Here is a 103,641-nt window from a genome sequence, read left to right as displayed (position 1 = left end):
TAATATCGTATAACTTATAGATTGACTTTTTAAACTGAACTATAGACTATAATACTAACTAGGTATTACTAATATCATATTAGTATTTGCTGCTCATTTCCATTTTTATTTTATTTTATTGTAATCACTGACAGGTGCCTCCCCTATTGGGAGACTGATTAAGTATAAGTATTGACTTTTTTATTGACTTGACTTGTGACCTATTAATATTTTATATTAATATTTTATATTTTTATTTTATATTATATTGTTATATTATTATTTTATATTATATTTATATCTGTGATATTTATTTTAATTGTAATTATTGACAGGTATCTCCCCTATTGGGAGACCTAATAGTGTTAAGTTGACCATTTTTAACTAGTGACCTATTAATATTTTATATTTTATATTAATATTTTATATCTTATATTTATATCTGTGATATTAATTTTTAATTGTAATTATTGACAGGTATCTCCCCTATTGGGAGACCTAATAGTGTTAAGAATAAGTATTATTATTGACAGGGGTTTTTTTTTTTTTTTTTTTTTTTTTTTTTTTTTTTTTTTTTTTTTTTTTTTTTTCTCCCCTAAGTCATCATGATCCACACTCCCCAGAGGCGTGCCAGTGACACGTTCACTATCTCCGAACCAGTGAAGAAGCCTGCAACACCTAAAAGTCGGACTGCAGAAGGGAAAGCCCTTCTGCTGAAAGGGAAAGCCCACCTGCGGGAGTCCCGAAATTTAAAGACTGATATAAAAGACGGGGTAATTACGGCGCTAGAAAGGATGTATGAAATAATAAAAGAGATTGAGTTTGAACTCACCAATGCCAGGGCTGGTAGTGGAGGGCGTAGTGGGGACCCTATACATCCCCAACCGCCATCCGATGCTGGTCCCAGCGTAGTTGACGACGCATTGGTGAGAAATCTGGACCTAAGTGAAGGAATGAAAGAAAGTATGAAAGAGATGATGACAAGAATGGAAGATATGAGAGTAAGCATGCGGGAGAATGAAAATAAAATGGACAAATTGAGCTCGCTTTTGGAGGGCAACATGACTGTCGCCAAAACGGCGAGTTATGCGGGCGTTGTCTCGAAGGGAGTCATAGAGAAACTCCCCGAAGCAAGAGCCCTGCATTCGGTCATGGTGTCATCCAAAGACGAACAAGAGACGGGTGATGAGGTGTTAGAAATGATCAGAAAGACTGTGGATGCAAAGGACGGATGGGTGAAAGTAGAGAGGGTAAGAAAGGTGAAGAACAGGAAGGTGGTCGTCGGCTGTGCGAATGAGGAAGAAAGAATCAAGGTGAAGGAAAGGCTGAGAAAGAATGAGGGATTAGTAGTGGAAGATGTAAAAAATAAGAGCCCTCTACTAGTCTTCAGGGATGTAATGAAATGCGAAGTTGACGATTTCGTCACAGCATTCAGTAACCAAAATGCAAGCATCCTTGAGGGCCTGAAGGGGGAAGAGAGAAAGGTAGAAGTAGCGTACGTGATGAAAGCAAGGAACCACCTCCAGAACCACGTAGTGGCCAGGGTGAGTCCACAGGTATGGAAGAGATGCACGAGTGAAGGATACGCCCATATAGGGCTAAGTAGAGTGAAAGTGATGGATCAAAGTCCGTTAGTGCAGTGCTCGCGCTGTCTTGGGTACGGGCATACGAGACGAATGTGTAGGGAAGAGAAGGAACGATGCAGCCACTGCGCTGGTCCTCACATGAAGACCGAGTGCGACAAGTGGCTGCGGGGAGAAGTGCCTCAATGCATCAACTGCATAAAGGCTAAGAAAGGCAGCGCAGAGCACAGCGCCTTTGACAGAGAGTGTACGGAAAGAAAGAGGTGGGATGCTCTGGCCAGATCGGCGGTAGCGTATTGCTAAGGTTGCCCAAGGTGAGTCCTTCCAGTACCGAATGCTGCAGGCCAATCTCCAGCGGAGCCAAATCGCCACACGGGAGCTACTGCTCGAAGCCACCAAGCGTAAGGCATGCGTAGCATTGCTGCAAGAGCCCTACGTTGGTGGGGCGAAAAGTATGAGGACATACAATGGAGTGAGGATCTTCCAGAGCGAAGGGGAAGGGGGTGGAGCAGTAAAGGCGTGTATTGTAGTACTCGACGACACACTGGATGTCGAACTACATACACGCCTTAGCAGTAACAACATCGTTGTGGCCACTCTCAGAACCAAAGCCTGGGAGATGATTGTAGTGTCCTTCTACTTCGAGCCCGATAAACCAGTGGGGCTCTACCTGGACCATCTTAGGCGGATAGGGAGAGAGCTGGGTATCCATAGGATGGTCCTGGGAGGCGATGCGAACGCAAAAAGCCCGTGGTGGGGTGGCGAAGTGGAAGACTCGCGAGGAAGAGATGTGTCTGCTGTACTGGAAGAAATGGGAATGCACATACTCAACACCGGGGACATCCCTACGTTCGATACCATCAGAGGTGGGAAAAGGTACTCTAGCTACGTGGATGTGACAGCGTGCTCCGACGATCTGCTGAACCGAGTGGACAACTGGAGGGTTGAGGAGAGTCTCACGAGCTCGGACCACAACGGCATATCCTTCGGCATCAGACAACATAAATCCACAGGCACGAACATAATACGAACTACACGCATATTTAACACACACAAGGCAAACTGGACTCAGTTTCATGAGAAACTGACCCAGCTGATGTCGGACAGACAATTAACTATACAAGACATAGACACAATACACAGCACACAACAAATAGATGACGCAATAGACAGATACACTGAAGCAATCACACAGACATGCAGAGACACAATGCCGACCAAAAAACACACACAGAAATTCACCTTGTCGTGGTGGAATGATGAGCTCGCGCAGATGAAGAAGCAGGTGGCCAAGAGGAGACGCAGGATCCGAAACGCAGCACCTGATCGCAGAGACCGCGTGGTTGGATTGTACCTGGAAGAAAGAGAGATGTATGAAAAGGCAGTGAAAGAAGCGCAAGAGAAGAGTTGGAAGGAGTTTTGCCGGAAACAGGATAGGGAGGGGGTCTGGGAGGGCATCTACAGGGTGCTTAATAGAGCCACAGGGAGAGAGGAGGATCTGCCCCTTTCGAGGGGCGGTGAGACCCTCGATGCCCGGAGCTCGGCAGAACTGTTGGCGGAGACCTTCTACCCCGAGGACCAGGAAAGTGGTGAAAGTGAGGGACATCGTCGGGTGCGCGGGTGTGCGGAGTCCTTGGACACCGAACCACCGGCGGGCCCGGATGACCCTCCTTTCATCATGGAGGAGTTGAAGAGAGCCGTAAGGTCCTTCAACCCCAAGAAGGCCCCCGGGGCGGATGGCCTCACGGCCGACATCTGTCAGCACGCTGTGGATTGTAACCCGGGATGGTTCCTTGCCTTGCTCAACAGATGCCTCTCTGCCGCCTACTTCCCCGCACAGTGGAAGTGGGCGACCGTGGTTATACTGCGAAAGCCGGGCAGGGAATCATATCGGGTACCGAAAGCCTATCGACCGATCGGCCTCTTACCTGTTCTCGGCAAAATCTTCGAAAAGATGCTGGTCGGCCGACTCAGGTTTTACCTGTTGCCCAAAATAAGCCCCCACCAGTATGGCTTTATGCCACAGAGGAGCACCGAGGACGCCCTCTATAGACTAGTGAACCACATCAGAAATATGAGGGAAGAGAAGAAGATTTCTGTTGTGGTATCGCTGGACATAGAGGGAGCCTTCGACAGCGCCTGGTGGCCAGCCATAAAGGTGCGGTTGGCTGAAGTTGGGTGCCCGGGGAACGTGAGGCGGGTGATCAGCAGCTACCTGAGTGAAAGGGGAGTGAAAGTTAGATATGCGGGCGTGGAAGTGAGTAGGGGGACCAGCAAGGGGTGCGTGCAGGGATCCATAGGTGGACCAATCCTGTGGAACCTCTTGCTGGACCCTCTGCTATGGATGTTAGAGGAGATGGGAGTATTCTGTCAGGCGTTCGCCGACGACATAGTGTTGGTCTTTGAGGGTGATACGGCCCTTGAAATAGAAGGAAAAGCGAACCGTGTCCTAAACGTAATACACGAATGGGGTAAAGACAACAAATTAAATTTTGCACCACACAAAACTTGTGCCCTCCTTTCGACGAGGAGGTTAAAATATGACGTGCCACGGCTCGCTATGGGGAGTGTGGAAATTAAATATTTTTCACATATAAAAATACTGGGCCTTACAATTGACAGCGGCCTTACTTTCAACGCCCACGTCGGGACGGTATGCCAAAAGGCAATCGCCCGGTATAAACTCTTGGCTAGGGCAGCCAGAGTTGGTTGGGGACTTAGCCCAGATATTATTAGAACTATTTATGTAGCAGTTATCGAACCGACTATTATGTATGCATCGGCAGCGTGGGCACCCACCGTGGAAAAGATGGGGGTCCAAAAAAGGCTGAACACCGTACAACGGGGCTTCGCCCAAAAGATCTGCCGAGCATATCGGACCGTCTCCCTGAACTCAGCTATGCTGTTGGCTGGGATACTCCCCCTTGATCTCAGAATTCTCGAAGTCTCGAGACTTTATGGGATCAAGAAGGGGGTGTCGCACCCAGCGTTGGGAGACAGGGAGGTGGAAAGAATGGCTCCGGCGATTGAGGACCCACATCCGGCAGAGCAGGAAGGGCTGGGGTTCGGGCTGGTGGACGAGGACTCGTATTCCGACGTGGCTAATAGCCACGTACATAGGATCTACACGGACGGCAGCAAGATTGAGGGTCGAGTCGGAGCCGCCCTTTCCGTATGGGAGGGGGAGGCCGAGACGAAGGCCGTCAAGCTTGCTTTGCCGCCGTATTGCACCGTCTACCAGGCCGAACTCCTAGCGCTCCAAAGAGCAGTAATTAGAGCCTGCAAGAGTGGAGTGTCGAAGGTCGGCATCTTCAGCGACTCCAGATCGGCCCTCCAGGCAGTCACACTCGGTTCCCCCCACCCCCTTGCTGTGCAAACAAGGGCGGCCCTCCGAAAAGCTGCTTCGCAGAGGCGGGAGGTCGCTCTGTTTTGGATCAAGGCGCACGCAGGGCTAAGGGGGAACGAAAGAGTGGACCAGTTAGCCAAGGAGGCCGCTCTGGGGTCGAAGAAGAAACCCGACTACGATCTGTGTCCTGTTTCATTCGTCAAGCGTATCCTGAGACAGGATACGATCGGGGAATGGGACAGGAGATATGATGTGGGGGAGACGGCTGGAGGCACGAAGCTCTTTTTCCCAAGCGCTGCTGCTGCATACAAAATAGTACGGAAAATAGACATCACACACCACACCACACAAGCACTGACTGGACACGGTGGATTCGCCTTCTACTTGAACAGATTCAAGCTGAAGGAGAATCCATCGTGCCTGTGTCAGCCCGGAGTCGACGAGACGGTTTCTCACCTGTTGCTCGAGTGTCCGATTTTTGCAAGAGATAGATATGTTATTGAGCAAAAATTGGGCATCGCGATGACGGGTGAGAATCTGCCCGCGGCCCTGGGGGATGATACGAGAACTGAATTCCTGGAATATTGTAAATACATTGTTGGGGTGGTAAACAAAAGAAACTGTGATAAGCTGTGATGTTAGGGTTAAGTTTTATTGTTGTGCCGTGTTAATTTGTATATTTACTTGTATTGGTTTTATTTTTATTGTATTGTTTGAATTGTTAATTTTAAAGTGACTTTTAATTATTGTATTTTATTATTATTTTAAAAATTTTTTGTATATTGTAAATTCGTATTTTAAAATTTAATTGTATTTTAATATTATGTGCCCATATTGTAAATAAAGAAAATTGTGTTTTATCTGATTAAAGAAAATAAATGTCTCTAGACTATACTCTAGAGAAAAAGCAGACAACACCCTGCGATGGCGGGTGCTTTTATTAAAAAAAAAAAAAAAAAAAAAAACCTAACCTAACCTAACCTAACCTAACCTAACCTAACCTAACCTAACCTAACCTAACCTAACCTAACCTAACCTAACCTAACCTAACCTAACCTAACCTAACCTAACCTAACCTAACCTAACCTAACCTAACCTAACCTAACCTAACCTAACCTAACCTAACCTAACCTAACCTAACCTAACCTAACCTAACCTAACCTAACCTAACCTAACCTAACCTAACCTAACCTAACCTAACCTAACCTAACCTAACCTAACCTAACCTAACCTAACCTAACCTAACCTAACCTAACCTAACCTAACCTAACCTAACCTAACCTAACCTAACCTAACCTAACCTAACCTAACCTAACCTAACCTAACCTAACCTAACCTAACCTAACCTAACCTAACCTAACCTAACCTAACCTAACCTAACCTAACCTAACCTAACCTAACCTAACCTAACCTAACCTAACCTAACCTAACCTAACCTAACCTAACCTAACCTAACCTAACCTAACCTAACCTAACCTAACCTAACCTAACCTAACCTAACCTAACCTAACCTAACCTAACCTAACCTAACCTAACCTAACCTAACCTAACCTAACCTAACCTAACCTAACCTAACCTAACCTAACCTAACCTAACCTAACCTAACCTAACCTAACCTAACCTAACCTAACCTAACCTAACCTAACCTAACCTAACCTAACCTAACCTAACCTAACCTAACCTAACCTAACCTAACCTAACCTAACCTAACCTAACCTAACCTAACCTAACCTAACCTAACCTAACCTAACCTAACCTAACCTAACCTAACCTAACCTAACCTAACCTAACCTAACCTAACCTAACCTAACCTAACCTAACCTAACCTAACCTAACCTAACCTAACCTAACCTAACCTAACCTAACCTAACCTAACCTAACCTAACCTAACCTAACCTAACCTAACCTAACCTAACCTAACCTAACCTAACCTAACCTAACCTAACCTAACCTAACCTAACCTAACCTAACCTAACCTAACCTAACCTAACCTAACCTAACCTAACCTAACCTAACCTAACCTAACCTAACCTAACCTAACCTAACCTAACCTAACCTAACCTAACCTAACCTAACCTAACCTAACCTAACCTAACCTAACCTAACCTAACCTAACCTAACCTAACCTAACCTAACCTAACGTAACCTAACCTAACGTAACCTAACCTAACGTAACCTAACTAGAGGTCCGCGCCACGCCGGCGTGCCGCCGCCGAGAGACCCCGGCGCGCCGCCGCCGCCGCCGGGTCACAGAAAAATTGACGCCGAGTTCAAATTTTGCGCGCGAACCATGTGTCACGCACGCGTTGTTGTCTACAACACGGCAACGTCGCATCGATATAGTAGACAATATCTTCAATATCGATGCCAGATGTTTTACTCCAAAAGCTAGCCAAAAAACACTGGCTTCTATCTATCTCAGCTACAAGCACGCCAAATGAAAGGGTTTTTTCTGTAGCTGGGCTAGTCTTAACTGCGAAGAGATCGCGTCTAAATCCTGCAAAAGTTAACAATATTATTTTTATCCATGATAATTATAAACATGATTTGTTACAAATCAGTAACATTCATTGCTATACAGACTACAGTACGGGGGATGATCTTTATCCCGGCCGTGCAAACACCTCAAAGGAAAGCCTCAATGAGAGTCGAAACAAACTTGTGTCTGAAGTCGAGTCTTCTCTCCAAGAAGTCTCGGATTGGGGCGAACTTAATCTTGTCGAGTTCAATCCCCTAAAGACACAGGTTTGCGCGTTCACCGCTAAAAAGACCCCATTTGTCGTAGAACATCGGTTTAAGAGTACTCCCCTTAGTATATCGCTGAAAATCGGAATCCTCGGAGTTGAAATCTCGAGTGACGTTCAATTCCGCAGTAATTTGGAAGCGAAGCCTAAATTAGCCTCGAAAAAACTTGGTGTGCTCAGCAGATCGAGACAGTACTTCAAGCCGGCCCACTGACTTCAGCTGTACAAGGCTCAGGTGCGACCGCATATGGAGTACTGTTCTCAGCTCTGGGCTGGAGCCCCACAGTATCAACTCCTTCCTCTTGACCGCATCCAACGTCGAGCAGCTCGAATTGTCGATGACCGTAGGCTTTCCGATAGGCTCGATCCACTGTCAGTGAGAAGAGACGTTGTGTCTCTCTGTATACTGTACAGAATCTACAATGGGGAGTGCTCTGAGGAATTGTTCCACCTTTTACCAGCCGCACAGTTCCACCACCGGACCACACGCCGTAAAAACCAGTTCCATCCGCACCATCTGGATGGTTGGCGCTCCACCACTGTCCGCTTCACCCGCAACTTCCTTCCGCGTACGGTGAAACTATGGAACGATTTGCCACCTGCGGTGTTCCCGAACAACTACGACATTGGGGCCTTCAAAAAAAGAGCTTATTTGTCCATAAAAGGCCGGCAAAGCACCTGTAACACTTCTAGTGTTACAAGTGTTTATGGGCGGTGGTGACCACTTAAAATCAGGTGGCCCACCTGCTCCTTTGCTTGCTCTGACATAACATTCCCAATAAATTTTTTGGCAATGTTTATAATTATCATGTTCATCACTAAATAAGTAGTTAAGCTACTTGATTTTAATAAAAAATATTTTTTTTATTAAATTTAAAGAGAGATTTCTCTACTGCCCGCCCACCCCCTAATAACTTTAAAAATAACTAGCCCACGCCGGCGACGCCGCGCCGCGCCGGGTGCCGCAACCGGCGCGCCGCCGCTGGGCTTTTGGACTGCGGCGCGGACCTCTAAACCTAACCTAACCTAACCTTTTTTTTTTTATAGTGGAGAATGCATTTAGGCATACCCAGAGCGCTAACCTAACCCAACCTAACCGAACCTAACCTAACCTAACGTTAAAAATATGTAATGACGATTCAGAATTTATTTATAAATAAATGAGTTCGAGTTTAAGTTAGGATGGGAAACGCTTTGAAGGTTTAAAGAAATCACGACTCACTACAAAACGTAATTATAATAATTTATTACAATAAATATAAATGCACAATTTTGGCTCGAATATAACTATTTTCCTTTTTCAACACAACAGATCACTCGGAGCAAGGTCGCATAGGGGTAATCGCAGGCGCCGCGGACGACTGGCCCGCCGATGCGAGCCTTCGTGTTTTTGGAAGAGCTTTGGTATAGAGAGCTACTCGTCGTCCGGCGCGGCCAGCACGCGGCACGCGGCGTCGTTGAGCGCGCCCAGCGACAGCGTGCGGCCCGGCGCGTCGGCCGCCGCGCGCCGCCGCCGCCGCACGCCGCGGCCGTCCGCGCCCAGCGTGGCGTTGAGCGCCAGCCGCGCGCGCCACGCCGCCGCCTCCACGCGCGGCCGCACGCACAGCGCCACGCCGTCGTAGAAGTCCAGGTCGGCGGCGATGCGCAGGCGCGGCTCGAGCGAGTCGTGCGCGGCGGCGTGCAGGCGGCCCCACGCGGCCCGCACGAGCGTTTCGCTCTCCAGCACCACGCCGCCGCGCAGCTCCAGCGCCGCGCGCGCGCTGCGCGACCACAGCGACACCTGCGCGACCGCACGCAACGAGGACGATTAACATTTGGAAGTATCTGTGCAATATCGTAACACACACGAAGGCATATTTGATGAGTTTCGCTTTAAACAAACAAAAAATGAGCATGACATTCGCGCCAATGAGCGAGCAAACGACTGAGTGCAGATAAGCCATATGTCAAGTGGAACATAAGTGAAGTAGGCGGTGTCGTCTCAACGGTAGGATCAGGCTGCACGCAACAGGCGTCCAGCAGGCGCGCGGCGCCGCCGGCCGCCGGCAGCAGCAGCACGGGGGTGGGCTCAATGGTACCTGCGCGTGCGCGTCGAGCGCCAGCGCGGCGGCGGCGCGGCGGCGGCAGCGCAGCGCGGCGCCGTCCAGCAGGCGCGCGGCGCCGCCGGCCGCCGGCAGCAGGCGCAGCGCGCGCAGCACGGGGGTGGGCTCGCTGCCCGCACCCGCCCACACCAGCCGCAGCAGCTGGGCCTGCGTCGACGAGCCGCACGTTATACACACCGAGACAGACTCTACGGATATTTGGTATTGCGAATATCTCTAAATCTATGGAGAATTTTGTAATATTGTAAATGGAAGAATTATAGTTCATTTTAAGGACGCTGTCACAAATCTGCGTTACTCAAATTTAGGTATTTAACGTCGCAACGCATATTCGTTAATAGCTACCCCAAAAACAATGAAAATGACACCCATGATGAAAAGATGTCAAATTTTTCGTCGGCGCCATCTTGGATTTTAGTTTTGACCTCAAATTGGTTAATAGCTACCCCAAAAACCATGAAAATGACACCCATAACGAAAAGATGTAAAATTTTTGTCGGCGCCATCTTGGATAATAGTTTTGACCTCATATTCGTTAATAGCTACCACAAAAACCATGAAAATGACACCCATGACGAAAAGATGTAAAATTTTCGTCGGCGCCATATTGGATTTAAGTTTTGACCTCATATTGGTTAATACCTACCCCAAAAACCATGAAAATGACACCCATGACGAAAAGATGTAAATTTTCGTCGGCGCCATCTTGGATTATAATTTTGACATCATATTCGTTAATAGCTACCCCAAAAACCATGAAAATGACACCCATAACGAAAAAGTCAAATTTTTGTCAACGCCATCTTGGATTATAATTTTGACCTCATATTGGTTAATAGCTACCCCAAAAACCATGACAATGACACCCATGACGAAAAGATGTACAATTTTCATCGGCGCCATTTTGGATTTCAGTTTTGACCTAATATTCGTTAATAGCTACCCCATAAACTATGAAAATGATACCTTTCACGAAAAAAAGTCAAATTTTCGTCGACGCCATCTTGAATTGTTTTACCCCACCAATCTATTCAACAACCCATAAAAAAGAGCATCTCAGGCAAGGTAATTTTTAAAACATAATTTTAAATTACAAATAATTACTTACACAGTTTACTCATAAAAAGTATCAAATATTTCAATTCACGAAAACGACAGTGCACGCACAATAATATTTTTCTAATTCGTTTTATTTTTGGGACGAGGAGCGATACACCCGTCCTTCCATGAGCGCTTCTGAGCGCGGTCTGACGAGTGACGACCCGCGAGAGGAAAATGTATGAAGAAATCGACAAGTATTTTTAATTTAGCTAATAATTGAAATAAAATTTTGATTTAGATACAAAAAAATTATCAGAATCTATAAAGGACTATAAATCCCTCAATAATTTATAGGTAAGAAGACAGATTAGGCTTTTAATTTTCTTAAAATTGTACCGTTTTAGACCCCATTTTTTTGCATTTTATGCGATCATTCATCATTGTGCTGGGAAAATCGTATTTCAGCGACAATTTTGTATGACGTCGTACAATTTTTATAAGATGATCGTAGAACTGAATATATTATCTTTAATTTAAGATATTACTTTGTTCTCACGTGTAATTGCTTTGACTTAAAATTGTACCGTAAAATAGCGTTTTTTGTTAAAAATCTGTAATAGCACCCTTAAGTATACTTTTTAAAAAATAAAAACATTTCATGATTTTATTTAATTTTCATAAAAATGTTAATTTTTCTCACTAAGGTGGAAACTTGTATAATAAGGATCTTCATTTCTTGCCAGAAAACTATAAATTTTATAATATCCTAAAAATAATTACTTGTCCATCAAAAAGCGTCACGGGCGGCATACGCACGCCGGCCACGCTCAGCGCGAGCTCGGCGCCGACCTGCTCGGCGTCCCCCCCCTCCCCCCCCGCCCCGTCTGCCCCCGCGTCCCCCGCCCCGCCCGCGAATGACTCCAGTCCGCTGGCATGTAGCTCCACCTACGCGCACACACAGACGTTCATTTATAATATCCATCACGGTAACCTATTAAAATCTCGAATTTCTCTTACCCGAATCTTAAAATCCCGAAAACGGTCGGTAGAACTTTATAAATACAGATGTAATAATATAAGCCTTTATTCAGACACAAAATATGATACATTATATTAAACACTTATTCTGACGACTCTGATGACTAATAGCTGGGTCCACACCGGCCGATCCACCGCGATCCGATCGCGCGCGGCAGGCGCGCGATCCAAAGATGCGGGCGGTGTGGACGTGCCGCGCGCGATCCATGCACGCGTTTTGCCGCGCGCGATCCCTACCTCGTGCGATCCGTTAGCGGGCGGTTTTTGTACCCGCTTCAAAGGTGCCTCAGTTGCGTGATGCGCGTGGTGTGGACGGTTGTGTTGGATCGCGCGATCCACCCATGGACATCTCAGAAAGTCGAATATCTCAAATTGAATAGCATTCATTCTTGCAAAATTGTGTTCCACTTCATCTGAAACTAACTCTGCGTATAGCTGAGTCCCAGATTCCAATCGATTTTTGTAAAGTTGTTTCACCCAAAACCGTCGATTTCTTTTTTTTGATTTTTTGCGCAAACATTTCAATATAATAAAAGTTACTGCTGCAACGGCAAGACGCCGCCGTTGTACGTGTGACTCCATATTGTACAAGAGTTAGACTGGCTGAATCACGGATCGCCTTTGGATCACTTGGAGCGCATATTTGGGATCGCAAGTTTTTAAAGTGGATCGGCCTAACATGATCCACGATCCATGCTCCGCGATCCTGGATCGCGGATCGCGGGATCACTGGATCATCCGGTGTGGACCCAGCTAATGACACCAACAACACGATCTGTTTGCCCAATCCTGGCAAAGACCTCCTCCATCTTCCTCCACTCTATTCTGTCAAGTGCTTTCCTTGACCATGTTTTTCCAGCTATAGCCTTAATTTCATCCTCCCATCTTCGAAACTGCCTACCTCGTTTCCTTTTCCTATTCCTTGGGTACCAAAAGATAATATCTTTGCTCCACTTATTGTCTGACCTCTGTACCTCTTATTGTATGACCAGTCCATCTCCATTTAAGCTTTCTAATTCTAGTTATTACATCTTCAATTTTAGTGCGTTTTCTGATGGTTCTGTTACACACGTAACAGACACGTAACGACAGAATAATGTCACATTTCCTTATGCTCATCATGCTCCTTTCCATTGCTGTTTGGCAGCTGTTGCCAGCTTCCGATTTTGTGCTTTAGTGAGCGTCCAAGTTTGGCAGCCGTAGGTTAGAACTGGGAGTATGCAGGTGTTGTATAGCTTGGGTTTAACAGCCATCTTAGTTTCCCATAAAATAATCTTTTTATTTTGGTTCCCATAAAATCATAGGATTCCTGATAAATTATTGCCAGATTTTCATTATCATTTTGCTACGGCAGCGGCCGGCGATGCCAGAACTGACTCTTTATTGTTTTGTCAAATTCGATTCAGTAGGTTTTGCTAGGTTAGAACTGCGGGGAAGGGTTTAGTTTGTCTGGATATTGTTTAATTGAATTTAAAAAATCTGGATATTGTTTTTCTGGATATCAATTGACTGTATTTAAAAAAATTGTGTTTACAAAAAAAAATATATATATATTATATATCCATTATATCCATTTATCCATATATTATCCATATATATCCATTTTGCATCTGGATTTTGTACATTTAGATTTCGTGTGTCTGGAACTCATTCGTCTGGATTGTAAAACGTCATACAAAAGAAGAAATGGGCAAATGAAATTCGGATTTGCGATTATAGTGCAAATAAAACTTCGGAATTTAAAAAAACGGGATTATAAAAAAATATGCACACGTTTTCGGGATTATTTTTTCGAAATATTAAAATTAGAGATTAAAATAGGTCACCATCGGTCACGAGTCCCCCACCGGGTGAATCGACAAACTGTATTCGAGCGAGCGTACGGTTAGCGTGTCGTCCGTCGCGTTGTCCGGGGCCACGGTGAGCAGGCGCACGACGCCGCGCCGCAGCACGCCGCCGCTCGCCAGCTGCACGGAGTCCAGCTCGGCCCGCCAGCCGCGCGCCGCGCCCGCCGGCGCCGCGCCCGCCGCGCGCGTCAGCACCGACGACGTGCCCGGCGCCAGCGCGGCGCGCCAGCCGCCCCGCAGCATGCGCACCAGCAGCGCCACCGGCTCGTGCGCGGCGGCCAGCGCGTGCAGGCGCTGCCACAGCACGCGCAGCAGCTCGGGCGGGCCGCGCTCGTGCAGCAGGAACACGACGCGCGGCAGGCCGAAGGGCGCGGGCGCGCTGAGCCGCAGCAGCAGGTCGAGCGCGGCGGCGCGCGCGGCCAGCGGGCGGCCCGCCAGCGCGGCGCGCTCCAGGCGGCGCAGGGCCCCGGCCCGCAGCAGCGCGGCGGGCGGCAGGCGCTCGAGCGCGCCCAGCGCCGCGACCGCCACGCGCGCCGCGCCGCGCTCCGCCTGCTGCAGCAGCGCCTCCAGCGCCTCCTCGCTCGCCAGGTTGCCGAGCGCCATCACGTGCGCTAACCGACACGAGTCATCCTAGTGACACGTTATTTTACTATTTACGCCTAATTTTTAAGAACGTTTTAAAAAAAAGAACTACCTAAGTACCATTATTCAAATAACATATTTTGGTTTTTTTTCATAAAAAATAATGTTTTTGAATGACAAATAAGCATATTTCACATTCGATGGAACGTTATCACTCTAATTTGTATCCGATTGCCTTCAATACCCACCCGTGATTTTAGATTTTGCGTGCCATTGCAATGTCATTAAAAACCCAGCTGTCTCTAAATTTCACCCGCACACCCGCACAAACCCTCACCCCGCTCAACAAACGTAGCGTAGTCTTCTCGTCTAAACGAAGCTGGAGCGATAGCGTATCAAATCAAATCAAAACAAATAGGTATACTTATTCGTTCGTTTAATATGGTTAGTAAGGTGTTAGATACAATATTTTTTATCACATACAGTAGCCATTGTAAATGGCGTGCAAACATTTTTTACAAATTAATGTGTGTTAATATCATCAAAATATTATATAGCTACAAATTAATAAATTCAAATAAAATTACAGTTAAATTACATTAAGACTCATACATTCCTTAATAGTTAATACCATATTACTCCAGTCAGTCAAGACATTCAATTCACAATAATTCCAAAAGTTTTCAAACTTGGGTCAAGTAAATGTTACATTGGGACGACAATAAATCTCATTTTGCAACCTTGTCCGCAGTCCTGAACTGCAATTAAATTATTTTTTGCTGAATGGTCGTGAAAAAAATTCCAAAAGTTTTCGGGATTATTGGGGAAGTTTTCGATATAATATTTCATATCACGTATTAAATTTGCAACCAAGTTCCAAAACTTTTGTAATTATTCCGAGACCACCGTACTCGAAAAAATTACCACGAATTAAAAATAATATTATAAATAAACATGTTCCGGTCAAAGAAAAAGGTTGCAAATTTATACAACCGTTCGGTATATATTTCCGATATCTGTGTCAAGTTTGCAGAACCTTTGGAATTTTTTTCACGACCATACAGCAAAAAATAATTTAATTGCAATTTTAACAATGTTCCGCACACTTAGATTGATAGCAAATTTAATACGTGATATGAAATATTATATCGAAAACTTCCCCAAGTTTGCAGAACTTTTGGAATTTTTTTCACGACCATACAGCAAAATAATTTGGAAAATCCAAAAGTGCACGCCTCATAATTTTTTTTTAATAAATATTTATTAATTATTATTTTTGTTTATTTAATAACAATTAAACCACATCGAATCAGACCCTGAAAAATGAAAGGGTTCTATTCCTGAGCATACTCAAGCGTAAGAGAGAAAAAAAAAGACTCGATTAGTAAAGTATTTCGGTCGCTATCGTGTTAACAAGAAAAAGGATCCGCACATACAGACACACGGACGTCCAAGACAGAACTTTTTTAAACTGTTTTTTAACTAGTTTAAATAACAAAAATGACATCAAAAATATCATGAACGTTAAAAATAGTGTTTTTTCTTAATATGTGTGTGTATGTATTATCTTACAAGTGCAATGTATGATACATAAAGACATTTTAAGTTTGAAAAATCAGATGTTTTGCGCGAAGTGACAGTAGTACCCACCTCAACGCTTCGCTTATGAGGCGTGCAAAATAATTTAATTGCAATTTTAACAATGTTCCGGACTGCGGACAAGGTTGCAAAATGAGATTTATTGTCGTCCCAAAGAACCATTCACTTGACCGAAGTTTGAAAACTTTTGGAATTATTGTTAAATTTTCGATTTCGAATGTCGATTCTGACTGATGTATATGTATTTAATAATTTTTGTGTGCTATTTGTTTTGTCATTGTCTAATTATGTTTAAATATGTAAATTACGACAGTTAGTTTCATAAGAAAATAGTTACCAATCTTAGATCATTACTTAATGATCTACGTTACCAATAGATGGGGCCACTTTAGTGTTGAGGGTTTTAGTGAATCCCGCGAAAACGTCATTTTATACAGTCATATTTATCAAGGAATCTCTTTATTAAATATACATATATACCAAAATGTATAAGCATGGTAATGGCGTGATTTTTTTTTTATAAAATATAGTGTTTGACCGCTACCGGAAAATGGACTCTACCTATTGCTCTTAAACTTTTTTTTTTGTATTTAAATATATATTGTAATAAATAGAATCCAATTAATGCTTATTTGAGCTCACCGAGCAGGCTCGCAGCGCGTCGAGCAGGCGCGGCGCCAGGCGGCGCGCGGCGGGCGGCAGGCGGCGCGCGCTCGCCGCCGCGCTCAGCAGCGCACTGCGCGCCAGCGCCACCGCCTCGCCCGCCTCGCCCTCCTCGCCCTCGCTCGGCCAGGCGCTCAGCTTCACCACCTCCTCGACGACGCTCTCCTGTCGGAACGGACGGCCGACGTCACTCTCGACTCGTGGGCGTCGATGACGCGAAAGGTTCGCGAGAATTTTTATTAGTCGGTGAAGCTTTTTGTGCGATTATAATAATCTCAAAAATTCGGTGTCGTTAAATAGGCCGTCGTCTGTTCTTTTTATCGCGAGGGCGTTCAATTTGTCGCGTTAACGACTCGTTAAAAAAATAGAATAGTCGAAGTGGCACACGAAATAGGGTGAAAGAGTTACCTGGGGGTGCGGCGCGAGCGCGAGCGCGGCGAGGTACTCCTGCGCCAGGCCGGGCACGGCGGGCGCGTCCGCGGGCGAGCCGCCCGGCGCCAGCTGCAGCAGCGCGCTCACGGCGGCGTGCGCGCCCGCCGACCCGCACGACCCCAGCGCACCGACTAGCGCGCGCCTGCCGCGTTTTTAATTTGATTAAATTATTCAAAACGTATGCGGGCCCGTAGCAACCGAAAAATCGACCGTTAAACTCGGTGAGAAAGAAAGAAAAAATAAAATAGCTTTATTCGCAATATATAGATTTGTATTGTATATTTGGGTCGCACTCACAGCGCGTGCGGGTCGGGCTGCGCGTGCAGCAGGCGCGCCAGGCGCGGCGCGGGCGCGGCGCACAGCGCGGGCAGCACGCGCAGCGCGGCGCGCGCGGCCGCCGCCGACCCGCCCGCGCCCGCCGCGCCCGCGCCCCACAGCGCCGCGCCCGCCGCCATCGCGCTCTCCACCTCCTGTCCACACACACACACGGCGATCGTACAGGACTCCTTAAACTTTGCGCGATTTCAATTGAACGAAGCACGAATTTCTATACATATCTATATACAGGGTGTCCCAAAAAGTAGTGATGAACGGAAGCTGGGAGGTAGAGGACCTAGAGGGCTATCCGAATCACCCCCATGTATGATGCGATTTTTCGTATTTTCGGAGTTATGACATTTTTTTCAATTTTTCATCTGTCGCTGAGTACGATGAGATTTTTATTTATGGTTACGTGAATTATTGCGCTAGATGCTTGATTTTTTTTGTGTGCTAAGCTGAAAGATAGGCCAATTCAGTATAATAACATTTACTATCGTTAGATCTTGGAATGGAATAAAAAAAATAATTAAATGTCAAGTAAGATACAATTACCCAGTATGTTCACCCCTTCAAGGGCCCGTAAAAAAATAAAATCACATGAAAAAAGTTTTCCGTTTGACTTTTAAAAACTTGCTCTATTTATCAGGTAGCTACCTTGAAAATTTCATTTTATTATTCAGAAGGCTTCAATCGAAAAATTGAAACCTAAATGTGGTAAGTGCAAAAATTTAATTAACACGATGATCATTAAAACCAAGCTACCTGATTGATAGAGCAAGTTTTTAAAAGCCAAACGGAAAACTTTTTTTATGTGATTTTATTTTTTTATGGGCCCTTGAAGTGGTGAACATACTGGGTAATTTCATCTTTCTTGGCATTTAATTCTTTTTTTTTATTCCATTCAAAGATCTAACGATAGTAAATGTTACCATACTGAATTGGCCTATCTTTCAGCTTAGCATACTTAAAAAAATCAAGCATCTAGCGCAATAATTCACGTTACCACAAATAAAAATCTCGTCGTACTCAGCGATAGATAAAAAATTGAAAAAAAATGTCATAACTCCGAAAATACGAAAAATCGCATAACATACATGGGGGTGATTCGGATAGCTCTTTAGGTCCTCTACCTCCTAGCTTCCGTCCATCACTACTTTTTGGGACACCCTGTATAGTATATACAGGGTGTAATCGTTAAGTGTGCACAGGCGATTTTTCCGTAAGTATTACAGATAACAAAAAACTTTAAACTGATATCGAAAGTACTTAACCTAATGAGTAAAATGGCGGTAATAAATTTTTAAAAATAAATCGAGAAATATCAAAAAAATTATCTTTAAACCCTCCCATACATTAAGTATGAAATATGAATATCCCATATACATTTAATATGAAAGATTTTAGCTTTCTTTTTCTTTTTTTGGTTTTCTGCTTTAATTACTTCGCAAATTTGAAGTGACATTTTCCACGTTTTTCCGGACATTATCACGCATTTTCCGGATATTTTCCGGAAATTTTCCAGGCATTTTCCGAACATTTCCCTGACATAGCCTGTAAATGTCTGGAAAATCCCCGGGAAATGCTCGTAAAATCCCCGGAAAATGTCTGGAAAGTCCCCGGAAAATTCCAGGGAAATGTCCGGAAAATATCTGGAAAACATCCGTAAAATCCCCGGGAAATGCTCGGAAAATCCCCGGAAAAAGCCTGGGAAATTCCCGGAAAATAACCGGAAAATGCCTGGGAAATGCTCGGAAAATGCGTGGAAATTTCCGGAAAAACCGTGGAAAATCCCTGGAAAATGCCTGGAAAATATCCGGAAAATGCGTGAAAATGTCCGGAACATGCGTGAAAATGTCCGGAAAATGCCTGGAATGCCAGAGAAATTTCCGGAAAATGTCTGGGAAATGCGTGGAAAATCCCCGGAAAATGCCAGGGAAATGTCCGGAAAATGTCTGGGAAACATCCGGAAAATCCCCGGGAAATGCTCGGAAAATCCCCGGTAAATGCTTAGGAAATTACCGGAAAATGTCTGGAAAATCCCGGAAAATAACCGGAAAATGCCAGGGAAATGTGTGGAAAATATCCGGAAAATGCGTGGAAATGTCCGGAAAAAGCGTGGAAATGCCTGGAAAATGCCCGGAAAATGCTCGGAAAATCCCCGGAAATATCCGGAAAATGCGTGAAAATGTCCGGAAAAAGCGTGGAAAATGCCACTTCAAATTTGCGAAGTAATTTCTGTGCCTCCAGTGAATAAGGGAATAACTCAAAAACAGCACTTTTCAGGAGAGACAAAAAACTATATATCAATACTAAATCTTTATTAATTCAAAATTTTAAGCTTGTATGTGTAAGATATGATGTTAGACTATATTTTTACACATGAACACATATTGTAACAACCCCATAAATATACTTTTTTCGTGTTTTTTTGTAGTTGTGGCCTTATGAACGAGTACTTCATGGAATAACTCAATGTATTCACATAATTATATACGTCTTGTTGACGTTTGGAGTGACAGTTCGTTTCTCTGTATTTTAAATAATTAAAAATATAATTAAAGCTCAAAAACGCAATTAAAAGAAGTATTTTCAGTGGACGTATATGCAGTTATCAGTAGACAATCGTGGATAAGTGAATAAAAAACTATAATAAGTGTATAAAAGTGTCCAAGAAAAACAGCTGACCGTCAGCTGTTCGTGAAATACAACTTCAATTTTAGTTAACACAAAAGGGTTACTATTACATCCTACGCAAGTATTCTTGATTACTTTCCATCGATAAGTTTATGTTATAAATAAAAACAATAACAAATAATTATATATTGAGCAAAAAACTGCAAATTCATTGTCTCGCTGCACCACTCAAAACACTGCCATCTATTGGTACTCTGTACGAAGCTACAGCTGATTAAACTGCAATCATGAGTAACAAATGTGGCAAATGTGGTAAATTTGCGTCCACAGATGATGCCAGGTGCACTAAGTGCAAGGACCTTTATCACAAAACATGTGTAAGCCCTAAATCACGAATTGGTCCAAATTGGCTGTGTAAAGTATGCAAAAACAAACCTGAAAAAGTAAACAAGCCGATGCCCGATAACAGCCCGGGTGATGTCTATGAGGATGCAGGTTCCATTCAGCCGGGGCAATCCATCTTAGCGGACGAGATAAAACTATTACGCACAGAACTTACGGGTTTTCGAAATGAGATGTCCAAGCTAGCAAATATTGTCTCAGAATTTACTAGTAGACTTGATATTATCGAGGATAAAGTGTTAAAATTGGAGTCACAAAATAAGCAAATAGTGGAATTAAATAGTAGTATCAACCTTCTCCAAAAACGCTTGAATGAATCCGAGCAACGAAATCTTATTAACGATGTGGAGATAACGGGTTTGCCCGAAAGCAATGGCGAAAATCCCACACATATAGTCATTTCGTTAGCTAAAAAAATAGGCATATGCTTAGAAGAAAGTGATATAGTGAGCGCGGAGAGAAGCGGATCTACGCGTGTACCACAGAATGAATCCCAAGACCGTGTGCGTGCGCGCGCGATGGTAGTACGTTTTACGCGGAGACACCTGCGCGACGAGATGTTACGTGCTGCGCGCGTACGGCGGGCGACTGACACTGCAGGTACTGGCATCGCCGGCGCGCCCCACCGATTCTATATCAATGAACGCCTAACGAGTATAAATCGTAGGCTATTTTACTTAGCTCGTCAAGAGGGTAGTGCGAAAAAATGGAGATATGTATGGACCCGCGGAGGGTATATATACGCTAGAAAAGAACCTCAATCTAAGGCTTACCGTATTCATTCAGACGATGATCTGAAATCGGTTTTTGGTTCGGAGACTGTTTGTTAATTATTTTTACTAAATTCATCACATTACTGTTTATAAAATCGACAATCATATGCTATCTGGAATGGTCAATCAGTCTGTTAAAAATATTACTGACTTATTTTATAGTTATCATTTATACGTATAAAAATAAAAGAAAAATATACTGTTTATCTGAAGTAACCGTTAAGTTATCTTTAAATAATGTAACTAAACAATTTTGTAATGGTTTTGTCATTTGTCATCTTTATACGACCTTAACAAGGAATATTATATGGTTTGATAAGCTTCTTTTGTGTACAATAACTGAACTTGGTGTGTATGATATAATAATATGCTATTTACTAACACTTTTGTTCTATAAAATTATTTCTTGTCAAATATATACTATATTTCAAATTCAAAAGACACAATATTATCTATCTACATCTACATTATATTATATACACGTAATAAAACCGAAAAAAACATATACAATTTATTTAATTATTATCAACTTTTTGAAGTACCTACTAATATATATAGAAAATAAATACATTTCAAAAATCTCTCATACTTACAATAGCGTATACATTTATAAGGTATCAATGTCTTGTATTACAAATAATTATCACTATTTATTATTTTTGGTGTAGTTAGCAAGTTAAAAATTGGTTTTCTAAACCCCGGATCGCTGGGAAATAAACATGACGAGTTTCTAGCCGCAATCATGCGCCACGCTGTAGATATTATGGCCATTAATGAGACCTGGCTCCGCGCCGGCGAAGAGGGACGTGCGCCAGCGGTGCCTGGTTACCGCTTGCGCCACCGCCCACGCCCGCCTGATGTCCGCTCACGAGGTGGTGGAGTAGGGTTTTATGTCCGAGATGGTCTGACGATTCATGTTTTAAAACATCCTGAGGTAAACACGGTTGAACAGATGTGGCTCAAATTAATTTCCCGGGGTAAAAAAATCGTTATCGGAACCGCTTATAGACCGCCCTGGCTAGATATTGATACCTTCTTCGCGGCCCTCACAGAATCTATCAGCTCTTTTGTATGGAGTGATTATATGATATTGGTAGGCGATTTTAATATTAATATACTAAGTGAAAAAACTGCTGGTTTTATAAAATTTAACAATTTCTTAATAACTACAAACTTGAAACAACATGTGACTAAGCCCACACATTTTAAAAGCGATAGTGAGACCTTGTTAGATCTAATATGTTCAGACTGTTCAGTATCTCGGGTAGAAGTAGATTACATAAGTGACTTAAGCAATCATGCGTTTGTAACTTGTATTTTAAATATTATAAAGGAAAAACCTAAACCTAAATGGATGTCAAGGCGCTCTCTCAAAAATATTAATATAACTGATTTCAACCAATCTTTAATCTCCTATGACTGGGACGCGATACTTTCAATTGATAATGTGGACGAAGCTTTAACTACCTTCACTGCCAGTGTTCTAGCTCTGTATGATATTCACGCACCGAAAAAAACATTCAAAGTTAAGTCAGAACAATATCCGTGGATAACGCACAATATTAAACTAATCATGAAGAATAGGGACGAGGCACAAATTCGGGCGAGATTAACCAAAAAAATGTCCCATATACGCTATTACAACGAGCTCAGAAATTATGTTAAAGGTGCTCTAAACCGAGAAAAAAAAGCCTATTTTGATATTTATATTAATGCTAACACAAGCAACCCTAAGGTCCTTTGGAAGCATTTAAAAAAACATATACGGATAAAGCCGCAAAGAGAACCGCTCTTACCACCCCATTTGCGTGATCCTGATAGTATTAATATGCATTTTCTGAACACTCCAGGTCCTAGATACTCACCAGCGTCATACATATCGTATTACAAATCACATCGATACAATAATGATACTGTCCTTGGTTTGAAGCCAGTTACTGACCAAGACGTATGGAAGGCTATTCGAGAACTAACATCCCAAGCTGTAGGCAGCGATGATATCTCGCTTGATATGCTAAAATTAACCACACCAACAACTTTAAAAATAATAACACATATAATTAACATATCAATATCCTCGAACACCTTTCCTGCGTTATGGCGGAATGCTCTAGTACAGCCGATACCAAAAAAAGATCATCCTGATTCATATAAAGATCTAAGGCCAATTAGCATTCTCCCGTGCATGTCAAAAATACTGGAAAAAATTGTATACAAACAAGTCGTTGAATACCTTGAGATGAATCGAATCTTACCGGATTTACAATCGGGCTTTCGACGGCAACGTGGAACTGCTACAGCGCTAACGGATGTAGTGGATAACATTATTAGAGCACAGGATAGAGGTATGAGCACAATCCTTGTATACCTCGATTATTCACGCGCATTCGATACGCTGAACATACCTCTATTGCTGGCTAAACTATCCTATTATGGTTTTACACAAAATGCAGTCTCATGGTTCGGCAGTTATCTTAGCAATCGAACTCAAACTGTTATGATAACTGGGGAAAACGGCGCGGGGTTGTTTTCACAGTGCAGATCTATTGAACGAGGTATTCCCCAAGGCTCAATTCTGGGGCCGCTATTATTTATCTTATACACTGCAGACATTATTGATAATATTCAATGTTGTAAATTTCATTCCTACGCTGATGATATACAACTTTATCTATCTTTCAAGCCCGATGATACACAGAATAGCTTAGTAAAACTAAATGGTGACCTAGATCGAATTTCTACGTGGTCAGCAAATAATACCTTGCAGCTAAACGCTGACAAAACGAAATTCATGATACTAGGTACACCAAAACAGGTAAAAAGTGTCGAGCAGCAAAATCCTGTACTTAACATTCAAGGCACTGTCATCGAGCGTGTACGTGAGGCTCGTAACTTAGGGGTCATATTCGACGAACAACTTAGATTCGAAAAACATATTAATTCAATAATTTCAAACTGCTTTTACCGCCTGAAAGTGTTGTATAATATTAGGTCATATTTGAACACAGACCTACGTTTAAAGCTTTGTGAATCACTCATACTATCAAAATTCAACTATGCCGATGTGATGTATGGTCCTAGATTGCTGGTACGCACTAAAAACTCCATACAGCGAATACAAAACGCCTGCGCTCGTTTTTGTTGGGACATACCAGCTCGGACCCATATATCACCCATCCTAAAGTCCAACAAAGTTTTAAATATGGAGAGTCGTAGGCGACTGCACCTAGCCTCCCTACTATTCAACGTGGTCATGACCAAGGCACCCGCCTACCTCTACAGTAAACTCACATGGATGGATGATGGCAATCGCATGTATGATACACGGGCGTCCATGTATAAGCTTTCAACCCCCAGAAACTATACAGCGGCTTTCAGGGGAAGCTTTACGTACAGCGCTACTAGGTGCTGGAATAACTTACCTCCGCCAATAAGAAATTGCAAAACACTGCACAGTTTTAAACATCAGTACAAAAAAGTTATACTTGCTGAATTTCTTAACCAGCCCTAGTAGCGTTGAATGTATAGCCGTATCTATTTTATTTTATTATGTATATATTCACTCTTATACTTATCTATACGTATAAATTACTTCATTACATCTATTCCTTAACCCTTTATATTTAAATAACAAGTATGTACAAGTAAGTTTATATTATGTATTGACAATTTTATTTAAACACTTCAATATATTTATATTCTCCTATTTTTTTAAATTTGAAATATTTATTTTATCAGCTTTTTATTTTACATCACAAAAGATCGTTCTGGTGCTCCAAGCGTAGCAAGTCGAGGGGACTACTGAAAACCGGCGCCTCTCCTCTAGCACGGAGAGGCAAATGCTGAGTAGTCCACCTAATCACGAATACCGACTAATATTTGAATATATTTATTGTATTTTAAGGTTTAAAATTTATTAATGTGTATTGTTCTCAAAAGTGTATTTAGTTATAAGTGAAAAATTGTAATTAAGTATTTGTGATTAAATGTATTTTCTTTCTTTCTTTCTTTCTTTCTAATTTTTTTTTTACTCTTTGCAATATAACGACTTATGCCCTTATGCACTATGTTCATAATCGCACAACACGACTTATATTATTGCCAGTTTTGGTTTTATAGAAATGATGTGACTTATTATGCTTGAAATTTGTGTACTTTATGACTCAATTGAGGCAGTTTAGTGGAAAAACTATGCACGGAGCTTGAAAAACGAATGAAATCAACGGGTTTTTTTTATCGTTATTAGATAATAAAAACAAAACAACATTTAGGTATTTATGCATTTAACCCTAGAAGTCCAATCTACGTAAATTTGACGCATGAACTCTTCTATATTTATTATTTACCATCGAATCGCTGCAAAATCCAGAACCAACTTATTAGCCGTCGAGACCTAGCAGTACATAGTTGGCTCATCCAGGTAAATTCCGCCATTTGGTTGTAAAGAGGATGTTGTGCGTCATTTTGACGTATAATTGTGTGTGAAAGGGCTTTTCGTAACTTTTAAAATTGTTTCAAATTTTTATTTTGTGATTTATTTGAATAATTTTTTTCCAAGTCACGTTTCACATGATATCTATAGTATTATACTATAGATTGAGTATAAAATGGGATCCAGACAACTTTTATACTAGGACGAAAAACCTTCAATTTTAGTAAATGACGATTATTGTCCTCTGCTGGATTTGGACTTCAAGAAAAGGGCTTGGGTGGCTGAAGATGTTGTCCGGAGTTAAACCGAATATATGTTATGGGGTTTTGTTACCCATGTATAATTCATAATTCATAATTCATAATTCTTTATTTACGTTAAACATGGTATTTTTAGATGTTACATTTATACTATATATAATGAAAGTCGTAGATTGTAAAATAAACCTTTAATCGATCTTTCAATAATACAGTACTATGTTGTTAATGCTATACAATGTTTCACCAGTCACCACAATGAGTCTAGTCTGTACAGGTTAGCAGGAGACAATCATTGAGTATTGGTATTAATTACGTATCAACTGCGTATTGCGTTTTGCGTATTAACAGCTATTGTCCTAGTGAAAATGAATCGTCGAATTAATTTAAAATTCGATCAAGTGCGTTCCGTTTCGGAACGCCACAGATAATAAAATATAGATAATAAAAGTGGCAACGCCACAATGTCATGGTGGTATACATTGAGGATACAAGCACTATAAAGAGATAAGAGAAGCCCGAAAACCATATTCCTGTATGTTCAGTTAATACAGGAAAAGTTATAGGTGGTCAGTGGCGATATTTTACGGCATGATATAGAATTTTAACAATTTCTATATCATATAATATCAAAATAATGTAGATAAATAAAGAAAATACCGCAAAGATTTTATGAAAAAATTAAGCACAAATTTGAAGGTGCCTTGGATGCAAATACGACTTGTGGCACGCACTTTGAAGAGACTCTACGTGACAATAGCCCAATTTTTTCAAAATATGTGGTACCAGAGTATCCATAAAATTTTTACGAAAATGCAGGACCAAAGATTGTCTTGATTATTGTAGTTAGATAATTTATTTGAAAAAAGATTAAAAACGAGTTATTTTTTAAAAACTTACCCAATTATAAGAAGAAAATATAAGTTTAACATTTTTGTTGGCTTTTTTTAGATGATTCAATTATCGTTCTGTATTTATATAAACAAAGAGTATAATATCATTAAATGCACTTAATGTGTTAACTGTATTTTTAATATCTATTGCAAAAAATAGTTAATTTCCATAGAAATATATTAGTATCCCAAGTTAACTGATAAATACCTTTTTTAAAAAATATAAAGATTTGTTGTTGCAGATTTATTGATAAAACGATTTAAAAATAATAAGGAATAGTGTGTGTTGTTTCCGTGCAGTATTCAATTAATAGACCAATAGCAACACGGCATTAATGCCAAACTGTCTCATGTCGTCACTTGAACCAATGACACTAAAAGAGTTGTTCCTTTATGCTCATGTTAGAAAAATGACACAAATGCGTTTATACTAAAATAGTGTTAGGACTGATGGAACAAAATGAATTAAGTCCTTATTCAAAAAGTATAACTACACATACGTCTTTGTGTTCGTGGGTACTTTTGACTCGAGACGAATAGTTCCTTTGCGATTGCCTAAAATGATGGATAAGGTAACTTATACCGTTAATCACACCCTACTTATACCGTTTGGGTCATTCGAAAAAATGGGTTAGGACGCAGCTAGAGATATGACCTTTTGATATGTTGTGTATTTTGACGAGCTGAATCCAATGGTGCAATAAAAACCAAAGGGAATAACTCGTCTTACTCCCTTATTCACTGGAGGCACAGATTTATCAGAAAACAAAAAAAGAAAAAGAAAGCTAAAATCTTTCATATTAAATGTATATGGGATATTCATATTTCATACTTAATGTATGGGAGGGTTTAAAGATATTTTTTTTGATATTTCTCGATTTATTTTTAAAAATTTATTACGGCCATTTTACTCATTAGGTTAAGTACTTTAGATATCAGTTTAAAGTTTTTTGTTATCTGTAATACTTACGGAAAAATCGCCTGTGCACACTTTAACGATTACACCCTGTATATATGTAGCTGACGACCGTTAAAATTATTACTACACCTACAAAAATATTTAGGACGTGGTCTGCCGTATATAGCGTCCGGTGACCGACCGGCTTACCATTTAACGTCTTTAAATACCGAGTTATTACCTATGTGATATACGAAATATAAATTCAAATAGACGAGGGGGTTCTCAGTTGGACTGTATTTTTTTGTGATTCCGACTTGGTGAACGGTGAACCGATTTTGATAATAATTTTTTTATCTAAGCCGTACTGCGAATGAATGCATTGTCCAAACCAAATAAATTACAACATGGCTGTGGGCGTGGGCATATAATTTTTAAATCATTTTTGAATCACCGCTTAAGAGCGTTCATGCCCTAGAATCTGATTAAAGCCGGAAATGCTGATTTCAGAAGTAAGAAAAAAAGACTTATTAAGTTTTTAGTAATTATATTAATTATACTAGCATTCCGCCCGCAGCTTCGCCCGCGTTTTCAAAGGAAAATCCGCATAGTTCCCGTTCCCGTGGGATTTCCGTGATAAAACCTATCCTATTGACAACGGACCAGTGGGCGGGGCTTAAAAAACATGGCTACGCATTGTGTGCAACAAAAGAATTTACCATAAGTTTACATTGAATTAGTGTTATCAATTTTAATTATTTATGTTTTCTATAAATGATTTTTTTCAATTTGTGGGATCATGAATGGATTAATGAATCCTCATTAATATCATTATGTTTTTTCACAGTATCCTTCTTTAAACTCCGATTTACTAGACGCTGATGTCGTGCCTCTATATTTTTTTTAGCTTTATTTGATTCTATAGCAGAGCTTGGTAGATTACACGATGGAACACATGTTTTTTTTTAAAGTCATCTTTTTAGTAATAACACCTGAAAAACAATTTTTTAAATTACACTCACCGGCACGGAATCTTGGCCACTGCAAATTTTTGGGTAAAATAACACTATTTCTTTTCTACTACAAAATTCAATAAAAATTTAATCAAAACTAGTTACTTTAATGTTTTTACTAACTTTTAGTAATAATTGGAAGTTTATGAGAAGTACTACCGCGTAGATATGAATTAAAAAAGAATTTACGCTTTTCCTGTGAAATTTAAATGATTTCTTAAAAAATGCACAAAAATTAGAAAGAACGTTTCCATAAAAAAAAATTGAACCTTTTAATATAGGGTGTTTCTTCTCTTTCCTTAAACACTATTTGCATCCAGTCTGGCATACTCTAGAAGACATTTTTGATGTCCACTTGAGGCTATAGTGTACCAAACGGCCAAAGCTGTATTTCTAAGCTCATCTAACATTGGTGCTGGGTTGGAATCGAACTTTATGTTTCTTTTAAGCATGTCCCATATGTGTTCTATTGGATTAAGATCCGGGCTACGAGCTGGCCACTCCAATTTTTCAATAATAACCTCTTGAAGGTACTCTTATACGCATCGTACGACACGCGGACATGCGTTATAGTGTATTAGTAGCAAATTTTCTTCACTGATAAACCTGTAATAAGGCTGAACATGTTCCTGGAGAATTTCCTCAATGTACCAGATCAAATTTAAGGCATTATCTACGATAACTAACTCCGTGCGAGCATCGGAACTTGTACCTCCCCATACCATTATTGACCCTCCATGAAAAATCGCAGTTTGAGTGTGGTGATGGGTGAAAACCTCTCTTCTCCTCTCCTCTATACTGACTCTTGGCTATAGCATGAAAACTAACTTCTAAATTCGTATGAGATTTACTACCACAACCGTTTACCGCACAATAAACTCTACTTTTATTTTTAGTACGAAATTTTAAAGAATTTTTATTAATTTAAAAAAAAAATATTTTTAATAGATTCGGTAATATACTAATTGTGTACTTAAGTGCACACTAAAACTAGTTCTTTTTTTGAACACCAGGTGTCGTGACCAAAGTGGTCCGTTGTCAATGTGTTAATCCAAGTACCTACCCTCTATATGTGTGCTAAATTTAATTGTAATCGGTTCAGTAGTATTTGCGTGAAAGAGTAACAAACACACACACACACACACACATCCTCACAAACTTTCGCATTTATAATATGTAGGTTATTATTATTTGCCACTTCATAATTTGTTTGTTTCTTTGCTGAAAAACGTTCTAAATTTTGTGTATAGTTTGCCCATTATAAAGGTTTTTTTCACAGGCCGTTTTTGGACTTCATGGTCGAAGCTTTACGCAGACGCCAGATAAAATAATTAGACTCCCGTCTGTTTTTACGTTACATTAATTTACTAATTCTTGGCTGAATAAAATACACAAATATAGTTCATTCAAAAACAATGCACTCAAACACGCATCTTTTGGTAGTTATTCGAAATAGTTCCGCGTGATTTTTGTTTTAAAATGCGTGGTATTTTTTATTTTTTTTGTGTCTACATTAGTAAATGTGTAATATGTATTTTTTCTTACAACGAATTATTTAAAATTGCTCTAAATACGGCTTCCAAATGAACTCGCGCCACAGTAATACAATATATATTATCGTAATACTGTGCTGGCGCTCAGTAACGGGCCGGTACTGCCTATATTACTTGCTCTGTGGCATGTATGTGGCTGGTACGCGTTGAGCGGGAGTAACGATCTTAAAACATTTGTTTTTATCATCGTGACTAATATGTGTGTATAAAATATTAATGTAGAATATGAAACAAATAAGAAACGTCACGTTTTTTCAAGTTATGTATATATAATTTACTAGCTTTCAAAAAAAACCCGCATAGTTCCCGTTCCCGTGGGATTTCCGGGATAAAACCTAGCCTATGTCACTCAGAAATGATGTAGCTTTCCAACAGTGAAAGAATTTTTCAAATCTGCCAAGTAGTTTCGGAGCCTATTCAATTCATACAAACAAACAAACAAACAAAAAATCAAACCTTTCCTCTTTATAATATTTGTATAGATGTATAGATAATGGTTATTAATGTTTACACATGGAATTGGAATAGTGATTACATTTTGATAAGCACTTTTAATCCTGAACGAAGTTCCATCCTACAAACTGTAGTTAATTTGTAATGATAGATAATTATATCACCAACAGTGACGGCGAGCAAAGCTTATCATCGTCGGGCTGCCCTCGTGACCTCTTTATCATAATTTTACAAGTTCAGAACAATTTCATTATTAATTATCGCTTCGTAAAAATAAAATGATCAGTATAAAAGTGTCCCTCGCAACTTGGAAATTTACCAACGCACGATGATTCGTCGACAGTTATCAGTATTTTGAATAAATAATTTATATTATTTAAATTTCGTTTGAGATTTAGTCAGACGCGGCGGCAAACGCATACCAACGGTTCGTCAGCGGGCCACAGCGGGTCGAGCGGCGGCGGCGGCAGCGGCGCGGGCGCGAGCGGCGCGGGCGGCGCGGGGCGGGCGGCAGGCCCGGCGGCGGGCGCGGCGGGCCGCGAGCGCGCGCGCTGCAGGCGGCTCCACGCGCGCGCCTTCAGCCCGCCCGCCGCGTGCACCTCCTCGGCGTGCAGCTCGCGCAGCCCCAACGCGTCCAGCGTGTAGCGCGTCAGGCGCCGCGTCGCTCCGGCCCCGGCCCAGTCCTCGCACCCGCGCTGTCGACACCCACGACCGTGCACAAACTTATCTAAAAATCTAGCTTGTATACCACTACAAAATTGATACTTATAATCTTGTGTATCATTTTTGGTGATGAAACATTTTAAGCTTTTCTAAATGCATTATAGATCCTTTTGGCTCTTTTGGCTCATTATTATCATTATGTATAACATGGATTCTGGAAAAATATTGAATTGAAGTTATTTTAATTTAATTAACTATAGGTATAACTTATCAAAATTTTATTTAACAAATCTAAAAATCTAATTTCATTTAAAAAGTATAATCACACTGCATGAAATTGGCATTCCAGAGTAGCGTCTAACCTTAATCTTCCTGATCACATGAGCGGAGAGACTCTCATAGAGCACTTGGCAGGTTCCGGAGATGTCTGTTTCATTTCTTTCTCCATCGAGTACTTGAAACTAGAAATATTAAATTGGTTATCCTATATTCTGTCTTTCATGCACTCAATAAAATAATGTAACACACAAACCTGAAATAAACTGATAAGGGATCTTTTAAAGTTAACAATGTCCGTCAGCTCGTTGAGGTCCAAATAAGGTGTTTCTATGATGCCCTTATTCCAAAGTGCATAAAACGTAGAGAGCGGGTAAGAGTCCCAGATAGATTTATGAGGCAAGAAATCTGCATTTACATGCTTGCCCCTCGACAGCAGATGGGGAGACTTCAGCTGCAAATCAAAGGCATTATCCAACGTTTTAACTGTAAAGAAACCAGATATTGTAGCAAACAAACTACAATCACAATAAGCTCATGAAGCACACCTCAAACTTTAACAATATTTCTGAGTCTTGAGAATCTTTCCAGACCGGTTCCACGGATAGGGTCGCTTTTATTTTATAGGCCACCTCCTTGTCAGCGCGAGACACTTCGTTGAGCATCACGGTGGTCTCCACGTCGTACGTGTCCGCACTCTGGAAAAGCTTCACTTCCCCATAGTCCTCGCGAGTCACTGAACCCTTTACGTGGAATCTATACACGCACACCACATATAGAAAACAAAGTAGTGAGACTCCTGACCTCATCATTAAACTAATTTATTAACCGTAATTAAAATTTAAAGTAATGAATAATTTCGATTACTCTTTAATTAACCCATTTATACAAATACCGAGTGAAGCTGCGCTTGCGCCGCTTGCCGGCTGAGAACTGACAAGTGACATTTGTGATTTGACGAGTGACGTTACTAAATAAATAATTATATTGTTTTGATGACATTTGACATGAATGAAAAATGAGTTGACAACGAAGTGACAACTACTATATTACTTGCTCTGTGGTGACAACACAGGTGACAACGACATCCTCAGAAAAGCGCGGGAAACTTCGAATGAAGCGGGTGTAATTTTTCTTGGCTGAGTTAAAATAATTAATTTTTATATGATCAGTGGAGTTTGGTTTTGTATATATAGTTTATAATTGTATATATTTTATTAATTGTGTATAGTTAGTGTTTATTTAGGTAAGTTTTTGTATATATTTAATTTATAGTATGTAAAAAGTTAAATTTCGTGAGGTAAGGTTCGGTCTGATTGTTCTATGAACGATCCTCCGGATCCTATTCCCCCGGGACTGGTTACCCCCGGTCCTGAGGTAGCTAGTTACATAACAATCCCAATTGTTACAAATACATGCTTAGATCAGAATTTGGAGAGTACTCCAAAGAAACGACGCTATAGAAAGCATGCAAAAGATTCAAATGAATCAATGATCACTGAAAATATTGATGTTGGTGATAAGCTAAATAGATCTAATGATAATTCTAAATTACATGACTCTGTTGCTTTACAAGATAGTCGGTGTGAATATGTACCTTCAGATTCCTTCCCTTATATTGTTCATGTACAGAGAACTGAAAGATCACCCGGCGATGGCTCTACTCTGCATCCCATTACTTTTGGAAGGTTTTTAAAGAACAATAACATAAAAAACATTGTGTCTGGTAGCATTAAAAAAATAGGCAGAAACCGTTGCATTGTTGCTTTCACAACAGCACAGGATGCTAATGAGTTCGTCAAAAATAAAAATTTGAGTAGCTTTAATCTTAGTGCAAAAATTCCATCATTCAATATTACCAGAATTGGTATTGTTAAAGGCATTCCATCCGAGTGGTCCCCCGAGGAAGTAAAAGAATATGTGTCCACCCCAGTAGGTTGTGGTAAAATAATTAAGGTCCGAAGGATAAATTATAAAGTTAATGTTAATGGTACTATTTCTTGGAAACCTACACAATCAGTCGTTATAACATTTGACGGACAAGTTCTCCCTGAGCGTGTCTATGTTTGTTATAACTCTTTGCCAGTAAACTTATATATTTTCCCTACTGTCCAATGTTATCAATGTTGTAGATACGGTCACACTAAAAATATATGCCGATCCAAACCTAGGTGTTACAAGTGTGGTCAAGACCACACAGGCGACACTTGTACGGTAGAAGAAGATTGTGCGTCATGCTTATTATGTTCTGGTTTCCATTATGCTTCTAACAAAATCTGTCCTGAGTATAAACGGCAAAAAGATATCAAAATATGTATGGCTCAAAAAAATATTTCTTATGGTGAGGCAAGCAAATTTTACCCACAAATTACAAAATCATATGGCGAGGTATTGATGGCACCCTCTTCTAATTCAACCCCAAACAGAATAAGTGTTAATAATACAAATTCTTCATACAAAAAAACTTTTCATTTAAAACCTAAATTGCCTCCTAAGTCTATAAAGGGTTATGACAAAGTTGCTCATAATGATATTATTAGACAAGCTCAGATTCCTACGCCTGAAAATGGCTGCGGATATCAAGTGGTCCATAATGAAACCGAAACATCTCAGATTATGGATATTATAACTTCTTTAATAAACACTTTATTAAAAAATAAAACTTTAAAACCGTCCAACGTTGCCACTTTGTATAAGTTAATTGATAGCATAAGTAATAATAATGGATTCCAAAATAATACAGTGGAACTGCAGGAGCATAATTCCTAAGAAATCGGATTTAATTCATATTATAAATAAGCATGATCCTATTATAATCGCTCTTAACGAGACTTGGCTAAAACCAAATCTCAATTTTAGAATTCCAGGTTATGTTTGTATTCGTGATGACAGAATTGATGGGTATGGTGGTGCTGCCATACTCATCAAAAAGTCTATACAATTTAAACGGCTAATATTACCAGCGCACAATAATAAATATGTAAATAGTGTTGGCATTAGTTTTAAAAATATTTCAATCATTTCAATTTATATATCGTATAATTCAGAATCAACGTTTAATTATTTACAAAATCTATTAACATCAATTTCTACTCCTTTATTACTGCTTGGTGATTTTAATTCCCAACACCAATATTGGGGAAGTGGTATTACTACTAGTAGTGGTGAGCAACTTTTAGATATTATGGACATGCATAATTTATGTATACTTAACACAGGTGAACCAACACGACGTACGCGAATGAATGAAAATCTGAGTGCGGTAGATCTTTCTCTTTGCTCGCCAGGATTAGCTTCATCCATATCATGGCGTCCTTTAGCATCTTCATTCGGCAGTGATCACTTCCCTCTATTAATGTCAGTTCCTATAGGAAATACTAATAACACAACAAGAAAGCCAAGGTTGAGGTACCGCTTGAACAATGCCAATTGGGATAAGTTTAGAGAAAAGGTTGATTTACGTATTATAAATCTTCCTGAAAGTCATGCAGGTAATGAAGAGACGTGCTCTGAACATCTTGCTAAAATATTGATTGAAGTTGCCGATGAAACTTTCCGACATAAATCTACTAAAAGTTTGAAAATTCCTTCCCCACCGTGGTGGGATAATGAATGTAGTGATGCAGTCAAAGAAAGGAAGCGTATGGAAAGAATTTATGCAGATGACATGTCCGGTATTAATTTTGATAACCTCTCTGAAGCTATTAACTTTACTCGATCACTTCTTAAGAAGAAAAAACAAGAAGGTTGGAAATCTTTTTGTTCATCATTATCCCCCGAGACTTGTCCAAGTGAAGTGTGGAAAAATATTAGACGTTTCCGATCTGCTTTCAGAGAACAAACATCTGTAATTTCTAAGGATTTAGCTCATAAATTTATGGATAATCTAGCTCCATCTACGGCCCCAGAGTATATTGAAAAACCCTTACCTATTGTCTCCCCTTCAGACCACAATTATAGCTCTGTAATAGGATCTCCATTTCTCTTAGAGGAACTCAAAGGAGTTCTTTCAAGTGTTAAAGATTCCGCGCCGGGTATGGACGGGATCCCGTATTCCTTTTTATCTCACCTATCAGAAATTAGTCTTAAATATTATCTGGACCTCATAAATTTAATTATGATTTCTGGGAAAATTCCACGGTCTTGGAAATCTCAAGAAATTATACCTATTTTGAAACCAAATAAATCTTCGAGTGAGGTATCATCATATAGACCAGTGGCTTTATCGTCTGTCCTTTGCAAAATTTCAGAGCATTTAATAAAAAATCGACTGGAGTGGTATTTGGAACATAACAATTTTTTATCGAATAGCCAATTCGGATTCCGTAAGGCGAAAAGCGCCATTGACAACATCTCCATACTTACTTCAGATATCAATATTGCTTTTTCGGATAATCAACATGTCGTTGCTGCGTTTGTTGATATTCGCTCAGCATATGACAATGTGGTTATCACCATCCTACAACAGAAACTTATCAGACTTGGTATTCCAGACGTTTTAATTAATTTTATTATTTCTTTATTAGAGGAGAGATATATTGTTTTAAATATTGATGAATCCGTCCATTTTCAACGTACCACGAGTAAGGGTCTTCCTCAAGGGTCGGTCTTAAGCCCTCTATTATATAATATTTATACGTACGATTTAGCTGATTCATTTAATAATAGCATTAACATTCTTCAGTATGCTGATGATGTTGTATTATACACTATAGATTTTAGTTTAGATTCAGCTTGTAATTTTTTAAATAAAGGTCTGGTCGAGCTTAAGTCTTGGCTAGATAAAAATGGATTAGATGTTTCTGTAGACAAAAGTGTCGCTGTAGTTTTTACGAGATTGCGGATAGTTCCTAGGGTTTATATTAGTTTTAATGGGAAACGGATACCACTCCAAAATCATACAAAATTTTTGGGCGTGTTATTAGATAGCAAAATGGCTGGTACTTATCACGTCGAGTATATATGCTCAAAATGTGAAAATATATTAAACTTGTTAAGGTGTCTTTCCGGAGTTTGGTGGGGTGCCCACCCTTTTTGTATGAAATTGGTGTATAATGCTTTGATTCGTAGTATTCTGGACTACGGAACGTTCTTGTTAGAAAGCGGTAACGTAACGGCACTTAAAAAATTAGATCAAATCCAAGCTAAGGCTCTGCGAATCGTATTAGGTGCAATGAAATCGAGCCCTATTAATGCCCTTCAGGTTGAATGTGGAGATCCTCCACTGAAAATCAGAAGGCAATATTTATCTGATAGGTTTTTGTTCCGTATAGTACAATTCTCCAACCATCCATTAATAGACAAATTAAAAATGTTAAACGATCGGATAAGTACGTCTTCTTTCTGGAAAAATAAGTCAATACCTTGTTTAGTTATAAGTTACCGTAAATTCATTTCAATGTCAACAAGTATTTTTCAGTCGCCAGTTTTACCGCTGTATGCATATAACTTTAAGTGCCTTTTGATCAAACCAATTATAAAATACAATATTGGAATCAATAAGAATGATACGGATTCAAATGCAAACTTTAGGTTTAATGTCGATAGGGAGTGGCGTAATTGGCATCATATTTTCACTGATGCATCTAAATCATCAAATGATAGTTGTGTTGGAGTTGGTATATTTCACGTTCAATATAAGATTACACAAAAGATCAAGCTACCGCCGGAGTCTTCAGTCTTTACTGGAGAGTGCTTTGGGCTCCTAAAAGCATTAGAATATATTAAATTAATGAAACTACCTAAATCTGTAATTTTTTCTGATTCAATGAGTTCTCTGCAATGCTTAGATAAATATTCTTTTTACAATAAACCATTTTACCCTGTTATTTTTCAAATCAAAAATAAGTTACATGAATGCATTAATCTGGGTTACCTGGTAACTTTTGCTTGGTTCCCGAGCCATCGTGGAATCCAAGGAAATGATAGGGCTGATAGCTTGGCCAAGGATGCGGTGCAGTGTGGAGATATGTTTCCATACATGAACTATTCTCATGACCTGCTAAACTTACCGAAGCGATATCTCTTTGAAACGTGGAATACGGTTTGGTCAGATACTGGGCAATGTAAGGGAAGGAATTATTATAGAATCCAACCGACAATACCAATAAAGCCTTGGTTTGTTGGTGTTGAAGCCAATAAATTAGTTATATCTTCAATAAGTCGCATGAGAATTGGACATATGTGTATACCTAGTCATTTAGCCAGAATTGGTGTGTTAAATACTGAAGTTTGTGAGTGTGGAGAGGGCGAGGGAAATATAGACCACATATTTTTCTCTTGCTCTCTATACGACCATTCTTCCTTTTATAATTCCTTAATATCCTCAAATGTTCCTCTTCCTACTCGTATGTCCTATCTATTTATGTACCCTAAAAAATATCTGAGTAATATATCTAATTTTTTATGTAGCAATAATATCAAATTGTAATGTTAATTAATTTCCATTTAATCTATTTATGTTATGTAAATAAGTATTATCATAATGTAAGTATGTATTAATTTTTTTTTTCCTAAACTCTTTTGATCATCTTGCTATCGTCCTACCCTATTTTCCCGTATATGGTTTCCCTACCTTTAACTTGACACTGGCAAATGGTTATCTTCTTGCCATAACGAAGAAAAAAAAAAAAACGACATCCTCATACTTAGAGATCAGATATTAAGTAGCATAAATCTGTATATTTTATTTATATTTTAATGGGAGCACAAAGTACCATACAATCTTCATACAATATACAATTTCAAAAACTGTTTATGAAAGAACAATGGCCATATCGAACGAAAAAGAAGTGTATAAGAATAAAAAGTATTTTAAAATTAGGTAAGACTATTTTTTATTGTGTTGTTTTCTATAACAATTAAATTTTAAAGGCATCTGAAAAAAATCCAAGTCGGTTGAAAAATGGTTGAAAACATGTTTTTAGAATTCGTGAACGCATCTTTAAAATATTATTCAACGTCTTCTGTGGTTGCTCGGAGCAATTAAGTGTATATATTCATATCATTGGATTGATAGTACTTTCTTGTTATGCTACGTTCCAAATTCCAATTTATATTTTAAGATGTCGGAGACGGACGACGGTCAATAGTACAGATGTAAAACGACTCGAACTTGCACGAGTTCTACGACGAGTTCCGTGTGGTGACTCGTGCACAGGGCTCGTGGCAGCACCGTCACAACAGTGAAGTTGGCGGCCGAAGACAGAGAAACCAACTGTCTACGTTGGCGGCTTACTTCATGCTTATAGTTATTGCCACAGGCCACTCATTTGCCACTTATTGCTTGTTGTGATTGCTTGTTGGTCTAGCCGGTGAAAGCTCAAGGCGCGCCCTCGGGAGTGGGACAGGACAGAACTTCGCATTCGAACACGGAAGACTTCGGAGCTTCCACTCCTTGGAGTGGAACTGTTAACCCCTTAACGAAACGCGGTCAGCGAAACTTCAGCTATTCGCGCCTGAGGTGAGAGGGTCCGCGTTTAGTATGGTCTCAACCGTTGAGACTCAACGTGCTCGAAACTAAAAATCGTAAGCACTATTCACATTTTTACCAAAAAGTGAATGAAAATATTTAGTATTTTCTAAATCTAAAACAGTCACGAAATCGAGAAGGTAAATACTAAATACCTATGTATTTGTGATTTTATACGAATTATTATCGTAAAATACGGTTGGAATGAGGATTTATATTATATTTTAGAGGTAACTTCAGGATTTTTTTATCGAGCAAAATTTTTTCAATCGTGTTTTGGAAACAGTCATCCCATCACACATACGTTCTGTAATACTTACATATTAGAAATTTCATTGCGAAAATACTATGATACATAAAAAAGCTAGATACGTTACCCGCTCTATATTTTGGCAAGAAAAAACTCAGCAAAGTGCCCGAGTTTCACTCACAGTCACGCACCATTCAGCGTCGTGGCTGGACGTTCTTTTTATATTTTAATCGGCAGTTGTTATTACGAAGTACATGAGTGAGACATGTATTGTCTCGTGCGTGAGAGTGAAAGAGAGAACAACTGTATTGATGATAATGCGTTAGTAAGTAGGTATGTATTAATATTACGCAGTTTTTTAGTGCAATGATGTCAGATGTTGGCGTATGCCGCGTCTACTAAAGTGAGACTAAATTTTTTACTAAAGTATTTTAGTATTAGTCATTGGCGAAAATACTTCAATATTTTCAATTATAGGCTATAGCTCATAGATAACAGTCCATTTTGCGGTTTTCACCTACTAATTGCCCTGCCAGTGTTTAATTTTAATGTGTACCGTAACGGTTATTAAATGTTTGGTGTTTCTCTGCTCGATTACCCTGCCTTCGAGCCTATCATCACTGGAACCAGATTTTTTTTTGTTTTTTTTTTTGTGTGGTGTCTCTCAATGTTAGCCAGAAGGGCTTCTACATTTTTACGCGGACGCGTGGGTGAACTGAAGGTTCAGCCTGGTAGCGACATGCGCAAGGGTGTCCCCCCTTGACGGGGATCTCGAACCTCGGCTTGGGCTGTCGCTTGAGTTGAGGAGGCCGGAAGGAGTAAGGACCCTAGTCGGACAGGACTGGAACCAGAGCGACGTGTCGTGCAACTATCCTTCACTCTCATACCAAGTCGGTCAGTAGATAACATTTCACTTTGAGTGTGCAGTAAAATAAAGAAAGTAGGTCGACAAAATGTGTTAACTAATTTGAAAGAAAGAAAGAAAAGTAATTTATTGCCAAGAACATTACATACAATATTTCTCTAAAAATTAATTGAGATAAATGGAGACAGCCTTGGCAAAATGCTGCACAAAAAGAGCGTACTTGATTTACAGGCTGTACCTACCGATGATAATGATGATTTCAAAATGTTACATAGTAGCGCTGAACAAATTTTGTTGCAAGTTGACACCTACAAAACCAGTGTATACTTACTTAGTTAAATCTTATTGCATTACCTACATAATATTTTAACTCAACTTATTATTAGATTAGATTGTGCGATATTACTTTACGGTTTTGTAATAACTAAGCTAAATCTTATTCCATTACATATTTTAGCTCACCTTAGTTACGCATTGATAAATTATTAGTAGGGCGTGTGCGGTGTGATACCTATTACTAGAACTATAGTCGAGCCAATTTAATAGGCAACATTTGACGTCTATCAATTTTATCTTCGAAGAGAGGTAACCTGCTTAAAAACATCGATTAAAGTGAATTAATCGATACTGACTTGAAACATTTGTCAATCGAACTTGAAACACATTTATTAATTTATGATGATTTTTATTCACAAGTAATCAATGCATTCGATTCTAGATGTCAGATTTCGATTTTTAGAGTAACGTCTCTGGTATTTAAAAAGAAAAAAAGTTTATTGACACAAAATTGTAGCGACGTCAGTTCTTTAATTCAGAAATTGTTTATTATGTTTAGAATGGTTTATCAGTAATATGAAATCTTAAAATTACTTGTATCGGTCATTATTATTATAAATATGTAATCGTATTTGAAAAAAGTTAAGCAAATGTGCAGTTCTAACAAAACGAAATATCATGTTATTCTTTGTCGTCGTTACTAGGTTACATTGTTGAATTTTGTTGAACTGTCAAATGTTGCCTATTAAAATGGCTCTACTATAGCATTTCACTTATTAGTTACTTTAGTTAGTCCATAATTTAAGTTACCTATTTAAAAAAAACATCTTACTTTAAGGATTTGCAATTTACGAATTAACATTATCAAAGAAAGCACATTAATTTGTACAATGCAGTTAATTTCCGGTTTGATATCGACATCGATAACAATTCAGATTCATTTCTAAGGCATTCAATGCGGACATTCAATCGAACGTGAACAATAAACACTCAGTTGTCCGTTCCGTATATCAGAACAAAAAAAAGAATTAATTTCCTAACAACCCGCAACGAAAAAAATATAATATAAGTAGGTGACAGGGCGTAGATGAGTTATGTACGCGCTCACTAATTGGCACCATAAATTCGGGTCAAATAGCCCGATTTTAGTCAGTTGCTGCCTCCCCTGAGTATATCTTATAGATAAAATTCTCGTGTCACAATGTTAGTCTGCATACTCCTCCGAAACGGGTGGACCGATTCTCATGAAATTTTCTGTGCATATCGGGTAAGTCTGAGAATCGGCCAACATCTATTTTTCATATGTACCACGGGCGAAGCCGGGGCGGACCGCTAGTAATATATATTATGTTCTGTGGTTGCTCCGGAAGCGTCGTTGTACTCGGTCCCATCTTGTCAACTCTCGTCTCGTGTGCGTAAGCAAAAACAATCGAAAAATACCTACTTGTGTGATGAGATTCTGCACAAACTATTCGACAAAGATTTCTAAAAGTCAAGGGATCACTTATCACCTGTAATAATTATTACTTTTTGTTTGATATTTATTTAATATCTATTGGAATACGCACAGGGAATACATATACGTTGAGTCCCTATTTAGGCAATAGGCATTTCACCTGTTTCGGCGCTTCAAATAATGCATCAATTTCGTAAAAAATAATTTTATTCAAAACGATAACAACAAATAATATTATAATTTAATAATTGCACTAAAAAGTATCAGATTAAATTTAGATTTAAATATTTAGATCTATATTTCAACAATAAATAGGTAACAGGACGTGTGACCCACGACCCAATGAGTTAGGTATATTGACCAATTTCGTAACAGAAATGGTAGTTAGGTATTCCAAGATATTCCTCATTGGTTCGAGGCTTCGAGCGACGCGGACGTACGCACTACGCAGGAACCGCACCACTGCTCTCGCCACGTTTGTACTAATTTATTATTCGGTACAGTCGTAAATCTTTGGTCGCGACATTAACTACTTAGTTAGAAAAAATAAATAATTTCACCAAATAGTTTAAATCAACGTACTTCTAGAAGTACCTACAAAGATTATTAACGATTTTGTGAAACCATTTTTAGTATTATTTTTTTTAGGTTAATTTACAAATGTATATCTACAACACATACTTACATAAATTAAGCAAGTACATTATTTGTTAAATACATAATAGACAACATTACAATCATTCATTCTTATACATATACAGGGTGTAATCGTTAAGTGTGCACAGGCGATTTTTCCGTAACTATTGCAGATATCAAAAAACTTTATACTAATATCGAAAGCCCTTTGCCTAATGAGTAAAATGATAATAATAACTTTTAAAAAATAAAACGGGAAATATCTAAAAAAGATCTCCCATACATTGAATTTTCCATACATTTTGTGCTCAAAGCAAATGTTCGAAGTGACGTCCTCGTTTTGGAATACCATTGTATTCAACATCGAGCTCTGTTTACAGTTTCTAAATGATTTTTTATTAAAATTTGCGAAGTAATTTAAACACAATTTCAAACAAGAACTAAAATTTTTCATATTACATGTTTAGGATAGTCATGTGACATGTCACATACTAAATGTATAGGAGTGTTTGGTGTAAAATTTTTGGATATTTCCCGTTTAAAAAAGTTATTGTTGTCATTTTACTCATTAGGTAAAGGGGCTTTCGATGTCAGTATTTAAAAGTTTTTTGATATCTGCAATAGTTACGGAATAATCGCTTGTGCACACTTAACGATTACACCCTGTATATAATATGTTTCATTCAATTTTTGACATTGCAAAACAATCTAAATAATATTTTTATATAATTACTATAGCACCGTCTGTTACAACTACACATTAAACGCCCGTGGTAAAGCCTGCGGGCCCCCAGCACCAGTGCAGTGTGCACATGGGCTCTACAAGTGTGCGCACACATAGAGCGCAGGGCGCGGGGCGCGGGCGCACTGCACAAGAAGCTAACATTGCCTCCGCGTTCAATTCTTTTAGTCGGCGAATAAGAAGTAACATCGCATCGTTACGAGTAGATAGTCATCAAGATCATCTGAAACAAACAAAATTTAAACACCCATTGAAACAACCAAAATAAGAGGTACATAATATTATGTATTTAGAGATTCAATATTATAAACGAACAACAGTGTAGGGTACCGGATATTCGGCAGACCTTTAAGCCTTTGTGCAATGATTTTATTTTAACTTTTAATCTATAGTCTATACTAATATTATAAAGCTTTGTGAGTGTGGGTTTGTTTGTTTGTTTGAACGCGCTAATCTCGAGAATTACTGGTCCGATTTGAAAAATTAAGACCAACAGGAGCGGAGCAATGCGGGTAAAACCGCAGAGGACAGCTAGTCAATTATGATATTTAATTATTAAAGTAAGTATTAAGTAAAGCGTTTCTACATTAATTTACATAATATTTATATCATGCATGTAATGTATCAATGAAAGGTTTTTATTTGGGAAATTCGCTAAACGGTTTAATGAGTTGCTCTTAATAATTAGAGTCTGGCAATATTAAAACTACTGTAGGTAGGGAAGACGTGTCAGTAAAAAGTAAGTAGCCATTAGCTCACCTCTTCCAGCGAGAGAGGATTCGATTTCAGTTTTGCATCCAGGCTGCGATACCTCTCTGAAACGACACGATTAAAACAAATATGTAAAGATTATCGTCAAAAATTGTATGGCGCCTGTTTTGCATATATGAACGTAACTATATAAAAATAAAATAAAAGGGCGTAGCATAGAGACCGAATACTCCACGCATAATCAATAATATTTCTTACGTAGGTATTTTTACTAACGATTTATCTCAGAACCGAATGGCATATGGGTCTCGAACTATTTAATAGTGAGTACATATTGTTGACGTACCATGCGCCAGGTGCAGGCGAGCGAGGGCCAGCAAGCAGGCGGCGGGCGATAGCGCGGCGCCGCGCGCGAATCGCAGCACGAGGCACTCCAGCACTTTGTTGGAGACGCTGAGGCCGCACGCCCACAGCAGCGCGCGCAGCCGGTACGCCGACACGCGCCGCGCGCCGCAGCCGCGCCGCGCGCCCCCGCTCGCCGCCTCCACGCCTTGCTGCACACGCACAAGCACACGGTCAGAGCCGCGGAACCGAGCTACTGTAACTTGTTCGAGCGGTACTGTTTAAATTATGCGTATTAGGAAACATTTTCGAAAAGATAGTCACAAACCAATTAAAACAGATAACATCTCGACATATTTCACAGCATCAACATGGTTTCTTCCGGAGGCGGAGCGTAGAGACTAATCTTGTGCTATATACGGACTTTATTTTGAATGCTCTTGATGCCGGCCTGCAGGTGGACGCCGTGTATACTGACTTTTCAAAAGCTTTCGATAAATTAATCACTCCACACTCATAATGAAATTATCCAAGTTTGGTATACACGGTAACCTTCTCCGCTGGCTTCAATCGTATATTTCTAATAGAAGCCAAGCTGTTTTATGAGATTTTATTCTTTATCTTTGCTATAGGACGTTACTTGTACAAATTTCATGATTCTATGTTCACAAGAAATATCCTGAAGATATTGATTCCTTATGTGTCCCCTGCGAATGTCGAAAACGGCTATATTTTTGATAGACTGTACTTATTGCACGCCTCATAAGCGAAGCGTTGAGGTGGGTACTACTGTCACTTCGCGCAAAACATCTGATTTTTCAAACTTAAAATGTCTTTATGTATCATACATTGCACTTGTAAGATAATACATACACACACATATTAAGAAAAAACACTATTTTTAACGTTCATGATATTTTTGATGTCATTTTTGTTATTTAAACTAGTTAAAAAACAGTTTAAAAAAGTTCTGTCTTGGACGTCCGTGTTGTCCGTCCGTCTGTATGTGCGGATCCTTTTTCTTGTTAACACGATAGCGACCGAAATACTTTACTAATCGAGTCTTTTTTTTTCTCTTACGCTTGAGTATGCTCAGGAATAGAACCCTTTCATTTTTCAGGGTCTGATTCGATGTGGTTTAATTGTTATTAAATAAACAAAAATAATAATTAATAAATATTTATTAAAAAAAAAATTATGAGGCGTGCACTTTTGGATTTTCCAAATTATTTTTACTTCTTTTCAAAGCTTAACAGGACGATGGTATGCGATATGAATTTCAAAGGTTTTGATAGATGTAATCTCAAGGAGTTAGTTTTTTTTTAGTTTGTGGTTTAAAAGCCTAAAAATTAAATATCAGAGTTTAATTGTAAAAAATTGTCAGGAGTGGCCGAAGAGCATGTACTATGCGAGATGTTTTCTATGTTACAGCACACACATACACGAGGACGTGTTCAGCGCAGGAATCAGGATGGCCGTGGCGGAGACGGTCAATAGCGCGGATGTAAAACGACTCGAAGCACGAGTTCCGTGAGGTGGCAGCACAGTGAAGTTGGCGGCTTACTTCATGCTTGTACCGGGTCTAGCCTGTGAAGACTCGCCCTCGGGACGGCACTTCACGTATGGTGTTTCTTTGCTCGATTACCCAACGCAACGCCCACAGCTTGAAAATAGATTCACATTCTACACCTTTCTCCGACATACATAATTTTGCGGCAAAGAAATTTTCCCGACGTATAGAAATTTTCCTGACGTATAGAAATTTTCCAGACGTATATAAATTTTTCTGACGTATAGAAATTTTCCAGACTTTGGAAATTTTCCTGTCTTACATTTTCCTTTATTTTGGAAATTTTCCTGGCTTATATTAGAATGCTGGCTTATAGAAATTTTCCCGACGTATAGAAATGTTCCTGGCGTACAGAAATTTTCCAGACGTATATAAATTTTTCCGACGTATAGAAATTTTCCGGACTTATGAAAATTTTCCAGTCTTACATTTTCCTTTCTTTTGGAAATTTTCCTGGCTTATAGAAATTTTCCTGGCGTACAGAAATTTTCCTGGTTTATAAACATTTTCCTGACTTATACAATTTTTCCTTATCTACATAATTTTGCGGCAAAGAGAAATTTTCCTCACGTATAGAAATTTTCCTGGCTTATAGAATTTTTCCCTTCTCATGGAAATTTTCCTGGCTTATAAACATTTTCCTGACTTATACAAATTTTCCTTATCTATATAATTTTGCAGCAAAGAGAAATTTTCCTCACGTATAGAAATTTTCCTTGTTTATAGAAATTTTCCTGATATATAGAAATTTTCCTGACATATAGAAATTTTCCTTTCTTATGGAAATTTTCCAGCTTATTGAAATTTTCCCGACTTATGGAAATTTTCCTGTCTTACATTTTCCTTTCTTTTGGAAATTTTCCTGGCTTATAGAAATTTTCCCGACGTATATAAATTTTCCTGGCGTATAGAAATATTCCTGGCTTATAAACATTTTCCTGACTTGTACAATTTTTCCTTATCTACATAATTTTGCGGCAAAGAGAAATTTTCCTCACGCATAGAAATGTTCGTGGCTTATAGAATTTTTCCCTTCTCATGGAAATTTTCCTGGCTTATAAACATGTTCCTGACTTATACAAATTTTCCTTATCTATATAATTTTGCGGCAAAGAGAAATTTTCCTCAAGTATAGAAATTTTCCTGACTTATAAACATTTTCCTGACTTATACAAATTTTCCTTATCTATATAAATTTTCATGACGTATAGACGTTTTCCTTTCTTATCGAAATTTTCCAGCTTATAGAAATTTTCCCGACTTATGGAAATTTTCCTGACTTATAGAAATTTTTCCTGACTTATCGTAATTTTTCTTTCAATCGAAATTTCCCTAACTATTGTTTAAATCATTTTTCTCTTCTTCCCAAAATTGGAAATTTTGACGACTGATTAAAGTAAACCACCCACCTATTGCCACCCACATCCCGTACGCTATGCTCTCTATCCACAGGCCGCGCGTGCGCAGATGGCTCAGTATCTGCATAGCTAGCGAACGTATAAATTCGCCTGGTCGTTGGGCGTTCATGAACAATATCATCATCAACATTTTTATTAAAAATAATATTCATATATTTTTCTTTGCCCGCGGATTCCCCTGATGTTAAATTCGCATTAGTATGAGTCGTTTCACCGCTGTCAAAAGTTACCCATGGCCATGTCACATTAAGGGCCGATTTTTCAATGCTTGGATAAAACTTATTCGTCGAATAATGTATAAAACTATATTACGTATTTTAATTGCCCGTATTTGACAGTTTACGTGACATTTTAATATTAACGCGTAATACTTTATTGGATGGATAAGTTTTACCTAAGCATTGAAAAATCGGCCCTGAAACGAATAAACACACTTTCGCTTTTATAATATTATGCTAGAGGTCCGCCCCGGCTTCGCCCGTGGCACATATTTCGCAATAAAAGGTAGCCTATGTCCTTTCTCGGGTATCAAAATATCTCCATACCACATGCAAATTGGTTCAGTAGTTTAGGCGTGATTGAGTAACAGACAGACAGACAGAGTTACTTTCGCATTTATAATATTAATAGTATGGATGCATTGCATAACTGATTCAGGCTTGCTATTAGAAAAAGTAAAATTAAGAGTTCCCAGAATTTCCTCACGTTGCAGATATACACATTTGAGGTCACTCCCTGTAACACAAATTACGCCAAGAATGCCTTTTTAAAAAGAGCAGCCAAATTTTATAATGATGAATTATTAGACATAGATATTTTTCAATGTTCTTGTAATAGTTATAGACATCAATTAAGAAATATCATTTTATGTAGCTAATGTATAATTTAAATTATTTAGTTTTCTAAGTTTGTAATGAAATGTGGGCTTTATTTATTATTTTAAGGTTAAGATTAGTAGTTAGTTCATTTGCGTGAGGCTCGTTTTCTTTTTTATATGTTGTTTTTCTTTTTAATAATAGAACATGTTGTGTGGTCATAGTTAATTTTAGAACTTTGTTATATCAAATCATGTATGACTGCTGTGTTCTTATAAAACAATAATAACTAATCGAATATAAGAGTGGGTCGTGCGGAACCTTCCAAAAGGCGAGCAGCGCCAGCAGCGGCGGCAGGCGTCGCGCGGGCACGCGGCCGCACACGGCGGGGTCGCGCAGCGTGAGCAGCGCGCGGCACAGCTCGAGCGACGGCGGCGCCGGCAGCACGCGCCGCCACGCGCCGCGCAGCGCCGCTCGCAGCGCCTCGCCCTCCACCTGCGCACACGCCACACGCGTCACTGTCGCTACTCACTGAACACCTCCACGGCGCGCTCCTCTCACGAGTCTCGACTCACCTCTTCCGTTTCCTGCTTTTTCATCAACTTGTTCACGATGGCTTGCATGTCGGCCTGCAAACATACACATATTTTATTCTGTGATGAACGATGTATTCGTATAGTCCATTGAAAAGTTACATTTGGGGTTGCATTTTTTAGAGGACGCAATTTTATTTTTTTGATGTGTAGGGGGGTCAGTGTGAAGCTATCACCAAGTTTGTGGGGTCGCCATCCTTGTCCCACGGCCGCCATCTTGAAAATAGCGGTTGATATGGTTTTTACGATATATCTCTTAAACTATTTATTTGATAAAAAAAAAATTGTGAACATTATTTGTTGCAAATTAAATTCTTTACAACTTTAATCCGTAACTTTTTGTCGTAGAACTATAAATAAAAAAGTTATAAGCGAAAATGTTCAGAAATTAGAGATATTTATATTTTTCAATAAAACTTTTTTTTTCATCATTTTACGAAGAAATGATATCAGACCATTTTTGTAGATTGTTTTTCGAGGAACAACTTTGCAATACAACATTTTTTCATTAAGTCAATAGCTACGGTTTTACAGCGCTCCGAAGTGAGTAAGTACTATTTTTCAGTACTCTTAACAGCTATACAGTATACATATATTATGTGTGTGCTTATAATAATTTGTCATCAGTAATTATTTTATTTTTGTTATTATAATGTTTTTAATAATATTTTTGCAATATTATTAATGATTAATTATTGATTCGTTACCACCCAGGAGGTAGAGGTCTGGAAGCGCGTATTTTTTTTACGTCGAAAAGCAGGGCTGAAATTTTCTGCAGTTTGCTTCCATTGTTCTGGAGTATGGGAAAAGAGCCAATAGCCAATATTATATGTATAGTTAAGAGTACTGAAAAAAAGTACTCACTTCAGAGCGCTGTAAAACCTTAGTTATTGACGTAATGAAAAAATGTTGTACATAAAAGTTGTTCCTCAAAAAACAATCTACAAAAATGGTCTGATATCATTTCTTCGTAAAATGACAAAAAAAGTTTTATTGAAAAATATAAATATCTCTAATTTCTGAACATTTTCGCTTATAACATGTTTATTTATAGTTCTACGACGAAAAGTTACTGCACCAAAGTTGTAGAGAATTTAATTTGCAACAACTAATGTTAACGATATTTTTTTATCAGATAAATAGTTTAAGAGATATATCGTAAAAACCATTTCAACCGCTATTTTCAATATGGCGGCCGTGGGACAAGGGTGGCGACCCCACAAATTTGGTTTTAGCTTCACACTGACCCCCCTTACATATCAAAAAAAACAAAATTGCGTCCTCTAAAAAACGCAAGGTTAGGCCTAAAAAATGTAACATTTCAATGGACTAGTAGAAGAATGAATTATTCGAGAAGTGGGTCGGCAAATCTCACCGGCACCGGCCAACCCTCCTGCTCGAACTCGGCGGCTACGTCGCGGACGATCGCGTTATCGTCGTTCACCTCCCTGCAACGTCGACATTAGGGCGTTAGCGGGTGAGCGTCAGGGCGGGCGCGTCAGGGCGGCGAGGGGCGACTCACCAGACGTCCGCGGGGAGGTCGGTGAGGATGCGCAGCAGGAAGGCGGCGGCGGTGTGCGGGCGGCGCGTGTGCGGCACCACGAGGTACTGGCCCGCCGGCAGCGTGAAGAACGTGGCCACCTCGCGCGCCGCGCAGCAGTGCGTCACGTCCAGCGCGCGCTGCGACCCGCACAGTACGTGCTTTAAAACTTTATTGCTTTACTAAATAAAAATATAGGATTGCATTTTGTTTTTGTTTTTTATTTAGTTCCATAATATAAGTGGAGCACAATAATAAAAGATCTCGGACCAGGTCGGAGAAGGGCGCGGGGCGGCGCGGCGGCGAGGCGGGCGGCAGCTCGTACACCGCGAAGCCGATGGCGTGCAGGCGCGAGCGGCGCGCGCCCACCGCGTACTGCTGCGTCACCGACACCACCACGTGGCACTTGCCCTCCGCGCGCGGCACCTGCGCACGCACACGCAATCGTGCGCCAATTCATCACAATTCATACAATTAACTACCGGTTACTAACAATTTTTATTTTATTAAATCATGTCAATAATACAATGTAAAATTAAGTTGTAATATTGACATGACTTTAAAAGAGCAACTGTCTTAGCAAGTATGGAGTTTCTAGCCGGTTCTTCTCCATAGATGATACTGCTTTCCGTTATCCGTATCGGTGGTAATTGTTAAAAATATGACGATTCAAAAGTGCTTTTATAAGAAATCTAATTGAATAAATGAATATTTGAGATTGAATTTTATTTCTATAGGTAATATATTATTTTAAAACGAGTTAAATAATGGGACAAAGCTAGTCGTCCGCTAAACGGATGAATAAAATAAATTAGTCGTCCGATTACCGGATGAATAAAATAATTTAATCGTCCGATAACATCTATTTATCTATATAGTTAGGTTATCGGGGTTTCTTTAGACTTAAAGAACTGCCGCACGTATTATAGGTTTTTTGTGGGGGGAGGAGGGGGGAGAAGGGCACACGTAGGTATTTGATTTTTTTTTGCGCGTCGACGGAGCCCCGCTTCGCGGGGCTCCTATTTCTGTGTAGTTTTTTTTTTTAAGAAACCTAACCTAACCTAACCTAACGGCTAACCTAACCTAAACTTGATTTTTTTTTGCGCGTCGACGGAGCCCCGCTTCGCGGGGCTCCTATTTCTGTGTAGTTTTTTTTTAAGAAACCTAACCTAACCTAACCTAACGGCTAACCTAACCTAAACTTGATTTTTTTTTGCGCGTCGACGGAGCCCCGCTTCGCGGGGCTCCTATTTCTGTGTAGTTTTTTTTTTAAGAAACCTAACCTAACCTAACCTAACGGCTAACCTAACCTAAACTTGATTTTTTTTTGAGCGTCGACGGAGCCCCGCTTCGCGGGGCTCCTATTTCTGTGTAGTTTTTTTTTAAGAAACCTAACCTAACCTAACCTAAAGGCTAACCTAAACCTAACCTAACGAATTATATCGGCCATTTTTGATTTTAGAGAAAAGTTGTTCCTATAAAACATGCTTATATTAGCGTAATCTTTACGATAAAACAATAATAAATAGGTGTTATAATGACACCAACTCCATCAAAAATTTTCTAAGTCCTACGCCCCCTTTGCTTTAGTCCAACCCAACTAGCTTTAGTGTTAAAAGGTTATAGATAACCTTTTAACACTAAAGCTAGTTGGGTGAATGGCTCATTATTTACGAAGTATGATGTAATGAGCCAAGCTGAACACACACTCTCGTGTCGGTCAGTGTCGAAGTGATGTGTGATGTGATGTGTTCTTATTTATTTTGTATTCGTTATGTGTGTCATTAATTAAATAAAATTAAATCAAAATATGTAAGTCTGTTATTTTAAATTATTCGCGGTCGTTAAACTTTGTTTGCTTTTTTTTAAAGATCGTCAAGGTCGTCGAGTGTTTAGGAGCGAGCGGGGCCGGGGGCGCGGGCGCACCTGCACGTGGAACTGCGGGTTGGCGTGCGCGGTGGGCGCGGCGGGCGGCCCGCCCGCGTTGTAGCCCACGCGCCAGCGCCGCCGCGCCAGCACGGCGCGCCAGGCCCGCTTGCCGTGCAGCGCCGGCTCGCCCAGCCAGTCGTCCGGCCCCACGTGCACCAGCTCCAGCCGCCCGAAGGCGCGCGCGAACTCCGCGAACGACATCCTGCGGGCGGAACGAGATGTGTATGCAAACCGTTCGCGAATCGAGTCATTAATAGAATTTAGATTAGAATAGCTTTAATCCTTGCATCTGTACAATCACGTGGTCTTCTCTGAAAATTAGAGCAGCAATACATTTTAATTAATGGTTGCTGCTTTGCTGACGGGGAGTCCTTTTTGCCACCATTCTATTTTTTCTGTTCTGTGTATTAGGTATTAGATTATTAAGATTTGTATTTTTATGCACGGTGGCAAATATAACGCTTTCTATTTCTATTTACAAGTATACGCTGTGTATTGTCACAATACACAGCGTATACTTGCAAATATTATGTAGTCGCTACAGGGGCTACGAGATTTTTTTTACGATTTTTTTACGAGATTTTTTTTCTTGTCATATTTTAGTGTATCCGTGAAATCGTACAGCCAATTATGGATAAAATTTTATGCAGGACCACTTCGGGAGCGCTACATATTTTTTCAAATAAAAAAAGAACACTGAAAGTCGGACCACAATCGGCGCAGATGTCGGGGAACGAATATAAAAAAAATATGCAGCGGAACATACTGAACATGACTTTTACGATAGGTCATCAGCGGCACTCACCAGAAGTGTCCGGGCTGCGCGGCGCGGCGCTCGAGCAGGTCGCGGTCGGCGGCGGCCAGCGCGCGCCACTGCGGCCCGCCGCGCGCCCACGCGCCGGCCCACTCGCCGCGGCCGCTGGGCGCGCGCAGCCGCACCAGCGCGCCCCCCTCCCCGCCCGCACCGCCCCCCTCCCGCACGCGCGCCAGCCCCGTCACGCAGTACGCCTGCCCCGCGATCAGCCCGTTCCGGAGACGACGCCCGCTGCTTTCTTTTTCCTGCTGTTGTGTGTGAGTGAATCGTAAACGACTATGAAAAGCGATCCCGAATAGAAAGTGTGTGATCGATCCGAACGAATTTAAAACGTAATAGTCAAGTACCAGTGTTCTGTGGCAGGTAATAGTGGTTCTATATCGAATCGAGCGATGTTCAAAAATGGTAATGGGAATCAGGAGCTCTGTGTCAAATTATAGTTCCGTATGATATGTTCTTCCGGCACTTAAAAAGATTTCGGAGAAAGAAAGTCCGTGGTTCAAAAAGTAGGTACATTTCGGCATGTTAAGCAACAGCTAAATTCAAAACGGCGTGGCTTTTTAATCAAAAAAAATCTACAACAACCGATTTAGCTTATAGAAGATGTCACTAGATAGTGGGCATGAAGTACATGCTGTAATATACAGAGTTTAGTGAGGCATTTGATTTGTCGGACCGTAAAATTTTGTTAAGGAAGATATCGGACATGTGTATCCGCGGGTCACTTTATCGATAGGACGCGTCGTATCTCCAAAATCGTACTCGACTTGTTAAGACTCGCGGGTATGTTTCTAGGGAACATGCAATTCCAGCGGAAGTTCTCCTTTTTTAATCTTAGATAATATATAATGTCGCTTTATAAAATAGTTAATCGTCACTGTAGTCGGGAACCAAAGTGAACTGAAGTCGTGAACGAACAGTCTCGCTCACACGCTCACACATTACCGCGGCGGTGGCGACGAGCAGCGTGGAGCGCGGCACGGCGGCGTGCAGCACCTGCAGCAGCAGCGCGCGCGGCTGGCGCGGCGGCGCGAAGCTCTGCACCACGCCGCCCGACAGCTCCTGCAGCGCGCGCGCCAGCCCGCCGCGCGCCGCGCGCAGCGCCGCGTAGCCGCCGTGCAGCCTGCGCACACACACCGTACATACAACCGAACGAGTAGAACAAAAGAGCGAAACTTCTTTGGAAAGATCCATCGTCGTGAAATTTTACCCTCGAGCCTTGGTGCGCCTAAAGAAGTTTTACTTCAAATAAATATCGATCGCTCGGGCGGGATCGCGGGTGGCGAATTTCCAAAGACTATAAATACTATTTGAATCACGAGTCGGACTCTAATAGATGAGCTTCTGTTTATGCATATTACTCGACAGAACCTAATCCATCTCAGTAAAAAAGTAACTCAAATGGATAGGCTTTTGTCAATATATTTTCAAACATCACATACAAACAGAACCTATTCGACTAGAGGCTTATACCGTCATAATATTATTATACATATGTATATCTGCGCCAAGTGTCCCTCCGGCGAGGTAATTAAGCAGTTAAACATTACTCCGATTACAATTGGAAAATAATGTTAATCTCGTATAAATAGTATAAATATAATGAAGAGTGGGAAGGTCGGTCGAGCGCTCACTTCGCGTAGGCCTTCTCGAGCAGCGGCAGCGTGAAGTCGTCCCTCAGCGCGCTGCGGCTGGCCAGCAGGCGGGCGCCGCGCGCCGGCAGCCGGTCGTCCACGCACACCTCGCGCCACTCGCCGAACACCCAGAACCTGAACCTGCAACGTGCAACCCCGCGCCGCATCACTGCGTGCTCCTTTCCTACTCTTTCCCGATACCGAGTTTCTAGGTTAAACTATAGTTAAAATTGGATCGGTTCTTAACCGACTTCAAAAAATGAGGAGGTTTCGATCCGGCCGGTATATTTTTTTTAAGTATGTACACCGATTACTCCGAGGTTTCTGAACCGATTTACGTGATTATTTTTTGTTCGATGCGGGATGGTGTCGAATTGGTCGCACAGATTGGTCCCATAAAAATTTTATTCGGATAGGCCCAGTAGTTTTTATTTTATGAGCATTTTTGTCTATACTCGATGACTTAATTGAAATGTCGCAAGTAACTTTGATTCACTTCCCGGTAACCGATTGAGCTGAAATTTTGCAAACTTATGTAAATTGGATAGCGATGAAACATTATCATGACATAGAGCTGATTTGATGATGGAATCGGAAGGTGACCATAGGAACTCAGTAATATATTGACTCAACTTTATCGAGTTTGGGCTCGTTTGATTCGTGTTGAAAAATACACTAAAAAAAGTATTAAGTAAATAAAAATAACTGCGTTAAAAACAACCGACGTCAAAAACGGATAAGTAAAAAATAAAAAAGATTTGATATTGTTAATTACTAGAAGTGCTATTTATTAAAATATGTTTGAAGTCGGTGCCAAACACTAAGCACTTAGTATTAAACCCGTGCACCGGCATCAAACCTATTTAATACATAAATACTAAATAGCACATCTAAATAATATGTGGTAATTATTAATAATATCATTAATTAATTATTAATAATGTAGGTATTATTATGTATTTAGATGTGCTATTTACTAAGTAGGTTTGAAGTCGGTGCCAAGCATAAAGCACTCAGTATTAAGTCCGTGTAAACCGGGCATTATGAAATCAAAACTTCTACCTACTATAGTCGAGCCAATTTAATAGGCAACATTTGACGACGTCTATCAATTTTATCTTCGAAGAGAGGTAACCTGCTTAAAAACATCGATTAAAGTGAATTAATCGATACGGATTTGAAACATTTGTCAATCGAATTTATTAATTTATGATGATTTTTATTCACAAGTAATCAATGCATTCGATTCTAGATGTCAGATTTCGATTTTTAGAGTAACGTCTCTGGTATTTAAAAAGAAAAAAGGTTTATTGACACAAAATTGTAGCGACGTCAGTTCTTCAATTCAGAAATTGTTTATTATGTTTAGAATGGTTTATCAGTAAAATGAAATCTTAAAATTACTTGTATCGGTCATTATTATTATAAATATGTGATCGTAATTGAAAAAAGTTAAGCAAATGTGCAGTTCTAACAAAACGAAATATCATGTTATTCTATGTTGTCGTTACTAGGTTACGTTGTTGAATTTTGTTGAACTGTCAAATGTTGCCTATTAAAATGGCTCTACTATAGGTACGTAAGTTTTATACTGACATGGCACCGACATCAAACCTATTCAGTAAATAGCACATTTAGATAATATGTAGTAATAATAAGTATCAAATCTTATTTTATTTTAACTTTTCCGTTTTTGAAGTCGGTTTTTTTAACGTATACTGCTCCTAGTCGTACTTATATGCGTTAATTTCAGATATTTTTAAACTGTTATTAATTGACTTCCAAAAAAAGCCATTTTCACGTAAAACGAACGTGCGGCTCGTTTATACCTGAACTTGCCGGTGTAATCGGTGCGGAAGCTGTGCGGGGGCACGACGCGCGCGAGCAGGCGCGGCGTGAGCGCCAGCGCCGCGGCCGCCGCGCACAGCGCGCCGTCGCCCGCCTCGCCCGGCTCCACGCTCCACCTGCAACACTGCGCCGTCACTAGCCGCCCGCCCGCCCGCTCGCCCGCGCGTCACGGACGGCGCACACCCACCTCGCAGCGAACTGGTCCTCGGGCTCGGGGTCGAGCCGCTCCGGGGCGACGTCCGCGTCGACGGCCGCGTCGCCCAGGAAGCGAGGCCGCGCGCACAGCTCCTGCGCAGCCCGACCGCGGATTTGTTAAACGATTTCAATCAAATTAAACGGAATCACAGAAGGGGAACATGAGACGGCGATCTATCTAAAAGTAGAGGTATGTAGGTCCGAGCGATGTCGTGGATGCACAAAAAGCATGTAAACACGGATACATCGGTGTCAGTGGTGCGACCTGGTTCCCACGTCATTGGCGAGACAATGACCCCCCCGTGCCCCGCACCCCGACCCGCCCCGCCGCAATGTAATTGGACACAGTGCTTTATGAATGAAATCCAGAATATTCAGTTGTTGAACCGGAAGAAAGACTTATAAACAAGATATATTTGATTAGTTATTATATACTAGCGGTCCGCCCCGGCTTCGCCCGTGGTACGTATGTTTACGTTTTCTCTACATAAGAACCATCCTCGTACTTCAAGGAATATAATAAAAAAAGAATTATCGAAATTGGTCCAGCCATTGGTGATGCCGTGAGTCGTGACCAAGGAAAAATCTAGTCTATATATAGATTTTTCAAAGGAAAACCCGCATCGTTCCCGTTCCCATGGGATTTCCGGGATAAAACCTATCCTATATGTTAATCCAAGTTACCCTCTATATGTGTGCTTAATTTCATTGTAATCGGTTCAGTAGTATTTGCGTGAAAGAGTAACTGGTGTGAGTTGGCGTGATTTGGCGTGAGTTAGCCTGAGTTAGCGTGAGTGAGCGTGAGTGATCCTGAGTTAGCGTGAGTAAGCCTGAGTGAGAGTGAGTTAGCCTGAGTGAGCGTGAGTGATCCTGAGTTAGCGTGAGTGAGCGTGAGTTAGCCTGAATTAGCCTGAGTGAGCGTGAGTGACCCTGAGTTAGCGTGAGTGATCCTGAGTAAGCGTGAGCTAGCGTGAGTGACGTGAGTGATCCTGAGTTAGCGTGAGTTTGCGTGAGTGAGCGTGAGTTGGCCTGAGTGAGCGTGAGTGAGCCTGAGTGATTCTGAGTTAGCGTGAGTGAGCGTAAGTTAGCCTGAGTGAGCGTGAGTTAGCCCGAGTTAGCGTGAGCGAGCGTGAGTGATCCTGAGTTAGCGTGAGTTAGCCCGAGTTAGCATGAGTGAGCGTGAGTGATCCTGAGTTAGCGTGAGTGAGTGATCCTGAGTTAGCGTGAGTTAGCCCGAGTTAGCATGAGTGAGCGTGAGTGATCCTGAGTTAGCGTGAGTGAGTGATCCTGAGTTAGCGTGAGTGAGCGTGAGTTAGCCTGAGTGAGCGTGAGTGAGCGTGAGTTAGCCTGATTTAGCGTGAGTGAGCGTAAATTAGCGTGAGTGAGTGAGAGTGAGTCAGCGTGAGTGAGCGTGAGTTAGCCTGGAATCAGCTGGTTGGCTGGTTAAAGTAAATGCAATTTTGTCTGACGATAAGACATTATTAACCAAACTTTGACACGATCATGAAAGTGAAATCAACAAACAATTTTTCTTGTAGATGTAATCATTTCATTTGACTTATAATTTTTTGACGTGACAACGTCTTATAATTCGATAGAGCCGGCTGCACGAGCGAAAAAACATGACTCATGCGGCTTTACCTCGCTCTGAGGCGTTCCATGTAAGGCTTGAAGTGCAAGCGAGAGCGCGGATCGAGCGACCAAGAATCACAATCGGACGTTGTCACGTTCAACTATCGTCAGTAAACCGACTTTACAGACAACCAATTTTTTTCAGATCGTTCAAATCTGACGAATTCTCAACGCGCACATGTCATCAATGCGATGGATAGATAACTCCAAAGCACAGATTTCCACCAAACTCGACCATCTTAAAGCAACCCACGATACTCTTAGAAGAGATAATAATGAAAGATCTTTCCAATTGACTTATAATTAGCTAAATAAGTTTTGAAGATATAGATTTTTTTTGTAAAAATTTGTCGTGAAAATAAGTGGGATATATAAATGTTCATGTTGATTCAGAAATAAATGTGATGCAGTGAAATTGTGTTTTATGTAAAACTATCGACCCGCCCCGGTTTCGCACGGGTGCAATGGCGGTCGGCCGGTACCGCCGCAAACGCTACGTCCCGCAATTTTTAAATCTGTAATATCTTCGAAAATATTCACTTAAATCATACGGTGTAAACGGGCCATATAGATCTATATTAAATGAACAATGTATTCAAGGTATTTAATTCGTTAAGGATTAATGCTGTATTGGTTAAAATCGCTTCCAAAATTAACCATTATTTGTCGTAAAAAGTAAATGACAAAAAAAAGTTATTGTGGGTTATCCATAAGAGATAGACTTTTTTTACGCTGCGATAGGGGAGCGCTTGACCACGATCTCGCCTGATGGTAAGCTGAGATGTGGCCTAAGATGGAGCGTGCTTCCCTAGAATGTACCTGTTCACTCTCCTCTTGAACATATACCATCGCGGACTTTTCTGTAGACCTTTTCAATGTGTACAATACTTAGTACATTATTTTGATAAAACTCGTAGGGTTCAGCCTGCGTTTGCAATGTAAGCGGAAAAAATGTAATTATTTACGACATCACATTAGAAACCTCAAAAATAACAGTAGGTACTTCTCCACTATTTAATGGATGTTATTATACATATAAACCTTCCTCTTGAATCACTCTATCTATTAAAAAAACTGCATCAAAATCCGTTGCGTAGTTTCAAAGATTTAAGCGTACAAAGGGACATAGGGACAGAAAATCGGCTTTGTTTTATACTATGTAGTGATAGTGATGATATGTTAATCCAAGTTACCCTCTATGTGTGTGCCAAAGTTCATGAAAATCGGTTCAGTAGTTTTTGCGTGAAAGAGTGACAAACATCTTTACATACTCACAAACTTTCGCATTTATAATATTAGTAGGACATAACTAAGTAGGATAAATATTATAATGAAATAAATAAATGTAAAGTACCTAATATTTATGATGAATTAGATGAAATGTTTTATGCTAAGAGATTAGAGGATCATAATAAATTATCTTCAGGAATTAAGTTTTTATAAAAACAGAATCCCTATATTTCCCTTGGTCACGGCATCACGCGAGAGCGGCTGGACCGATTTCGATAACCCTTATTTTGACGTGTTCGTTATTGTCCGGAGAAGGATCTTTCATCTTTAGAAATAAAAAGTCAAGCGAAAACATAACGGAGATGGAAATGCGCGAAGATAGGCCAACGCATGTCGGGTCAGCTAGTTATTTTAATAATTTATCCAACCGCAAACTTGTCACTACATTATAATATATTGAAAGGTGTAGGAGCGATAATCGTACATCATGCGTACACCGTACGAGCAGCGTTCAGGCAAAGGCGCGAAATATGATCGTCCCGGATGCGATACCATCAATATTCTATCAGCATCAACATTTCTACGCATCGCTTTTGGCAACACAATGATTCGATCGTTTGATTTATGTATTAGCGAAGGCTTCTTGAAGAGTAACTTTAGTTATCTATACATATTGATCTACAATCGAAATCGAAGCCAAAAATATTGTTTTAGAATTTTTTGTTTATTTATTTGTTTGTCTATATATCATGTACCTAATACCTATGTCCGCGCTAAACTGAAAAGTACTGCATGGATTCACTTCAAAATTTGCATAAATATTACTAACAGGTCGGGTCAACATATTAGAAAGAAAGAAGAAGAAAGAAATAATATCACAGATCACTACAAAAATAAACCTTTTGTATGCTTTAACATAAATTGTGTAATCTTAATAAAAGGTGTGTAATAATATTATGAAGAGAAGAAGGATGATGTCAATACATCGTGATCGAGTCATACTATATTATAGTTGTGGCCGTAAAGCATCTGCCTTCATGGATACGATCATACGACTGACTGAATAAAGTAACCTCAGTTACTCAATGTCGTTTCGCTGTAAAGTCAAATGGATTCACGATTTTCATGACAATACGTAACGTTTGCACAGATGTCACGGCGAGGACGCGTGGCGCAATGGCGGGCTTCATTGTGTAGGAACACTAAATTAAATAAGGTCATGGCGCTCACACGGTCTACCACTGTACATCGTTAGAACATCACATCTCAAAGGAAAAAAATTATGACTGGTTTTTTTTTTCGAAAATGGCAAAGTCAGTTTTAAGCTCTTTAAATCCAGATCAGACTCGTATTTGAACGATGGGAACAGATAATGTGAATAAGATTTGGCGAAGTCGGGCCACGCACGTGCGGACGCAGCCACAGCGCGGCGGCGTGCGGCGCGAAGCGGCGCTCGTGCGGCAGCCGCGCCAGCGCGCCGGCCTCGGTGTCCTCCCACAGCGCGCCCGCGCTCTGCTCCGACTCGCTCCAGTACCTGCCGATGCATAACATACTCTGCCTTCATTTTTAGGAAAACTCAATAATATTCTACTACGAAACGATGTGTTCTTTTATTGATATAGTGTATGCAATTTTGGTAGAGATCACACAGAATGACGATCTCTCAGAGCTTCTAACGAAGTTGAATGCTACTTATGAATGATTTCAACTTCAATTTCAATTTGTACATTATACTCGAGCGCAATCGTAGCACGGTGCACGGGTATGAATTTTATAAGATCACAGAAAAAAAACCGCATCCAATTCGATTAAGCGGTGGCGTGTCGACGACCCGGCAGGCGGCAGCGGTCGACGTGTTTCTCCCTATTCTATCTGTTTATTTGAGCCTAACTTTGGTAATTCACTCTGTAATCGAAGGATCTTAACATTGCGAATTTTACATTTTATGTTTATTTGCAAGCTTCAGTCTGTGCCTCCATTAAATATTTTCTATTACAATATTACTTATAGAGCATAGATATCTAAATGAAAGATATCTTATATTATTATAGCATGTTTATTATCTCGTTTGCCAACAAGTTTTGTCAAATTAGGTCCGCTAGTTTTATATTATCATGGTCGACAAAGAACAACTTCTTTTTGAAAGGTAGGTAGGTTCCGTTTCTTTTTTATGTACCTACATTGTTATATATACATTTAATAAAAAGCTGGTTGGATAGGTACAAAGACTGCAATTTTATTTATTGTGAAGTAAATAGAATACACTTAGAAGTATGGATGTTTCTTGGCATTAATTTAGTTTAGAGTGGATATTATATTTAATTCATACAAATATTGAAATAGATTAAGGGTCGCTGCAAACGGGCCACCGACCACAGCCCTGGTGGCCAGCGACAGCCACTTATATTATTATTAATATTTTAAATTTTTTCATATATTTTGTCGCGGACACTTCTGTAGAGAGTGGTCGCCACCGGTGGCTGTGGTCACTGGTCGGTGGCCCGTTTTCGCCAAGCCTTAATCGATATTCAAACGAGAATTGTCAAACATTGAAATATGTATTTCATTTTTACCCCGATTTTTACACATATTTATATTATTTATGTAAATACCAATAAGCTACAATAGTACGTGTAAACTGTAAAGCATTTTGTTGTTCATAGACTTCGATTAAATAGGTAACTACCTAAACTGCATAATACCTAACACATTCAAGAATACATACATACAGCAGAAGGGCAATTCTTAAAAAGGGGGTTTAAATCATCGAAGTGACCATAAATCATAACGTTACATAAGCACTGAGCAGCCGAAGCGCGCGGGCTAGCGTGCTGCGCGCGGCTCGTCACGGGCGGCGCGTCACGGGCGGCCGCGCGGGAGGCGACGCGGTATCGCACCATCTCATACATTATAGGTACATTGGTTTCGTAACGTTGCATGCGATTATTTTTTATGTCGCTTAAGTAATATTGCAGCTAATATTATAATGTTTAAATTTATCTACTTTACGACAATTTCGTGTGTAGATACATCTATGATGTAATATTATAATTGATACATTGTATTAATTTTTAATTATACTTAAATAGTTTTTACCTGGACATGGGGGAGGGCTCCTCACGCTTGGTAGCGCCATCTGCAAGTTTTTAAGAATATTTTTTTATAATGCTACACAGTACACTCTAAGAAATGTTAATATAACAGCTTCAAAATAATATCAATCGTGTGATTACTGAATACTGTCATTAGTGTAGACAGGCAGGAATGCAGTTCACCATTGAATGCCATTGAATAAATAAACCTAAGAGAAGCGTGATATAGATATAATCGAATAAATAAACCCAAGAGATGGGTGATATGATCGATGCTAATTATTTAGATGTATTAGGGTATTTGCATCGGGCACGTCCTCTAGCGTGTGACGCTCACGCTCGCCCTCGCAGCTCGCCGGTCGACGCTCGCGCTTGCGCCGCGCTCACAATATGTTGATTGTTGACAACGACGGGAAAGTCCAACGCTTACTTCATTTGCTATGCTTCGAGTTTCTAACCACGAACGAGCTGGATCCGGGAAATTAGATATTTATTTCGACCATATTATTCCTATTGCAAATTCGAAAGTTTGTGAGGATGGATGCTTGTTACTCAACCACGTAAAATGATAATTACTGAGTAATTGTTTGATTAAACCTAATCTACCTTCCGCCCAGACCATCGAGTCACATTAAAAATAGTAATGAGTAAATTGTAGGTACTTTAAATTAAGAGCGAGTACGTACTTGCAATTTGTATGTTTTGTAGACCTCACAACATTGGTTGGTCGATTTTTGTCTGTTTTCTGTTCTTTTTTATATGTACCTATAACACCTTGATTACAATCTCTCGATATCCCAGATAACTTCCCTAAAGATTGCTGTGCATCTATTCATATTATAATAAAATCGTAGGAAAGTCAAAACTGTACATGTAATAGTTTTTTACTATAATATCTAATACTTGGGGCGTGATCTACAATAGATGGTACCGAAGCCAAAAATATAGTTTTATGAGTTTTTGCCTGTTTGTGTTTTCTGTAACTAGGTATATACAATCCAGGCTAAACTCATAAAGTATTGCATTTACTTCAAATTTGGTACCTACAGCCGCTACAGGGATAGCTTGAGAGTTGAGACGTGAGGAAGGACATATAGGATAGATTTTATACCGAAAATCCCACGGAAACGGGAACTGTGGGTTTTTCTTTGAATACGCATGCGAAGCCGTTGACGGAAACCTTTTAAAACCGAAATTAATACAATTTAGTCTTAAATTTAGTAAACAAGAGCTACACGGTAGTTAGCTACTGGAATAATGCTTTAAAAAGTCTTGTCCAAAAAATCTAGCTTTGAAGGGGTAAAAGTGTTCAAAATCTATACCACAAACTACCAAAAGGTCAAACTTTATGGACAGTCTCTCATTCTTTTTCTTTGAAAATGGGATACAAATACTAAGAAGATATGGGCAGCCGCTGTCGCGCGTTTACTTTATACATAAGTGGTCTGTAATTCGAATTAAACTAAATATCCATTCATACTTGAATATTTGCGCGTCGTGTGTCGATGCCGCCCGTTCGTACAGTGTTGCCACATGCCAAATCGATAAATCTGGATATAGTAGTCTAAAAATCTGTATAAAATCTGTATGAAATCAAACCGTAAGCTGTTTGAAATCTGAATGGTATGTTTGTTAAAGAAAACATTGGATTGTACTTAAAACTTTATTGATTAAAAAAATACATACTTTTATTCATTTTATTAATCAATTTCTTGTGAACATTGAGCTTAAAACATGGCTCGTTATTCAATAATTGTTTTGTCAAAATTAGCCCCTCCATCGTTTCGGTGCCTAATGGTTCCTAGTTTTTGTTTTAATTAAATTAATAGATGAAAAAATCCTTTCATGTAATCAGAAAACGTAGTCGACTCGTAATCATCGTAATGAACGGATGATTGATTTGCAAACATTAAAAAGAAACAAATACATTCATTCGTTAACAAAATACATGTCTCGGGAAATCCCCAGAAGAATATACAATTATTGTTTGTTTGTTCCGAGGGAAATCCCCGATGTACGCCATGAATGTTGCCGGATTTAAACAACTTTAAAAAAATAATATACTTAGATAATGGATTATTTTATCATAGTAGTGTCCTTATCCAAAAAAGGTTTTAACAAATGTATAAAATTTACTTTGCTTATCAATTATTTTATCATAGTTAGTGTCCTTTACCTAAAATCTGTATAAAAGTAAAGCCAAATCTGTAATCTGTATAGTGGTCTTAAAATCTGTATAGATACAGATAAATCTGTATATATGGCAACACTGCGTTCGTATACGAGATTAGAATGGTATCAGTTGATTTGAGTTCAGCTCGTACTTGCTCGTCGCTAGTTGCCAGTCACAATGGCTCTACAGTTCTACACTATTAAATAGTGACAAGTAGAGTAACAACATTTACTCGTCGAGCCTGACCCAGCTGACGAGCACGACGCTCGACGCACGTGCTTCACGTACTACTGTAATAATATATTATACATATATAATATACTCTAAGACTGCGGGGTACGGCGCGCTGACCACTGACACAATGTTACCTGTAGCTTGTACCCTGCAGCCCTGTCTATTCTTATTTCTGTGCCTTTTGTATGTAGGTAAGTACTGCTACCTACCTTCTTTTTAAATAAGATCTTGATAGAACGTACTCTACGTATACATATTATAATGATCGTTAAAAATAAATAACGTAATGTGAAGGAGACTTATAATAAGCTATTAGCTAGAAGAGTTTAAAGTTTAAAACTCTATATAACATGATTCACAACAACACTCCTAGTAAGTAAATAAAATGCTTGTGTCATCAGATTCAATAGATTTTCTATGTTTTTATATTATTATGAATTTAGACAACGACTTGACCTACCAAGTGAAGAAAACAAAATGTTTGTAGTTATGTACCTAGGTAAGACCTAAGTAACTATGAACCTCAACTACCTACCAATAGTATAATGGAAATTGGTAGCTAATGTGCTTTGCATAAATAACAGACTGTAAGTAGTGTGCCGATGCTCCCACGAGAGCAATAGTAACACAATAACGTACGATTCGTACGAATGACCTCAATTTCCAATGTCGGGGCAAATTCGACTTAAAGTGGCTTTGTTTACAAACAATACAGAGATCTCAGATCAGTCGCAAACTGAGAAACAAGTATTTTAAATGAATGATTTGTATACTCGTCTGTCGGACTCTGAACTATTGTCGCGGTTGAACATCACGTTGAATGATTAAATCGTGACTTGTTTTTTGTTTGTGCTCGCGCCACATAGGTATCGCAATAGATTTGCTGCACTTAATCTTATGATTCTTATTTCTTAGTTTATAGTCAGTTTCGTCCAATAATGGAAAAATCAAATTTTAGCAATTTGAAAGAATAGATTTCTTGTAGTCATTACAGAGTGCTCAATCGGTGTCGAATTGGACATCGATCTATAATGTCTAATCGATAATCGATATACCTAGATATTACCTACATTCTCTAACGGGCATCGGGCAACCATTTGTTTTCGAAATGTATAAGTACCTAAGTGAATAGTCTTAAATAAAATGTGTACTTTATATCTACCTATTAAAAATATAATAATATGTAATGTACTAGTACTTAGTAGCAACTATTAGGACGCACGGCGACGCCGCAGTCGCTAACTGGGTTATGAGAAGTGGCAGAGCACCGTTACGCGGTCGCAGTACGCTACTCCGTACACGAGACCCACATGACACATGGGCGGTGGGCCTTCCCACTGAAGGAACTCATGATTAGCATCGCTTAGTATACTCGAGACGACGCGACGCGACGCGACGACCTTATTGCTTCTATAGTTTATGCGGCCGTTAACTAGTATCCATAATCCTAATAGTCTAACTTTTGATGAAATAATCTGTATATATACCTACTTAGACGTTTTTTATGAAGTTCAAAATGTCATAAATTCAATTACAAAGTGCGTCGGAAATGACTCTATAGGCGTGCATGCAAATGCTAATCTCTTCACATGTGGATATGAGAGCGTGCGGACTGCAGACTGCAGACTGCAGCTCGCGCTGACCCCGATCGTCGCGTGTTAACATTGACCGTGCTCAGCGCGTCAATGAGCCCCCAGCGCGGCGTCGGGCGACTTTCACTGGTGCGTGCCCGCGCCGTGCGCTGGCCCGTGCGCTATGGCCGCGGTCCCGAGCGGCGGCACCTGTCGCCCGCCGATATGACCGAGCTGCGAAGTGCGATTACGGCAATACCCACGGCGCCGCTTCCACTTTCGAGGGACCTCGAGTCGGTCCATGTAATTGTTCCATGTAAACTGTACGACATGAGTCGAAAGGGAATGTTACATTGTAGATTATGCATTGCACAATGTTGCTGAAATAACAACGAACATAATAATTTCAATATTCAAATAATATTCTAATTGGCTTGATTGTTATAATTCTGTTATTTTTATCCTAATTCCTAAGTTGAATAAACTCATGCTTAAAGATACTCATAGCAATAATAGTTTAAAAAGAAAATTATAAGTACTTAAGTACCTAATATTTTTAATAAATATTCGTTATGTAGGTATCTATGTACTTGTAAGTAAGTAAAATGTTTCTAAACGATATGCAGGTTGTTAAAAAAATAATGAACATAAGTAATTACTAATTACAGCCCATTCGCATGTTTACATGAAAATTAATTGTGTAGTTCGACACGACAATGTTCGATCGCTAATTATCTTCTATCTTCTATACTTATATAACTTGAGGAAAAGTTTGTAATTATGTATGTATGTATGTATGTATAATGTATGGTTTTCACGCATAAACCTCTCAACCGATTTTGATGAAATTTGGCACAGACAATCTTTAGACCCTGAGAAAGAACATAGGCTACCTTTTATTGCGATATATGTACCACGGGCGAAGCCGGGGCGGACCGCTAGTATAGTATATAGTAGATTATTTAGCTGAAGGTTTTATTTGTTTGAACGCGCTAATCTCAGGAGCTACTGGTCCGATTGGAAGATTTATTTCGGTGTTAGATAGCCCATTTATCGAGGAAGGCTATGCTATATTATATATAATTATCATCAAGCTAAGGCCAATAGAAGCGAAGCAATGCGGGTGAAACCGCGGAGCACAGCTAGTGTATTATAATTTGCTAGTGCACTGTGCAGTGCGGAGCGGTGCGGTGCGGCCAGCAACCTGTAACGCACTTAGTATTCCACAGATCATGCTGCGATTTCATATTTGGCATCGGGATATTTTGAAATACATTATGCGCGAAATTATTATTAAGGACATGGTTGCGAAGGAAACAATGAAACTTGGCCTTTGTAGCGTTGTGATCTGAATTTAGCTCATAGAAATCTATTTCAAAATAATTATAATAAATCAACAATAATCGAATGAACACACTGCACTAGTAGTTTCACAAAGACCTAAAAAGCGGCGCGTCGCGGGTGTCCGGCGCCGTGGCGAGGTGCGCTTGCGCTTTAATACCTAATTTCTGTTCCTCGTAAAAAAACTAAAAAGCCATTGTCACTCGTGAAATTGGCCCATTTATCTAGGAAAGCTAGGCTAGGTATATGTCATTAAGCTAAGACCAACAGGAGCGGAGCGGGGAGCCACGCGGGTGAAAGCCGGGAAGCGCAACTATAGTACCTAATATTATAAAGCTGAAGAGTTTGTTTGTTTAAACGCGTTAATTTCGAGAACTACTGCTCAGATTTGAAAAATCCTTGCGGTGTCAGATAGCCGATTTATCGAGGAATGACCGAATGAGAGGCTTTATAAGGACTACAACAGGAGCAGAGCAATTCGGGTAAAACCGCGGGGCACAGCTAGTTTTAGATATAGAGGTTTTAAACATAGTAATTATAATTAACACATAGCTGTAAATATACTTGCTTCCAATGCCATTGGTTTTGTGTGCCCCAAGGGTGGCAGACGCATGATGTGCGCCAGCCGGGGGCGCAGGGTGCGCGGGGGGCGCGGGCGGGGCGCGCGTGCGCATGAACTTCTTCATGCCGCCGGGATCCGAGCTGCACGCGCCGTCATCTCCGGTATGCAGCCATCCTCAGCAGTCAGCAGCTACACACGTTATCATATTTGGTGTTTTTATTCACAACATGTGAACTGACGTACAACAGTAACTGAGAAAATACATTTTCGAGCATCGAGCAAAGATACATTGTAGTACAACAGCACCGACTCTCAGGTAGAGCGAGACGAACTCCGAACTAGCAACAAGTACTTAACGCAAAAACAATCGATATTTATTTAATTGCTTGCTTATTAATAAATATTAGGTATATTATTAAGAATTAAGAGTTCAAGAAGCACGATTAAAATTCGTTTTTTTATTCTTTTTGGATGACGGACGATGGTTACTGTTATTTTTGTATGCATGAAATAAAAATGATTTATCGTTTTAACTATCCATACCAGTCTTATATTATTATCTGTGTCTATGCAATGTTAAAAATTAAAATTACAGGATAGAAAATTTCGCGCGTCCTTCCCCGAAGAAGCTCTACCATCCGGCTCTACCGTTCGCAGTTCATTAAGTTCCAACTCTCTAAGTGCTGTGATCTAATTCATTGTATTAAGCCAATAATAATGCCTTCATAGGCAAATTAAATATTATTACCTATGTTTAAGAGCGATCTGAGTTTTATAATTTCAACTGTTAGTTATTTTCAGTTAGGTATATAAAAAGTTGAAAAACGTATTAAGGGGGTTGACATCATTTTATGGCGATTAAACATAATATTATAGTGACGTTGAAAAATTACAAGACTAAATGATCCAATATAATATGTTTACCGTTTTGTAATACTCGCGTGTCTGTAATATTAATGCAATGTATGGGCATGCCTATTCGATAAGACTTGTGCAACTTGTAACAGGTGTCGCCTGCATAGGGCATTCCCATACCGCATACGGCACAGGGCACATTGCAATCGTGAACGTGAATGTGTGGTGTCGGTGTGGGGTGTGATGTGGTGTGGTGTGTGGTGTGTAGTGTGGTGTGGTGTGTGGGCTCGGAGCGCCAGCGCGCGGCCGCACGAGGAGCCGCGTCTCGTGATCCGCGACAGGCGGCAGCGCGCCTTTGCGCTCTCTGCTTAGTGCTCACCTAGCATATCATTTATTTCGCGTTTATAAAAGTTTCTTCAATTCGCTCTAACGTACCGTTAATCGCCGGTCACCGGTGACTGTTGTACCGTAATCATTTAATATTAACGATCGCGATATGCGAGCCGCGGATATGCAGTTACATCGAAAGTAGGTAAAAACGCGGTAATTTGACGCCTTTCATATAACATCAAATGTTTAACGAGCCGTTTAATTTCGATGGCGAGAAATGTTTACACGAGGAAGTACATAGTACATACACCGACTGGATCTCACAACTTACGACGAATCGAAATGGTTATATAATATTACGAAGAGCCACTCGGGAGTCCGGCTCGAGCACAGGCACAGGGCACAGGGCACAGGGCACAGAGCACAGATCGATGTGTGTACGAGCAGCCGCGCGGAGGGCGGCGCGTGCGACGAGTGGCCGGACGTGCTCGCAGTACTGAGCGCGCGCACTCACTGCCAGTGCTGCCCTCCGTGCGCCGGAGGGCCGCCACCGCCGCTCACCATTTACCAGAGTCCTCATTCAATCTCAGCTCTGGACTCATTCACCATTGTCTTCTCTTAAATACACAGAAAACTGTCACGGATTGTTCTGATTGCTCGAAAACATCAAACCTATGTACTTAGTTGAAAAAATATCTTGTTACAAATTCATAATTGTTATTACATAACTAACTGTGTTTTTCTGGATCTTGATATTATATTCAGATGTATTCAGTTAGTTACAATACTTTTTTCTTTAATAATTTTGTAAGCCATATGAGTTATAAAAAATTAAAGCAATAGCAAATAGGTATAATTTGTTGTATTATTTTTTTCCTAAAAGTCCCTCGGATTTCGAGATATTTGACATTTTCCAAAATTCTATAAAATTACACCCTTTGCCACTCTTTCGGATGCTGTAGCCTGTTGTTACAAATGAAGGAATATTATCAATCTTATTTTGGATAGTATTGCTGAACAAATGCACCATCTTATTCTTATTTCAAAGGGCGCAGTCATAGTTGTTTATAAACGAAGATAAAAATCAAATTTCATGTTTTTGTTCTGAGATAATATGGTCATCAGTGTGACAATTTAAGAAAAAAAAATGTCAGTTTCATTAAAATTCCAAAATGGAAATGGTTCACTTTATTTTTGCTGGCATTTAATATAGCTACACATTAAATTCCTAATACAATAAGTAAACAGCTTTAAAGCTCGTCACACACGGTGAAGATACTATAATATTTTATCTTAAGATACTGTAATATTTTACATTACAGTATCTTAAGGTATCCGCGGTATCAGCGTTCTGATCATCATTTTTCTTTTTGTCATTGCGTACTAAGACCCATCCTGTTACAAATGACCCACAAAATTTCGGGTCATTTGATATTAGATACTGTAATGTAAAATATTACAGTACCGTGTGTGACGCGCTTAATTCTATCTAAAACTACGACGAATGAATGATTGCTTCAAGATGCTTGCATGTGTCAAGTAATATTTTGTAGAGCACATACCTACTTGCTTAGCTGGTCCAATCACAGATATATAAACATATATTTTCATGTCTGTGGGTCCAATTAGCTATTGGGATCACTGTAGACTACTTTAATAATACATGCAAACAGCTTAAGCAATCATTCATTAAAAAAATGTAGAGTTTGTAGAGCTAATCGTGGCCACTTTCAACTTTTTTTTTTATTTGAACAGCATGCGTTTTTCTGAACCTCCACAACGTCCTCTATCTCCAGCTACAAGATTATCCATTCATGCGCCTCGTCCTGTATAATTTACGCAAAATGAAATCCTGAAAGAGTCATTGCGGCCGGCTCTATGCATTAAAATTTAAAATTAATTAAATTCCTTAAGATAGCCTATTGGCTATCTTAAGGAATTTAATAACAACAATGTCCAATAGACACCGATCTTACCTACGTAAGTATACCAAAATACCCTAATAATCTTTGTAGTTAAGTTATGTAATAGCTCTAGGTGTTGGCCAAGAAATCTCAACTGTAGAGGCCAGCTGACGATGAAGCGGATGAAGTATAGCTGAACTTGCCACATCTATGTATATTGTATGGTTTTTGCTATAAAATGAGTGTTATGTCTAATGTTTTCGTTTTGTTTTTTTTCATACCTATTAATTTTTCTTTTACGTACAAGCGTAGGTATACTATATAATAACTCCCTCCACCGATAACTGACTTTACATTTTGCGATGAGCGCAATTTTAACAGAAATTGTTTATTTCAGGTATACTTAATTTATTTTAGGTAGTTAATAGCGCTTTATAATTTTTACACCAAACCGAATTAAGGTATAAAATCTGGGCGTTTTGTCTTACTTTAAATCGGTATTAAATAAAACACAAATATATTAAGTAAAATGTTTTATTAAACATTTCGCTACAGTTCAAATAGAGTTCCTTTACAGAAACTTTACAACACAATTCCAAATTAAGATTAGGGCACTGGGCATCAAATATTCATATCTATGCATTTGGTATAATAGCAATTAAATACACAATACAATGTTTCTAGGAATTAATTATGACGTGACACTAAAAGTTACTGGATTTGATAGCAAATTTACAATTTGAAAAATACTTATTGTAAAAATTTATAAATGTAGGTAGGTGAAAAACAATCTCTTACAAGTTAACAATAAACACTTACAACTTTTATGTTGTATAAGTTCTTCAAAGTTGGTATATTTTTAAGTACTTGTATGCATAATTTTGAAGTGAACCTTCTTTAGGCGCGTTGAGAGTAAAATTTTAAGGTCGCGTCATGGCAATACCGTCAAGTCATGGAGTAAGGCGACGATTTTGGTATCTTTTTAATCTTGCCAAAGAAGTTTCACTTCTGACACATGTGCTCGGCATAAACGCTTTTTTTTCAAAGATTGTTTGTTTTTAGTTTTTTAAAAACATCATCCCATTTGCTTGCTTTTTAGGATAAGTATGTTATATTAATAATTAAATCACTCTTAATGTGGTTATCATTAATATAAAATAATACAAACAAGTTTTTCCCTATATATGTAATACACTAGATAAACAAGTAGATACAGTTTGTAGCGTTGTTGTAAATAACAATTACTAAATATATGTATGTGTAATATATTATGACGTCATATAAACGTTCATCACTAGCTAGATGAGTTCACGAGTTGCTCTGAGGTGCATCTACACTCCTTGCGTTGTAAGGTTTAACTATACTAACTATACACTTACTACACATATTTCAATGAAAAAAAAATCACCTTTAAAATAAATAGAATACACTTGAATAGATTAAAATTTAATGGAAACTAAACATAACGTTTTCTATTGAAGTACTTATAAATATTCTACATAGGCTACACCTACTGCCTACACTATAACACATATTATGCAGGATCATCTTTAAGATAAAATTCTAAGCCATTTCACTACATTCTACGACACAAAACTACATTATTTTATTTACACAAATACTTGACATGGAATGCTGGCAAACTGACCGATAGGCTTATAATTGAATTTTAAGAGACTTTAATATGATTCGCAAAATCACAAAAAAAATTAAAATGAAAACTGAAAAAAGCTCTATATCTCTATATACAGCAGACACAGCTAGGGGAAGGCACAATGGAGAAGCACAAATTATTGTCTAATTAATTGTAATGCATAATATTATGTTGTACATACATACATATACCTGTGTATAATTATTTTACTAAATAATAACTAAAACTATTAAAAAACACGCATCATTCGTTGCTTATCATTCGGGTGTTGTTGCTCTACAGAAAATAAGTGTGCAAGAAAATAATATTTGTTCTATTCATATATTTATTTAAAAAAAAAAAAAATATTTTTTGCTGATACATGGACAATATTGAAACAATTTTAGAAGACGTGTGAATTTTTTCTATTTAATAAAATAGACTCAAGCTTCGAGGACAGGTAGTCATGGTAACGAGGAGGTAGGTAAGAGGCGGGATAATACGTGATAATACAATTATGTAAAAATTGTACACACTAATAATTAATATAAACATTTCTAAATACGTTTTAATAATTAGGTACTTATATGAGAATTTATAAGTGATATTAACGGTCTCAAGTGTAACATTTCCGAGTATTGCCATCCATGTTGTGTCGATGTGTCTCCATAATTTAAGATTAATCCTTATCACATTTATTTCCCACGATTATCTTATATTTCTCGAAAGAAAATTCTCCATTGAGTGACTCTCAGTTGAGTTATTCTCAAATCTTACCTCTAAACACTTATGCGTATATTGTAAATGCATATTATGAGTGATTTACTAGTATATTATTATATCCGAGTGAATAATCAAATATTAATACGACGGGATACAGCATCACTACACTTGTAAGACTGATTAGTATCGAAACTCGAATATTCACACTCCATCGCTCGCATATCGATATAATTCAAATGTTTCGTACACTACACACAATGACTACATACAGCACGTAATATTAAAATTAAAAGACAAATATAAAAACAATAATATGAGATTCGTTTATTGGTACATAACTAGTGGAATGTTTCACAATAAAAGCGTCTCGGCCTCTATATCACAATGCGCCAACACTATATACGGTACGGTCGGCCACCGGCCTCTCACAATTATTATCACTAAATTTATATCAGAAATCACTTACGAGTTTTATTATTAAAAATTAACAATACGAAATACAACTACGGACACATCGAACCGACAATATCGTATACTGTCGTTTATTTTCATCAAAAGCGCCCAGTAGGGAACGTACAGGTGTATAGTATATAGGACACGTTCAACACAAAGTCCCGCGTGTGCACTGTACACGGCACGGGCCACTGCAACAGCGTGCGCTCAGTACTGCTGGCTGCTGGCGGTGGAGCCGGCGCTGTCCGAGTCGCCGGCGCTGTCGTACGGGTCCTCGTGCGCGGGCGGCGGGCCGGCGGGCGGCGGGCCGGGCGGCGGGCCGGGCGGCGGGCCGGCGGGCGGCGGGCCGGGCGGCGGGCCGGCGGGCGGCGGGTCGGGCGTGCGCGCGCGCTCGGGCGAGGCGCTGGCGGAGCGGTCCTCCGGCAGCTGCTCGTCCGCCTCGCAGCACGCGTGCTCCTCCATCTGCGCACACGTTGCTCTCAGTTGTACGCTAGTTACACGTACGTGGTACATATTGATTTATTTTATTTTAAAATTTTTATATGATAAAGAGGCGAGTGGCATTTATAAAATGGCCACGTTACATATTTGTAGTCTACTAATATTTTTAATGAAAAAAAAAATATTTCGGAAAATCAGCTTCTAACGTAATCGAATATAGAGAAAATTAATAGTCAATAGCTCGCAAACTTTCTCGTATATAATAAATAGTCACCGTAGACACCATTTTTTTAATACACAGATAAAAGTTCTTCTAACATAGCACTTAACTGTAGAGGAAATCTAATTGAATAAATAAATGTATGTTTGAGTTTGAACTCAAATATAAGTGATATTTGGTGCGTGTCGCGTACCGCGTGTCGGTGCAGCGGGTGGCGGTCGGGCGCGCGGCGGCGCAGCAGCAGCACGCACGGCGCGTCGATGGTGGAGCACGAGGCCGACAGCCGCTCGCCCACCAGCCCCACGCACAGCACGCCGCGCCCCGCCCCGCCCGCCCCGCGCCCCGCCCCCGCATGCTGGTGGAACTCGAGCGTCTGCGAGGCGCGGCGGTGGCGCCGGCACGCGTTGCCCACGCGCCACCAGCGGTACAGCGCGCCGCGCCCCGCGCCCACACCCCCCGCCCCGCCCACACCCCCCACTCCCTCCACGCTCTCGTACACGTTCTCGTCCATCTGGAAACGTGGTAACAATGATATTAAACACAATGGAAATGGTCAATATATGAGAAGTAAAGTAATGGAAAGCGTCTCACGAATCTGTTCCGGCAGCGGTGCGCGGGCGGGTCGTTGGCGTAGAGCGCGCGGGGCGGGTCGGGGGGGTCGCGCGGGTCGGGGGGGCGCGGCGCGCGGGGCGGGGCCGCGGGTCAGAGCGCGCGCTCCACCACGGCCACGCCCGCGTACGAGCGGCCCAGCGACATGGCGCTCGGCAGCGTCGTCCACTGCTCCGTCGTCGGGTCGAACACCTGACACAGTTATGTTGTTGTACGTCAACGAACGAACGGTGGAATCCCCCCATCCACAAGGAGAGGATCCTCAATTATTAGTCTACTCGATGTCGGAAAGTTGTATATACAGTTGTGGTCATATAATTATGATTTGAAGTACTATAAATTTTTATTTAAATAATGTCATACACAGAGATGTGCTTATAGTTATGTCATAAAATAGCCATATTAATAGAGCAACTAAGTTTAAGAATAAATAATAAAATCACCAGCATTTTTTTTTTAAATAATTTATTTTACCAAAGCAACACATTCAAATAATAGTGAAACTGGACAAATAATTAAGAACGATTACCTAATTTATCTACTTGGGAATTGTTTTGTGTGACACTTTCATTTAAAAAAATTACAATAATACGTAGCGCGAAAATTGTTTAAAGCAAGTTAATAAGTGTTTAACTAAAATTAATATTTAAATGCTATATGTCCACGGCTTTTAATTACTGCTTTACACCGGCGAGACATTGACTCTATTAATTTTTGACATTTTTCTAGAGAAATAGAGTTCCATTCTTGTAAGAAAACGTCGTACAGCTAGCTCCCTTAAATTTCGACACTGTGTATATGAAATCTTTTTCTTTACTTCGAACCACAGATTCTCTATTGGTTTTAGGTCAGGGCTGTTAGCTGGCCAGTCCAAAACAGAAACTGACTGCGCTGTTAGAAATTCCTTTATAGCGTGCGCAGTGTGCTTTGGATCATTGTCATGCTGGAATGTCCAAATAACCGCTAGAACTTCTTCAGCATAAGGTAACATTGTTTTTTCCAGTATATTTTTGTATTGGAGTTGATCCATGTTACTTTCTATCAACTTTACTGGTCCAACACCTTGTCCAGAAAAGCACCCCCAAATTTTCACATTTCCACCGCCGTGCTTTAATGTAACTTTCGTGTACTTAGGGTCGAATTCTGTATTCGGAGGACGTCGAACATATTACATAACGTTTTCCATTGGAACATACATAAAAAAGTACATTTTTCCAGTGTCGCACAGTCCAGTTTTCATATTATCTTGCAAATTTAAGTCGGGCTTGCCTGTGGCAAAGTTTCAACATGAGTACTTTTCTTGCTATCCGACCATGCAATTTTTCCTCTACCAAACGTCTTCGAATATTGCGTGCTGAGATTGCTGAAGGGTTATATTCAACGAAATATTCTTTTCTCAGCTCATTGGACCCTCTAAAAGGATTTTGTTTCGGTGTTTCGGACGATGTGTCGGTCATCTCGATTCTCGAGGAGTTGTTTTTCTGTCTTGGCATACTTGGGACATCCGAAGTTGTTTGATACGTATCAAAATGCCTTATGGCGAGCAAAACCATAGTTTTTGAACATTGCAGACGGTCGGCTATTTTTTTTTAAGACCAATTCTTCCCGCGAAGTTTTATTATTACTTCCCTAGTAGATTTATCACAACTTTTATTTTTTCCCATTTTTTTAATAAGAAGTTATCACTTTTAATCTTTTGCAACACTTAATGGCGCCAAAATTATACAAACAGTAATTTTATTTACAGCGTTCTTAATTACGTGACCAGCCAGGACCAGGAATACTATGTTTAAAAGTAGTGTAAAAAGTTTGTCTATTAATTTTTAGCTGGCTTATCACGTCTTTAGCTGGCTGTTAATGAATACAGTGATTTGTTGGAAAAGTATTTCTATATCGAGAAAAATAAAAATAATTACATGAAATTAGTTATGCATCTTAGTCTGAAAAAATCTTCCCTTTATATCAGCGTTCTTAATTATATGACTACGTCTGTATATGTTCTATGGCGAACATATTTCGCTTGCGTGATTCAGAACGAGGTATCGCTACACTATACGAGTTATATTTATTTTATTTTTTTTATGCGCGGGTAACTTACTACAAAAATACACTTAATTTTACACAATTTTGTCCTTTTATATAGTTAAAATAAAGCATAGACTACGAACGAAAAAAGGTTTTATTAGTATAACAATAATTTTATTCTTACTATATGGGGTTACTACAGGTACGACTGCAGCGCTCTTATTTTATTTTAAAAGTTTATAAACAAATTATACAAATACATTAAATAACTAAATATATAACGAAAGGCTTATATTTATATCGATTTAGTTTTATACCTACATTTAAAAATTCATTTTTTATCGTGTTTTAAATCATCGAAATAAATTAATAAGAAATAGAATTGAATAGAAAAAATTCAAAATAAATTATATCGAATTGGAAATATCTTTATCAATTATGAAACTACTTCTAAAAAACATAAAATAAATTTACTAGAAAAGCGTCGTCTATTTTTGGACCAGATGTTTCTTTATAAGATCATACATTGCATAACTGATTCAGGCTTGTTATTGGAAAAAATTAAATTAAGAGTTCCCAGAATTTCCTCACGTTGCAGATACACATTTGAAGTCACTCCCTGTAACACAATTACGCCAAGAATACCTTTTTAAGAAGAACAGCTAAATTTTATAATGATAAATTATTAGATATTGATTATTTTTTAATGTTCTTGTGAGGAGTATATAATGAGACCTTTTAATAAACAAAATTAGTTTGTATCTGGATCTCGACAGTATCATTTCTCTCTTAACACGCGAACCTTATATGGCGATCCTGCCAGGGCTGGCATTTCGCTAGCCACGTATAGGTATATTAAGAAGAGCTGGAACGTCAACACATTTACACATTGCACATGTTAGGCCGGGAGATACTGATACAAAATTTCGGGTCATTTGTAACAGGATGGCGGTCTAGAGGGGTCTTAGTACGCAATGACAAAAAGAAAAATGATGGTCAGAACGCTGGTACCGGCGGACTAGTCGCGTGGGCGTTAGTCACACTCGTCGGATAAATAGCGAAAGTCCAACGATTTGTAAAACAAAAATTTTAGAATTTACCGATAGCCCTTAAAAAAGATGTAGGCGGTAGTGTCATGCCATACAGTTACGATGTGACTTACAGTCCGCCATACCGACGTGAATGCGTTGATTTAAAAAAAAAACAATTCAACCATTTGTACCGGGCTCACTTTTGCACAGGTAACCATCGTCGTGCAGCCATTTACTAAAATCGCCATGCCATACTTTTCGGACGATTCCAAATGGTCGCCATACCGCGGAAAATCTGCAAATTTTTGATTTTTTTTTCTCGCCAAACGATTTGTACCACCCTACATTTTTTTTTCAACAACTCCTGAATGATTATAAATAGAAGTGTGATAATGCCATACCTGTGGGAGGTGGCGAATGTGTATAAGATTTTTTTCTTATTGTAAGATTTTATTCGTAGTTTGAACGATTTGTAGCAGTATGGCACTAATTTTTCCCTCTATTAAAAGTATGGCAAATATAATAATGGTCACGTTGCATCATATACTTTCCAAAAATGCCGTACTGGTACAAATCGCCAATTCTTTTCATTTTTTTTTACGTCTTGGCTTAAGTCTTACAATCATCCGCCCCATGTTTGCAATCTGCGATATTTTTTTCTAGGTAGAATTGTATACAAACAAACAGAATATAATGATTCCATACCGTAAAAAATTATTTTACGTATTGTACAGTCGTATTTTTGAAACGTGACGAATAAATTAATTTTGAAGTATGGCAGCACTTTTTCCCCCTACTAGAAGTATGGCAAATATAATAATGGTCACATTTTATCAAATACTCTCCAAAAATCCAAATGCAATACTGGTACAAATTGTTTGGCGAAAAAAAATTTATTTTTGCAGATTTTCGGCGGTATGGTGGCCATTTGGAATCGTCCGAAAAGTATGGCATGGCGATTTTCGTAAATGTCTGCACGATGATGATTACCTGTGCAAAAGTTAGCCTGGTACAAATGTTTGAATTGTTTTTTTTTTAATCAACGCATCGCGTCGGTATGGGGGGCTGTAAGTTACACCGGAAAAGTATGGCATGACACTACCGCCTACATCTTTTTTATGGGCTATCGGTGAATTCTAAAATTTTTGTGGTACAAATCGTTTGACTTTCGCTATTTATCCGACGAGTTCGACTAACGCCCACGCGACTAGTCCACTGGTACCAGCGTTCTGAGTTCTGACCATCATTTTTCTTTTAGTCATTGCGTAATAAGACCTCTGTAGAACCGCCATTCTGTTACAAATGACCCGAAATTTTGTGTCAGTATCTCCCGGCCTATGTATGTGTCATATTTTGCAATTGTTTATAAATACAGGGTGATGTAATTGGTGTAGTACGAATATCTAAAAATCTATGAAGAATTTTGTGATACAGTAAATGGAAGAATTATAGACTATTTTACAGTATTTAATAAAATCATTTAATTTTTTGTTCATTTTCATTAGAAATGTCAATTTTTCTCACCAAGGTGGAAATTTGGATGATAAGGATCTTGTTAGAAAAATATAAATTTTGACTAAAATCGGCATTTTTTTTCAAAAATCAAATTACTAATTAATAATCAGAGTTATCACATTATTAAAAAAAATAAGCCAAACTATACACAATTTTTACCTACTTGATGCAATCCTCAAAGATCATGGACATAGTGTATTGCGCCTTCCACCATACCATCCAGAACTCAACCCAATAGAGTTACTATGGGGCATAATTAAAGGGCAAGTAGCATCACAAAATGTGAACTTTAACTTGAAAACTGTGGAAGAATTATTTAGAAAGGAAGCAAATGCTATTAGTCTGGATATGTTTAGTGACGTTTGGAGAAAGACGCGAGAACATGAGGAAAAATATATTCAATTAGAACCAAAAGTAGATAATTACACTGACTCATTTATAATAACATTAAGAAATTCCGACAACGAAACATCGAGTTCTTCGAGCGATGAAAGTTACAGTGAAGTAGAAGATTACGATTATGATTAAATAGATTCGTCTTCTTCTCTATAGATACTGCTTTCTGAATTGGTGGTAAATGTTAAAACTGTTAAACTGTTATGACGATTTAAAAGTGCTTCTAGAAGAAGTCTAATTGTATAAATGTTTGAGTTTGAGTTTAAAACCAATAGTGTGAAAATTATACAATAAACATGTAACACATATTTGTTAGCGCGTATTGGTAGGTATTACGTACTTAAGTACTACAAATATAATATTTCTTAGATAATATCTTTACTCGACCAAAGTCAGGAATTTAATTATTATTTGATTTAAATTGAATGATTATTAATACTTTTATCCAATTGATTATTATTAGAATAAATAATTAACTTCATCAATTGATTTACTTTTAAATTATAATTTTACAGGTAAATTATGAGAGCTTTCATAAGTAATTATATTTGCATATATAATATTATCTACAACGCACCCATTTTACAATTCAAGTCTAAAATGAAACTAGAGTCGCATTTATTTTTGAACATACTGTAAGTGAAATTGCATAAGTGTGAGTACTGTGAACATGCCAGCTTTCCCTAATTGACCGATACGGTCGACGAGGGTCAATTGTCATTATGACAAAAAATATCTATATTTCATCGGGCCTTTTTATACGAAAGCATGTATGACCGTTATGTTCTTAAACGAATATAATAAAAAAATATATAAATAATAAATAAAAATGAAATAAAGTGTTCGTTAGAGAATATCTGAGCGTCACCTCGACGGTGGCGAGGTTGGCGGCGCCGTCGTCCCCGCCCACCACGTAGAGGCGGCCCGCGTGCGCGGCCACGGCGGCGTTGCGGCGCGCGGCGCCCATGGGCGGCGCCGGCGCCCAGCCCGCGCCCGCGCGGTAGCGCTCGGCCGAGCGGCGCACGGCCGGCCCGTCGTGCCCGCCCAGCGCGTACAGCGCGCCGCCCGCCACGCCCACGCCCGCGCCCGAGCGCCGCGCGCCCATCTCCGCGACCGGCTCCCACGCGCCCGCCGCCGGGTCGAACCGCTCCACCGAGCTGAGGCACTGCCGCGAGGCGCCGTCGTACCCGCCCACGGCGTACAGCTTGCCGTCCAGCACGGCCACGCCCACGGACGAGCGGCGCGTGCTCATGGGCGCCAGCGGCCGCCACACGCCCTCGCGCGTGTCCAGCGCCTCCGCCGAGCTCAGCCCCGTGGCGCCGTCGAACCCGCCCACCTGCCGCCACACGCACACACGATCCGATTGAGATAATAATTCAATATCCATACTAATTTATTTATTCATTTATTTGTCTCTCTGTCTGTCTGTCTCTTACTCGATCACGCCTAAACTACTGAACCAATTTGCATGGAGATACTTTGATACGCGAGAAAGGACATAGGCTACCTTTTATTGCGAAATATGTAGGTACCACACGCCTAACGACCGGGCGAGTTTATACGTTCGCCAGCTCTGCAGATACTGAGCCATTCTGCGCACGCGCGGCCTGTGGATAGAGAGCATAGCGTACGGGATGTGGGTGGGAATAGGTGGGTGGTTTACTTTAATCAGTCGTCAAAATTTCCAATTTTAGGAAGATTAGAAAAATGATTTTAACAATAGTTAGGGAAATTTCGATTGAAGAGGAAAATTTCTATACGTCAGGAAAATTTCTGTACGTCAGGAAAATTTCTATACGTCAGGAAAATTTCTATACGCCAGGAAAATTTCCATAAGTCGGAAAATTTTCTATAAGCTGGAAAATTTCCATAAGACAGGAAAATTTCTATACGTGAGGAAAATTTCCCTTTGCCGCATAATTATAAAGATAAGGAAAATTTGTATAAGTCATGAAAATTTCTATACGTCAGGAAAAATCCATAAGTCAGGAAAATTACGATAAGTCAGGAAAAATTTCTGTCAGGAAAATTTCCATACGTCGGGAAAAATTCTATAAGCTGGAAAATTTCTATAAGAAAGGAAAATTTCTATAAGCTTATAAAAATTTGTATAAGTCAGGAGAATGTTTATACGCCAGGAAAATTTCTATACGCCAGGAAAATTTCTATACGTCAGGAAAATTTCTATACGTCAGGGAAATTTCTCAAAAATCCATAAGTCGGGAAAATTACGATAAGTATACAGATAGACCTATGTTATGTACCACCAGCAATGTAGTACACACTAGGTCAGAGGCGGAAATAAAACACACAAAAACGCTCTGACCGTATATTTCCAAGGGTCGCGGAACTACAACATCATTTTGCTTATATCTAGTTACAAAAAAATAACATAAGCGCGATTTAAAAACACAGCTTCTACAACTAGCGTCATCTATTATCGATTGATGGAACTAAACAATACTAAAACTTATTCTATTAAACCAACGGTTTAGACATACCGCCCGCCAAGGACGAATAGTCCTTCACAATACAAAAAAATACAACTGTGCAAAAAGATACAGCAATACATAGAAGCAAATAGATCTCTTTAAACTAATAACTATTCCTTACTTACGAGCTACGGTTAACAGGATAGATATTTATATTTTTTCTTTTTTACATTTATGTTTCTCTAACGGACAACACACATAGTTTCGAAGTCGGTCTCTGTATGTGAGAACCCCTAAATCTCAACGTGACAACACGTGTCACCTTATCCTTACTCGGATGTAAGTCCACCACCACTCCGTACATCCATTTTGCAGGAGGCAAATTGTCTTCCCTAAGACCACGTCTCCTACCCTGATGCCGGGGACCTTACCTTGGAAAAAAATTGGGTAAGACACTCCTGGGACCAATGCTTCCAAAAATGCTGGATCATCCTTTGTGTTAACCGCCAAAGACGCAAATTGGAATTTTCTTTTTTTTGCAAACAAATTCCGCAACTCCTTAGAAGCAGCATGTACTTTAATCTTTCTTTCTATCAGGTCAGTTTTAGTGCATATGGAAAGCGGTTTACCATACTGAATATCAATCTTACTTAACCAATCCGGACCATACTTCCACAAATTATTCTCAACTAGCTCAGAAGGTAGTATTCCACGAGACGCGCAGTCAGCGGGATTTTCTTTGGACTGTATATACGACCACTTACAAGGTTCTAAATGATTTGGAATTTCAGAAGTCCGGTTGGCTATGAATGTTTTCCACCGACTGGGATGGTCACTAAGCCACGCTAGGACGATGGTGGAATCCGTCCAAGCATGCAACTGTGAAATTGGTATGTTCAAAACTTCAGCTACTTCAACTAACAATTTAGTTACCAACACCGCACCGCAGAGTTCCAGTCGAGGTATGGAGATTTGCTTGATCGGGGCAACTTTAGTTTTTGCAGCTACCAGGTGGGTTTTAATTTGTTTATCTTCAGAAACGCAACGAATATAAACCACAGCAGCATAGGCGGCATGTGAAGCGTCACTAAACCCATGTAACTCCACAACTGTATCTTTGCTTCGTGTTTGCACCCATCGCGGTATTTGGAAATTTGTTAGCTGAAATGATTCCTCACGGTAAGTTATCCATTCACTAATAAGTTCAGACGGTAATCTATCATCCCATCCAAATCCAGTCATCCATAATTTTTGTATGAATATTTTTGCAGTGATGATGCATGGAGCGATCCAACCAAGCGGATCGTACAGTCGACAAATTTCTGCTATAATTTCTCTTTTGGTTGCAGGAAGCGACGCTGATAAAAACTGAACTCTATAACTAAAGTCATCGGTACGGCGGTTCCAAAAGAGACCTACTACTTTAGTCACGTCATCCTCCTTAAGTTCCCTGTCCTGTTCTATATTTCCTTCAAAACCTTCCATCACCTCCATGCTATTACTACTCCATTTCTGTAGCCTAAAACCTCCTTTACTTAACAATTCAGTCATTTCTTCATATAATCGTAATGCTTCTTTTTCAGAATCACACCCGGTTAACAGATCATCCATGTAAAAGTCCGTTTTTAGTCTTGCAGCAGCTAGTGGATAGCTCCCACCCTCATCGACTGCAAGCTGTTGGAGAGCTTTGACCGCTAAATAAGGTGCACTGGAAGTGCCAAAGGTAACGGTAAGTAGACGATAATCTTGGATTTCGTTGTTGTCATCTCTCCACACGATTCGGTGATAATCTGTATGCTCCCTTTTCAGCTTTACTTGCCTATACATCTTTATGATGTCGGCTATTAGGCATATCGGGTGGAGACGCCATCTCATGATTATATGACGTAATTCTGGTTGTAGTCTTGGGCCAACCATCAGGGTATCATTTAACGACATACCATTAGCACTTCTATCTGACGCATTGAATACTACTCGCGTCTTAGTAGTGCTTTTGTCTGGTCTGACTACTGCATGATGCGGTAACCATACCGAACGTCTCCGCGTCTCTTCCGAGTCTTCCTGTACTTTTTCCATATGACCCAGCAACAAATATTCCTTCAACACTTGCGAATAATTATTCTTGAGTTCGGTGTTCTTAAATCTTTTCTCTAAACTCTTTAGCCTTTGCACCGCTACACTTCGTGTATCTCCAAATTCATGCTTTACTTCGGGGCGGAAAGGTAAGTCAAGAATATATCTTCCCTCCCTGTCTCTCTTAGTTGTCTTCTCAAAAATATCTTCACACGCCTTTTCTTCGATTGTCATTATTTTATTGCTTGCCAAACATGGCTCTGATTCTATTTCCCAAAACTTTTTTAGTAATTCATCTTCATTGCATCCAGCGTGCATGCTGATGATTACTCTCGGTTGTTGGTGCGTTCCAGAATCTAACATTTCTGATTGAATGCGCCCAGATAATATCCACCCTAAATGCGTTTTCTGTGCTAACGGACATCCAGGGGGACCCTTTATCATACCGTCCTCAAGTATCTGCGCATATACCTCTGCACCCAGCAACATATAAATTTTGTTTGGGACTTCATATTTCGGATCAGCCAATTGCAGGTGTGTAAGCTCTGGCCACAACTGCACATTGACTTTACTTGGTGGAAGAAAAGATGTAAACTTACCGAGAACGTGCGCTTGAACGACCATGGTAAGCTTGGGATTATAAATTGATCTGATTTTTACTTCTACCATAAATCTTGACGCTAAAGAATCTTCCTGACCTCCAACTCCAGAAATACAAACCTTATTTGGAATTTTCTTTAGCCCAAGAGCCTGGACCGTGGATTCTGTGATGAGAGAAACCATTGAGCCTTGATCCAATAAACATCGCAAATTAAAATTAGCCTTACCTGTATTTGACTCCGCTTCCACAACTGCAGTAGCCAAAAGAACTTGACTACGGACATTCGAGACACACGTAACAACATCGCGTTCAGATGTGGTGGCTGAAGAGACAACCACATTCTTTTGATGGGACTCAACATTTTTAGATTCTTCGGGATGAAGCAATGGATGATGTTTACGCTTACAAACCTTACATCTGGTGGATTGGCGACAGGAAAGTACGGAGTGGTTGCTACCAAAACAATTCAAACATAAGCGACTATTTTGTACAAATTTATGTCTCACATCATAGTCCGACCGAACTCCTTACAATTATATAATTTATGAATTGCCTCCTTACAATACGGACACTTCGCTACATAAGACTGACCAGACTCAATACTATCCGTCAAAGTATAATTGTTCACAGGTAATTTTATGACAGATTTTCCTTGATACTCTCTTGACTCACTTGACTTACTTGACTTTACCACGGACCGGCTATTTCCATTTAATTCAATCAAAGCATCTTTCAATTCAGTTTTGTAATCTATATATAGTTCTTCGGTCTCAATATATATAGAATTTTTAATATAACTAGAAGAGTCTAACTCCCTCTTAGAAATCTCGCTGATTATTTGGCGATGAGTATCGCGAAATGATTGCCACTGATTTTCTAAATATTCTAAACGAGTTTCAACATACGAAACAGTAATTCTTTCCTTAGGGAATTTTTTAAAATTTACTTTATTTTTAGAGATAAGCTCTTTACTATTTTCTTGAATTCTATTAAATACTTCCATTATAATATTTTAGAGACTTCACAACAACAATAATATACTTTATACTCTAAAACTTAATTAAATAAATTTAACTTAATGTTTAAATTGCATAAAACAAAGCTAACTCAAATGTGTAAACTGTCTCCTCAACTCTAAAATATTATAAGTGGTAAATACTTTTACAAGTGTCTATTCAATACAACGAACAAAAACTAAGTCAATATAAACATTGAAAATATTCTAAGTTCATGTAAACAATGCAAATTTCTCTAAGTGTTTAAAGTAACTTCAGTTCAATTTGGGCATGGATTCCCCGTCGCTTCACTTTATTTTCTTAGACTTAAGGTCCAATTTTGATTAATTAAACTTCAAAGTACTCACTGTTTCACTTCACTCACTACTTGTTAATCCTTCTCCCTCGCACCTGTACTCCGGAGTCGGTTGACGTCACGGATGTTCTCCCTCTCACTCGCTCCGCTGGCCGCTGACGTCACGGTTGTCTCTCTCTCGCTCGCTCCGCTGGCCGCTGACGTCACGGTTGTTCTCCCTCTCGCTCGCTCCACTGGCCGATGACGTCACGGTTGTCTCTCTCTCGCTCGCTCCGCTGGCTGCTGACGTCACGGTTGTTCTCCCTCTCGCTCGCTCCACTGGCCGATGACGTCACGGTTGTTTCTCTCACTCGCTCCGCTGGCCGCTGACGTCACGGTTGTTCTCCCTCTCGCTCGCTCCGCAGGCCGCTGACGTCACGGTTGTTCTCCCTCTCGCTCGCTCCGCAGGCCGCTGACGTCACGGTTGTTCTCTCTCGCTCGCTCCGCTGGCTGCTGACGTCACGGTTGATCTCCCTCTCGCTCGCTCCACTGGCCGCTGACGTCACGGTTGTTGTGTTGTACCTCTCGCTCGCTCCGCAGGCCGCTGACGTCACGGTTGTTCTCCCTCTCACTCGCTCCGCAGGCCGCTGACGTCACGGTTGTTCTCCCTCTCGCTCGCTCCGCTGGCCGCTGACGTCACGGTTGTTCTCCCTCTCGCTCGCTCCACTGGCCGCTGACGTCACGGATGTTGTACCTCTCGCTCGCTCCGCAGGCTGCTGACGTCACGGTTGTTGTACCTCTCACTCGCTCCGATGGCCGCTGACGTCCTGGTTGCTTCTCTCTCGCTCCCTCCAATGGCTGCTGACGTCCCGGTTGCTCTCCCTCTCGCTCCCTCCAAAGGCCGCTGACGTCACCACCTGGACCCTGGTCTCCAATATCCGGCTCGAAGGACCAATGTTATGTACCACCAGCAATGTAGTACACACTAGGTCAGAGGCGGAAATAAAACACACAAAAACGCTCTGACCGTATATTTCCAAGGGTCGCGGAACTACAACATCATTTTGCTTATATCTAGTTACAAAAAAATAACATAAGCGCGACTTAAAAACACAGCTTCTACAACTAGCGTCATCTATTATCGATTGATGGAACTAAACAATACTAAAACTTATTCTATTAAACCAACGGTTTAGACAACCTATCTGTATCGATTTGATGAAAAAAAAGTATTGTTTTTAATTTTTAGTTACTTCGATTCCCGGTCGATGCAAGTAAGTTTTCGAAAATCGTCGAATGTAGTTCTATTTCTTTTAAAAAATAAAGGAATGTTTCCTTTAACCCATTGAGATAACCCCCGATCGTTCCACGACACAATAGATTTTCTATTGTATCTGTGGTTCCGGGGCCTAAGTTTTTAAGCAAAATTTACTATTTTTAGTATTTCAAGTACTTTCCCTCAGGGGTCCATCGAAAATTTCCACACTGTATAACTTAATAATAATTTTTATTAAATTTGGATTCGCACCACACAAATTCACTCTGGACAAATCCATTCGGCATAAATAAAAATAATAAAACAATATATTGAAAGTTGAAACGTTAGCCGTCAAAGGGTAGGTGTTCTTTTTTTGAGTTTGGGCCGTATTATAATGTTTAATACAATGTTGAAGCGAGCATGTCTCACCGCGTAGATGACGTGCCCGATGACGGCGACGCCGAGCGTGGAGCGGCGCGCGGTGAGCGGCGGGCCCGGGCTCCAGGCGTCGGCCGCCACGTCGTACACGTCCACGCTGCGCACGCGCAGGGTGCCGTTGAACCCGCCCACGGCGTACAGCCGCCCGCCCACCGCCGCCAAACCCGCGCGGCAGCGGCGCGAGGGCAGGTCGGCGGCGGCGCGCCAGCGGGCGGCGCCCAGCTGCAGCGCCTCCACGTCGCGCACGGCCTTGGGCGCCTGGCCGCCCACCACCAGCAGCGCGGCGGGCGCGCGCGGCGGCTGGCGCGGCCGGGCGCGCGCGCTGCCCGCCGCCGCCAGCGCGCGCCGCTCCGGCCGCAGCAGGTGGAACGACAGCGCCTCGATCACCAGGTCCTGCGGCACCACACACACACACGTCACACCGAGGTGTTGCTTTGTTTCCATGTATATGATGCCGTACATTTAAGTAACACAATTTACGATAGTTAAAAATTATTTCTTTCTGTCTTCACAGACCAGTAATGTGAGACAGAAAAAAAGAGCAACGAATGTTGTTGTAAAGAGATTTGCAATATTATTGTTGACTTTAATTATTAACGAAAGTGTTATACGTACCTTTATACAGGGTGTCCCAAAAAGTAGTGATGAACGGAAGCTGGGAGGTAGAGGACCTAAAGGGCTATCCGAATCACCCCCATGTATGTTATGCGATTTTTCGTATTTTCGGAGTTATGACGTTTTTATTTCAATTTTTCACCTATCGCCGAGTACGGTGATATTTTCACTCATGGTGACGTCAATTATTGCGGAAGGTGCTTGATTTTTTTTGTGTGCTAAGCTGAAAGATAGGCCAATTCAGTATGGTAACATTTACTATCGTTAGATCTTTGAATGGAATAAAAAAAAGAATTAAAATGCCAAGAAAGATAAAATTACCCAGTATGTTCTCCACTTCAAGGGCCCGTAAAAAAATAAAATCACATAAAAAAAGTTTTCCATTTGGCTTTTAAAAACTTGCTCTATCTATCAGGTAGCTACCCTGAAAATTTCATTTTATTATTCAGAAGGCTTCAATCGAAAAATTGAAATCTAAATGAGGTAAGTGCAAAAATTGAATTAACATGATGATTAATAAAAACAAATTAAAACCAATAACAAGGTGTTTAATTACAAGAAATTTTTAAAATGACCCCGCTATTGCTCAGTGCAAGTGCGACATCACCGTAAAAAGTTGTCTTTTAAATGTCTGAATGCCCTTTTATCATTTTTAATGGTTTCTTCTGCTACTATGAATTTCCAGGTTATTTCGTTCAAATTGTGGCAGTCTCTCGTCTTTGTAGTATCCCCACGGAAAAAAATCAATAGGGTTTATGTCCGAGGACCGTCGAGGCCAGGCTAAAGGGCAAAGATACCCTGAAAGATGGATTGGTCGTTGCAGCCTGCGCATGCGCTGGTGACGCCTGCCTTAAAGCCTGGCCTGCACGGTCCCTCGACCTAAACCCCATTGATTTGTTTCAATGGGGATACTAAAAAGACCTCGGCTACTTGAGAGGATGCTACAATTTGGACGAAATAACCCGGAAATTCATAGTAGCAGAAGAAACCATTAAAAATGATAAAAGGGCATTCAGACATTTAAAAGACAACTTTTTACGGTGATGTCGCACTTGCATTGAGCAACAGCGGGGTTATTTTAAAAATTTCTGGTAATTAAACACCTATTTATGGGTTTTAATTTGGTTTTAATGATCATCATGTTAATAAAATTTTTGCACTTACCACATTTAGATTTCAATTTTTCGATTGAAGCCTTCTGAATAATAAAATGAAATTTTTAGGGTAGCTACCTGATAGATAGAGCGAGTTTTTAAAAGCCAAATGGAAAACTTTTTTTATGTGATTTTATTTTTTTATGGGCCCTTGAAGTTGTGAACATACTGGGTAATTTTATCTTTCTTGGCATTTAATTCTTTTTTTATTCCATTCGAAGATCTAACGATAGTAAATGTTACCATACTGAATTGGCCTATCTTTCAGCTTACCACACAAAAAAAAATCAAGCATCTAGCGCAATAAGTCACGTCACCATAAATAAAAATCTCATCGTACTCAGCGATAGATGAAAAATTGAAAAAAATGTCATAACTCCGAAAATACGAAAAATCGCATAACATACATGGGGGTGATTCGGATAGTTCTCTAGGTCCTCTACCTCCCAGCTTCCGTTCATCACTACTTTTTGGGACACCCTGTATATAAAACTAGCCGTGCTCCGCGGTTTTACCCGCAGTGCTCCGCTCCTAATAATCTTAGCGAGATGATATAATATAGCCTATAGTCTTCCTCAATGAATAGGCTATCTAACACCGAAATAATTTATCAAATCGAATTAATAATTCCCAAGTATAGCATGTTCAAACAAACACAACTTTATTACATTAATAAGTATAGTTACAACAAATTTCATTGAAATTTTCCAGTTATTCTCATCTAATATTAGCACCACCGTACTCGCGAGTACCGGCTGGTTAATCAAAGTTAAAAAAATTACTTGTATTTTTTTACTCAATGTGAAAGTGTAAAATTTAGGTACTATTTTTAATCATAACATGTCAACTTTATCAACACAATAAGTAATATTTTTGCCTGTATGTGTCTTAAAGATTCAAAATTTTTGGATGCGACACTTGCTATTGACGCTACCATCAATATAGCGGACGATTTTCATTGACGCACTCGTTTGCGTCGTTTCGAACTCTTTGTATGAAGATTTCCCATTGTAGACCAGTGCCGATAATTTTTGAAACAAAAAAAATTCGCAGTAGGATGAAACCCATTAGAAAAGGAGGAAAATATGATAAAAATGTAAGGAAAAATAAATTACAGTCAATCCGAATTCGGGAAGTGGGAGGGGGGAACTTTTAAGAGAAAAAAATGGTCTCTCTCGATTTCCGACAAAACTACAAGTCCTACGGAAAAAGGTTCAATGGCAAAGTTGTAGGTAATAAAAAGATCTACAACTTTTTTATTAACAATTTTTTCACATAACCTCAAAATTTAGGTTTTTGGTTTTTCATACACACACTTCTCGAACTCTATATCTTCTCTTGAACTCTATATCGGCTTTTCGGTAATATTTCAAAAGAAAAAAAAATATCTGTTCTAAGTACATATAATATTTTACAGCATATTCAAAAGCAAAATGATGTCGATAAAAACATTTCAGGTAGTTTGAGAAATTTGCCTGATTTAGTAATAGCTCATTGTCACACTGTTTGTATGCATTTCCTGAGAACATTTACTATGGTAATGTTTATTTTTTTACACCATATGAAAGTAGAGATTTCAATGAACAAAAGGCTTTCCAAGTTTTTGCAAAAAAATCATATTTTGACGGGAGAATTTTTGATTGAAAATTAGGTTGTTTTTTGGTATTAAGTTGAAATAAGGCGAAAAAAATAAATATTTTCAATCAAATAAATTACAGTGTATTTGGGACACAATAAAGTAAGTTTCCACCAAATTTCGTAGAAAAAAAATAAATTTTAAAGTAGATAAAAATGAAAAAACCAAAAACTTGTTTCTTTTAATTTTTCACCTAAATTTTGAGGTTATGTGAAAAAATTGTTAATACAAAAGTTGTAGATCTTTTTATTTTGGCATTGAACTTTTTCCCGTAGGACTTGTAGTTTTGTCGGAAATCGAGAGAAACCATTTTTTTCTCTTAAAAGCTCCCCCTTCCACTTCCCGAACTCGGATTGACCTAATTTATTTTTCCTTACATTTTTATCATATTTTCCTCCTTTTCTAATGGGTTTCATCCTACTGCGATTTTTTTCACTTTTTATTATTTTTAAAGGCTTCTACCCTGGTCTATTGGTCGTATCTGTCTTTTGTGTCGAAATGGACGAAATATCGTAGTGTGGTCTCACTGCGGAGGGCTGCTCTGCAACACACGCACCTTGACGCGCAGCTCGGCGCTGGCGAGCGGCTCGGCGGCGGCGCGCGCCACGAGCACGTCCTGCGGCAGCAGCGGCAGCCGCACGTGCTCCAGCAGCGCGCCCAGCTGCGGCCGCCGGCTCTGGGATACACGACACATACGTAAAGTACCAAACGAGCCTACTTTTCAAAGCCAATTTTTAAATCGACATCGACCAAAACGAAATAGTAGCCCGGTCAATTTAAACCAAAAAATGAGTGTGAAACGAGCTGAATTTCTGTGAAGTTGTTGAAAACATAATCATAAACAACTAGATTTCCGCCCGCGGCTTCGCCCTAGGTAGGGATAAAACCTACCCTATGTGTTAATCCAAGTTACCTTCTATATGTGTGCTAAATTTCATTGTAATCGGTTCAGTAGAAATTTTCCTGGCGTATAGAAATTTTCCTGTCGTATAGAAATTTCGCTGCCTTATAGAAATTTTGCTGGCTTATAGAAATTTTCCCGACGCATAGAAATTTTCCTGGCTTATAGAATTTTTCCTGACGTATAGAAATTTTCCTGGCTTATAAAAATTTTCCTGAGGTATAGAAATTTTCCTGTCTTATAAAAATTTTCCTTTCTTATGGAAATTTTCCACCTTATAGAAATTTTCCCGGCGTATGGAAATTTTCCTGACTTATAAAATTTTTTCTTGACTTATCGTAATTTTCCCGACATGGATTTTTCCTGACTTATAGAAATTTTTGCGGCAAAGAGAAATTTTCTCACGTATACAAATTTTCCTGACGTTTAGAAATTTTCCTGGCTTATATAAATTTTCCTGACGTATAGAAATTTTCCTGACTTATAGAAATCTTCCTGTCTTATCGAAAATTTCCTGTCTTATCGAAATTTTCCTGGCGTATAGAAATTTTCCTGTCGTATAGAAATTTCGCTGCCTTATAGAAATTTTGCTGGCTTATAGAAATCTTCCTGTCTTATCGAAAATTTCCTGTCTTATCGAAATTTTCCTGGCGTATAGAAATTTTCCTGTCGTATAGAAATTTCGCTGCCTTATAGAAATTTTGCTGGCTTATAGAAATTTTCCTGACGCATAGAAATTTTCCTGGGGTATTGAAATTTTCCGGACTTGCGGAAATTTTCCTGGCGTATAGAAATTTACCTTGTTTATAGAAATTTTCCTGACTTATCGTAATATTCCCGACATGGATTTTTCCTGACTTATAGAAATTTTTACGGCAAAGAGAAATTTTCCTCACGTATAAAAATTATTTTCATTCGCATTCGGATTAACTCTTTTCATTCTTTAACTGGTGTCGACCACGAAATCGTTTCCTTTCACTTTAGTTATGATAGTTCTACCACTATCATCTTTTTGCCTGTGATAGTTTCTACAGTAAATTTTCGTGGATTCCTATTGGAACACTTGCTGTCAATCATCAACATAGGTAATGTCGGTCTGGATCGATTTCAGGATTAGCAATACCCGCACATACAATCTCATCTATTTTATCTGCCCGAAGTCTTTCGACTAAACAAATTAAAATGTGTGCATGCTGCAAGCCTGATTTTTTTCATTCGATTGGATACATCCATCATTGAATAATCCGAAAGATGTGCTGCTTTAATGTAAGTAACTCATTGCTTGAAAACACGTGTGGTAATGTCAAGCCGATCACTTGATCATCTTGTCCGGGAAGCAGCAGTAGAATAATTTCCATCCATTTTGGATTTCATGTAAATGTAATGAATAGATCCAGGGCGACCATAATGACGAACATATTATTATGTCATTGCATCTTGCGCATATTCAAGCGTATGACTTGGGCTACCTGTATAGGTCGCCGATAAAATAGCACCTAAGCACCTAAATAGCCCAACATTTTCTGCATCTTCTTCTCTGTGCTAATTGCATCGCGTAAATGGATGTAATCTTCAAAACGCAATTTAGCTTGGTTCAACTGAATGAGTCATGGCCTCCGTTTCTGCAGTTTTAACGTTATAATATTATTTCAAGGCAATATTTTTGAAGCAGTCGACGAAATCGCGACAAATAATTGTCAGAATTTTTACATTTTTAAAGATTTTTTTTAAATACTTAATCGAACTATCCTTCTTGGTTAGTTTCCTCACCGAAAATACCTACCTTATCAATTTCTGAAAGCACGCGTAAACACAAATATTTGAGGAATTTTTGTATCTGCTTTAATTGCACTTTTCAATAATTGATTTAAAAAAAATACAGACAATAGTTTATTCACCCTTTTTACTTTTTAATTATTTTACACAAAATACATTTTTGAACGCATGAATGTCAAACAATATTTAGCGTATTTGACAGGTTTGACAACTAATGATTGACATGTACGAAAATCAAAATTAATTTTATATTTTGATATTTAAATACACGATGTTATGAGAAAAGTTGATATTATGTTGTCGATTTAAAAGTCTTTATTTAATGCGTTCTTCAATTCGAGTGGAACTGAGAGTACAAATACCGTCAAATGTTTGACAGAAAGAAGTGCTCAACTTTTATATGGGAAAATGGAATTGTCGTCGTACTCTATCTTACTCGCAATTTTTCCTTATTTGCTCACCGTTTAGACCTACCTTGGACTACGACAAACATTTTAAAACCAAAATCAGCTCAATCGGCCCAGCCGTTCTCGAGTTTTAGCGAGACTAACGAACAGCAATTCATTTATATATATATAGATATCTAGTAGTTCCCCATCATTCCTCTGTAAGGAATAAAATTTATTCAAGGTCAAAAGTAAAAAAATGAGTTAACAACTTTTATAACTTTTTGAATCTTTATATCTCAGAAACGGTGGCTCGTAAGAAAAAAAGTATTGATACATTTTTTATAGATAATTTTATGATCTACAATTTTTGTATGAGGTTTTATGATAAAACTTACCGTTTTGCTGAAAATCGCGAAAAACTCATTTTTTAACCTTTGACCATGAATAAAATATTTACCTTACAGGGGAATGATGGGGAACTTCTAGACATTGTTTATAATTATGTTATTAACAACTTCACACAAATCATCTTGTTGGGACTTTATGTAACTTCGAATTGCCCGGACTATAGCTGCACTTTTCACAGTATTAAACTCAAAATCATTATCATCATGTACACATCCAAATCGAATAAAATAAAAAACAATATGAATAAAATAAAAGAAACAAAACAAATTAACGAATTGTATACATACACACCTCGGGATCGTGTTGCATCCAGCGTACGACGGCATCCAGAATCACCTCTTCGTTTGGCACCTGAAAGTTTAAAAATTGATTTTTTTGTAGAAATATAAACTTCTTCTACATCGCTAGGCTACTAAATTAATATCATCGAATCGACCAAACGATACTACAATAAAGTGTCACTAATTTATAGCAACATTTAATAGTAAAGACGTGATAAAAGGAATCACTGTCACACACATTGAAGACTCTTTTTGTAGTCGTTTAAAATGGAAATAAAACCGACCGTGATCTGATCACTAGCGAGCAGCTGCGCGAGCGTGTCCGCGTCCAGTGCCAGGAACTCTTCCGTTTCTAGCACCTGAAACATTCAAACATTCATACTTAGTTTCTCTCAAGTGTTACGGTATTACAGTCGAAACCGCTAAAATTTTCAAAAGGAATCTAAAATAGGAAACAGGCCATGTATGTGGTGAAGATGATATAATATGTAAATGAATGTAAAAGATGTATGTGTATGATGTTAATGTAAAAGATTAAACAAACTAACATAAATCTTACGTTACACATTTGGTACAAGAAGGCGCCAAATGCTTGTGCGTGGCGTCGTGTAATGCGATGGCGTATGCTAGAACGTGAAGGCGTTATGAGTTATGAGATAAGATGTGAGCATGGTGTGGCGTTAAATCGTGTTGTGTTGGGCTATGTTTTGATGTGATGTGATGTGAATATGTGATGTGATGTGATGTTGTATGGTGTGTGGGGGGGGATCACCTCGACGAAGTGCTTGTGCACGAAGGTGGCGGCGGTGTGCGCGAGGTCCGCGCAGGCGTGCAGGTCGGCGAAGGCGCGGATGTGTGTGTGTGGGGCGGTGTGTGGGGGGGGATTACCTCGACGAAGTGCTTGTGCACGAAGGTGGCGGCGGTGTGCGCGAGGTCCGCGCAGGCGTGCAGGTCGGCGAAGGCGCGGATGTGTGTGTGTGGGGCGGTGTGTGGGGGGGGATCACCTCGACGAAGTGCTTGTGCACGAAGGTGGCGGCGGTGTGCGCGAGGTCCGCGCAGGCGTGCAGGTCGGCGAAGGCGCGGATGTGTGTGTGTGGGGCGGTGTGTGGGGGGGGATCACCTCGACGAAGTGCTTGTGCACGAAGGTGGCGGCGGTGTGCGCGAGGTCCGCGCAGGCGTGCAGGTCGGCGAAGGCGCGGATGTGTGTGTGTGGGGCGGTGTGTGGGGGGGGATCACCTCGACGAAGTGCTTGTGCACGAAGGTGGCGGCGGTGTGCGCGAGGTCCGCGCAGGCGTGCAGGTCGGCGAAGGCGCGGATGCCGAGCGCGTTGTCGGGCGACAGCGCGGCCGCCAGGAAGGCGCAGCTCGCCGCGCGCGCGCCCGCCACCTGCAGCAGCGACGCGCCCGACAGCACGCTCTGCCGACACACCGCACCCCACACCCCACCGTTACCGACACTGTCGTATTGTCAACGTTCCAACATATCACTTATCGATAACGAAATAGTTAATGCTCATCGAACTCAATTTACATACTTTTAAGGAAACCATGCCATAATCCATTCTAATATTATAAATGCGAAAGTAACTCTGTATAAGACAGGAAAATTTCCTTAAGTCCGAAAAATTTCTACGTCAGGAAAATTTCTATAAACAAGGAAAATTTGTATACGTGAGGAAAATTTCTCTGCCGCAAAATTATATAGATATGGAAAATTTGTATAAGCCAGAAAAAATTCTATACGCCAGGAAAATTTCGATGAGAACGGAAAATTTAAGACAGGAAAATTTCCATAAGTCCGGAAAATTTCTATACGTCAGGAAAATTTTTATAAGCCAGAAAAATTTCTATACATCAGGAAAAATTCTACAAGCCAGGAAAATTTCTATACGTCAGGAAAATTTCTATGCGTCGGGAAAATTTCTATAAGCCAGCAAAATTTCTATAAGGCGGGAAAATACTACTGAACCGAATGACACATATATGTGTGCTAAATTCATTGTAACAGATAGGTTGGGTTTTATCCCGGAAATTCCACGGAAACGGGAACTGTGCGGGTTTTTCTTTGACTGCGCAGGCGAAGCCGCGGGTGGAAACCTAGATTTATTAGAGAATATTATAAATGCGAAAGTAACTCTGTCTGTCTGTCTGTAACTCAATCACGCCTAAACTACTGAACCAATTTGCATGAAATTTGGTATGGAGATATTTTGATACCCGAGAAAGGACATAGGCTACCTTTTATTGCGAAATATGTACCACGGGCGAAGCCGGGCGGACCTCTAGTTAAAAATAATTATAAATAAACATGTTACGGTCAACGAAAAAGGTTGCAAATTTATACAACCGTTCGGTATATATTTCCGATATCTGTGTCAAGTTTGCAGAACTTTTGGAATTTTTTTCACGACCATACAGCAAAAAATAATTTAATTGCAATTTTAACAATGTTCCGTACACTTAGATTGGTTGCAAATTTAATACGTGATATGAAATATTATATCGAAAACTTTCCCAAGTTTGCAGAACTTTTGGAATTTTTTTCACGACCATACAGCAAAAAAATAATTTAATTGCAATTTTAACAATGTTCCGGACTGCGGACAAGTTTGCAAAATGAAATTTATTGTCGTCTCAATGAACCATTCACTTGACCGAAGTTTGAAAACTTTTGGAATTATTGTTAAATTTTCGATTTCGAATGTCGATTCTGACTGATATATACACATTACAAACATTTTGTGAGCTCCATGAACAGCTTTATCCGTGTTTTAATTGCATTCAAACTAATAGGAAGTCTTTTGGCAAAGTTGTTTATTAAGATTTATACCCGATTTACATTTATTTGTAAACAAAGTTTAAAAAGAATAATTTATTTTATTTAAAAAATCGCATGTGCAAAGTACAATAAGAACGGAAGGCAAAATAAACTGTATTTAATAATATAACGTCGATATTAAAATTTGCAGTGCATATAGTTTGTTGTCATTCTTTATCTTGATTAGTTAGTTGTATAGTAAATATGTTTTTTCAATCTACTTAATTCGCTACACAATTGAAAAGTAAAACAAAATAAGGAAATATAGTGTCACTCAATGAAGAATCATAAAAAATCGCATTATTTTATTTAATACACAATACATACCTGTACATTGTCCTCAGTGATGACAAGCGAGTCTGGGTTGTAGACGTATTCTATTATTGCTTCCAGAGCACTCGGTTCAACATTCTGCAAAAATATAGTCAACATATAACCAATATGAAATATGAGTTTGACGCAATATCTTTCTGTTTCAGTATTTACACTCAAATATACATGTATTAAAAATTTAAATTGTATATTTATTGAAAAGTTGGATATATTTGAAGAAGTGATTAATTACATATATTAGCAGTCATATCATAAGCATAGGGAGCTTCTTATGATATTATACAGCCGATACAGTTATGTAAGTGCGAGTGTGCATGTATGCGTGTGTATGCTTGCGTATTGGCGTGTCTGTGGGCGTATAACCTGTGTAGCGACGGTCACGCGAATGCATGTACATGTGCATCTGTGCGCGTGAGTGTGGGTGTACGTACTTGTGTTTGTGTGCGTGCGCGGTACCTGTATGGTGACGGTGGGGCGCGTGCGCTCGGTGAACTGCGTGAACATGGCGCGGAAGTACGCGGTACCTGTATGGTGACGGTGGGGCGCGTGCGCTCGGTGAACTGCGTGAACATGGCGCGGAAGTACGGCGAGCAGGCCGCCAGCACCGCGCGGTGCGCCCACACGCCCTCGCTCACGCGCGACGTGCCGTCGATCTGCGCCTGCGCACATCACGCACATTGCACATTCCATATCATCCTAAAATCCTATATTTATTTAGATTTATGAAACTTTTGATGCTACATGCTGTGTAAATACTTTCTGTAATGGTCTTATAAATTCCATAAAAATAACTTTATTTTTATCATATCACGCTTTTATTGGCTTAACCTGTGTATCTGTATGTTATCAACTCATTTGGATATACTTAATTTTGACCCACTTAAAAACAGACAAAACTTAACCAAAATCGATGCAGTCGTTTTTGAGTTTATTGCGAATAGACAGAAAGACGCACTTTAGGACTTTGTTTTATAATATGTAGTGAGCAGTTTTTTCATATTATTTCCTTGTCTTCAACCCGTACCTGCAGCCTGACGTCACAGAGCAGCGCGTCCCTGCGCAGCCGCGAGAGCGCGTCGAGCAGCTGCGTGGCGTGCTGCGCGCCGGCCTCCTGCTCGCCCGACTCGCGCCGCTGCGACGACTCGTCCAGCGACGACTGCGAGGGGCAGCGGTCCATTATGCTGGAACGTTATATACACGTATCATCAGTGTGGAACATACAAGAGAGAATTTAAATTATTCACACATCAAGTTGAAAAATTAAAAAACAAATGTGTAAAAATACATAAAACTCAATGCTGATATCTGAGTTGTGTTTTTGAAGTTATGTGATGTCATAATATCAGGTACATGAAATAAATAGATGCCAGTGATTCACATTTGTGCTTTTTCTAGCAATACAACCATAGTACCCATACCATACCCAGTAGATTTATGAAAATTATATTCTTGGATAATTACAGGCCAGATTGTGGTGACGCCATTATATAAAAAAAACCATTACGATATCATGAAAAAAAAAACAAAAATAAAAAGTGCAAAACCTTTGCAACAAAATGATCATATAAGCAAACAAAGAATTCACACCTGTACCTCCCTCTGTCCCCATCCCCTTCGGCCGCACTGTGCTCTCCGCCTCCGCTGGAAGTATAATTATTAGGGACTTATAGAGAAAACAAATTCTTATTTATTTTCTTTTAAATGCAGTTTAAAGAAAACAAGGTTTTTGTAAAGTGAAATCATATTACTCTACACTTTTTTTCAATTCCTTACTATTTTTGAGAATAAATATGTACTTTTAAAATGACATTTCATGATTTTTACAATAGATCATAAGAAATAAAGAATAAAGTAAACAGGTTACAAGGGTGATTTCGAAACGCTCACATAGATTATTTGCAGTTCTTAGTTAAACTTTAAAAAAATCATTTTTTATTTAATAAATTCAGATAAAAGTTCTATACAATTTCTCAATATTTTGTATGCTTCACCAATAGGATTATTTATTAGTATACAAACAGTGATTTAAGGTCACATTATTGAGCAATATGTAAACAGGCACACTTCATTGACATAACTACATAACACTGTATATAAAATATTTAGCTTCCAAGTGCAATATCATACAGAAATCTAGCTGTTTGCAGATTAATTATTACTTATAATTTATAATGTAGGCTTAGGATGCTATAAAAATAAGATTTTTTCAAATAATATATTTAAATGACAGAAAAGGAAAAGGGTTTTATTGATTGTGCTTTGTAGACATTTCAGGTCCCACCCTTTTGTGATTTATACATGAAATAGTTTGTCATTAGAGCAAATGTTTAAATATTTATAAAAAATTGTAAGATATAACTAAACTTACGCTGCTTGTTCTTGTTCAGGAGCTGCATTGTCACCTTCCATCGTTGTTTGATTGCAAAACAATCGCCCACCACTCACTAGACCACAGTCCACGGCCACCTTTTACAATTTCAGTTTGATTTCTCTCATAGTATTTATTGCAAAATCTTTTCAGACATTGCGATATTGATAAACACTAACATTGTGTTTATAAGATGCTTTTATTGATGTGAAAAAAAAACGGTATCGCGAAAAATTCTATTCCATTATTTCCACTTGCAGACAATTATTGTTACTGACGTTGACAGTTGACATATTACTGTCATTTATCTAATGTCAACTGCGTGAACGGTTCATTTTACGTACCTATGTATTTTAAATTATGTATTAATTAAGAATTAGTTCTGTACGTAAATGTATGTTTTTCTCCAGTATGTACTATTTTCAACGTAAATAAAAATAGACGTATTAGTAGAGATTATCTAGAAATTCGCTGAGCTTTAATTTATTCATACTATTATAGTATAATATTATCTGTGATTATAAAAAAATTACAACGAAAAAAAAAACTTATCCTCCCTCCAAAATTTACATATTGGATAATTGGATTGTAATAAACACACACTAGTCAGAAGAAAGACAAAATATTAAAATCTTTAATTAAACTTTACTTTCACAGAGAAATGTGCGATCGCCTAACGGACATAGGTTTTGTGTGTTCTGAATTTATGACAATTTGTTTATTAGAATAAAATATTGTTTTCGCAAAATTTAATTATTCTTGGAAACCCCCTTAAAATATTACCGTGCACATAACTCAGCCCACTATGAACTAAACTAAAATTGTAATTTTACCAATATTTATGTATTATTATTAATTAATTTGTAGCTTTTCTCCATGACTCTTTCCGTGGCTTTGCCCTCGATGTAACTTAACAAATTTTACAGGAAGGTTCCAAAACTCTGCAAATTTCTCGATAACATAGTTATCGCTAAGGCTATCCATTATTGAAAACAAGATGAAAATGGGTGCCGTAACTATGTAGGTAAGTAGTTTTTGAGTCATTAATATGCCCACCTTTTTAGGGTTCCGTAGCCAAAATGGCAAAAACGGAACCCTTATAGTTTCGTCATGTCCGTCTGTCCGTCTGTCCGTCTGTCCGTCTGTCACAGCCGATTTACTCGGAAACTATAAGTACTACAGTGATGAAATTTGATGGGAATATGTGTTGTATGAACCGCTACAAAAATATGACACTAAATAGTAAAAAAAAGAATTGGGGGTGGGGCCCCCCATACATGTAACTGAGGGATGAAATTTTTTTTTTCGATGTACATACCCGTGTGGGGTATCAATGGAAAGGTCTTTTAAAATGATATAAAGTTTTCTAAAAAACATTTTTCTTAAAGTGAACGGTTTTTGAGATATCAGCTCTCAAAGTCGTAAAAAGTATGTCCCCCCCCCTCTATTTTTATAACTACGGGGTATAAAATTCTAAAAAAAATAGAGGTGATGCATGCTAATTAACTCTTTCAACGATTTTTGGTTTGATCAAAGTATCTCTTATAGTTTTTGAGATAGGTTGATTTAACTGTAATTTATTATATTTGCTGCTACGGAACCCTTTGTGCGCGAGCCCGACTCGCACTTGGCCGGTTTTTGTAATAATTGTCTAACGACTAACTACTGCTTATGCTAAATGTTTACGATAATATTATACCTAATAATTTAAATCTCACATTCGTTTACGTTTGTATCCGAATGAAGCGTGCATAACGCGTTAAAAGAGTGACAGCAAGTTGAAAGTTAATCGAGGAGAGGGCCGGACATGCAAATTTGATGAGCAAGGGGAGATAGATTGCTTTTTGATGAGATTTGTTGCGTCGCCGCTCGTTGCTAGCCGTTTGCCGGCACAGCCACCTACAGCGATCAGCTGACTGCTGACCACACATCGCTGTTACACCGTACGCCGTACGTACACGAAGATTCATGATTGAATTCCTATTGATTTGCTTTGGAGATAAATTATCGGTGCCTGTAGGTATAGGTATGACAATGTGTGGATATTTTTTTCTAGCTAGACGCTTGGCTACAAATAAACTAGCAAGTCCCTTTTTTGCTCTGGATGGCCATAAAAAAATGAATAATTATTAATTGAAACGCCAAAAACATATTTGTATTCGTTTAGGTAAACACTTTCGCCCGAAATCAATAATGGTACGGTACCTATAGCTATCTCTTATCTAGGATTGGCATCAATCTTCAATTATTGTATGTTTTTGAATTTCGATGG

General features: G+C 39.5%; 6 protein-coding genes and 1 long non-coding RNA gene across 11 annotated transcripts; 2 read left to right on the top strand and 5 right to left on the bottom strand.

Annotated features, from left to right (window-relative positions):
- Positions 1-14,207: 14,207 nt before the first annotated feature.
- On the bottom strand, positions 14,208-17,411 carry LOC149481364 (uncharacterized). Its single transcript, XM_089706121.1, has 4 exons — positions 17,254-17,411; positions 16,933-17,204; positions 16,504-16,689; positions 14,208-14,310 (listed from the first exon to the last, which is right to left on the bottom strand). The coding sequence occupies exons 1-4, from the start codon at positions 17,409-17,411 to the stop codon at positions 14,306-14,308; spliced, it is 621 nt and encodes a 206-aa protein (XP_089562247.1). The 3' UTR covers positions 14,208-14,305.
- Positions 17,412-30,983: 13,572 nt separating this feature from the next.
- LOC149481363 (microsomal triglyceride transfer protein large subunit-like) lies at positions 30,984-32,553 on the bottom strand. The gene is made up of 5 exons (XM_089706120.1): positions 32,420-32,553; positions 32,073-32,280; positions 31,781-31,978; positions 31,611-31,709; positions 30,984-31,280 (listed from the first exon to the last, which is right to left on the bottom strand). Exons 1-5 carry the CDS (start codon positions 32,524-32,526, stop codon positions 30,984-30,986), a joined length of 909 nt encoding a protein of 302 aa, XP_089562246.1. The 5' UTR covers positions 32,527-32,553.
- Positions 32,554-32,632: 79 nt separating this feature from the next.
- Positions 32,633-34,923, top strand: LOC149481362 (uncharacterized). The gene has a single exon (XM_089706022.1). The coding sequence runs from the start codon at positions 32,848-32,850 to the stop codon at positions 34,291-34,293; it is 1,446 nt and encodes a 481-aa protein (XP_089562148.1). The 5' UTR covers positions 32,633-32,847; the 3' UTR covers positions 34,294-34,923.
- A 4,080-nt stretch (positions 34,924-39,003) lies between these two features.
- LOC149481361 (uncharacterized) lies at positions 39,004-48,408 on the top strand. Its single transcript, XR_016316896.1, has 2 exons — positions 39,004-39,578; positions 45,705-48,408. It is a non-coding gene; the product is annotated as an uncharacterized LOC149481361 (long non-coding RNA).
- Positions 42,032-70,147, bottom strand: LOC149481360 (calpain-2 catalytic subunit-like). 3 transcript variants are annotated; one of them, XM_089705556.1, is made up of 18 exons: positions 69,755-70,147; positions 68,471-68,653; positions 62,588-62,627; positions 60,899-61,025; positions 56,622-56,722; positions 56,416-56,550; positions 54,587-54,727; positions 53,898-54,075; positions 52,944-53,200; positions 52,136-52,340; positions 50,480-50,635; positions 50,192-50,349; positions 50,045-50,117; positions 48,652-48,705; positions 48,398-48,571; positions 44,278-44,485; positions 43,980-44,035; positions 42,032-43,443 (listed from the first exon to the last, which is right to left on the bottom strand). In XM_089705556.1, exons 2-18 carry the CDS (start codon positions 68,586-68,588, stop codon positions 43,417-43,419), a joined length of 2,208 nt encoding a protein of 735 aa, XP_089561682.1. In that variant the 5' UTR covers positions 68,589-68,653; positions 69,755-70,147; the 3' UTR covers positions 42,032-43,416. The 3 variants fall into 3 exon arrangements, with proteins under 3 accessions (XP_089561682.1, XP_089561684.1, XP_089561683.1); XM_089705558.1 differs by having other exon boundaries at positions 52,944-53,197; XM_089705557.1 differs by having other exon boundaries at positions 69,981-70,147.
- Positions 70,148-74,569: 4,422 nt separating this feature from the next.
- LOC149481359 (uncharacterized) lies at positions 74,570-75,704 on the bottom strand. The gene is made up of 3 exons (XM_089706091.1): positions 75,615-75,704; positions 75,217-75,534; positions 74,570-74,824 (listed from the first exon to the last, which is right to left on the bottom strand). Exons 2-3 carry the CDS (start codon positions 75,532-75,534, stop codon positions 74,570-74,572), a joined length of 573 nt encoding a protein of 190 aa, XP_089562217.1. The 5' UTR covers positions 75,615-75,704.
- kel (kelch protein) lies at positions 75,677-101,665 on the bottom strand. Of its 3 annotated transcripts, none has more exons than XM_089705576.1 (12): positions 101,370-101,665; positions 100,589-100,642; positions 100,026-100,182; positions 99,526-99,660; positions 98,996-99,079; positions 97,088-97,267; positions 96,136-96,210; positions 95,862-95,921; positions 92,653-92,772; positions 88,683-89,084; positions 81,468-81,935; positions 75,677-75,824 (listed from the first exon to the last, which is right to left on the bottom strand). In XM_089705576.1, the coding sequence occupies exons 1-12, from the start codon at positions 101,408-101,410 to the stop codon at positions 75,726-75,728; spliced, it is 1,875 nt and encodes a 624-aa protein (XP_089561702.1). In that variant the 5' UTR covers positions 101,411-101,665; the 3' UTR covers positions 75,677-75,725. The 3 variants fall into 3 exon arrangements, with proteins under 3 accessions (XP_089561702.1, XP_089561703.1, XP_089561704.1); XM_089705577.1 differs by having other exon boundaries at positions 100,595-100,642; XM_089705578.1 differs by lacking the exon at positions 97,088-97,267.
- Between the last annotated feature and the right edge of the window lie 1,976 nt (positions 101,666-103,641).

This window comes from Colias philodice, chromosome 17 (genome assembly GCF_061535455.1).
Source record: "Colias philodice isolate Cphi_HAF_F1 chromosome 17, ilColPhil1 Martin Lab GWU primary, whole genome shotgun sequence".
NCBI lineage: Eukaryota > Metazoa > Arthropoda > Insecta > Lepidoptera > Pieridae > Colias > Colias philodice.
The sequence above is the reverse complement of the archived record's forward strand: the minus strand, read 5'-3'. Positions and strand labels throughout refer to the sequence as shown.

Excerpts from the sequence above, each read along its gene's own strand:
- LOC149481364 (XM_089706121.1), bottom strand. The coding sequence starts at position 17,411 with ATGGCGGCGGGCGCGGCGCTGTGGGGCGCGGGCGCGGCGGGCGCGGGC. Across the intron at positions 17,205-17,253 it reads CAGCCCGACCCGCACGCGCT|CTATTTTATTTTTTCTTTCT; the intron begins GTGAGTGCGACC and ends TTGCGAATAAAG. Across the intron at positions 16,690-16,932 it reads CGCTCGCGCCGCACCCCCAG|GAGAGCGTCGTCGAGGAGGT; the intron begins GTAACTCTTTCA and ends CCGTTCCGACAG.
- LOC149481363 (XM_089706120.1), bottom strand. The coding sequence starts at position 32,526 with ATGTCATCAAAACAATATAATTATTTATTTAGTAACGTCACTCGTCAA. Across the intron at positions 31,710-31,780 it reads CCCTTATCAGTTTATTTCAG|TTTCAAGTACTCGATGGAGA; the intron begins GTTTGTGTGTTA and ends TAATATTTCTAG. Across the intron at positions 31,281-31,610 it reads ATGTGATCAGGAAGATTAAG|CGCGGGTGCGAGGACTGGGC; the intron begins GTTAGACGCTAC and ends GGGTGTCGACAG.
- LOC149481362 (XM_089706022.1), top strand. The coding sequence starts at position 32,848 with ATGAACGATCCTCCGGATCCTATTCCCCCGGGACTGGTTACCCCCGGT.
- LOC149481360 (XM_089705556.1), bottom strand. The coding sequence starts at position 68,588 with ATGAAGAAGTTCATGCGCACGCGCGCCCCGCCCGCGCCCCCCGCGCAC. Across the intron at positions 52,341-52,943 it reads GCGCAGCCCGGACACTTCTG|GATGTCGTTCGCGGAGTTCG; the intron begins GTGAGTGCCGCT and ends TTCCGCCCGCAG. Across the intron at positions 44,486-48,397 it reads CGCTGCTCGCCTTTTGGAAG|CAAGGCGTGGAGGCGGCGAG; the intron begins GTTCCGCACGAC and ends GTGCGTGTGCAG.
- LOC149481359 (XM_089706091.1), bottom strand. The coding sequence starts at position 75,534 with ATGGACGAGAACGTGTACGAGAGCGTGGAGGGAGTGGGGGGTGTGGGC. Across the intron at positions 74,825-75,216 it reads ACCCGCTGCACCGACACGCG|ATGGAGGAGCACGCGTGCTG; the intron begins GTACGCGACACG and ends ACGTGTGCGCAG.
- kel (XM_089705576.1), bottom strand. The coding sequence starts at position 101,410 with ATGGAAGGTGACAATGCAGCTCCTGAACAAGAACAAGCAGC. Across the intron at positions 99,661-100,025 it reads TCTGTGACGTCAGGCTGCAG|GCGCAGATCGACGGCACGTC; the intron begins GTACGGGTTGAA and ends TGATGTGCGCAG. Across the intron at positions 89,085-92,652 it reads GCGCCGAGCTGCGCGTCAAG|GACCTGGTGATCGAGGCGCT; the intron begins GTGCGTGTGTTG and ends GTGGTGCCGCAG.